Source organism: Sceloporus occidentalis, unplaced genomic scaffold (genome assembly GCF_023333645.1).
Source record: "Sceloporus occidentalis isolate IW3139 unplaced genomic scaffold, rSceOcc1.0.p SCAF_2, whole genome shotgun sequence".
NCBI lineage: Eukaryota > Metazoa > Chordata > Lepidosauria > Squamata > Phrynosomatidae > Sceloporus > Sceloporus occidentalis.
In genome coordinates this window covers 58442118-58584631 of record NW_028316982.1, presented here as the reverse complement: position 1 = coordinate 58584631, position 142514 = coordinate 58442118, and the positions used below count along the sequence as shown (strand labels likewise).

At 43.7% G+C, this 142514-nt stretch overlaps 6 protein-coding genes across 10 annotated transcripts; 3 read left to right on the top strand and 3 right to left on the bottom strand.

Annotated features, from left to right (window-relative positions):
- Window positions 1-57754: 57754 nt before the first annotated feature.
- On the top strand, window positions 57755-62978 carry LOC149318400 (homeobox protein Nkx-2.3-like). Its single transcript, XM_089507793.1, has 2 exons — window positions 57755-58082; window positions 62287-62978. The coding sequence occupies exons 1-2, from the start codon at window positions 57755-57757 to the stop codon at window positions 62976-62978; spliced, it is 1020 nt and encodes a 339-aa protein (XP_089363919.1).
- Window positions 62979-79881: 16903 nt separating this feature from the next.
- On the bottom strand, window positions 79882-85465 carry SLC25A28 (solute carrier family 25 member 28). Its single transcript, XM_089509607.1, has 4 exons — window positions 85178-85465; window positions 82494-82722; window positions 81501-81557; window positions 79882-80850 (listed from the first exon to the last, which is right to left on the bottom strand). Exons 1-4 carry the CDS (start codon window positions 85463-85465, stop codon window positions 80333-80335), a joined length of 1092 nt encoding a protein of 363 aa, XP_089365733.1. The 3' UTR covers window positions 79882-80332.
- A 1259-nt stretch (window positions 85466-86724) lies between these two features.
- On the top strand, window positions 86725-113708 carry ENTPD7 (ectonucleoside triphosphate diphosphohydrolase 7). 3 transcript variants are annotated; one of them, XM_089509604.1, is made up of 14 exons: window positions 86725-86829; window positions 94939-95041; window positions 99406-99585; window positions 102662-102712; window positions 105175-105380; window positions 105582-105732; window positions 106397-106500; window positions 106843-106899; window positions 107582-107730; window positions 107813-107979; window positions 109651-109975; window positions 110092-110177; window positions 110746-110907; window positions 112661-113708. In XM_089509604.1, exons 2-14 carry the CDS (start codon window positions 95034-95036, stop codon window positions 112887-112889), a joined length of 1875 nt encoding a protein of 624 aa, XP_089365730.1. In that variant the 5' UTR covers window positions 86725-86829; window positions 94939-95033; the 3' UTR covers window positions 112890-113708. The 3 variants fall into 3 exon arrangements, with proteins under 3 accessions (XP_089365730.1, XP_089365731.1, XP_089365732.1); XM_089509605.1 differs by lacking the exon at window positions 102662-102712; XM_089509606.1 differs by lacking the exon at window positions 110746-110907.
- A 1584-nt stretch (window positions 113709-115292) lies between these two features.
- Window positions 115293-118653, bottom strand: LOC149318397 (V-type proton ATPase subunit e 2). The gene is made up of 4 exons (XM_089507792.1): window positions 118488-118653; window positions 117861-117908; window positions 116227-116344; window positions 115293-115855 (listed from the first exon to the last, which is right to left on the bottom strand). The coding sequence occupies exons 1-3, from the start codon at window positions 118589-118591 to the stop codon at window positions 116251-116253; spliced, it is 246 nt and encodes an 81-aa protein (XP_089363918.1). The 5' UTR covers window positions 118592-118653; the 3' UTR covers window positions 115293-115855; window positions 116227-116250.
- A 1753-nt stretch (window positions 118654-120406) lies between these two features.
- LOC149318396 (heme A synthase COX15-like) lies at window positions 120407-129478 on the bottom strand. Its single transcript, XM_089509600.1, has 9 exons — window positions 129339-129478; window positions 127731-127918; window positions 126052-126174; window positions 125650-125836; window positions 125075-125242; window positions 124419-124500; window positions 123275-123429; window positions 122421-122534; window positions 120407-121198 (listed from the first exon to the last, which is right to left on the bottom strand). The coding sequence occupies exons 1-9, from the start codon at window positions 129411-129413 to the stop codon at window positions 121067-121069; spliced, it is 1224 nt and encodes a 407-aa protein (XP_089365726.1). The 5' UTR covers window positions 129414-129478; the 3' UTR covers window positions 120407-121066.
- A 27-nt stretch (window positions 129479-129505) lies between these two features.
- On the top strand, window positions 129506-142013 carry LOC149318395 (copper homeostasis protein cutC homolog). Of its 3 annotated transcripts, none has more exons than XM_089509602.1 (9): window positions 129506-129602; window positions 132175-132246; window positions 133748-133807; window positions 134948-135157; window positions 138013-138048; window positions 138757-138890; window positions 139527-139554; window positions 140213-140318; window positions 140960-142012. In XM_089509602.1, exons 2-9 carry the CDS (start codon window positions 132177-132179, stop codon window positions 141069-141071), a joined length of 756 nt encoding a protein of 251 aa, XP_089365728.1. In that variant the 5' UTR covers window positions 129506-129602; window positions 132175-132176; the 3' UTR covers window positions 141072-142012. The 3 variants fall into 3 exon arrangements, with proteins under 3 accessions (XP_089365728.1, XP_089365727.1, XP_089365729.1); XM_089509601.1 differs by lacking the exon at window positions 129506-129602 and adding an exon at window positions 129665-129781; XM_089509603.1 differs by lacking the exons at window positions 129506-129602; window positions 132175-132246 and adding an exon at window positions 132716-132780 and having other exon boundaries at window positions 140960-142013.
- The last annotated feature ends 501 nt before the right edge of the window (window positions 142014-142514 follow it).

Genomic DNA, 142514 nt, shown 5'->3' with positions numbered 1-142514 from the left:
GCCAGCCAAGAAGGACAGGGATCGAGAGAGCACGTCATCTGCCTAACACTTCCAAGGAGCTTGTCCACTTCATCGGTATGTACAAACTCAAAATGATCCAGTTTAAGAGAGTCCACGGAAGTTCTGGACACCTCTCCTATTGTCTCTGATAAAGTGCCAGCGTCGAGATCAGCTCTTACCCGAGAGATATTATCTGCGAAGAAGTTGTTAAAGTCATCACAGCAGGCCTTAGTTGATTCTAAGATAGGGTTCAGGGCGGGAGTGAGCTGAGTTAGCTCCCTAACCACCCTGAACAGCTTTGCTGGACGCGACTCCGCAGACGCAAAACATGCAGCATAGAAAGAATTTTTTTGCTGCACCTATAGCCACTCCATAAGACTTCAAAATAGCCTGATGGAGTGTCTTATCGGACAAACGCTGGTGTCTCCGCCAGCTGCACTCTAGTCGTTGCGCAGCCCGCTTCATTTCCCTGAGATCTTCCGTGTAGCAGGGTTTCTTATTAGAAGCGGGCCGGAAAGGACGCTTAGGAGCGATGCTGTATATTGCCCTGGAAAGCTCATTATCCCAGATGTCAGGCAAGGCATCAACAGAGTCGCCGTCAGATCCAACCATAAGCCCCTCTAAGGCTTTTTGGAACCTTTTGGGTTCCATCAGCCTTCGAGGGTGGACCATTCTAATAGGTTCTCCATCCCCGGGGGGGGGGGGGGATTAAGGTAGATGCCTTAAGTCGAACCTCAACCAGGAAATGATCCGTTCATGATAGGGCAGAGGTACCACCAACCTCTGCCCACGGATTGTCCCCATCCGTGCTAAAGACGACATCGAGCGTATTACCCGCGCAATGCGTTGGACATGAAACTAATTGGGACAGGCCCATAGCCATCATGGAAGCCATGAACTCCCGAGCTGCACCTGTCAGATCTTGAGAGCCAGCCTCAAAAGGGATGTTGAGGTCACCCAGAACAAGAAGTCTGGGGTACTCCGACACCAGTTCCGAGACCAGCTGTGTCAGCTCGGCTAGGGAGTCTGTTAGCGCACGGGGTGGACGGTAGACCAACAGAATCCCCAGACTGTCCCTAGCCTTCAGGGTCAGGTAAATACACTCGATGAAGTCCATCTTCCGGACGGGGCTCCTGGTTAGGGTAAGAGTGTTTTTATGGACTAAGGCAACACCTCCCCCCCCCCTCCCAGATAACCTGGTGTGCTCCTTAACGACATACCCGGCTGGGAGAGCCTGTGCCCACACTGCAGTACCCTCGGCCCCCAGCCAGGTCTCAGTAATGCAAGCCAGGTCACAGTTCCTATCCTCCAGAAGGTCGTGAATAATGTAGATCTTATTCTTGATTGACCTGACATTGCACAGGAGCAGAGACAGCGTCTGTGGTACGATTGGACTGACCCTCCATTCTATTGGGTTAGCAGGGTGGATGGAGGGCAGGATAGGTATTAAGTATCGATCCTGTCTTCCCTTATATTGTGATTCCACCCTCCTACCGCTATATCTCCCCTTGCCCCACACTACTTCAATTTGAACTCCGTCAACACAATCAAAATTCACCATACACCCCACCTCCCCACCAATCCCATAACCAGTGTGTGACATAATTAATAGCTGGAGGAGAACCTGTATTAAGGACATTCCTCACGCTATCGCAAACTTATCCAATCACATACACCAACCCACTTATCCCAACTCTTTCAGAACTGAAAAGTAGTCTTGTTCTAGTTCTCTAGTGTAACTCAGCAATAGCTAAGCTTCCCCATACTATTTTTCTATTTCCCCACTCTAAACTCCTTATCATAATTGTTATCTCACATTAACTAAGTACATACTATAACCCAAATCCCATCTATAGCTTTTATATGTAACAGGAAGAAATGTAGGAACGCACCCTCATCACAGTTACCTGTGATTTATTTCACATGTAAAAACTGAGTGATAAGAGAACCATTTTGAAAAGCAAAATTTTAAAAAATAATTGCTAATTTCTGAAATCATGAACAAGATAAATTCATCTGGATGTCTGTGTTAAGAATGGGATAGGTGGTTTCTGTAGAGTCACACTACTCCAACTTAAAAAACATACCCTATACAACAAGTGTAGAGGAAACCTGAATTTGATGGGAGCCTGTGTTTAGCTAGTGTGATGTAGTGGTTTGGGTGTTGGCCTAGGGTCCTGGGAGACTAAGGTCCAAATCCCCACTTAGCCATGGAAATCCAATGAGTGACCTTAGGTAAGTCACACACTCTCAGTCTCAGAGGAAGGCAATGGCAAACCCCCTTTGAACAACTCTTGCCCAGAAACCCTCCTTCACATTACAGTCACCCTAAGAAATTATTTCAAGGCCCATAAATGTGTTTAGTCCTTTCCTCCCTCCACTCAGTCAAATGTGATATCAATCAGACCCATTTGCACACTCGTCCTTCCTCATTTGCGACTTTGACTTTTGGGTATTTGATTATTCATGGATTTTATTAATATGTTCTCTCTAGGAATATCTAGGTCCTCCAATGCAACACTGTGGCCAACATTAACCAAAAGTTGCACTGAAGGATCTACAGATTCCTAGAGAGAACACTCCACTAGGCATTTGTAGCTCCTCCAGCTTAATTCTGTGGTCAAGGTCTAGCAGATGTTGACCACAGAGTTGCACTGAAGGACCTAGAGATTCCTAGATAGGTGTTCTCTCTGGTAAAAACAAGTATTTTTGTTATTTGCAGTTTTTCTGCATTCACGGGGGTCCTGTGCCTCTAACCTCAGCAAATGTGGAGTGATGGGTGTATTTACATCCCGCCCCCCACTACTTATAATTTTTGGGTGAGGAGATCCCTGTCATGGATCTCCATTATCATATGTAATTTAGACCTCAATGGTGAAGAAAATTCTTTCTGTACAAATATTCTCTTCATTATTTGTCTGAAAATGAGTTCTGAGTTGGCTCAAGGATGCTGTTGGGAGACAACACTGAGACTGTATCATCATGGGTTCCTGGAGCGTTTAGAGCCAATCTGTGAGATCTTAGATGCTGGTCTGCTGTGAGTTTCCATGAAAGTCAAGTGTCAGGGGACAAATATAGGGCATTATTAAAGAATGACCAATGAACTGTTACCTAAGTACAGTATTATATCATTTCCACAGGGAATTTGTTTTTACTCATCAGATGCTGAAATAATTTAGGCTGCCCTGATGTTGAGGGGTCAAGCAGGGAAAGCAGTCAATTTAAGGCCAATATGCATTTGGAATGGTTGAAGGAAAGCATCAATTTAAAGTGACGTGTGAAGCATCTTAGCGTCATAGAAATTCAGGAATAATAGGAAAGGAAGCAGCATGTTGTAAGGTTTATCATATGGAATTTATACGTGTGAGACCTGGATTCAAATGCTAGCTCAAATTCAAAACCTGCTGGGTAAACTGGTTCAAACTATTCTCTCTCAGCCTGTCCCAACTCACAGGGGCAATAGAGAGAGAACAGGGAACATGGTTCCCTGGAAACTAAAGGGGAAAATGGGATAAAAATGTAATTAATGAAAGTAACAAGAGTAGAGACATGGGGAACCTAAATGTCTAGAGTGCAGCCAAAGGAAGTAACAAGAGGTGGGTGTGGGAAGCAAAATAAAGTCCAAGGACAAGACCTGGAGGACAAGACCAAAAATAGAAATAGTGTACAGTATTGTAAGTGAATCAGAGCAAAAGTGAACCTAAGACAAGTGACTGAGAAAATTTCGTAAGGTGAATGACCATTAGACCAGGATATTCTTCAAAATGTGTAAACAATCAAATATCTTAGCTTAAAAGGGGCAGGAGGGTAGACTGTCTGTATTTCTTTCTGAGTCATTTTGCCTTATAGCATCAGTGTCCTTAAGGTACAAGCACCCAGAAAACCTGGAGTTAAGATTATGATTTCTTATTTATAAACCTCAATGTGATTTGTGGCTGGAAAAAATAGTCAATTTCTAAATCAAATATGCTGCAAGTTCACAACGTTACATCTCATAATTTTATTCATAAATTACAGTATCTACGCAGCACAGGACGTTCAGATTTACCTCCTTCATTGAGGGATGAGTTGATCAATCTGGCAACTGGTGCTATTCATAAAATCAATACACCGCTGTAAAATGGCAAAGGAAAGATTAAAGAAAATAAGTAATGTAAGCAAGGGGGTGATTTATCTTCATCCATCAAAGGTGCAAAACACACTGCAGAAATAATCCAACTTGAGACCGCTTTAACTGCCTTGTCTCAGTGATAGAGAATCCTGGGAGTTGTAATTTATTGTGGCATCAGAACTGTCTGACAGAGAAGGCTAAATGTTTCACAAAACTACAGTTCCCAGAATTCCCTAACATTGAGCCAGGGAAGTTAAAGCGGTCTCAAAACTGGATTATTTCTGCACTGTGTTTTGAACCAAAGTCTCTGAAGTCCTTTTGAAAAAAAATACACTGTCATAATACAGTTTTCAAAAAGATCCTAAACTAAAGGCATAAGTATCATGTGACATGACTATATGAAAAACGTTGTAACTCATAATTTGTATTTGTCATACTGCTCTCAAGTTTTCAATTGTTTGTTGTTACTTTTTTAAAATACAATGAAAATATATTTACCAAAAAATAAATAAATGACAATACAGTATTGTTGATTTCACCAGCTTCCAATTTAAAACAAAGAAGTTATACAACTGTGAGCTTTGATTCAAAGGGGTTATCTTTTGAACACTTTATATCTGAATGTTTGATGGGTCCAGAATGTTCAAATACTGATTTGGGATCATGTTAAGTTAAACATTTTAAACATTTTCACTTTATAATTATCACGTCTGTCTGTAAATACATTCAAGAAGCCTGAAACTACTGAGAGTATGAGGGTCACAAACACAAGAGTCAAGCTGAGCACCAGATATGGCGGGAGTATGACAAACCAATGAAATATGGGTGTATGACAAGCCAATGAAAGCAATGGTCTGATAAGGAAGAAATGGTGGTGGCCAGGCTGCAGCCAGTCCCAGGATCTGTCTGTCATCACTTCAGGATGATAATAGCTCCAACACTTCAGAGCTCACGGAAGGTGCAGTGGAGGCAAGAACTGGCACTGAAACAAGAAGCAGCTGCTGATATCTCCTTTCCCTCACCTCACTGCAAGAACTCAACCAATGGGTGCCCTGGTTTTTCTCATAATGATGCTAGAACACATTTGTAATGGGTTTTTTAATCTGTTTGTTTTAATTGCATTTCGGTTTTTATCTGGAATTTAATAGAGAAAGCCTGAGAGCCAGTATGGTGTAGTGGCTTGAGTGTGGGAAGACTGAAATCCCCACTCAGCCACACGGGTGACCTTAGGCAAGTCACACTCTCTCTGCCATAGAGGAGGGCAATGGCAAACCTCCCCTGAATAAATCCTGCACAGAAAACTAAGGGTTGCCATAAATTGGAGTCAACTTGAAAGCACATCACAACCAAAAACTTGATAGCCACCCTGAGTGCCATTTTTTTTTTTAGCAGAAATTTATTTCTTTATTAAAGATCACCCTTTGCCCCCACTATAGGACCCAAGGCCAGTCACATAGATTAAAACAAAATATAGCTATTCCCCGCCACCAATCATTATAATTAAATCAGCTAAAGTAATTAAATTAGCTCTTCGTTTCAAAACAGCACTAATTTCAAACAGCTTGACAATGACGCTTGATGAATTAACCTAATAGTGAAGATAAGGAACCTCCCTACTTCCCTGTCAGAAGACCCTTTACAGTAACCAGTTAATTCCCAGTAGCCTGCTTGAGTAAATAACTCTTTGCCTGTGAGTGGAAAGAGATAGTGGTCAGAGCAGCTTCCTGTCCAAGGGAATTCCACAGCTTTGGAGCAGCAGCAGAGAAACTCCTCTGACATGCTTTCAGCAATCATGTCTAGGCCTGAGATGAGTATGAAGAAACGCACACTTCCAGCAAGAATCTTAAACTTCCAGAAGACATTTCTTTAGGGAGATATAGTCTTTCAGACAGTTTGGAGCAAAAGTTGGGCTATAAATAAATAAACAGGACCACTCAACATTAATTCAAACTTTTTGTCTAGCATTATCAGGTAAGAAATGATCTGATCCAATAGATAAAGGTGACAAATAAGATGGTCAACCAGAAGTATTCAACAGCTTTTGGCCACATTATCTGTTTGGGCCTCCCCACATGCATATGTGCACAAACACATATGTCTGCATTCATGCCTGTGTAAGTGCACACATGTTCACACATTTGCACAAATGTAAGCATGCCTACCTAACTGGGCTCCTGCCAAAATATCTTAGATTTTGCATAAGAAATACAATCAAAAGGGCTTTTTGGTTGGGGGCAGCTTGTAGTATCACATGTGAAAGGATCTTAATAAATGAATTAAATTAATTTGTTACTATCCTTCCTTAGATTTATATCAACTTTTTATTTTATCTTTGTAATAGTTAGCTGCTACATAGCTTTTGAAGGCACACTTTGACTGCAATCAAACATCCCCTCAGCTGCCTTGAATCTCATTTTGGGATTCCCATTCAATCAGTCAGTCAACAAATAAATAAATAAAGCAAATATAAATATCCACATGTGTAGATACATTATATGAATACTACAAAAGCCCCATTCAAGACAGTAACATTGCACAATTCAAGTCAATAGCCAAAAGAAAGGATCAATGCTGCAAATAGCAGCCCTCCTCCCAGACTCTGATGGGTGCTCTTTGCCATTTTAAGGCTATCTTGTGGGTGCCTTGACTTGTTTCATTCCCTATATCCCCCTTTTTTTAAATCACAAGTCACCAGCAACTGAGTGATGGAAAATATAAGATATGAAGAACCGAGGCCAGAGAAAGCTGGAAAAGGTAATTTATGTCCTTCCAGATGATGTTAGACTTCAATTCTCAATAGCCTTCACCAACATAGTTGGTGAGTGATCATGGGTATGGCAGTCCAGGGACATCCAGAAGGCCACCAGTGGTCCAGCCTGCTTTAGAGTCCAAAATATTTGCTGAGCTTCACCAAAGAGAGGGTTTGAAGTCTCTGTGGGGCCTAGAAGGAACAGTGATAGTTCTTTCTGAGATTCAGATGGGAATTGCAGAACCAGCATCAGTCCTGGTGTTGAAAAACAAAATATCTAGACCCTGCTGAAACTGAGCTGAGCATGTTTTTCATAGCATTTTTTTAAAAGCACAATTTCCCCTTGTTTGGGCAGAACTGACCCAAGCATTTAGTCATCCAGGAATTCAAACAAAAGGCAGCTTTTCCCAGTTAGAGGTCAGGCAGTGGGTGGCCATGTCCTTCCTAGACTCACAACGCACACAAGGGTTACTCACAAGGTTTGTGACATGGCATCACCAATTATTTACAAGAAATGCTGGAAGAAGACACACAGTGGATTAGAGTATGCAGAGACATCTGTTGCTCTGCCTTGGGGAAAGAATTAAGCTAACAGAAGGGAATCCAGATCAAGGTTTGGAAAAGAGACTTTTTGGGAAATTCAGCTCCCAGAATCCCCAGGCTAGCATGCTTGGTGGTTGTGTTCACTGCATTATTCAGAGAGATGTAGTCAAAATGTAGCTTTCCCAAGTTTTACTCCAGATAAGCAATAAAGCTGTCCATGGAGTACAAATATTCTAGTTTCATTGCGCCAGACTCAGGGTGGACACACAGGAATGAGAAAAAAGTCTCTTTTAACAGGCCTCTGGGTTTGTTCTGAATTCTCCTCTCATTCAATCTATAAATGGGACATAAAATTAGAGTTAGAGGACTCATAACCAATGGTTCCATTGGAGTAGTATCTTTGGGGCAAAGGTCCAGAGCTTCACTTAGCACAGAGATTCCCAGAAGCAACCAGGCATTTGATACAGAATTATATAAACTACCCTATAAGGACTGGGGGGGGGGGGGGCACTAACTCCAGAGTCTTACCTAGGGTTGCCATAAGTGAGGACCTCCAAACCGGGACAAATGTAGGACAAATGTAGGGCAACATTTTCAAATGTAGGACACATTTTTATAAAAATGGAGGACGCACAAAAATGAGTTTTTTTTTAAAAAAATGTTAATATAAATGCATGTTTTTAGGCATGATCAAAATGGAGGACATTTTGGCATTATTCTTAGGCAGAAATGTATTTGCCCTCGGGTTCAACTGTACTTCTCAGAAGTGTGTACTTGGGCAAGGGACTGTGGTTTTTCTTCACTGCGCATGAGTTTGTAAAAATCACAGCAAGTTACATTGGCCGTGCCTCAGAGGCTTGTTGATATCATCATCATAATCATCCTCATCATCATCATCATCATCATCATCATCATCATCACCACTATAATTGGCCAAGAAAGGCAGACTTGTTAGCATTCAAAGCACCATAAATACACAAAAAATGCACTTGCATACATTTAATAATAAAAAATAATGAAAATATAAATAAAAAACAAGGCAGGGGTGTATATATTTGATAATAAAAATTAATGTAATAAAATAAAAAAACAAGCAATAATAAAAATTAATGAAATAAAATAAAACAAGCAATAATAAAAATTAATAAAATAAAATAAAAACAAGCAATAATAAAAATTAATAAAATAAAATAAAAACAAGCAATAATAAAAATTAATGAAATAAAATAAAAACAAGCAATAATAAAAATTAATGAAATAAAATAAAAAAGCAATAATAAAAATTAATAAAATAAAAAGCAATAATAAAAATTAATAAAATAAAAACAAGCAATAATAAAAATTAATAAAATAAAAACAAGCAATAATAAAAATTAATAAAATAAAAAAGCAATAATAAAAATTAATAAAATAAAAAAGCAATAATAAAAATTAATAAAATAAAAACAAGCAATAATAAAAATTAATAAAATAAAACAAGCAATAATAAAAATTAATAAAATAAAAACAAGCAATAATAAAAATTAATAAAATAAAAACAAGCAATAATAAAAATTAATAAAATAAAATAAAAACAAGCAATAATAAAAATTAATAAAATAAAATAAAACAAGCAATAATAAAAATTAATAAAATAAAAAAGCAATAATAAAAATTAAAAAAATTAAATAAAATAAGTATTTTATATTTTAAAAAATAATTTAAAACCCCCAAAATACCAAGGCAGACCTAATGGCCACTGAGTCAGCTCTCCTCCTCCTCCTCCTCCTCCTCCTTCTTCTCTGGCCCAATTCTGCCCTGGCCTTCAGGCACCCTTCCTCCGGCTCCTTCCTCCTCCTCCTCCTCCTCCTCCTCTCTCCCTCCTCCTCCTTAGGATGCCTGGCGCGGGAGGAAGGGAAGCGGGGCAAGCACGCGCGCACATGCGCGTGCACGGAGGGAATGGGGAAGGCGCGCGCGCGCGCGGAGGGAATGGGGAAGGCGCGCGCGCGCGGAGGGAATGGGGAAGGCGCGCACGCGCGGAGGGAATGGGGAAGGCGCGCGCGCTGCCAATGGCCCCTACTGAGGCCTGGGCAGCGCGCAAGCTCTCCCAGTGGGGGCGCGGTGGCAGCGGCGCTTGCCGGCCCGCCGAGGAAGAGGAGGAAGGTGGAGCCGGAGGAGGAGGAGGAGATGGGTCGGCGCCGCAGCAGCGGCAATGGCCGAAGCGGACCCCCCAAGCCGGGAACAAGGCACGGGTGGGGGCCCAAACCGGACCGTGACCGGGAGGGGCCCCCCGAAACCGTGAATGTCACGGGGGCCGCCGGGATATGGCAACCCTAGTCTTACCCAACTACACCAATATCCATAGTTTTGGATTAGAGGATGTGAATAATATACTGTTGCTTTGGGTTTATGGATTCTTAATCACACATTTTATCACTCTGTCTATTTATATTAAATATGCCACTTAGTCTAGTAATAACGCTAAGCATTTGACATAAAAGATACAACTAAAACACACATGTAGTAGAATTTCTTGAGACAGTAAAAGAGAACAGGATCAAAAGCCATTTTATAAGCCAGGGAAAGCTGTAAACAGGTTGGTTTTCAGATGTCATTTAAAAGTGTCCACATTTCCTGACTTTCAAATCACAATTGGGAGAACGCTCCAGGGAATGGGTGCCATTACTGAGAAGGCCTGGTTTTCCTTTTACTGTGTGGTGGCACCGTTTTGTTGCCTGTGGAAAAGCCAAGAGAAATTCCTTTGAAAAGGATTTCAGAAGTCAACTGGCTGTTCAATGGGGGAACCAATCTGCTAGACAGGCCACTCTTGAGTTGTTTAGGGCTTTGTACATTAGCCATAGAGTCCTGAACATGGCTTGATATCTATTTGGCAACCACTACAGTTTCTTTAACATAGATTTAATATGTGTGCAGCTAGATGACCTCCTAAACATCTGAGCTGCTGCATTCTCCTGCTGCTGCAGTTTCCAGGCCACTTATCAGTGCAGCCCACATAGACCATATTACAATAGTCTGTCAGTTTTCCACTGCATGAACCTCACAGTCACTAGGTGATATCTGCCCAGGAACAAACATAGTTGTGAAGTTGCTAATGGATACCGAGGAGCTAGTACTGGATTCATTGACACAGATGTAGCAAGCCCCAAACCATTAAGAAAGACTTGGGTATATGTGTATTCAGAGACACAATGGATGCAGCAAAGTAAAGCCTTGTCACCTTCGCAAGCTTCCAGCGGGTGCTACACATTTCTCTTGAATATTCCTGATCACTGTCATGATCCGCCTTGCACTGGTGAGCCACTTGCACCATAGCCATCCCTCTCTCTCTTTGACTCAATTTAAGGTAAAGGTCATCAAAGCCCATGCCAGGACAAAGAGGTTTCAACTTTTAGGATTATCAAGACTCTCCCCTCCATGAAATTCAGCCTTTCATCCTTGACTGGTACCTGGGAAAGGAAAGCTGCATACATCCCAGTACACCCATCCAGGAGTTAGTAATGCATGAAAGTCAACTCCTTCATCCATGATCCTATTGTTGTTGAGTGAAGTCTTATGTCATTTGTTTATTATTTGAGTTATATCCCATCCTCCCTCTTAAGAGCTCAGTTAGATGTTTTGGAGTTGTTGTACCCCATATTTATTCCATCACTCTAATAATTTAAGAAGCAGAGTACCTGGTTTCAAATGTAGATCTCCTATCCCCATAATTCTGTTAGGCAAAGCAGGAGGGAGTACCCCAACACAGAGAAAATATTTCTTGCCATAAAGTGAAGGAACCTAGTAAGCAAGACTCTGCACACGTGGAACTAGGAACACACAGAGGAAGCAGCCTAAATCTATGATAATGACATTGCTTTACATGAATGCCAACACCACCCGCCACCCCCATTCATTCCCTGGTAGTGAGAGGGAAATGACCCTGTTGTGCTGCTGTATGGAGGTTGAGAGGTTTGCATGCAGGTTGTCTCTGGAGAGGGCTGTTCCTGTGTTTGGAGATAACAAAGAGGTGCAGCATGACCCAGGAAACCTGGTGAGATCCTTCAAGATAAACTCCTGCTGGAGTACAAAGGCACTGATATTGCCTTCCCTCTGGGGCTACCACATTCCCACAGACACAGCAGAAGTTTGCTGGCATGAACAAAAGTGCTGTCAATAGCAAGCCTAAGAAGATAAGAATAATTCTATAGCCACCTGCCATTCTTATTATTCAGAAGCTGGGCTTATCCCTGACATCCATCGCTGAGCAAAAAGGGTTGCATTTAATGCTGATTTTTTTTAATTAAATTTTTTTTTGAATGTGTGTTAAGTATGTCTGAACATGTTCAGAGTACCTTTAAGAGAAATGTTATATGTGTATGTGTGTGGCCTGGCTGTCTGACAGTTTTTGTAGATTATTTTAGATTACCTGAACTGGCATGAGAAGGGGCAAGGGTGGAGCTGGACATAGGGTTAGTAAGCACAGGAGGTATGACTGCAGAGTAGGTAGTAACAGTGTTCTTTTTCTAGATAGAATATATATGGCACAGAACAGGAAACAGTTTAGAGACATGGATCAACAATTAGCAAGTCAATTGAAATGTACCCAGATGATTATATAAACAAAATGATATCAAGAGGGATGGTTTTTTTGTTGTTGTTGTTGTTTTAAAAATACAGACTATGGCCTGACTACAAGTCTTTCAACCACATTAATAATATATTTTAAGTGTGGTAGGAGGCACTTTTAGTAAGTGGTTTTGGTAAGTGGATCAAGTGCATGCTAAAATCTCATTTAAATACATGGGATTAAAAAGTGTTTATCTTTGACTTGATTCTGCTCAAAAATATAGAGCTAAATTGTTAACAAAGCTATAATTATGGTAGTCAAATTGGAAAAGGAAGGAACACCTGCAAATCAAGGATTTTGTTGCATAACATTTAAAACAATTGCGTGCAAATCAAAGTGACATAGGTATTGATGCCAGGGGCCATTGTCTAACATGCCTGGCGATTCAATAACATGGAAATAATGGTTGCGGCAGCCTGGGGCCAAAATTGGGTTCGGGAGAATGGAGCAACCACACGTTCCCAAGCCCTAGTGCACGCTGGCAGCACCATCAGGGCTCGGCCTCGTCTATATGGGGGCCACCATGATGACACGCGCGCCACACAGCATGTAGACGTTGCTGGCAGGAAGTGGCATCATGGTGGTGCCCTTTCCCATTTATGGTGCTGCAAAAAAGAAGCCGCTCTAGGCAGCTTCTTTCTGGCAGTGTATTGTTGCTGCACTGTTTGGGGGATATGGCAACAATGCGGGGCAAAGACAGGTGGCTAGGAGCCACCCGTCTGTCAAGCCCCATAGATACCTTTATTGGATCAACCAAAATGCACAATTACATGTTGCAAGCTTTCAAAGTCACACTGACTTCATCAGGCAAACAGGAGAAAGAAATTGAAGATGTTAATCCTAGGCCTGCATTTTCTGTTTCTGGTTTTAGTTCAGATGGTAGGGACCGGGCTATCTGCAGGCTGGCACCTCCCCCTTTGGCCATGGTATCACTGGTAGATTTTCAAAGTCAAGGAAATTTAGTGTCCATTTGCAATTCAAAGAAGATGTTTCCTTGGGATCCAGTATGTCTCCTTCCTTTGTGAAGCCACAAGTTCCTATGTAGGTAGATACCTGGAGATTACCAGGTTGGGGGAGACTACCTCTTAAATTCATTAATCTCATTCTTTAGTGAGCCAAGCAATCCAGTCTCAAGCACAGGCTATATGTAATTTCTCACACACCAGAGTTTGCAAAGAGACTAGAGAATTTGCTGGTTAACAGTGCAAGTTCCTTAAGGGACACATAGCAATTAATACTAAGCACAGAAATCTTGCATTCAGTTTTGTACTAATTCTGAGGTGAATCTAGGAGCTTCCTGAACAACCTGACTTATATCTTTTGAAACTATCTAAACTGAACTAGTATTCTTCTAAAAACAGACTCTGAGAACCCAGCATGAGGCATTTATGCTCAGTGCTTTAGTCCACCTAAGGCTGCTATTCTAAATATACCCATTTCTGGAAATGTCAGTTCTGGCCAAAGTGATCTATGCTCTGGGACTCTTTCACACTATACAATTTTAGCACTATAGTCCACCTTCTCTGCCATGTCAACATCGTATGGAAGCCTTGGGTTCACAGTTCAAGAAGGGGTGTTTACAGCAAGAGAGCTCTAGTGCCTCTGACTAAAAAATAAACCCTGGGATCCAATAGGATGGAGTAATAACAGTTAAAGACAAATCATAGTGCTATACTATGTAGCGTGTTAGTTACATATCATATAACATCTGGACTACAGTGGCCCCTCCACATTTGCTGGAGTTATGGGCACAGGACCCCTGTGAAAGTGGGAATACTGCAAATTATTTTTGAAAACCTTTTTTTTTTACTTGAGAGAACACCTATCTAGGAATCTCTAGGTCCTCCAGCACAGCTCTGTAGTCAACATCTGCTGGAAGCTGACCATAAAATTGCACTGGGGGAGCTACAGATGCCTAGAGAAGTGTTGTCTCTAAGAATCTCTAGGTCCTCCAACACAACTTCTAGAGTTGCACTGGAGGACCTACACATTCCAAGAGAAAACATATTAATCAAATCCATAAATCATCAAATCTGCAAATCTGCAAAAGTCAAAGCTGTAAATATGGATGGTTAACTGTGCTGCAATACACTTTGAGGAGTGTTTAGAAAGTTCAGCTGGTTCAGAATGCTGCATTCAGAATATTGACTAGGGCAAGTTGTAGGAAATGTGTAACTGCCATATTACAAAAGCTTCACTGACTACTAGTCAGTTTCTGGACATTGTGTGGTTTATGTATGACAAACAAAACCCTATATGACCTGAGATCAGATGATATGAAATAGTACCATATGAGGTTACATGGATTTTAAGATCATTGGAAGATCATTTTCTTTCTGTCTTGCTAGCATCTGAAATAGGGTTGACAAGAATTTCAGAAGAAATAGCATTTTCTCAGCTGCTCCCAGATTCTGAAACTCCAAGCCAAGACAGATTTCATTAGCTTTGTTGGCAGTCAGGGATGTTTTTATTTAAAGAGGTATATGGCTGATAAGACTACTTATAAATATGTTGTAATTAACTGATTTTAATGCCTTGTTTCTATTCTATTTGTGTTATATGTTATGGCTATTCAATTTATTCTGTTCATATGGTTGTTATTAGATGCTGGACGTCCATTCTGTGTAAAGTTGGGTTATATGTTTAACAACAACAACAAAATAAATATTTATTCCCTTGATTTCAGTACTTAATTTTCTCTAGTGAAATAAAGATTAACTTTAATTTAATCATGTATTTTATTTTCAGCAGTCTAACAGGGGTGGTTTGGGAAGAGAATCCTGTAAATGACCATTGCCTTCTCCTGAGAGTGTGACTTGCCCAAGGTCACCCCATGAGTTTCCATGGCAAAGTGGGGATCCAAACCCTGGTCTCCAAAGTCATCATCCAACACTCAAACCACTACAGTATGCTGGTTCCCATAATACAATTGCTATTCTCAACTAAAATCAGTCGATTGAATCAACTGGTGAATGTTAACATTGTGTAAATCCCATTGATTCAATAGCTCTACTCCAGTTGGGACTAAAATTGAATTTAAGCCAAAGGGATGCTTTTAAAAACCTTGTAGCCAGCTGGTCAAGTAAATCATGCAGGTTTTAATTAAACACAATAAGTTAAAAGAACAGCAAAACAAAATGTAAAAAAATATAACAGCAAAGTGAGGTTCCATAATTAAGGAGATTTAAATAGTTATTGCTTTTCATGAGTCTCTACAGTTGGAGAAGTGGGAATGGATGACACAATGTTTGTTTCATTTATGTTGGCAATTAAAAGCTGTCACCTCTTAACACAAGAAAGGCACAACTGTGTAAAATCTAACAGGGATGTGCCAATTAAATCAGCACTGGATAAATGTTTAAACAAATCTAGGGCCTGAAGGAGAGGTAATAGAATATAGTATCTTGATAGCTGGGAATTTTTCTTGTGTTTTTGAATGAGATAACTGTAAGAGGATGGAAAAAGTGATGAACCATCATTTTCTGGGAAGGAGTGGTATGGGTGGAAGCAAGGGAAACAGAGACAGAGCACAGAGATAGGGTTTATTTATTTGTTTGTTTGTTTGTTTATTGGAGAGGGAAATCGCATAATCACTAGAAAAGTCTGGAAACTGTAGTCCAAAATCATAACTTGGGGGGCAGAATGAGAAACTCACCAAATGAAAGGTGGTAATTCTGAAGATGTGAGATGGCTGAATGTGAAGTACTGTAGCTTGATGGTCTTTCTCAAGATTCTAGGTTGTATCATAGTTCTACTCTTAAACTCTGGTTCAATATCTGTAATTAAGCATTACAAAGATGCCATAAGACTCCAATCCAAAAGACATTAAATCTGGTAGTCCAGCCTTTGGAACTTCTCACCCCATGGGGAAGCTCAGAGCCCATGTTGACCCAAGACATTGATAACCAGGGACCCGATCAGGCCCAAGTATCTTCCATGAGCCTCCTCTGAGGTCCTAATGAGAGGTGATGAGCCAGATGGTGACTGTCTGAAATCTTCCCATGTCCCCTAGTAAAATAACGTCACAAATATTCAGGACGGATCTCTGTAAACACAAGAGAAAAATGAAACCATGAACCATAAGCAGGATGGGGACTGTAAATAAGTGGCCTGGCCAAAGAAAACAAGCAGAGACTGTTTGGAAGATAATGTCAAGATTAGTGAGGGAATGGGATCCACCAGATGTCTGGGAGGAGGCCCAGTGCACACATTCACCCCAGTTCCAAGTCTTGTCAGCTGTACATCATGAGTAGACTCCAAAGAGTGCAAGCAGGAAGAGGTTTCACTGCTCAGTTGCCAAAATAATAGTCAATATGATAGAACCAGGGCTTATTTTAATCTTGTAAACCGCCCCGATTGCATTTTGTAGAGAGGCAGAATATAAATAAATTTTACCATTATTATTATTATTATTATTATTATTATTATTATACTGGAAGTGTTACTTCCATGGACTACAACTCCCAGAATCCCCATACCAGAAACCATGCTGATTGGGGAATTCTAGAAGTTATAGTTCAAAAAAGTAACATTCCCAAGATGTCTATTTCCTAGTAGCAGATATCCTTCACAAAACCTCTAAATTACTAAGCAAACTTTCCTCTCACTCTTTTACTCTATGAAAGCAGTTTAGACCAGAAAAAGTGGGAATATGATTATTCTGTCATGGAATTTTAAAATATCTAGATACAAATTACTTGTAATTAAAGTTGCATTACAGTTACAATGCATCATAATGAGGGATAACATCACTCTTTTTCCTGTGACTTAAGCTACTTTCATAGTTTTATAAATGTGTGACCTTGCTACTTAGGCATGTTTTATGCTAGTTATTGGTACTGCCACAAGCCAGCAACTTGTTGCTAAAAGGCAACTATTTTAGTTACATTTGAATAATAAGAAAGTAAAGTGTATTTTTAATATTAAAAATATAACAGTAACTAACTATCTTTATAATCCTGGTGGTATAACTGTAGATAACTGATTAATTAAAATTTTAACTTCCATACCCTGCTTATAAATGTGTGACTTACGGTTTTGTTTTGTTTTTTTTTAATTTCCCAACCTACTTCAATGCTGAAGTGTCATACTTACTCGCATATACTGCCAGATGGCCCATGTGTCGATATAGATGTCAAGACAAAAATTACTTTCATGACATGGCTAAGTATTGGGCATACATTAGTCTCTAAGGATGTGTGTGTAATGCTCACCCTGATCCCCAGATAGCAAAGTTTAGCAACGTTGCCACTTGTTCATGTACAGCACCTTCCTCACATTCCTCCATTCCCGTTAATAGGTGATCATAATAATCATACAAGCTATTCTTGTAGATCTTTGGTTGAATTTTGAGGCCATAGCTAATGTTTTGCACTTAGGCTGACCAGGTGGTTGGCCTCAGCTGCCCATGAAGCCTCTTTCAACTTTTATGATCCTATGTTCTCCCATACAATGACTTGAGAGCTGCATTTAATGCACAAAGTTTATATTGAAGAATTTGGGATCACAGTGACCATAAGTGTGTGGAGAAAATCCAAAATCCAGAGTCATGATAGACAAGGATTTACTGCAGTCTGTAAAGCTTTACTTGTCCAGCCTGATGCCCTCTGTATAGATTAAAACAAGCATTATTGTCAGTGAGCATGGCTATGAAAGTTGTGGCAGCCCAATACCCTTGACAGCAGCAGGATGGGGAAAGAAGAACTACACTGTTTTTATCCACTGTAACCAGTTAAAGGTAAAGGTAACAGGAATGTCTAGTTGTAACCAACTGTAGGGGGCATTTTGTTACTAAGTCAAAGAGCCAGCATTGTCCAAAGATGATTCTGATGGTCATGTGGCTGGGGTTCATGTAACGCTGTTACCGTCCCACCGAAGTGGTCTGTATTTATCTACTTGCATTTGCATGCTTTAGAACTGCTAGGTTGGCAGAAACTGGGACTAGTGATAGGAGATCACTCCATCATGTGGTGCTTGGGCCTCAAACTGCCAACCTTCTGATCTTATGATCAGCAGAATTGATGTCTTAACAACTAAGCCACCATGTTCCTGTTAACCATGTTTATCTGCAAATCTTTGAAGGAATGGAGAAACCATCATCTCCACTGATAACAACACAGAGACAGGAGATGAAAGTGAAATTACCAGTTGGATGCACAAGCTCACAGCTCTAGAGAAGAAAATAAGAAAACATTTCAGTTTCATGGTAGCTATGCAGAAGGCCTTCAACTCATTAGTGTGATTTGCAATAACAATATAAAATTAGGTCAAAAGGTCAGTGGTGACTGGCATTTCCCAAACATTGGCACAATGGGTTTTAACCCAGGTTTTGATGGTGCTCTCCAATGTGCTGAATCCTATTCCTAAATAGTTATAGAATCATAGAGTTGCCCTTTAAAGTTAGCCAAGCCCTGGCATTGATTCACCACTCCGCTGACATGGATGGGAGCCACAGCCACCAGTGAATAAAGTACCCAGTGGTGTCATGAGGGTTGGTGTCTTCCAGTGTGGTAACTCATGGTGTCACTCCTCCACTGACCTCCTCCCTTACCACATCATACATCTTTAGCAATGTTTTTTGCACTAATGTTTCTCATAAACCATAATTCCCATATATGACTGAATATAATGGCAATAGTTGTAGCATAAACAACTAGCAAAATTAAAGTTATAACTTTAAAATACAATATCATATGCACATCCCAAATGTATTTACATGTATGTTTCATGTGGCTAAAGTGAAAATCTGGTAAAATGTGATACAGTGGACCCTTGTTATACGCTGGGTTTGGTTCCAAGATCCCCCGTGGATAACAAAATCCGTGTATGAACAAGTCCCATTAAATATAATGACATAGCAAAATGGTGTCCCTTATAAAAAATGGAAAATCAAGGTTTGATATTTGAAATTTATACTGTTTTTGAACATTTTCAATCCGTGTATGCTTGAATCCATGTATAAAAAATCAGTGTATAAGAAGGGCCAACTGTACTTTAAAAAAAATTTAAGAATTAAAAACATTTTTAAAATAAATTTATATTTAGCTTTTAAAAAAACTGAGGCCTCCTCCTACTGAGCCTTGTCTCTTTCACACCATCTCTTCAGCACTTTACAGGGACACAAGTGAATGCCACAGCCCATTTCTGCCAAAAGGCAAATGTTTGGGGAGCAGTGGTGTTACCCTCCCTTAAGTGTCACCTGATGTGGTCCTTACTCCCTGCATGCCCTAGTGATGCTCTTGAAAGTACCAAAGCAGTTCCTGTAGCACTTCTTTAACACACAAAATGTTTTGTCATTACATTGGCCAGAGCAACAGAAAGATACCAGGGCACTTTAGGTAGAAAAAAATGCAACTGAATGAGAATTTGCACTGAGTCACAATTAATCTGTATCTTTGCCATTCTTTGTCCTCCTACCTCATAGTACTAGACCTGGTGAAAAATTCAGTAGCAAAACCACTCCAGTTTTTCTAATGCAAATTCGTGGTATAAAAATTCATTGTTATTGATGACAATAATATTAATAGCAACACAGCAGAATGTGCTTAGAACCAAATAAGTGATGCTGCAAGTGAGATCTGACTTCACAGACTGTTAAGTCTCTCACTACTTATGACAGTATGAATGTGTGTTCACAAACTATATATCCCCACACTGACCTGACATTTCCTAAGCAGCAGTTCTCCTTATACCCACTGAGGTAGAGCGTGCACTAAAGCATACTCTGCTCCAAAAGAAGTACTGGGGAAAATACAGAGAGTTTGCAGAGCTTGTAGAAATTGCTTTTTTGGATGAAAATTCCCAGAATCAATTGGCCATGATGGCTAGGGAATTCTGGGATTTATAATCCAAAGAAGCAACTTCTTCAAGGTTTGGTTTTGAGGACTACCAAATAAATTCTGTCAGTGTGATGCAGCAGCTAAAAAAGCTAATGTAATTCTAGGCTGCATCAATAGAAATATAGTGTCTAGATCAAGGGAAGTAATAGTGCCACTATATTCTGCTTTGGTCAGGCCTCACCTGGAATACTGTGTCCAGAACCATTCAAGAAGAATGTTGACAAGCTGCAGCGTGTCCTGAGGAGGGCCACCAAAATGGTGAGTTAGGGAGCTGGGTATGTTTAGCCTGATGAAGGGAAGGTTAAGAGGTGCTATGATAGCCCTGTTTAAATATTTGAAGGGATGTCATATTTAGGATGGAGTAAGCTTGTTTTCTGCTGCTCCAGAGAATAGGACGAGGAACAATGGATGCAAGCCCCAGGAAAAGAGATTCCACTTAAATATTAGGAGGAACTTCCTGACTGTAAGAGCTGTTCAACATCTTCTTCTTGGAGGTCTTTAAACAGAGGCTGGATGGCCATCTATCAGGGATGCTTTGATTGCGAGTTCCTGCGTGGCAGGGAGGGTTGGATTGGGTGGCCCTTGTGGTCTCTTCCAACTCTGTGATTGTATGGTTTTATGATAAGATTGGCATGTTGTTGTTGTTATTGGTGTAGTGTTCCATTAAATTATTTCCCACTTATGATGACCCTAAGGCACACCTGTTACAGGATTTTCTTGTCAAGATTTATTCAGAGCCTTCCTCTGAAGATGAGAGAATGTGTCTTGCCCAAGGTCTCTGGGGATTCATGTCAGGGATGATGGGAGTTGTAGCTCTTCACCTCTGGCTCGAACTCACCACCTTGTTACACACCGGCGCTGACCAGTTTTGGCCAGTGATTAAAGCTTTGCTCTAAAGCAGCAGAGTTACAGAGAATAGGCTGAAGACCCTGACAAACTCTCCAAGCCTTCTCACTCTTGCTTCCACAGAAGTCTTCCCACTTCTTCAGGATCCAGCTGGCTCTTGTATCTTCACCCAAGACACCAGACAACTCAGTAGTCTTATATAAGAGATCTACTTTATTCTACTATGTACAGCTCCAAAACTATCCAACACAACTCCTCACTACTATCAACTACTACCCACAAAATACATTGGGATTCATAGCCATTATTATAGTCATTGCAAAATACCACCCACTGTTGTCTGTTTCCACCCAGTGGGCGTGTACATCCACTCTCATTGGTTCTCTTGGTTCATCCCACAATTAATGATTTCATCACTTCACCTTGTCCACTTAACAATTCTCAGGTGTGTTCAATTATCCACTTTGCATTTCTGTCCTTGGCATTTAGGACTTGTTAATTCCATTACCTTTTACACCTGTGTGGCTTCTAATTGCTTCTGCTGAGTCACCCTGACTCTCACATACATGTTTTATTTCATTCACTGTATGTCCCATGTTGCTTTTTCCTTAACAATTCAATCCTTGGTCTAACTGCCATGGCTCAATGCTATGGCATTCTGGGGTTTGTAATTTTGTGAGATAGTAGTTTTCTCTGTCAGAGAGCTCTGGCACCACAACAAACTAAAAATCCCAGAATTCTATAGTACCGAGCCATGTCTGTTAAAATGTCGTCAAACTGCATTGTTTCTGCAGTGCAGATGCAGCCAGAGTCTCAGACCACGGACTCAGGATTGGCATACCTTATGACTGTGTTTGTTCAAATCGCAGGAAATGACTGGGAACAGCACCACCAGGAGGCAGTGCTGCAGCAGTTAGCTTTATATTTAGAGACCTTACTCCCATTGGATCCAAGTCAACTCTCCTTAAAGTGTGTGCTGACTTTGGATGGAACAAGCCCAGGCTCTTCTTAATACAGGGTCTGCATCTCTACAGGCCGAGTGGTGACTCAGTCTCATTCTGAGAGCTTCACTCAGCACACCTGAGCTTGCTTAAAGAGGAAACACCCATGGCTTCCTTTTGTCTCATGAGACAAGATGCTGTGTTTGGCCAATCCTTGGCAGAGATTGACAGGAGAATGTGAGCAAGGCCAACATCTCATTCAGCAACAGGAGAGAGAGAGAGGGAGACCTCCAGGCGATCATCCCAAGCAAGTGGAGTCATGCCCTGCTCCTACCACAAAGGGGGAACTCTCTCTCATTGACATCTGTCATATTGCAGGGAATATCCATGCTGCTGCGTGACAACATTTACCCCTCAGAAAAACAAAACACCCTTTTCATTGGCAATTGGGACAGTTCAGAGGGGGGAATGAGTATGATGCTGTGTTGCTGAAGTACCAGCTCTTTCTGTCAGAAGTCAGTGTTTGACCTCTCTTGTGTTAACTGGAAGAAGGTTAGAGTTGAGATGGACCAAGACATTTTGCTGCCTGAGATGGAGCTGCAAATGGTGTAGCATCAGTCAAGGTTCTTAGGATCTTAGACAGGCCACGTTATTTTGACATTTGAGGCAGAAAATCCCCACAAGCATTTCTCCCCTTCCCAGGCAGTAAATAAATAAATAAATGCAGTAATAGTAAGTTAATAACTAGCAGTTAGTGCCACCAGACAGCTACCTCCCTCCATGTAATTGTAGGTCTGGTCCAGGAAGAGGCTTAGAAGTGAAGAGTTAAAAAACAGCAAAGTCTCTGAACTCTGAAATCAAATTTGAATGGAGAATGGAAACTGAGCCTCCTCTCTCTGCCCAAGTGAAAAGGATCCTGGTTAGCAAGTACAAGGGTAAATGGCTGCAAACTCTGAACATTTAACACCTGAATTAACATTTAACATTCTTGCTCATTTACCAGAATGGGACGAACCATATTTGAAGGGATTATATCTCAGCTCAAAAGTGCTGAGGATACTGTGGACAGCCAAAAAGACAAATGGATCCTAGGACAGATCAAGCCTGAATTTCCCTAGAAGCCAAGATGACAAAAATGAGGTTGGTGTACTTTGGCCCCATCATGAAACAACATGGCTCACTAGAAAATAAAGTAATGCTAGGGAAGGTAGAAGGCAGCAAAAAGAGATGAACACTGCATGGCAGATAGATAAATTCAATTAAGGAGGTCATGGATCTGAACCTATAAGACCTGAGCAGAGCAGTTGAGAACAGGGGAGGGTTGGAGATGTCTCATCCACAGGGTCACCATGAGTTGTAGTCAACTTGAAGGCAGTTAACAACAAAAATAATTATACATAGGCCTAGTTAGTGAAGGATTGCTGCTAGGAGTACTCACCAACAGCACTCCTGCTTATGCTGGAGGAGGAGGAGGAGATGATGATGAAGAAGAAGGAAGAGTGGAAGAAAACAAGAGCTCTGGCTGTTCTTTATTTTCTTTTAGTGTCAGAGTTCCAGTCACTTTCAGTGCTTTGCAACTGTGAAATGTGACTTTTCTCCTCCCTCCATTTGCAGCATGTAGATTGATTTCAAGTCTTAAAAATTAAACAGCATTGGAAGCTCTGCAAAGTCCATTTTACTAGATAAGCCAAGAAAATGTGTGACAGTTTCAGGCAGGAAAAGCAAGACTGTAACATGCTTTGTACACTGTGTATAGAAGTGGTTTGCAGACAAAATAGTAGTAATAGCAACAGAATCCTAGTTGAAGTCAGCAGCAGTATGTTTTTAAAAGATTACATGCACTTGCCACACCCTTTTAAAAAGGCTTATAGGATACAGAATCAGAATTTGCTATTAAGCTGCTCAAAAATTGTGAACAAAATATTTGCCTGCATGTGGAAGCACTGGTATTGAACACAGTATTTCAAGTAGCCAGAAACATCTAATTTGGACAGATCTACTAGATGCTGGGAGTGACAAATGTGAAGCATATTTATTTAAGTAAAAAAAACCTTATAAATCCCTGGAAGGCACTAAAACAAACAGGAGGAATTAAGTCCTAAGGAACTATTTTTCCCACCAAAAAAAGTGAAAAGGAGGACATTCTTGTTCTTGCTTAGCTGTCTAGTTCAAACTAAAATCCATATTAGGGAAATGGCCTAATCCAATGGCCAAAAACAACACACCAATGAAAGAGAAACCTTGAACAAGGCAGATACAGTACAAACATGAATCTATATTAGGTTATCATCTTTATTAGGCTATGCAAAAAGGAGCACAAATATGCATGTTAAAGCCCAATATGGATGCTTCAGCTTTTTGTATGACTTGGAGAGTTATGCGAAGTTTGCTTTTAAAAAAAAAAAATCATTTGTAGAGACTAAGAATCTGGTTGGTAGCCAAAGACTGAGTCAGATGAATATAATAACATATTCACTAAGACAGGTCTGCTAAGTAAGGGCATGGTGACATGGGGTTGCACTTAAATGTTCAGATGTCTTGATGATGGGTCCTACACTGGTGGCATGCATCAGACTGAGGGATACATGGAAGTATCAGAAATGCAGTAACTGACTAGTTAATTAGTACTGCTGAAAGAGCTTGACTGGATTTCTTATTTATATGCCTGTGCAATGGGAAGAAAGATTTCTTCATTGCTTACATTAACTAAGGGATGGACAATGGATGGCTCTACAGATGTTTGACTGCAGCTTCCAACATCCCTCACAATGGGGTGTACTGGCTAATGGAAATTGCTGTTCAACAGTCCACTAACCCATGCCTCATGCACTCTGAGAAAATCATTTCTCATCCCACAGAACTATACTGACAGGTGCAGAATATCTCAAGGTGAGCCACAAGACAGGTAAAGGGTTAGGGTTAGGGTGACTTCTCTTGTAAAGAAGAACAAGGACTACCATTCTATACTCACTTTCTTGGGTGTAAATCAATTCTGTGGGATTTGCAAGTGAACATGCTTTGTAGAGGAAAGTCCAGTAAATTCATTTAAGTAAACCACAGGAGGTTAATCTCAAAAGAAAATGTGTATTTCAGTTTACAAGACTTTTTGGGTTTTCTTGTGACAGTTAATTGCACTTTGTATGTTAAGCTTTATGGCATTTATGTTTTATTGCATCAAGTTGCTTTGAATTTCTCTTGGGGAGGACACATGCTGTAGAATTTTCTAAAAATAAATCAAACTCTGGATCTGTGGCATAACAATTCTGCTGGTCTCTGTGGAGACGTATATCGAAGTGAAACAAAGACAATTCCCATGAAATATTCCTTGTTAAATTTCCAGGCCGATTGGAGGGAGAACATTCTGCTTCTTCCCATACATAGTCCTAGAATCTTCTTGAACAGTTGCAATGGCTGCCAACTGTTTCAGTCAGCAAGTAAAATTGCATTTCATTGGTCCTATTGAATGGACAAATGGAAGAGAAATGGACATCCAGCTCCCATTAGCCCACCAGCCAGAACCACCAACAGCCAGTTTTCTCACTCTTGTCCTAAGAGTACTACCATTTTGGTGATACTCTTGTCCTAAGAGTAACACCAACTTGAAGAAAGAGACACACACACACAAAGCAAATATTCTCAGAGTGGTTTGCAATCATAAAACCCCAAAACAATCAATAAAACAACAACCAAATCAACCATATAGCTTCTGGTAATCCAAAAAGCAACCTTTCCAATCATTTCAAGAGTGGCCCACTTTCTGACTCTTGGGAGAATTTAATCTCTGTCAGTATTTCAGAAATTATCTCAGACATTTTCCTGGTTGAGATAAAGGACAAGATGGTGCTCACTCTCCATTACATGTATAGAAACTGACTGGACTGGCAGATGACTCATACTTCAACCCTAGTGATGGAAGGAAGGGTCTTCTTGATACACAGAAGGTAGTATCAGCTAGTGGAGGACAAAAGTTGTAGAACAGAGAGAAATGACAGTGGAGTCCAGGAGCAGCAGTTGTGAGGCTTCAGCCACTACACCCAGCATCTGCTGTCTAAGCTGGTCACCTCCTTCTGCTGAATGGTAGAGACAACTCTGCTAGCTTTATACATTCCAGCACTAATGTGAGATGCCACCCTGCCCCCCCACAAAAAAATCAGAACAGAAAACAAAATTATCCAATGTTGTTAGCATGCCCTGCACTCAGTCACCCTTGTTAGATACAATTAGCTCATATTAGGAATTTAGCCTGTTGGGTGTTAAAAAAAAATCTCCACTGCCACATCTTATTTTATTTATTATTTATTTATTATATTTATACCCCACCCTTCAGCCCTAATGGCTATCAGAGCGGTTTACAATTATTATTTTTAATTGGACAGTTCCCTGCCCTCAGGCTGACAATCTAAAAGACACAACACAAAAGGAGAAGGGAATGGTGGTGGGAAAGGAGATGAGGTCCAGTAGTTCTTCTCTCCGTCTGAGGCCTGGACCAAGGCAGATGGACTAGAGGGAGAGCTCTTTTTCTTCAGGCTAGCCCTGGTGGAGCTGGGTCTGCCTGGTCACTCCCTCGCAGGCCAAAGGATGGCAGTTATGGAGGGAGGAGCCTCTTCCTTCAGGCTAGCCCTGATGGAGCTGGCCCTGCCTGGTCACTCCCTCGTAGGCTGGAGGATGGCAGTTATGGAGGGAGGACCCTCTTCCTTCAGGCTAGCCCTGGTGGAGCTGGGCCTGCCTGGTCACTCCCTCGCAGGCCGGAGGATGGCAAGTATGGAGGGAGGAGCCTCTTCCTCCAGGCTAGCCCTGGTGGAGCTGGGTCTGCCTGGTCACTCCCTCGCAGGCCGAAGGATGGATATATCACTTGGGAATGTGTTACAAGGAGGACAAAAAAAAAGACACTACATTACCCCCACCCCATGAAATTTTCCTTCAGTTTCCACATTTCTAGCATTGCAGTAACTTGAAGTTTCAGTTGAGCATTTAGAAACAGCTTAGCCATACAAAGAAAAGGGGCAGGCAATGTTACCAAGGGAATGTGAACATAGCATATATAAGAATATGAGATGTGAACAATTTTCAGTGTCTTACTCTCTGCAATGCTAGAAATTTGGAGAGTGAAGGAAGATGTAATTGAGGGAGCAGAATTCTTTGGGGGGCCAATGCCCTCATTCCTCCCTCCCATAGCTACACTCCTGTGTATCATTCTGTAAGAAGAGGTGAATTATAACTGAAGTCTGTACGTTCTGGAATGGTAGGATTATATTCAGCTGCCATAGCTGTGGTGCAAGGATTGTTGTCAAAGATTCTGCCAATGCCAGATGATGGACTGTTTGCATAGGAGAACAGCTTGGATTTAGGAAGGAAATGATGAATTATTGTATATACTCATATATAAGTCTAGAAATTTTAGTCAAAAAGAAGGTTAAGAGGTGATATGATAGCCCTGTTTAAATATTTGAAGGGATGTCATGTTGAGGAGGGAGCAAGCTTATTTTCTGCTGCTCCAGAGAACAGAACGCGGAACAATGGATGCAAGCTACAGGAAAAGAGATTCCACCTCAACATTAGGAGGAACTTCCTGACAGTAAGGGCTGTTCGACAGTGGAACACACTCCCTCGGAGTGTAGTGGAGTCTCCTTCCTTGGAGGTCTTTAAACAGAGGCTGGATGGCCATCTGTCGGGGATGCTTTGATTTGGATTTCCTGCATGGCAGGGGCTTGGACTGGAGGGCCCTAGTGGTCTCTTCCAACTCTATGGTGCGTTACAGACCGCCGAAAAGCGGCGGCCTGTACCCGCCCCTTTCCCCGGGGTAGCGGGGCCTCAGCAGCCAGAACGGCAGCCGCTGAGGCCCCGATCCACCGCTTTCCAGGCTGCGGGGACGCAGCAAAAGGCCGCTTCCCCGCAGCCTGGAAAGGGGTGTCCTTGGGGCTTCAAGCCCCAAGGACACCCCACGGCGGCGGGGAGGAGGAGAAAGGGGCCACTTGGCCCCTTTCTCCTTTGCGTTGCTGGGCACAGCCGTGTGATGGCTGCGCCCAGCGGCGCAAACCAGGAAGGAGCTCCAAAACGGAGCTCCTTCCTGCTCTGCGCAAAGGGTGCACTAAGCGCTCTGGCACAGAGCGACGACGTCACATCCACACCGCCCTGTATAGAGGCGGCGCGGTCGTGACATCGTCATGGCGGCCCCCATGTAGATAGGGCGCCGCCATTTTGTACAGACTCAGTCGGTACTAGGGTTAGGGGTGTGTGGGCCTATGTTTGTAATGGGCCTATGATTCTATGATTCTATGATCAGAAAAAAATAGGGTCAACTTATTCATGGGTCAATGTAAATACTATACCTTAACTCTTACCAAAAAGGAACCATCGCCTTCTCTGAGTAGAGTGGCAAAAGGCAAGAACTTAGTCCATCCCAGGAGAACTTAAAAGAAGCACTCTATTCTCTCCACTGCAGCATTTAATCTGACCTTTCTGAATACCTGGGCAGCTCTTTGATGCTTCTCCTCAAAGGAGTGCTGAGAAGAATCAGCCTTTGAAGGACCTGAATAAGATATTTGTGTGTTTGTGTTTGTCAGCTTTTCCAGGTTAAAATCTCGCAAAGTTATCACCTTACATTTAAAGGCTATAATCACTGCTAGTGTAGTTGCCATTTTCTTTGCTTTGCCTTTACATCCTTTTTCACATGTGTGAATGTTATTAGCCTCACCTACACCTGGTTGCCTCCCACACCCGGCATCTCACACCCACCATTTACTGTAGTTCCCTCCTCATCCATCCAGCCATTGGGGTGAGCACAAACAGTTATTCCTGCCAGAAGTCTTTGGCATTGTTTTCCTTTGCTTCATCCTTTACCACCTTTGTTATGTGCCCCTAAGTCTTACCTTTGACTTATCCACAGGCCATATTAAAATCCATAATTTTGGCCCCCAAACCTGCCTTTGACTTATACATGAACTTATATAGGTGATCTTATAGTGAAGTATATATAGTAAATGGCTGCTATGTTGTCTCATTTATGCCCATAGATATGGTGCATGGCCCTCTTATAATCAGAGCACAAAGAAAGGTGTTGAATATAGCACGGCTCAGTAAGGTGCACAGTGTAGTAAAGGAAGTGGGGTCTCTGTTTCCTCTGACTGGGCTGATGGATTGGACTCGCTGACTCAGACAAAGTGAAGGCAAGAGAATAAAGGAATGGCAAGGCAGTGTTCCATCTGGAGCAAAATTCATCTCACAATTTCCTTGACAGATGAACTCTGTCCATGATGCTAAGTCTCAGGTTCTCCATTTTGCAGCAGGAGAAGACAAAAAATCAATGCTCAAGGGAGGGATTGTCCCTGACAGCCATTAAAACAATAGACAGTATTGGTTATTTATTTTCTAAATAAATCAGCAGGCCCTGGAAAGAGGCAATTTAGAATAAGTCTTCCCCCCCAATCTTGGCCAAGCCTTTGGCTGCTATCATGGTACAGAGGAACAGCAGCAAACTCTCACGCAAACAGCCTATTAAGAAACCCTGTCAGAGGCACCTTGACCTGAAGGTTCGCTCTGCTCCTTAGCTCTGCAGCAGCCCTCCCCTTACATGATGTATTTCCCTTGCCATTTTTAGAGCTGCATTATGTTCACTCCAGGAAACAGCCTCTTCCTTCTTATAAACACAGGCCTGGGTAACTGACCAGCAGCCCTGCCACTCTGCAGCCACTCTCTGTCCATCTATCACATCTTGCTGTCACCCTGGCAACATTTCTCTCCGATCGGTCCAGCTCCAGAGATGGCGGGGGAGGAGGGAAGCAGCCCAATTCCAGCCTGCTGACTAATTCCTTGGAAACTCCTAGACAACACAATGAGAAATTCTTTCCAATGGCTTCTAAAATGTCCCTGGAAGGTCACCCAAAGGTTGGTGCAAGGACATGATTTCTTCTTTCCATACTGTCAGCAGAATTTGGGGAAAGTGCATATGTAGGTGAGAGCTGTGTTTGGTTCTTGCCACGCACAGAGGTGCCATGCTCTATGTCACCGATAGGCAAAAAAAATTAAAAACCAAAACTCCACTCCAAACATCTGTTTATACCATGGTATTGCTATCTCGAGAGGGCCAGCATGGTGTAGTGGTTTGAATGTTGGACAATGACTCTAGAGATTAGGATTCAAATCCTGGCTTGGCTATATAAACCCAGTGGCTGAGCAAGTCACACGCTCTCAGTCTCAGAAGATGGTAATGGCAAAATTGCTTCTGAAGAAACATGCCAAGAAACCCCCATTATAGGTTCACCTTAAAGTCACCATAAGTCAGAAGCGACTTAAAGGCACATTGCAACAACAACATTACTATCTAGATCAGCCTCCCTAAACTGGTGTTTTCCAGATGTGTTGGACTCTTCTCCCACCCTCCCCAGCCAACAGGCCTATGCTTCATTGGGTTTAGGAAAGTCCAACACTTCTGAAGACTGGGGAAAGACTACCTTAGGTTGTGAACTAGTGTTTAGGCTTTATAATGTAGAGTGGAATCCCTCTTGCCATGTGATAGAATACCAGTCAGCCTTTGTCCCAGTTCCTGAATTTCTTGATTTTAATGTAACGTACAGTTACTCAGCCTTCTGTTCAAAAGGACTTCTTCTTCTAAATGACTGTACAATGTTTAACCCTTGAAACCTATGGGGCAACTGTCTGGGTTCACAGCTCCAGCCAAGCAATACATGGTGGGTGTGTCAGTATGATGGCTTGAGGACCAAATGGGAATAGCTATTCTTCTCCCTTTTTTTCTGAGTGGGGCACCACACTACCTTTTCAGTCTTTCAGCTGCCACTGTAAATTCCACACATCTGTGACACGGTACATCTGAAGAGATTCCCAGGAACTCAGAAGTAATGTTGGTCTATTTATAGTATGAATTAAAGTTAGCCATCTTCTCATTCTGCCTGACAAACAATTCAATGTGCTTTGAAATTTTACAGACAGTGAGACAAACCATGGTCAGGATATCCCACTCTTTGAAAAATGGAGTATTAATAGCAGCTGCATGGGGCCCGATTGAGGCTGGGGTACCAGAGAGGAAGTTTAGCTCTTTTCTCCCTGCAGTATTTTCTCTGTCCAAATGCCTCTCATCCCTACAGAAACTGTTAGATGCCTTGTTGAGGAAAACCAATACACAGCTACCTGCATTAAGTATTCCCTCTGCCACATAGCAGCAGCAGCAGCAGATTACTTTCTGTCTCTGGAAGATGGCACAAGAACAAGCCTTCACTGTGCCTCTGTCCCAAAATCCCATCCTCTGATGAAGCTATATGCAACAGGGGAGGTCCACACTACAGACCTTCTGCACCAAGGGCTGATCATTTGCTAGAGCTATCTATAAGCAAGAAATGGTAACAGAATTCTGTGTCAATGGGGTGGATTTTTCCATTTCGGACCTTTAAGGGACACCACTTTTGAATGCTGCTTTCATATTGTGAGGGGACTACTCTTATAAATTAAAAAAATATACCTATCAAGAAAGAAAGAGGTTCACCATTCCTACTACCCAGATGTTTACATCCCCACCACCACCACTCCACACCCTTTTCACACAGTTTTTTTAATGCAAGGAAACTATTGAAACCTTCACCTCCCCCCCACAAAAAAAATTCTGGAATCCGCAGCTGCAATATGCTACAAATACAACCCAGGAAGCTGGTCCAACAAAAGATATCCTCCATTTCAATTTTAAACCCTGTTGTTCTCTGGCACCAAGTGAATAGTAACTGTAGGTACCAAAGTGCTGACAATCAACAAGGTCACCAAACCTTATTAGAAGCAGTGTTGTTAAACATTCAAGGGGGTCTGCGACTGTCTCACATGACAATATGGGTTTTTTCTAAAAAATTGTTTCATTATTAAAATACATTACAAATATATACAACAATAAAAATAAATTAGAAAACAACATAAACAAAATACACAATACTGAAACCAACAACATTTAACATTAAAAACAATAACTTTCCCTTCCTTTAAACTGAATATATATAGTGTACCTTATATATGACTTTCCCATACTTCCTTTTTTCCCCATGATATTAATTCTCCTTTATCTTTTAATTAAGTCCTCTATTTTGTACAATACTTCTGATATTTAACATCAATTGAAGTCATCTCTAGTTAAACTATTAATCTATTCTTTAACTTGCTTTCATAATATCCATAATAGTCTTTTATACTTACAATTACTAGTATTTCCATAACATCTTATTTCTTAGCACTATACATCAGTCTTATTTATCCTATGTATTCCTAATAATTAATAATTAATAATTAAGCTACATTTTCCTTTTCCCTCTGATAGTTCATAACTGCGTTCCATTGTTTATCTGCTTGATTAATACATTCATTCTTTAGTAAATAGGTCAGTTTATCTGATATCATCATATCATATATCTTATCATGCCATTCCTTCATTGTAGGGTTTTCTTTACATTTCCATTTCCTAGCAAAGACCATTCTCGCTGCTATTACCAAATAAAATAATACTTTACCATATTGACTTTCCTCATTTCCGTCTGTTATTATTCCCAGAAAAAATAATAATATGTCTTTCTTTATTTTAATACTTAATATTTTCTCTATTTCTGTATGTATTTGTTTCCAGAACCTCTTTGCTTTTTCGCAGTCCCACCACATATGTCTGAAGGTTCCTACTTTTTCCTTGCAATTCCAACATTCCAATTTCCGGTCCTTATTCATTTTACATAGCTTCTCCGGCGTCAGATACCACTTATACTGCATTTTGTAGTAATTTTCTTTTATATCAGCACAGAGTGTATATTTAATTCTTTTATTCCAGTTTTTCTCCCATTCATCTAACATTATTGGCCTGCCTATATCTTGTGCCCAGGTTATCATAAAATGCTTTATTGTTTCATTTTCCATTTCTAGATTTAGTAGTAATTTTATAATTTGGATATTTTGTGGTCCTCATCGTACATTATTATTTTTGCTAGTTGCGTCTCCTCCCTTTCAATTTGTGATATTTTGGAGTCTAATTTATATCTTGCAACCATTTGCATGTATAAAAACCAATTACAATTTAGACCTTCTTCTAATAATTCTTCCATTGTTTTCAATTTATATTGTCCTGATTCTAATTTTAATAAGTCTTCATATGATACCCAATCAGTTTTTTTCATCTTTTCTCTCCTAAAGAAGGCTTCGTTAATTGATGTCCATCTTGGGATTTTTTGTATAATATGAGGTTTATATTTTGTCCAAATTCTAAATAGGGATTTCCTTATAAGATGATTGTTGAAATTTTGATTTACTTTACTCTTATCGTATATTAGATACCCGTGCCACCCATAAACATTGTCGAACCCCTCCAGTTCTAATAATTTGTGATTTTTTATTTGAATCCATTCTTTTATCCAATTAAAGCAACATGCATTGTAATATATTTTGAAATTTGGTAGGCCTAATCCTTTTTCCTTTCTATCTTGTAGTATCTTCAATTTAACCCTTGGTTTTTTGCTGTTCCAGATGAAGTTGGCTATATCTTTCTCCCATATTTTAAAATGTTTATCATTAATTATTATTGGTATATTTTGAAACAGGAAAAGTATTTTGGGGGTTATATTCATCTGTACCGTTGATATCCTTCCTAACCATGAAATATTTAAGTTACTCCAATTTTGCAGGTCCTTCTTTATTTCTTTCCACAATTTCTCATAATTATTTTTAAACAGTTCTGAATTTTTTATTTTTTTTATTTTTTTGTAATTTAGATTCCTAAATATTTAATTTTTTCTCTTATTTCGCATCCCAATATTTTTTGAATTTCTTCCTTTTCCTTTTTGCTTAAATTTAGTGCTAGAATATTTGTTTTGTCTTTGTTAATTTTTAATCCGGCCAAATCTCCAAATTGTTTGATAATTTCCAATGTTAAGGGTGTAGTTTCTAGGGGGTTGGATAAAGTCAATACTAGGTCGTCTGTGTATGCTTTTAACTTAAATTCCGAATTTTTAACTTTTATACCTGTGATCTCTCTATTTTTTCTAATCTTGTTATTTAATATTTCTATCGCTGTGATAAATAATAATGGCGAGAGTGGGCAGCCCTGTCTGGTTCCTTTTTCGATTTTAATTGTCTTAGTTTTTTGTCCATTAATCAATATTTTGGTGTTTTGGTTTTGATATATCGCTTGTATCCATCTTACAAAATTTTTCCCTAATTTCATCTCTTCTAAAACACTAATCATATAGTCCCAATTTAAATTATTGAAAGCTTTTTCAGCATCTAGAAATATCAATGCTGCTTGTCTATCTTTCCTTTTTTCAAAGTATTCAATTATATCTATTATGTTTCTAATATTATCCTTAATTTGTCTCTTAGGTAAGAAGCCCAACTGATCCTGATTAATCCAATTACATAATATTTTTAAAACTTTTCCGCTAATATTCCTGTGAAAATTTTGTAGTCCGAATTTAAAAGGGAAATTGGCCTATAATTTTTGACATCTTCTAAATCTTATTCTTGTTTGGGGATAAGCGTTATATATGACATTTTCCAAGAGTCTGGGATTTCCTTTTGTAAAATTTCATTCATGACTATTTGAAGTGGTCCTACTAATTTTTCTCCTAATTTTTGATAGTAAATTGCCGATAGTCCATCCGGTCCTGGTGATTTTCCTTTTTTCATCCTACTAATCGCATCCACAATTTCCTTAACTGTTATCTTTTTATTTAGACCTTCCGCCTCTTCCTCCCTAATCTGGTTTATTTTTTCCTCCTTTAAAAATCGATCTATATCCTCTTTTTTTATTGTCTTTTTTGTAAATAATTTTTCATAATAGTGTTGAAACGTTTTTTTAATCTGATTTTGTTCTACATGTAGTTTCCCACCCTCCTTAATTTTCCAAATTGTATTTTGTTCTTTTTTCTTTCTCAACTTCCAGGATAGCCACTTTCCGGGTTTGTTTCCAAGTTCAAAATATTTCTGTTTTGTAAATCTTATTCTAGTTTCCATTTCCTCTACCATAATTAGTGAAATTTGTTTTTGGAGCTTAGCTATTTCTTCTATTATCTCTTTATTACTTGGATCATTTTTGAGTTCTTTCTCTTTTTTCTTTATTTCCTGTATAACATTTTCCATTTTGGCCCCCTTTTTCTTCCTCTTTTCACTATTTTTCTGGATGAAAAAACCCTCATAAATGCTTTTGATGCATCCCACACTGTTCTTGTTTCAACCTCATTATTTAAATTTATTTTGAAAAACCATTCCAAATTGTCTTTAGCCTGTTTAAATATATTTTTGTCTTTTAGTAGATTTTCATTCAGTCTCCAATTAAAGTCCTTATGTTCCCCTTTCAGTTCCATGCTTATAGTTCAGTGATCTGAGATTAATTTTGGGAGAATATCTACTTTACTAATTCTAGGGGTTAGTGCTGGTGTAATAAAAAACATATCGATCCTTGACCATGAGTTGTGACATTCCGAATAGAAAGTGAAATCTTTTTGTGATCCTGATTTTTCTCTCCATATATCCATCAAAGTTAGGGTATTTTTCAAATCGAAGAAAGTTTTGGGTAGTTTGCCTTGATTTTTTTGCTGTTGGTTTATTTGTTTTTCTGTCTACCTGGGAGTCTATTACCCTGTTCCAATCCCCTAACATAATCACATTTTCATAATCGAATTCGTCTACTCTTTTTTAAAAAAATTGAAAGAATTTTTCTTTGTTTTCCGTTGGTGTGTACACCCCTATCAATAAAATTTTTCCCTGTTGGCAATTTAGTTCTAGCCCTATGTATTGCCTTTTTTGATCCTTGAACAGTTCTTTAACTTTTATTTTTTCATTAACATATACGACCACCCCTTTTTTCCTTTTATCCCCACTTGCTATATAAGTGGACCCTCGTTATACGCTGGGGTTTGGTTCCAAGATCCCCCGTGTATAACAAAATCCATGTATGCTCAAGTCCCATTACATATAATGACATAGCAAAATGGTGTCCCTAATAAAAAATGGAAAATCAAAGTAAATGTATACTTTTTTGGAACATTTTCAAACCGTGTATGCTTAAATCCGTGTATAAAAAATCCGTGTATAAGAAGGGCCGACTGTATTCTTTTCCTAATTTATTACAAATTAGATATTTCTCATCTCCCTTTTTAATTTTGGTTTCCTGTAAACAAGTTATATCACTTTTTAATTTAGACAGATAATGATTTACTTTTTTTCTTTTCTGCAGACTATTCAGTCCTTTCACATTCCATGAGATTATCTTAGTCTTACTATCCATCATCTACTCCATTTTCTCCTGAGCTTAAAACGTCTGATTCTGGGTCTTTCTCCTCCTCTTCCATTGGCAAGTTTGTCATTAGAACAGTTCTTTCTTTCTTCTTCTCTTCCTCTTCCTCTTGTTCTTTGTCCTTTAACAGATCCTCTAAAAACTCTTTTGCCTCCATTTGTGTTGTGATCTTTCCTCTTCTTTGTTTGTATCTAAACGAGATCCCTTCTGGGACTTCCCACCTGTATCTGATTTCGTTTTCTCTTAGAGCCTTTCTCAATCAGGCATAATCTTTCTGTTTTCTCAATATTGTACCAGGGGCGTCCTTCAATATTTGAATTTCCACCTCGTCTTCCACCAGTTTCACTTCGAAATGTCTTTGTAATATTGTCTCTTTCATCTGGGTCCTTACAAAATAGATGACGATGTCCCTGGGCAGTTTCTTCTGTTTTGCTACCCATGAGTTCACGCGGAACACTTTATCCAGTTCCATCTCCATCGTTTCTTTATCCTTTCCAATGAATTCTGCCAATCTTTCTGTCATGTTTTCGAAGATTTTTTCGTCTTCTATCTCGGGTAGTCCACAAATTTTCAGACATTTCTCCCGCATTTTCTGTTCCCAAATATTCCTTTCCTCCTGTAGTTCTTTCCTTTTCTTGATTTCTTCTTTTAATTTGTCTTCCAATTCTTGGCTTTTTTCTCCATAACTTTCACCTTTGTTTTGACCTGCCTCATGTCTGATACAATTGATTTAATTGCTTGATTAATCTCACCGATTTCTGTTCTTATTCCTTGTTTTATTTCTGCCTTCATCCTTTCCATATCTTGTTTTAAGTCTTCCTTGTCTCTCTTCATATCCATTCTCAAATCTTCTTTATCTCTTTTCATATCTTGTCTCATTTGTCTTATTTCCTCCAGCAGTAGTGTACTCGTATCCTGTGTTTTCATGAGCTCTAAAGACGGTCTTCTTTGTATTTGGAGCTGTTGTTGTTGTTGTTGTTGTTGTTGTTGTTGTTGCTTTGTTACCATGGACATCTTTTCTTTTTAAAGGTCTGTTTCGGACAACAGACGTTTTAAGCCAGTGAGAAATTTTATACTAATATTTTTTCTCTTGTTTTCTAGACCTCAATGTTTAACTCTAACCTATTTATTTCCTTTATTAACACCTAATCTTCACCAGGGGTCGTTGTTCAATTTAAACACTCCTTTCTCTTGCTTCACGGGTTGTTTCTTTAATCTACACTTTGCCCTCTCCTTGTGATCTCTTCCTTATATGTTTTAAAGGGCTAGGTCTTTGCAGTAAATGAAATGGAAAAAGTAAGGGAGGAGATACAAATTCAGATTACTCAACAGCACCAGTCTTCCACCCTCTCCCTCCCGCACTATCCACAGATGCTTTTGAATCCCCCTTTTCCCTTTCTCTGTACAGGATTTAACAACTAAATCCTTTTCCCTTTTCCCTTTTTCTGATTCTTCCCCAATCGTCACAACCTAATTGATTTCAATCTCCTTTTCTTCAGTTTCCACACATACACACACGCCCTTCTTTTATTACTAAACTCTTTACTTTTAACACACCTTAATTTCCTTCCCTGTCTCCACTCAACGCCCACAGTCACTTTCCATCTCGTTCTTCACTTGGCTTCCCTCTGCGCCTCCAGCAACCTTCTGCGGTTTCGGATTTATTCTTGTTATCTTCTTCTGGCCTCTCCGTTTCTTGTTTTCTCCGCCCGCTCCCTGCTCAACCTTTCTCCACGTCTCCGACTCCCTCTGCAATCTCCAACCTGGCCTCCCCGTTTCCTTTGGGTCGACAATATGGGTTTTGGAGGCAAGCAGTCATTATGTAGTCAGGATGCTGTGCTCATGGCATGTTGATAAATAGTCTGTGTGCATGCATTGTTGGTACATATTTCCAGATATTCTTTCTGAAAGATTTGATGGGCTAATGTGTGGAGAGAAGTATTTTTCACAGTGTGTGTTTCGCCTGGTTTTCCCCTCCCAAATCCCCTCCTCCCCCCCCCCCCCTTTTCCTCTTCATATGTCTATATGAGAACTGTTCTGGCCATGATAATATATGCCTTGGTAACAACCAGGTTAGATTTGAGCTCTAGTTCTGGGTCACTTTGAAAAGCACTCAGAAGCTGCTTTTGTACAATATGGAACAGCAAGCCTGCTGCCAGGAACACGCAACACTGATTTAGTGAAATTCTATGCACATCTACTCAGACATAAGTTCTACTGAGTTTGGACTAGAAACTTATTCTAATTTGTATGGAATATAGGATTGCAGTCATAAAAGTGTTAATTGCACTGGCTTCTTATTTGCCTCTGGGTGGCAAATAAGTGCTACTATTAACCTTTAAATGGCCCAGGGGCAGTCCCAGCGATTTCTCCAAACTTTGGTCTTCTCCTGGTTCTGCTACTGTTGGTGCTGCAAGTCTTCTCATTCACAGTTCTTTCACCTTATCACCCTCAGAAAGCACGATCAGAATGCTCCAGTTGTGTATGGAAATGAAAGAGGAAAAGACAGTGGAAGAAATTGCTGCTCATTCTCTAATAAAAACAATAAAAGCTGAGGATGATGTCCTGTTCACTTACTTTCTTTCTTTCTTTCTTTCTTTCTTTCTTTCTTTCTTTAAAAAAGGTCTCTCCAGGGACTAAAATAGTTGAGGAGGGTCAAAACATGTCCCCAAGCTCACTACATGGCATTGGGGCCCTAATAATCTTTGACCATATGTTTCCCTAGGGGCCACAAAAAGGCTCTGGTGGCCACCTGAGTCCCAAGGGTTGCATTCTGCCTGCTCCTGCTTTAAGACATGGAAAATACTGTTTCAGCAGTGGGTTCAACAGGCCAATTGGTCATTTGTACAGATTGGTCTAATTTGGTTCAGCCAGTCAATGCACCTTGCAAGGTAGTCTTGCTCAGCCTTGGGTTGTGATTGTGTACCACCCGATGCTTTCTTTTTTTCTGTATCAAGTACCACTTCAGCAGAACTTGCAAAGACTATTGCAAAAGCTAACTTGGTATTAGCATTACTGAGTAATCGTTCCTCATTACTTATGAGTAATAACATTAATCACTAGTGACATGTCATTGATTAGTTGCTTTTATTTACCAAAAAAATGCAAAACACAACAAACCCAAAATTCCCAGAGCTCCCCAAATTATGCTCCACAATAGTTTGAAGAAACATGTAAAACCCGGAGCCTCAGTCCTATTGTTAGTCTCTGTTGGAGAGCTGTTTAGTCAATTGGATTTGCTCATGTATTGACTAGTTATTCAACCATTGATTCAAGCTACACTGCAATTCTACACTGCAGAATTAATGCTTTTTGACACAACCTTAAAATCATGGCTCAATGCTATGGAATTCTGGGATTTCTAGTTTTGTGAAATATTTAGCCTTCTCTGTCAGAGAGGTCTGGTGTTGCAATGTACTACAAACCCCAGGATTCCATAGGATGGAACCATGACAATTAAAAGTGGTGTCAAACTGCATCAGTTCTGCAGTGTGGCAATAGCCTGTGTACTGTAGTTGGGACTAACCAATAGGATTCCAGCCTACTTGGTTGCAGAAATAAAATCTAACAACATTATGGGTCAATGCATTATCTTTCAATGTAGTGGTGTTGCTCCCTCCTCCCCCCCCCCAAAAAAAATGACCCATTAGGTGTCATTTTGAAGCTCTGCAGTCATTTGGAGTATCAAAGCACTTAGGCAAGGAGAAGGTGTGAAAGGGTGCTTGGAATGTGTATATCATAGATTTCATCCATTTCTCTATGCTTGCATTATTCAACCCCATGGCTGCAGCAAAGAGGTAGTTGGGTAATTCAGTGTGAACAGCAGCTGGGTTTCTGTGTTTAGTGGGAGCTGGGCCTCTGGCACTGCAGAGCTGTGATCTAACAAGCTGTTAAAATGTGATTTATGAGCAATACTGTTTCAGAAGAGAAATAGTTTTACTGTCTTTTAACAGCCTGTAACTCAGAGGCTCTGTGCAGCTTAGATATACAACTGGCACAAAATATTCCATATAAAATGAGACAGCAGTGGCTCCTTGATGGAGGCATTTCCTACCCTGCTTTGACTCAGTGGCAACATGACCTTTTCACACTCCTACAGTGTATTTTTCAGCACAGCTTTTACACATCAGTTATTCCTGGCATACCACTAGCATTAAAATGACTGCAGCCACCATTAAAAGCTCCTTGTTGTAAAAACCTTCTTGAAATTTCCTGAAAATAAACCATCAATTTAAAAAAAACTTCTAACCATCACAAATATACTGGATTCAATCTCGGATGCATTCTCTCCTTTACATTTCCTATTGCATTTCCCATCTGCAGTCTCTGGGGAGGTATTGCATGGCCAAGTTGCAATGAAATGAAATCCGTATCTGTTTGGCCTTTCAAGGGAAGAAAGAGCTGAAAGATTCTCTTCCTTGAATAAGTTCTCCACATTATTATTTCTTTTGTTTGGTTTATTTTAAAGTCTTTCTTTCGCTTTCCTCTTTTTTCTTCCTCCTCCTTTTTCTCTGGGTCAGAATTAGGGAAGGTACAATTATCATGTTGGATCTTTTAGTATCCCAAACTATATTTGGTCCACAGGAAAGGGGGGGGGGGGCTTTTGGAAAGAACAAATGGTAAGTGGTGTTAGGTGGTAAGTGGATATAATTTGGTGTCTTGTTTACAATAAGAAATTCTAAAACCTCAAATTTATAGTTCAGTCTGGAGTATATAAAATGGCAGACCTATCAATGTATTTTTGTTAACTGCATGGTAAGTAGTACATTTGTGTAACACAGCAGGTACATATGTGCTTTGTTACAGATGTGAGAGCAGGCATATACATGACAATTCACATTTGGCAATATGTTTCTGGGGGGGAAATGACAATGAAGTGATTCTTGGCTTCAGCTTGACATTAAAGCATAAATGCCTTCTTGAAGTTAAAAGGAAAGACACCAGATTGTTATCAAGGTTTATCTGAACACAAAATTAAATAAAAACTAATCAGAGAGAAGGTTCTATACTTACACTTGGTATTCACTCAAGACTTGCATTCTAGTCTTGGGGGAAAAACACCTTCCTCCCTGTCAGTCTAGGTCTTGCCATCTAGCCTTTTCTGAATCTGGGCTTATATTTTCACAAAATAACTCAGGCCAAGGGCCTGAGTCTGCATAACTTAGCATGGCAGATGTACACCAGCATCCTCAGGAAAGAGGATTCAACAGAAAATGCAATTATATCATGAAGACTGAAAAAGGTCAGGTAAACAATGCCAGTGAATACTGGTGTTGTATTTCATGGTAGTGCTTCACTGGGGGCTCAGCAGTCTAAGTGATATTTCACTATCCACCAATGATTTATTCAGAGGAGGTTTGCCATTGCCTTTCTTGGAAGACGAAAGAATGTAACTTGCTCATGTTCACCCATTAGGTTTTTATAGCTGAGCAGGGAAGTGAACCCATGTCTCTCAGAATCCGAGTCCAGCACCCAAACCACTACACCATGCTGGCCATGAACAAATACACACAAACACATACACACACAGACATTATTCCATAAACTTGGCTTATTTTTTTAAAATTTCCTAAGAGCCAGCCTAAGAACACAGAAGGCTAATGGTGGGCAATTTCTGCTTTTGACAGTTTGTGATGACTGAGCTATTATGCAAATAATCCTATGCCCCACAATAAACATACAATTTTCTATACAAATAAACATATTTGTTAATTCATTTTTTATAAAAAATTCTTGGACATCTTCTCCCAGGACAGTTGAGTTTGACAGGACATAGGAACTTCTTGATGAGCAACTCCAGAGAGAGCTACTTCCTCCAACATGCAAGCAAATATCATCTCCAGGGTCTAGACAGGCTTGGGCACGTGGCAACCGGTGCTTATCCCAAAGCCTTTAAAAGCCTGGGCCTTACAAAGGAGATAATCTTGCTTGCCTTGCAGTATATTGCCAACATTTTCTAGAAGCTATCCAACAGCCAGAAAAATGGGTAGGTTCTCAGGGCAGGGTGAGGAACAGCAGATCCAGTATAGCCAACAGTGGCATTGTCTGAAAAATGCCGTCTCCTCCAACCTGCCTAAGAAGTGATCTCCATCCATTTCCAAGAAGGCCAAGAGCCACTTCCTGACATCTTTCATGAAGGTGTTTTTCTATCTGATGTTACTCATAAGGGATCATAGGGCCAGCTTTGCCAACCCTTTGCTATGCAAAAATACACTACTAGAGTACTCCTGAGAGATGGCCATCCAACCACTTTTTAAAGATCTCCACCATCCTCTGAGGCAGTCTATTTGACTCTCTTCCTCAGTGGTGTGGGGCATTAGGCAATGTCCAAAAGCTGAGTGCAGTCAGTAAATCTTGGAGTAGCAAAGGGTAATTTGCTAGAAGTGGTGTCCCTGCAATTCATATGAAGAACTGACTAATCATTTAGGGCAATATGACAAGTGATTGCATGACCCTTTGCATGTAATCTGGAGGACTGCTATTATGAGATTGGGAGGGTCTTATTTTTGTGTACAAGCAAATGCACAAATGCACTGGATTATTGAAAGAGGCAACAAGAAAGCAAAAGCTGCTGTAGCACTTTATATCTTTTACCCATCCCCATCTTGTTTAATCTTGTTTAAGCTTAATGGTCACAGAAATGAATACAAATTGTAAAATGGGTTTAAGGATATATTTTTTTCACAGGTAACTGTTTGCTTTAAATGGCTGGGAGTCTTGTTTTAAAATCTGCATGTCCAGAATTTACATTCTCATGGGCACAGATTTTGGAGTCCTTTTATATGACACAGTTACTCTGTATCAGACACTCTGGTATTTGTTTATTTGTTTGTTTGTTTAGCATATAGCCTGTCTTTTGCCTAGCATGGGATCCAAGGCAGCGGACAATATTTTAAATATATATATTTTACAAGTAAAAATACTTAATGCTAAGGTTAAAACGCAATTAAACTACATTTCTAAATTTCTGATATCATTTTAATTCCCTATGGCATGTTGGGAACTGTAGTTTGAATAGGTATTTTGAATTCTCTGCTGGAGAGTTCTAGTGCCTCACCAAAATACAGTTCCCAGGATTCCATAGGATGCAGCCATGGAAAGCAAAGGAGGATCAAAGTGCCTCTAACTGAGTAGTGCAAAAGAGACTTTAAAGTTTACAGTGTTTAAAACATTTTTAAAGTGTGAAAAGACATCAAGCTTAGAAACAGTGGGCTGGATCCAGACTTAATTGTACTTGAAGTAGACTCACTGAAAACAGAAGGATTATGAGTAACCTAAATGGCATTGCAATATATGCTTAGATGAGGATCAAGCCCAGTATGATCACATAATGCTGGGAAGACTTCCGTTTGCTTCACCTATGAAGTATGAATTATAGCAGTTTGATCCCACTGTAACTGACAAGAGTCCAGCCTATTTGCTTCCTGGGCCCTGAAGTTTAGGGAGAGTCATTTAAAATTCTCAGCCAGAGAGCTCTAGCATCCCATCAAACTACAAATTCCAGGATCCCAAAAGATTCAGCCAGGGTAGTTAAAGTGGTATCATAGTTCTACAACTGATTCTTGTGTATATCTAGTTCTCACCCTTGTTGTTGTTGTGTGCCTTCAAATCATGTCTGATTTATGGAAACCCTAAGGCGAATGTGGGAGCCAGCATGGTGTAGTGGTTTGAACACTGGACTAGGAGTCCAGGGTTCAAATCTCACCTTGGCCATGAAACCCACTGAGTGCCCTTGGGCAAGTCCCACTCTCTCAGCCTCTGATGAAACTTGCAAAGAAAACCCTATGACAGAGTTGCCAAAATGACTTGAAGGCACACAACAACAAGGCAAAACTATCACAGGATTTTCTTGGCAAATTTCTTCAGGGGGGGGGGATTGCCATTGCCATCCTCTGAGGCTGAGAGAGTGTGCCTTGCCCAGGGTCACCTAGTGGGCTTCCATGGCCGAGTAGGGATTAGAACCCTGTTCCTTAGAGTCCAATGCTCAAACCACTACTCCACACTGCCTACCTCAAATGATTTTACGAAGCACCCTTTTTTGTCTTCCCTTGTGCAGAGCTTTGACAGCAGGGTGGGCAGAGCTCTTTCTTTTTTCCCCAGACACGTCCTCCATTTCTACCTTCTGTCCAGAAGAAACCCCAAAAGGCCTTCCATTTTGGCATGAATCTACATTCCTAGGAGTGTTTTTAGCTTTGATTGGGTCATGTCCTCCCTTTCAAAGGAGAATCCCAAAAGTTCCTCCATCCTTTCTGAGCCTCCCTGGGAGCGTTGTGAGCTTTTCTTTGGTCCTGTCCCCTTCCCACCCGACCGAGCCAGGCATGTCCCCCGTGGGCGCCTGCAGCCAGCCTGGCCAGGGCCTCTGGAGCTCGGCCGGCCTTCCCTTCGCGGCGGTTCCCACATAAATCAGGGCCGGGAAGGGCACTTTCTCATCGGGCGCCGCTGACAGCCCCCGACAAACAGAGCAGCCTGAGAATAACCACGGCCCGGACCCAGTTTACACAAGGGCCGCAGCGCTGTGTAAATAGTACCCAGCAGCAGGGAGAGGGAAGCCAAGGGTCCCCAGCCCCCTCTGCCCCCAAACTGGCCCCGAGAGAGAGGGATCAGGAGGCCCAGACCCAGCAAGAGGACCCAAAGGAGGACCAGGGCCCCCAGAGTGGAGGACATCCCGGGGAAATGGAGGACAGGGCCACAAGGAAGGTGCTTCTGAGTCCTGCTCCGACCAAAGGGAGGACCTTTGAGAATGCCTCCTGAAATGGAGGACACAACCAAAGAAAAGACCAAAGAAAAGCTCAAAACACTCCTAGGGAGGTAAATGCATGCTCCTTAATCCTGCTCAAAGGGAGGGCCTTTGGGAATGCCTCCTGGGTTTTGAGTCTCGCTCAGTTCAATGCTCAAACCAAAACACTTCGCTGGCTCTTCTTTAGTCGTTCCCAGTTTCCACTTGCTTCAAAGGCAGCAGGCGTCCTCCTTTTCCAGGGCGCATCCACCATTCCATTCCAGCCTTTGGTCCAGAAGGAATTCCAAAACGTCCCCAGGACTAAGAAGCATGGATTTACATTTCTATGAGTGTTTTGAGCTTTTATTTGGTCACGGCCTCCACTTTTATTTGAATATCCTACACTTGGTGGGATAGAGTATCTGGTCACTCTGTGTGTCAAGGGACAAGGAAGCAAGCCTCAAAACAGGCCTGCCTCGATTCCAGCCGCTTAACTGCCTTAGGGATGCCCTCGGGCAACAAACAGGGTTTTTCGGGCTACGTAGCCATGTTCTAAAGGAGTTTATTCTGAAGTTTCGCCAGCATCTGTGGCTGGCATCTTCAGAGAATGCTTGCCTGGAAAGGAGTTGGGTATGTATATAGTGTGTGACCCTGGGTAGGGAGGAGTGGTTTCCATGTTAATCATTCCTCTCTACCCAGGGTCACACACTCTATCTATCTATCTATCTATCTATCTATCTATCTATCCATCCATCCATCCATCCATCCATCCAACTCTCTTCCATGCCAGCATTCTCTGAAGATGCCAGCCACAGATGCTGGTGAAACATCAGGAATAAACGCTTCTAGAACACAGCCTCGTAGCCCGAAAAACCCACAAAAAACTATGGCTGCTGGCCATGAAAGCCTTTGATTCCACAAACAGGGTTTCATTTTGGATCAAGTTTTCTGAGGCCAGGGGAAGCAACAACAAATCAGACACAATAGGAATGCTGGAGGCATGCAATGCCTTTTCTTTGTTGTTGTTGTTAGGTGCCTCCATCCTTTGTTTGTTTGTTTGCATGTTTTACTCAGAGGAGATTTGCCATTGCTTCCTTTGAGGCTGAGAAAGTGTGACTTGCCCAAGGCCATCCTATGGGTTTCATGGCTGAGTGAGAAAGGTTCGAACACTCAAACCATTGCACCACACTGCCTCCCAGTAATGCCCTTATTAAAGCCAGTTTAAATTTCACCGGACCCTGCCATTTTCCCCAAGTTCTCCTGAGCTCTAGTGAGCAAGATGAGTCAGACGAAATTGACCACCTGCTATTTGCTAAAAGCCCAGAAACTAAAGGCTGTATCTGCACTGCAGAAATAATCCAGCTTGGCACCGCTTTAAATATAATGGCTCAATGGATGCAGGGAATTCTGGGAATTATAGTTTTGTGAGACACTTTGCCTTCTCTGTCAGAGAGCTCTGGTGCCACAACAGACTACAATTCCCAGAATTCCATAGCATGGAGCCATCACAGATGAAGTGGTGTCAAAGTGGATTATTGACACCATTTAAACTGCTTTCCTTCAACAATGCTATGAAATGCTGGGAATGGTAGTCTGTTGGGGCACCAGAGCTCTCTGCCAGAGAAGGCGAAATGTCTCACAAAACTACAATTTCCAGTACTTCATAGCACTGAACCATGGCAGTTAAAGTGGTGTCAGCCTGGAATATTTCTTCAATGCGGATGCAATCCAACTAACTAACCATTTAGCATACAGTCCGTATGGGTACTCCTTGTTGTGTGTCTTTCTTCCAGATTAATTTTTCCCAGGTTAATGTTTCCTGTTTCCAATCCGAGTTTCAGCATTCGCCTTGAAATCAATGGGACATAAGCGTGTCTGTGGGTCTGGACTGCGCCGTGGCAATATCCGCGTGGCAGACTTTATGCTTTTATTTTTATGTCTGCCTTTCCTGCAAAATGTGGGAACAAGGAGAACTCACGAAAAAGGGAGTCATGGCCATTTACATTACAATCAAGATAAGAAGACTGGCCACGAATCAAGAAAAACAGCCGCAATAAACACAATGCATTATTATAAGATGGGGGGACTGGGAAGAAGAACAGATAAACGAAGGTGTTACAAGGCTGCAAACCCTGGTTTCCAGAGCCATAGTCCAACATTCAAACCACTACACTGTACTACACTGTACTGTACATATTAGATAAAATTTAAATAATATTTATTATTATTGTTATTACAGCATGTATCCATATAAGTATGTATAAAAACTGAAGGTGGCTTTTTCCAATAGGCAACATTACTCAGCTTTAATCGATCAATTACAAAATTATTCAAAGTACGATTGAGATTGATCGATTAAGCTTTCTTTCCCCACTTCCTAAACCTAACAGGAATTTCAAAGTCCAATAACATCCAAAATCCACAAAGCAGTGATACCTTTATTGGGCCAACCAAAGTGCATAAAATGTATGTTGCAAGGTTTTGAAGCTCCACTGACTTCTTCATCCCGCAAAGGTGTTAAAAAATCATACAGGAGATCCCTGTACTGTTTTTAATACCGAAAACCCCTGTATGATTTTTAACACCTTTGCCTGATGAAGAAGCCAGTGGAACTTCGCCAGCGGGATTCGTGGAGCCATTCGAAGAAGATGATCCTATTTGCGGAGAGGGGGCTTCCTCCTCCTCATCCTCTTCCTCCGGCCCCCAATCCCCCCTTGGTTTGGAAGGGCTCCTTGGCTCCATCCATTACCTTAATCCCTTGTCTAAACAGAGCGCAGCGCTAAAGCCGGAGGAGGGAGGGGGGCACCTCTGGAAAAGCTAATGGGCCTCCAGACAAGGACCATTAACTGGAGGAGGAAGAGGGCCCTCTGGCCCCACGCGCGCCACGATCCACGCAAGCTGTGGCCTGGGAAGAACGTGGCCTTTCAGACACGCTCTGCAGCCTCAGGCATAACATGCTTCTCAGGAAGGAGGCTCAAGTCTGCCGAAAGCTCCTGCTACCAACTTCTTTTTTTCAGCGAGTCTCAAAGAGGCTGCAAGATCCCTTAGCAGACTCGGTTTCCAGACTAGCACTGCTCAAAGCTCAGGCTATCCATTTCTTTCTCTCGTGGGTTGCTTTTTTTTTTTCGGGGGAGGGGTGTTCTAGGGCTCTGTGGCCATGTTCTAGAAGTGTTTATTCTTGACGTTTCGCCAGCATCTGTGGCTGGCATCTTCAGAGAACTGCATATTGATCTTCCAGACTAGCACTGCTCAAAGCTCCTGCTAACAACTTCTTTCTTTCAGTTAGTCTCGAAGGGGCTCCAACATCTCTTTGCAGACTGAAGTCTGACGTGTTCCACTCCATGTTCACAAAATCCTTTACAAAATGCACAGCTGGGATCTCCCAGAATCCCCCAGTCAGGTCAGCCACTGGTCCTGTGGACTATGGGATTCGGGGGTTGTACTCTCAAAGCGCAACTTTCCCAAAGCCGGAGATTTCCACAGCAAACAAGACTTTTTGTGGCTCATTTGTTTGAGCCGTGATCCGGAAGAGGGACATTAAATTGGATGAAAACAAGGGATGGAGGTCAACATTCTCCTACAGTGGGAGTTTCCTCACCGGATGGAAGAATATATATGTATTTATTGCTCACATATATTTATTGCTACGGCTAGCAAAACGCTTGTCATTGTCATCCGGATTATCCGACTTTGGGGTTCTAAAACACACTGCAGAAATAATCCAGTTTGAGACCGCTTTAACTGCCCTGGCTCAGTGGTAGGGGATTCTGGGAAGTGAGGTTTTGTGAGACATTTCGCCTTCTCTGTCAGAGAGAGCTCTGGTGCCACAATAAACTACAACCCTCAAAATTCCCTAGCACTGAGCCAGGGCAGTTAAAGCGGCCTCAGACTGGATTATATCTGCAGTGTGTTTGTCACCTTACTCCCTCGCAGGAGTGGGAGGGCTTGCAAACCACATTCACAGAGCCTGGTGTGTGCGGTGTGTGCCTTCAAATCCTTTCCGATTTATGGCGATCCTAAAGTAAACCTATCATGGAGTTTTCTTGGCAGGATTTGTTCAGAGGAGGTTTGCCCTGAGGCTGAGAGAGTGTGACTTGCCCAAGTGGGTTTCATAACCGAGCGGGGACTCGAACCATAGTCTCCAAAAGTCGTAGTCCAACATTCAAAGCAGATTTGTGTGTTGTCTGCCTTCCTTTCCTTTCCGATTTACGACGATTTGCTTGGCAAGATTTGATTTACATCTAGTTCTTTTCTTGTAAACCTTTAACGGTGAGAGAAGTCGAAGGCTTTCATGGTCGGCATCCATAGTTTTTTGTGGGTTTTTCGGGCTATGTGGCCATCTTCAGAACATGGCCACATAGGCCGAAAAACCCACAAAAAACGTTTAAGGGTGAGTCAAGATTTTTCTCCCCATTTGCAAGGGTCGGAAACTGAGGCTGAGAAAGAGCGCTTACCAAAAATCATCCAACAAGTGAAATGAGCACAACGGGTCCCCAAGAAAATAACTCTGTAACCTTCCGTTAAATTTTCCTTCAGTTCCTGAATGTCTACTGCTTCAGGCTGCGTCCACACTGCAGACATAACCCGGGCTGACACCACTTTAACTGCCACGGCTCAAGGCTATAGTATACTGGGTAGCCATCAAAATGACAATTGCAACCCCAGATAGAGCTCCTTCTACAACAGTCAGACATCATGTTAGAGTCAGCTTTGCAGAGTTAATCACGGAGGGGAGTAAAAGGCAAACAAAGGTCCAAACACACTGCAGAAATAACCCAGTTTGAGACCGCTTTAATTGCCTTGGCTCAGTGCTAGGGAATTCTGTGAATTTTGTGAGACATTTAGCCTTCTCTGCCAGAGAGTTCTTGTGTCACAATAAACTACAATTCCCAGAATTCCCTAACACTCAACCAGGGCAGTTAAAGCGGTCTCAAACTGGATTATTTCTGCAGTGTGTCTTGGATCATAGTGATCGTTCTGGAATTTTTGAAGTCCAAAAATCCAGTGTGCAAGGTTGTGCAAATCATCCTTGAAGAATTTTAGCTAGGAAGATAATATTTCCCCCCAGGAGATGAATTCCACAGCGCTGAGCCGCGGCAGTTAAAGTGGGGGTCAAACTGGATTATTTCCGCAGTGTGGATGCAGCTGACAAGGAACGGACACCAACCAGACGCTCGCTTCCCGGCTCCCTTTTAAAAGTCGCCAGATTTTTGCCCACCGCAGGGTTTCAGGTTGAGAGAGGAAAGCCTGAGCTCCATTTGATGGGTATCTGATGGCCCGGTACGGAAAGAGAGGCATTGTCTCTTGTTCAGGTGTTTGTTTATTTACGCGACTTATCTCTTCCACGCCTAAAGAGATTAAATCTCTCGCTCCCTTGACTGGATCCTGCATCCATTTATCCTCTTGGTCTGGTCCTCCGATCCGTCTCCTGCTGTCTCGGATGGCCAGATCTTTTGTTTTAAAACAAACAAGGGGAAAAAACACACGTTTATTTGCAGTCTTGTTTTGGTGTCCAGGTTGTGTGACGCCCGCGGCACACACGCAAAACACAACACACACAGAGAGTTGTCTATAGAACATGCATATAGATTTACATCCACACCAAAGGTGTATCTATGGGAGCAAAATGAAGGCATTGCCCTCCAACTAAATATTCTGCCTCCCTCAAATGAAAATTTCCTTCTCAACCAGGGGTGTACATACGTGTGTGTGTGTGTGTGTGTGTGAAAGTTCAGCTAGTTTGTTTGTTTGTTTGTTTGTTTGTTTGTTTGTTTCAGGGATTTATATCCCGCCTTTCTCCCACAATGGGATTCAAGGCAGGGTTGCAATAATTTAAAACTTAAAAAAATAAAGGACGAGCGTTTAGAAATACGGTCGGTCCTCTGTGTCCACTGACTTTTTTATCCATGGATTTAACCATCCACGGCTTGAAAATATTAACAAATAATATAGGATCCTCAAGTTGGAAGAGACCCACCCCCTCTCCCAGGGTCATTCAATCCAACCCCCGATAGATAGCTATCCAGCCTCGGTTTAAAAATAAATTCCAAAAGCAAACACTGTCCAGTTTAGAAAAGGGACTGGCAATGCTACCAAGAAACGAGAAGACAGCAAAGATAGGGAATCCAATAAAAAATCCACCAAACAGTGAGATGCCTTTTTGAGCCAACCAAAATGCACTGTATACATGTTGCAAGCTTTCCAAGCTTCACTGGCTTCTTCATCAGGCAAGATGTTACAAACCAACCAGGAGGGGGAAACATGGAAGATGTGATTGGATTGGATTTGCTAAATGGCCCACACAGCTACCCCTGGATGTTGTCAAGCAAAGACAAGAGTCCCCGAAATGAATGCCTTTCGGTGTCTCACTCTCTGCCAGGGCACATATTGGGGGACCGAAGGAAAATTTCATTGAGGAGGCAAAACTCTTCGGGGGAGGGACAGTATCCTAATTCCCCCCCCCTCCAGTTATACATCTACACCTCCTTACCTTATAAGATCGCTTCATGCATGTGGGAAAGTCCAAGAAAACTGTTCAGGCCTCGGCCACCTTTCTTCTTTCTTTCTTTCTTTCTTTCTTTCTTTCTTTCCTTCCTTCCTTCCTTCCTTCCTTCCTTCCTTCCTTCCTTGCAACAGAGCAACTATGTTTATATCTCTGGGATCTGTCAAACGAAACAGGCTCCCGTGTCTCTTCCTGGCTGCTAACGAGTTTATTATTATTATTATTATTATTATTATTATTATTATTTAACCGTAAGGGAGGGGAGTGTCCTGACGATGCCGATACGCGGTTGTTGTTGTTGCTGTTGTTGTTGTTGTCCCGCCTTTCTCCCAAAGTGGGACCCAAGGAGACTAACAACATATATAAAACACATTAAAACAATTTATTTAAAGCTTGGATTTAGGCTGCGGTGCTTTTAAAACCGACTGTGATTTGGCTGCCTTTATTTTAAAAAAATTGCAAATAAGGAACTGAGAATAAGGAACCAATTTCAGTCTCGTCTGCTGCTAAATTTCAGCCGGATCCTAGACTCCTTCGCTGGAAAAAAGAAAAAAGAAAATCGCACATACTTGGTAGGATTTAAAGTCTACCTCGGATTGTTGGTTAAATTGTTGTGTATCTAACCAAGTTTTCCGCCTTATGGCATCTCTAAGGCGAACCTATCGCAGGGTTTTCTTTGGGTTTCGCACCCAGTCTCCAGAATCGTAATTCAACATTCAAACCACTCCACTCCTCTGACTCACCCGAGTTAAGTTACTAGGAAATAATTTCCTTGAGAGCTCTTAGCCCACAATGGATGCTCTTCCCCAGACAGACTTCCTGAGCTTGTTGCACTTTGCGATCCCCGTCTGAAACTTTCTCCTGCCTTAAGTCCATTACACGGAAAGTAGACCCGTTAATACAGGGGGGTTTTCTCGCGGGGAAGTGAGTACACAGGACTCCAACCTTAGGCTTGGCCAAAAATAAAATAGCGCTGTCCATTTTTGCTGCAGCGAGTGTATCGCTTTTAGAAATGTAATGTAAGGTCGCAGGCAAAACCCGCATCTCCTGAACGGAGTGGTTTCAGGGCTTGTTGTTTGAAAAGGTAAAGAATATTAATTTTCATCAGATACATTCGGGGGATTATTTCCGAAATACATACGATTAGTTTCACAAATCCAGCCCAGAGCGGGGTTTTCTCATTAAATTCTGCTCTGCGCCTTCACTTCCCATTTATTTGTATTTATTTCCATTTATTTGCTCTCTTCCATTTATTTGCAATACCAAAAAACAGGGGTGTAGCTACGGGGCGGGAGAAGTAAAGGTATAAGACTTCAATATAAGAATATAAGAATCCTGTCCCCTTTCAATTACATTTCTCTCCACTCCCCTAATTTCTAACATGGCAAAAATCTGCTGCGTTTCTCTTTCTTTGGTCATTCTGCTTGCCCCCATGTTTTCTTTTTCTTTTGGTGCCTAACCTGTATTTCTAAATGCGCAACTGAAATTTGAAGGTACAGCAAATTTGAGGACTGTAGGAAACTTTCTTTGCATGGGAGCAGAATTTTTTATTATTATTATTTGGGGGAACAAATCCCTTATTTCCTCTCCTTCATCCCCAGATCTCATTGGAGAGGCAGGGTATAAATAAATTATTATTATTATTATTATTATTATTATTATTATTATGCCCTCTCCAAAACCCCAGAAGGGTTTGTCGGCCCTTCCTTCCCGTTAAAGCAGTTTCTTCCTATTAAAGCAAATCAATGATTCCAGTGGTGATCACTCCAAAGGAATCGAGGAATGACAAAATGGAAGCCTCTCTGAACTTCGTAGGAAGAATCCCAAACTGCACAGGGACCTCATATACAAACGTTATACATCGGTGGGACTGAGACACTGTGATTTATATTTGAAAAGGGTGCTAAGCCTCGTTTTTCTCCCAGGGGGCCCTGAAGCGAATCCATCCCGACACAAAGAAGTCACGATCCTGTGCTGCGAACCTTACACAGGTCCCTTGGAAAGGAAAACCTTCCAGGTGAAGATCGACTCCCAGTAACCTTTTGTATCTATTCATTTGATAATTGCCCTAACTTGCCTTTGCCCTGTTGTTAATATTTGTTTTAATAACTGTCCAATAATTTAATTGCATTTTATTGTGGATGGCAGGGTTTGGGATATAATGAAACATTATTGTATTATTGTATTGTATGGATATTTTTAGCATAAGCAGCTTCGACCGTTGGAGAAGCGGGATATAAATAATAATAATAATAATAATAATAATAATAATTATTATTATTATTATTATTATTATTATTAAAACCTAACCGACGGTCTGCCCGAGGGCCCCGATCCCGCATTGGGCGTCCTCCTGCCTCCTTTGGGGAGCACCCCACCGAAGGAAATGTACACTTGTCTATGGGCACTTTCTTTCAATGATTTTCCAACGAAACCCGGTGTTAGGACTGCCCAGTTTAACCGTCCCTACAGAAATCTGGGTCTTGGGGGCTTTAAGAGCCCCTTTTTGCTTTACCTCCCCTCCTGCCCTCTGGAAAGCAAGCAAGGAAGGAAAGAAGGACAGAAAGAAAGAAAGAAAGAAAGAAAGAAAGAAAGAAAGAAAGAAAGAAAGAAAGAAAGATCCCGAAAGAAGTCAGAGCGGAGTAATAGGATAAAGCCCGCCGGGGAAGGGCTGCTCTGTTTTCGGTTTTTAAATGCCCAACTCGCTCCAGGCGCCTTCGCAGAGCGAGCCTGGCTCCTTCCCTTCCCTTCCCTTCTTCTCTTCCTGCAGCTGGAACTCTTTTCCCCCGGGGAAAAAAAACAGCAAGAAGGGACACCCATCAGCTTCGCACTCCTTTCGGAAAGCTTCATTAAAAATCATCAGCAGTGATGAAAGATACATAGATATAGATATATATCCATGCATGCATGTGTGTGTGTGTGTGTGTGTGCGCGCACACACACACACCTACCTACATACAACCAGCAAGAAGGGACCACATCAGCCTCACACTCATTTCATAAGCTTTCATTAAGAAACACTCAGCAGTGATTAAAGTGCAATATATGTGTTTGTGTGTGTATGAAGGAATAAGGAGGTAGAGGTCCCAAAAACCACTTTATATATGCAGGCTGCTGAGTATGTCTGTCTGTCTGTCTGTCTGTCTATCTATCTATCTATCTATCTATCTATCTATCTATCTATCTATCTATCTATCTCAGGCTGCATGTGTAAAGTGATTTTTGAGTCCTCTCCCTCATTCCCTCGCCTTCAGATGTCCGATTATTTATTTCATTTCATTTATATCCCTCCTTTCTCCCTGGAGGGGCCCAAGGCAGCTCACTAAAAGTATTATAAAATTCAAACAATTAAATCATCTATATATAAAATCAGGTAAAACACACAATATAAAATATATAATATAAAATCACATAAAATCTACTCATGTTAAAAACAGAATAAATGTGAATCCACCTGATGGTGGCAGGGAAGGCCCTCCATCACAAAGCATAAGGTTGCGAGTTCAAAACCAGCCCAGCCAGGGGCTCAGGCTCAACTCAGGCTTGAATCCGTCTGAAGTCTCTAAAATGAGTATCCAGCTTATTGGGGGCAATTAGCTTACAGTTAGAAACCACTTAGAGACTGTATGAAGTGGTATATAAATGAAGCTGCTATCGCTATTAATCCAATATTCTGATCCCAGGGTGACTAAAAGTCCCTGGCTTCAACCAGGAACCAAACAAAGACTTTTTGCTGCCTAAAGTGAAGAATAAGATAGGTGTCCTTTCCACATTCCAGTTTCAAATCTGAGTCTTGAGATCGAGTTTACCTGACTTACACTTGGACTGTTCCTTCTCTGTTTTAAGGCCATTGCAGGATGGTTTATTTTCTGTCCATCCAAGAACTGGAGGAAAGCAGGCCTTGTCAGTAGCAACTCTGGAACTCTTGCCAAGTGCAGTTTGACTAGTTCTGTCTCTGTGATGTCTATTAGAGAGTACAGAATTTAAGAGAAAGGTTAGTAAATACAGGGATCTTGCACCATTGTTGTATCATAAGCTTTCCTAGACTTGGCCTACTTTCTCAGATGCTTACTTACAAACAGGAAGGTTGCTTGGAGGGTGAGAGAGAGTGACTTGCTGAAGTTTACTTGGTGGGTTTCTATAGCTGAGCAGGGATTTGAACCCTTGTTTCCCAGAGTTCCCTCCTAGAGCATAAAAACCCGCTTGATGAGCTTGAGCAAGTCGCACTCTCTCAGCCTCAGTGGATAGCAATGACAAACCCCCTCTGAAGAAACTTGCCAAGAAAACCTCACGAGAGGCCTTAAGTTAAAAAACGACTTAGTAGCACACAACGACAACAACTCCCAGAGTTCTAGTGCAGCACTCAAACCACTAAACCATGCTGTCCATGAACATATATCTTTATATATAATATTTGTTCATGGCCATGTATGTATGTATGTATGTATGTATATAATTATTCCATAAGAAAGCCAGCCTACTGTAGTGGTTTGAACGTAGGGCTAAGATTCTGGGAGGCAAGGGTTCAAATCTTGTGCAAGCCACACACTTTCAACTTTGATAGGTTTCCTTAGAGTCACCATAAATCGGAAACGATTGGACTTAGAGGCAAACAACAACAACAAATAGCACTCACTGCCATGGCTACATCCTATGCAGCCCTCGTCATTCCCACGCTACACCAACAACAGTAGCACCTTTCAACAGACAGGAAAGAAAAAGAGAATTGTGAGAGAGACGATACCGGCAATAACAGGTCTACTGGACACGTCTTCATTTGCGAAAGGTTTTCCGACAGTCTTCCGAAACAATCTATATTTCAGTGCATGGGGAAAGTTCACTTTTTGTGGACTGCAAGTCCAACCCCCGCCTTTTTTGTGGCTACAGGCAAAAGGATTCTGGGAGTTGTAGTGCAAAACAAAAAGCAAAACCGTTTCCCTGCCATGTAAAGTCCCGGTATCCGAAGAACACAAACTGACCCCCAAAAGTTGGAGCAGAGGGCGAGATTTCATAGGATGCAGCCATGGCACTGCCTCCCCACCTTTACCACCCAGGCTGCATCCACACTGCAGAAACAACCCGGTCTGACACCACTTTAAGTGCCATGGCTCAAGGCTATGACATTCAGGGAGCTGTCGTTTGTTGTGGCACCAGAGCGGAGCCAAGGGCTTAAATCCCTTGTTTTAATTGTTGTATGGCAATTTTTTTTTTTTATTTATTTATTTATTAGATTTGTTACTTTGAGTCGCCTTGGGTCCCTTCGGAAATATCAATTAAATACTGTAAACATAAATAATAAATACCCGCTCAGCTATGGAAACCCGCCCCGAGTGGCTACTGACAGGGCTTCCTCCTCTGGAGTTTATGCTAAGCCTATTTCAAACGACAGCGGGAGCTCCGGCGCAGCGACAAAGGACAGTTCCCAGAATTCCATATTCTAGAAGAGTTTATTCCTGACGTTTCGCCAGCAACAGACACTAACCCTCCTTGCCTATTCTCCCACTCGGAGGCCTTGCCATTCAGCAACAGATTAACATGGAAATCACTTTTCCCAACCCAGGCTCACGCAGTATATCTATATCTAGATAGATAGATAGATAGATAGATAGAGATATACAGACAGACAGATAGACAGACAGTGTACACACACACACGCGCACATACTCATATATATATATATATATATATATATATACATACACACACACACACACACACATACATACATATACCCCACTCTCCTCCATGTCACCATTCTCTGAAGAGAATGGTGGCATGGAAGAAAATGGGGTATATGTATATATGTACATACACACACACACACACCTCACTCTCTTCCATGCCAGCATTCTCTGAAGATGCCAGCCACAGATGCTGGCGAAAGGTCAGGAATAACTCTTCCAGAACACGGCCTCATAGTCCGACCCCCTCCCCCATGTATGCTAGCCATGAAAGCCTGTTTCTTTTCTCCAGCCCCTTCCTTCCCCCCTCCCTCCATGCTCTCCCCTCCATGGAGGCGGAGGGGGTGTCTCCATGTTTTTCTGGAGTTTTCAATTATTATTATTAATTGTTAAAATTTATTTGATTTATTTGATGTGAAAGGAAGCCCGATCCTTCGGGGCGGCCCAGAGACGGCGTCCCGAGAGATCCAGGCGAAGGGAGTGGCTGTGGACCAGGAAAAGGCGGCGCCGGTGGGACACTAGAAGGGGGGGGCTTCTGGGTGGGCTCCTTTCTCTACCACTCCACACATACACACACACACACACACACACACACACACAACCCTCACGTCGATCTTCCCACACAAACACAGAGAAAGCGAGAGCAAGAAGAGCCACCGACCTTCCTTCCCCCTCCTGGCTTTTCTTTTTCCGACGTCGCGTCCCGGGCTTCCTTCCTTCCCTCGGGCTCCGCGTTGGCTCTCCCTTCCCGTCGGGGCTCTCCGTGGGCCGCAAGGGGCCGTCTCCTCCTGCCTTCCTTCCAATGGGGAGACAGCCCGGCCCCTCTCCGCCGTGACGAGGCCCGACGCCCCTCCGGAGCCCGGCGCCAGAGAGAGCAGAGGCTGCGGCCGGCGAGGCGGAGGGGGATCCCGCCCATGGAGGCCCCTTAGTCCGGCTGGGCTGGCGTCTCTTCTCCAGGATGCTCCCCAGCCCCGCCACCTCCTCCACCCCGTTCTCCGTCAAGGACATCCTCAAACTGGAGCAGCAGCAGAGAGCCCTCCAGCCGCCCTTCCCAGCCTCCGGCCTCCTGGGCGCCCGCTTCTCCGACGGAGAGGAGGAGGAGGACGAGGAGGAGGAGGAGGAGAAGCTGCCCTTCCTCTTCTCCATGGCCGACGGGGCCAAGGGCCGCGGGGACGGGGGGCTCTCCCCCGGGAGCTACGTCCAGGCCGTGCTCAGGGGCACCAAGGGCATCGTGGCCCACCAGGGAGATCCGACGCCGGCAGCCAGGGACTCTGGGATCGGGATCGGTGCGTACCTAAAAGGGCTTTTGTTCGGGGGCAGAGTAGAGATCCAGCGTGGTTTGAGGGTCGGACTGAGACTCTGGAGACCAGGGTTCGAGTCCCTGCTGTCTTCTGAAACCCACCTGGGCCAGTCACATTCTCTCAGCCTCGGGGAAGGCAAGGGCAAACTTTCTCTGAACAATGTGAAGTCGAAGGCTTTCATGGTCGGCATCCATAGTTTTTTGTGGGTCTTTCTCCTGACGTTTCGCCAGCATCTGTGGCTGGCATCTTCAGAGAAAGATGAGTTTTGGTAGACTTTGCAGCATGAGTCTTGGTAGACCTAAATGCATCTGAGGAAAGCTAGGAAAGCTCATGCTGCTAACTTCTTTCAGTCAGTCAGTCAGTCTCAAAGGTGCTACAAGATCTCTCTACCGACTGATCCTACAGACTAATACTGCTCTATCTTTGAATACCCAGCTCCCTAAGGCTCTCCTCATACATAGGGCATGGTTTCGCCTCAGGTTTTCCATAAGTCAGAAACGACTTGAAGGCACACAGCAATAACAACAGCAGCAAGCGGAGCCTTCCTTACCTCCAAACCCGGCCAGGCCAGCATCTTAGTCCAGAATTTCCCTCAAACCAACCCTTTCCAGGCCTCCTGGCCGTGGGAGACAAGCCACAAAGCATCCCCCCTTTCCTGGGACAACCCCCCCCGAACTTCCCACATGCGAGATCCGATCCCATTCCTCCCACATCTTCCGTGATATGCCTTCCAGAAGATCCGCATTTCTCCAGATCCACGGTTGAGGTTCCAATCTCCAAGACAATTACTAGCAGAGAGGAGAAACTTGGTAGAAAAGGATTCACTATTCAAAATCCAGAGTTTTGCTTGCTAGGCCCGAAGATGTTCTTATTGAGAGAGACGGTGGGCTTTTTCCTTCTCATGTATCCTCCTCCTCCGTTAGGTCCTCTTGAACCTGGCAAAACTTAGGCCTGAATAAACAGGACCCTTCAGGATCGCAGGGCAAGTTTTACTCCGACATAAGTTTCGCCAGGTCCAAGGGGACCTAATGTCAGAGGAGGAAACCCCAGTGAGATGATAGCCCTGTTTTAAGTATTTGAAGGGTTGGCATAGTGAGGAGGGAGCAAGCTTGTTTTCTGATGCTCCAGAGAACCAGGACACAGAACAATGGATCCAAACTAGAGAAAAAGAGATTCCCCCTCAACATTAAGAGGCACTTTCGGACAGTAGTAAGCTGTTTGACAATGGAATATGCTGCCTTGGATTGTGGTGGAGTTGCCTTCTGTGGAGGTTTTCAAACAGAGGCTGGATGGCCATCTGGTGTGTGTGTGTGCTTTGACTGTGTGTCCCTGCATGGCAAGGGGTTGGATTTGATGGCCTTTGAGGTCTCTTCCAACTCTGTGATTCTATGATTCTGAACTTGCCATGCGATCCTAAAGACTAAGAGTCATATTTACTTAGAGGTAAGTATTGCCAGGTTCAAGGGGACCTAATTTCGGAAGAGGAATTAGTAGGAGGGGAAAGGCTCAACTGTGTAATGGTGCCATAACAAATCCACCATCTCTCTCAATCAGAATATCTTCAGGGATATCAAGCAACATTTTGGCAGCACTCCTACCCACATCAATAGGGCTTCTTCTGCTTCATGCCCTGTATGCATTTACTGGGATGTTAGACCCAAGCGCATCCCTAATGCGCTTCACATTTTTCCTGGAAAAGCAGGAAAATCCCAGACTGAAGGGTTTGAAAAATGTCCCTGCCAGTTGGGCAGTTGAGACTACACTACAGATCCCAGAATTGAAACAAACTACAAATCCCAGAATGTAAATAGATGGCAATATATCAACAAACAGTGGGACCTTGGGTGCATCCGCTTGGGTTTGGTTCCACAAAATCCGCGAATGCTCCACTCCCATTATATAGACTTGCATGGTCAAATGGCCTCCCTTATATATAAATAGCAAAATCAAGGTTTGGTTTTTGGGGGGATTTGTAGATTTTTTGAATATTTGGAAGTCCTGGCTGATTGAATCCATGGATATGGGGGGGCTGATGGTATGCAATGTTAAATATCAAAATGTGGTGGTGGTGGGCTTTTTATAGGTTTTTTAAAAATATATAATTAGATTCATATAAATTTCTATTTCTATTTATATTTCTATGAGTGTTTGACCTCAATTTCAGCCTTTTGTCCAGGAAAGACTCCCAAATCCCCTCCGTTTGGAGCAGGACTAAGAAGCATGCATTTAATTTCCGTGAGTGTTTTTTAGCTTTCATTTGGTCCCACCCTCCATTCAAGCCTTCTGTCCGGGAGGAATTCCAACATGTCCTCCATTTTGAGCCTGACTAAAAAGCCTGAATTTACAGTATATTTCTATGAGTGTTTTCCGGTTTTCTTTCCCACATTTGGTGGTGCCTTGTCCTCTTTTGCGGTGAGGACAACCGGTGTCCCTGTGCTCAGCGATCTCCTTGGTTGCAGAAAGAGTCCCCTCTTCCTTTCCAGTTCAGTTACTCTTCCTTTCCTGGGACCTGTCGGCCGCTGCAACCAGTGGCGCTGAGCCTTAGCTCCAAAACACACTGCAGGAAAAAGAAAATCCAGTTTGAGACCTCTTGAACTGCCCTGGCTCACTGCTAGGGAATTTTGGGAACTGTAGTTTTGTGCGACATTTAGCCTCCTCTGTTAGAGAGCTCTGGTGCCACAACAAACTACAAATCCCAGGATTCCCTAACACTGAGCCAGGGCAGTTAAAGCGATCTCAAAGTGGATTACTTCTTCAGTGCGTTTTGGACCTAGTTTAGAAGTGATGGGACTTCATTCTGTGAGAAAGCAGGCATAGGTCGCAGGGCTGTGGAAGATCAGGGGCTTTGTTGTGGCCTAACTCTTCCCAGTCTAGGGTCCTGGTTTGAGTGTTGGACTAGGGAAGACTCCCAGAGACCAAGGTTTGAATCCCTACCCAGCCATGGAAACCCATTGGGAGAAAAGCAAGAGCAAACCCCCTTTCAACAAATCTTGCCAAGAAAACCCTAGGAATGGGTCGCCATAAAATGGAGCCCACTTGGAAAACACCAGAAAACATTTCCTTGGTTTTATCTGGACCAAAACCCCACCGCTAGCAGTCAGGGCAGGACTTGAGGGTAGAAATTCGAGGCTTCCAGCATCACCAAGAGCCCCATTAGAATATAATATCTGGAATTAAAACAAACAAACAAACAAACAAACAAAACCAAAAAATCCTGCTGCAACTCAAGAAGTTGTCAGCCAGAAAAAGTGATGCCCTGCCTCCTCCCGCCTTAAATATTAGTACGATCTTCGGATGTTCTTTGGAAGGTGGTTTGTGTGTTGCGCTACATCTCTGGAGAGCAGGGCTCGAATGCCTGCTTGGCCATGAAACCCACTGACTGAACTTGGGCAAGTCACACTCTCTCAGCCTCAGACGATGGCAATGGCAAACTCTCTCTGAAGAAACTTGCCAAGAAAACCCCATAGTAGCTTCGCCTTAGGGTCTCCATAAGTCCGAAACGACTTGAAGGCATACAACAAAGGTGCACCCTAAGGCCCTTTGCGCTCACGCAGCTAGTCCCCATCTCCTGGAACCAGCCCCTTCCTTTGCCAGTCCCTCTTCCTCTTTTCTCTCTCTCCAGGGTACCAGAGGTCCTCCTTTTACATTTACATTTCTATGAGTATTTTTAGCTTTGATTTGACCCTGCCTTCTTCCATTTCAGCCTTCTGTACCGGAGGAATGCCCAAACCTCTTCCCTTTGGAACAGGACTAAAACGCAGGGATTTGCGTATCTTTCTCTAGGAGTGTTTTAAAGCTTTTTATTTGGTCACGTTTTACATTTTTTCTGGCATGTCCTCCATTTAAACCTTCTGTCCCAAATGTCTTCCCTTTGGAGCATGACTAAAAAGCAGGGATTTAGGGCTGCATCCATACTGGAGAAAAAACCCGGTTTGGCACCTCTTTGACTTTTTTCTGGCTCAAGGCTATGGAATTCTGGGAGTTGTGGTTTGTTGTGGGGTCCAGAGCGGAGCGGAGCTCCCAGAATTCCATAGCAAAGAGTCAGACAACAAGTGAAAGCGGTTCCAAACCACACAGTGCGGGAGTGTTTCTAGCTTTTCCCTTGGTCACGTCCAACATTTTCCTCCTTCGTCGTGCCTAGTCCTCCTTGGCGACGAGTGTCACCCTCTCTCTGTGTGTCTCTTTGCAGGGAAGGACCCCTCGGAGGAGTCCCCGCCGTCCTCCTCCTCCTCCTGCTCGGAGCGTCCCAAAGCGGCTCGCGGGCGTCGGAAGCCGCGGGTGCTCTTCTCTCAAGCGCAGGTCTTCGAGTTGGAGCGTCGCTTCCAGCAGCAGCGCTACCTCTCGGCCCCGGAACGGGAGCTCCTGGCCGGCAGCCTGAAGCTGACCTCCACGCAGGTGAAGATCTGGTTCCAGAACCGGCGCTACAAGTGCAAGCGGCAGAGGCAGGACAAAGCCCTCGAGATCGGGAACCCGACGGCGGCACCGGGAGTCGCAGGACCGCCGTCGTCTCAGCACCAGCAGCCCTCGCCTATGCCTCCGCCCCGGCGGGTGGCTGTCCCGGTCCTGGTGCGGGACGGCAAGCCCTGCCTGGGGGGCTCCCAGCCCTACACCTCGCCCTACAACCCCACCGCAGCCCCTTACCCTTACAACGGCTTCCCCAACTATCCCTACACCGGATCCCCCGCGGCTTCGTATGCCACCGCAGGGAGCTACGGCTGCAACTACTCGACGGGAGGCGGAGGCGGAGGCGGCGGGGCTCCGTCGTCATTGCAAGCGCCTGTCGGGCCTTTTGTGAACATGGGGGGCTTCTCCAGTGGGGCCCAGCCCTTGCACCAGGGGCCCCCGGGGCCTCCCTGCGGCCAAAGCATCCGAGCCTGGTAGCAAAGCCGCCGAGGGAGTGTTTGCCCCGTCGAGGAAGGCTTCTTCCAGCCCCGGTTCAGGAAGATGCCAAGAGGACAGTTGGGGGGCACAGAGAAAGAGAGAGCGAGCCACCCGGAGAAGCAGCCCTCCCGCAAAGAAAATAACCCCGGAGTAGAGAGCAAAGGATGACCCGCAAGATTTTCCGACGGTGCCTCTGTTAGTGTCTGCCAATGCCGAACCACACTTCGGTTTAGGCTGCAGAAATAACCCACTTCGACACCGCTTTGACTGCCATGGGTCCGTGCTGTGGAATTCTGGGAATGGTAGTTGGATTTGAAGTTTCCTCAGTGGCTTTGCAAAGTACAAAAGGTTCAAGGTGGAGACTGCGGCCACCATTCTGGACAACGCTTATTTAATGTCAGCGGATCCGAACGAAGGTTATCTACATATTCCAACAAGATGCCCAAATGCATCTGAGGAAAGTTCCTGCTGCCAACGTCTCTCTTTAGTTGCTCTCAAGGGTGCTACAAGATCTTTCTACATACTCTTCCGACAACACGAACAAAAATCCATCGGTGATACCTTTATCGGCCAACTGAAATGCACAATAGACTTGTTGCAAGCTTTCGAAGCTCTATGGGCTTCTTCATCAGGCAAGATGTTACAAATCAAAGAGGAGGAGGAAAAACAAAACACAACAAATGGAGATGTTAGATGCCTGCATGTTGCTTCAATCCTCAGTAAAGATGGTATGCTGTGGAAAGTATCTTTTCCAACAAAAGTCCAGGAAGGTTGGTAAATCGCAGTATTGTCTTGAAAGGGATGCCGGTGGGGGGAAGATTTTTCTATTTTGGTCAACTTTAGGGAACCAAATAACAACAGACAATTGGGTATTATTAGAAGTAGTTAGGTCAGGTTACAGGATTCGCTTTCCAAGAATGGAGGATTCTTCTGTCGAAAAATCCAGGAAAGAAAAAACTAGTATGGAAAAGAAAATACTAATATGGAGCATTCCATCGCCTTGAGCCATGGCAGTTAAAGCGGTGTCAAAGCGGATCATTTCTGCAGTGCGGATGCAGCCTTAGACTTCTTTGCTCCACCAGCCTTCTTGGGGACCAACCACCAAGCTTTCCTTGGAAGGCTTGGGCTTCAGCTTGAACCCTCTGGATCCCTGGAACTGGCCGGGCAGAGGGAGGATGCTGCCTCGGAGGGAAGAGGCTGGGACCCACTTTCAAAGACCCCCAAAGCCCTGGGCGAAAGGGAAGAAGAGAGGGAGGGCTGTCCCCTCCATCCGCCGCCTCCTTCCCCTCTTTTTGCTGTATCTTATTCCGTGTATCGATATAGCCACTGCTGCAAGGAGATCCAATAAACTAGGTGCAATATATCCTCCATAACCACTAGGCTTGAATAGGAAGAAGAGGGAGGGGTGGGGTCTCTGCTTCGGTTCCACTCCGCATTGGCATCAGCCCTTGTGGTTTCGAAGGCAGCATCCACATTGGATAAATAACCCGGTTTGGCACCGCCTTAACTGCCCTGGCTCAAGGCTATGGAATTCTGGAAGTTGGAGTTTGCGCTGAGCCCCACAACAAACTCCAACTCCCAAAATGACATAGCCTTGAGCTAGAAAAGAAGTAAAGCGGTGCCAAACTGAGTTCTTTCTCCAGTGTGGAAAGGCTGAGTCAAGCCGAGTGGGTTTTTATAGAAGGGCATCTCTTTCCCCTTTGCTCCAGCTGCCACTGGGCTTTAGCAGACCAAGGCTGGGGTGCAAAAATTGATCCCACCTGGCCCTGGAATAGCAGGGCCGGCCCTACCATTGGGAAGAAAGTGAGATTGCCCACTTGGGGCAAGAGTTTCTAGCCTAAGCGCCTTGTAAAGGCAGCAAACATGCAATGACTTGATTTATTATGACGATCCTTGTTTTGCTGCCTGAGGTGCCAAAATAAATGGGCTTGCCAGGGTACCAGGCTCCCAAACAGGGCACCTTTTCCAGTTCAGCCTCAGGAGGAAAAATACCTTTGGCATTTGGGGCATGCCTTGGGTCTCTCTCTCTCTCTTGCCTTCCTCGCTGGTGGAGGTCAGACTGAACGGTGGAGTTCCTTCAAGGACAGGGAATTTAAACAAACCATATAAACAAACACATAAATACTGCTAGAATTCCAAGATATAGCCGTGTTAGTCTGTAGAATCAGTTTGCAGAGAGATCCTCTAGTACCTAGTGCTAAATGCATCTGAGGAAGTAGACTGAGGTCTAGGAAAGCTCATGCTGCCAACTTCTTTCTTTCAGTGAGTCTCAAAGGTGCTACAAGATCTCTCTACATACTAATAAATACTGTATTCCCTTTAATCTGAGATAATAACAGTCTATTCCTCTTAACTGACTGACATTCTTGCTTTATTCAAAAGCTTGAAGTGGAAGGATGTGGGAAACCACCTTCTTCTTCAACCCTCCTGACTATAGATCCTTGTTGAACAATACTGAGAGGTAATTAATCCACATTAAATGTTGTTGGTGTGGCTAACAAGAAGTGTGTAGCAAGAGGATGGGGAAATTATTCTCCAAGTAAGAATTTGCTCCCAAGCCCCTGGCCTTGCAGTAGTTTACACTTGAGTTGAACACATGAACATGCAATTTAGTCAATTAAGAAAATACAATTTTTATAAGGGGCAGGGAAAGTTAGTAAGGGAACACAGCAAATAGAAGAGCTCTAAGTGTGTGCACTTTTCAGTGTCTCTGGTCTAATCTTCTCTGCAGAAATAATGCACCTGGACACTGCGTTAACTACCAAGGCTCAATGCTACAGGATTTTAGGATTTGTAGTTTGTTGTGGCAGCAGAGCTCTCTGACAGCGAAGGCTAAGCATCTGACCAAACTATGCATCCCAGAATTCCATAGCACTGAGGCATGGCAATGAAAGCAGTGTCAAACTCCATTATTTCTGCAGCACAGATTAGACCCTCAGTCATGCTAGAAATGTGGGATTGAAGGGAAATTTCATGGGGGAAAGAATGATAATTTTTTGGAGGAGCAACACCCTTCACCCTTGACTAAAACCTTGGCTACCATTAACAGATGGCCTATTGGAGAAGTGGTTTGAGGGTTGGACTATGACTCTCAAGAACATGGTGACCCTGGGCAATTCACACTCTCTCAGCCTTAAGAGGAAGGCAATGGAAAACCTGCTTAGAAGAAACTTGCCAACCTCCCCCCCCCATTAGTGTTGCCTTAGGGTCGCCATAAAGCCTGAACAGACAGACCAAAATAAAGCTGCTTCGGGTCTCTTTGGAGGTATGCTATTTAAATGACACATGCATCTTAAATTGCCCGAAGCTGCGCCAAAGCTGTGCTCTAGTCCTTAGGACTGGAGCATGGCTTTGGTGTGGCTTTTGGCCTCTTAGGACACATACATAATTTAAATAGCATACCTCCAAAGTGACTCAAAGCAACTGAAGATACACAACAACAACAACAATTCCTTCCCTTCTGCCCAATGCCTTGTGTGTTATGGAAGATCGTGATTATGATCTCCCTCTCTGAGTCCCAAGGCCAGCAGCTACTCTGGATTAACGGGTCAGTAAGTGAGGTTTGTGTGATCTTCTGAAAGCAAGTTATTACTGTTGTTCTTGTTCTTGTATCCTGCTTTTCCCCAAAATTGGGACACAAAACATCTTACAAATTAAAACAGTACAATCAAAAGCCTACAAAAGTGCACATTACAATAGGCTAGCAAAATGCAATCCGAGGATAAAAGGACTTAAAAACAGTACATATTAAAACAATGAAAAATGCTAAATGCTCTTGAGAATGGAAGACAGCCTGTTGTAGATACAATACTCTCACCTCTTAATCAAGGTGGGATTTAGGCTTCATCCGCACTGCAGAAATAATCCAGTTTGACATCACTTTAACTGCCCGGCTCAGTGCCACGGAATTCTGGGGATGGTAGCTTTGAGAGACATTTAGCCTTCTCTGTCAGAGAGCTCTAGTGTCACAGCAAACTACAATTCCAAGAATGCCATAGCATTGGGCCATGGCAGTTAAAGTGGTGCCAAACTGGATTAGTTCTGCAGTGCGGATGAAGCCTAAGGCTCTCCATGATTAAGAGATGGTAGTATTGTATCTACAACAGGCTACCTTCTCTTCTCCAAGAATAAAGTATTTAGTATTTTAACTGTCTTGACATGTACTTTTCTTTTGGGGGGGGTGCTTTTATCTTCTGATTGCATTTGGTCAGTTTAATTCCATTTTAATGTACACTTTTGTATGTTTTTAATTGTACTGTTTAAATCTGTATGCTGCTTTGTGTCCCAATTTTGGGGGGGGAAGCAGAATAACAACAATAACAACTTAACAACACAGCTAAACACAATAGAAAGCAGGAGCAGCCCTACCGGGGACACAAAAGCACAGATAGTGTAGAAAAGCCATGGGTGCTGATTTAAGATTTACAGACTCCTTTTTATGACAAGAATATTTAGAATTTGATAGTATTTAGAATGATGACCCCCAACATTTAGACTGCGAAGTGACTGCATATGCCAGGATTTTACTTCTTGGTCCTTTTTCGGTGCCGAAGGACTCATGTAGTTTCATCTCAACAATACTTTGAAAGGAAGGAGATGATAGAACAAACTGTGCTATTTCAGATCATGAGCTGGGTTCACGTTTGTAAAAGTCCCCAATATCCTATAGAAGACAGACTTCCACTTGGAAGCGCCATTTGGAGGGAGTGTTTTATTTTTAATTTAGACTGTTCAAAAATGGCACAATCGGTTCTTGTGTTTTCTCTCTCACCTCCTTCTACTGCTTCTGGACCTGGCATGAGCAAAAAGATAAAACCCCGAGTTTGGAAAAATTAGATATTATTATTATTATTATTATTATTATTATTAAGCTTTATTTATAGAGCGTTGTAAATTTACACAGCGCTGTACATACAATCAGTCAAAAATAAAATAAGCCTGCCTATGGTGCACATTCTATAAAAATAATTTAACATAATACATATTAACATTAAACAATAAAGTACAATATAGCAGGTCACAAATAAAAAATAAACCTACAACAACAATCAAGTGATGTCTAGCAGGGGTTCCTGGGAATTGTATCCCCCCCCAAAGTAACTTTTCCAAGTGGCAAGCTCTAGGTCAGGGGTAGGCAACCTGTGGCCCATGGGCTGGCAAGGCCTTGGGACCGGCCCCAGCCCGGTCCTGCCACCGATTGCCGCCGAGGCCTTTGGCCTATCAGGGGTAAGGGGGGAAGCGGCAGGCAAAGGGGGGGCAAGCGGTGGGCAAGCAGGGGCAATTGTCTATAGAAGCCTCAGAAACATGCATTTATATTAACATTTTTTTAAAAATCAGCAAATTTATTCGTGTGTACTCCATTAAAAAAAAAGTGTACTCCATTTGGAAATTTTGTCCTACATTTGGCCCAGTTTATTTATTGATATATTTTTAAATTATTTAATTATTTATTTTTTGGCTTCGGCCCCCCCAGTTGTCTGAGGGACAGCAACCCGGCCCCCGGCTCAAAAATGTTGCCTACCCCTGTTCTAGGTAAAGCATCCTTTCCAATCAGATTTGTCTTTTATAAGGAGAGTGTAAGTGAGCCAGCATGGTTTGAAAGTTGGACCCAGGACTCTGGAGATCAGGGTTCAGTTTCCAGCCTGGCCCTGGAAACCCACTGGAAACCTTGGGCAAGTTACACTCTCTCAGCCTCAGGGAAAAAGCCAGGGCAAACCTCTTCTGAACAAATCTTGCCAAGAAAATGCCACGATAGGGTCGCCTTAGGGTCACCATAAGTCAGAAATAACTTGAAGGTACACAACACACACAAAGGGAAGTGTAAACAGGATAATAAAACAAAGTACTGTAGTAGTGCTTATTCCAGGTTTCTAAGTCCTTAAAGTGTGTATGTGTACACAGTCGACACATCTTCTCTGAAAGTGTAAAATGGAGCGAAGCCTCCTGAGATATTATGGCTTGACCCCAAAAGAACTGGAAGTTGTCCTCCGGGAACTGTGCAAAGTCTTTTTTTTTTAGCTTTTGCTTCTCCAGGGAAGGAAAGGTCCCAGAATTTCTCTAGTGTGAATGTTGGTGGTTAAAATGGTCTTGGAAAGAGTATATAAGGTAGAAGGAAGGCAGGGCCGGCTCATCCATATAGGCGAACTAGGCAGCCACTTAGGGTGGCAAAATTTAGGGGCAGCACGGCGGCTTCTTTTGTATATTTTTTTGCATAATTAAACATATTACAATGAAAACTCATTACAGGAAATGACGTAAAAGCAATCTACCGTATGACGGTTTCTTTGTACAATGGCCAAAACATGTGTACCCCCCTATGTCCATGGTATGATCATACGGTACATCATCTGCCTTCCACATGTGCCTTGAATGTAACCTCAAGGTCACCAACCCCCTCTCCTCTTGCTGCCCCTTGGTGCCACAACATGGAACGCCAGTCGCCAGTTGTCTTTAGTTTACTGTTTATAACAAACAAACTAGTGTTTCACAAAACGAAACAGTGTAAATCAAGGGGTGAAAATAATTATGAGGGGCGATGGGGGTGCCTAAATATTTCTCACCGAAGGTGGCCAAATACCAAGAGCCGGCCCTGAAGGAAGGTGCACACTGGCCAGGAGAACTGAACTGAGAAGTAGTGTAAGTAGTTGAGAGGCAATGTAAGTAGTTGAAAAGTAGTGTAAGAAGTAGAGAAATAGTTACTTTCCTGTGAGGGGAGGATTCAACAAAACTTTCGAGTAATGGTTTGCAGAACTGAATTGCTAATTTAATTAAGTGACGTGCTAAGGAGGTGTATTTTCACTGCAGAAAGCATGCAGTCTGACACCATTTTGAAAAATGAAGCTCTAGCCTATGGAATCCTGGGATTTGTAGCTTTACAAGGCATTTAGGTTTCTCTGCCAAAAAATGCTGGTGCCTTACATAAGTACAAATCCCAGGATCTTGTAGGATGGAGCCGTGGCAGTCAAACTGGTGTCAAACTGCAGCAAATGCAGTAGCTACGGGGAGGGGTCAAAATGAAGGCATTGCCCTCCAAACAAGAATTGGTCTCCCGGAATAAAACCTCCCTTCAGTCCCCAAATTTCTAGCCCTGCAGTAACTTTAAACTTCAGCTGAGCACTTAGAAATACAGTTTAGACATCCAAAGGAAAGGGGCAGATAAGTTACCAAGGGAATGTGAACACAGAAAATAGGTGTGAAGATTTTTTAAGCTTCCCACCTCTCTGAGATGCTAGAAATTCAGAAACTGAAGGATACTTTGGTCTAGGTGTGAATGATTTTCAATGCCTCACTCTCTCCAGTACTAGAAATTTGGGGATTGAAGAGAAATTTTGGGGTGGGGGAAGAGGAATTCTTACTTGGGGTGGAAATGCCCTCATTCCCCCTCACTCCTCCATACAACCTCAAGGAGGAGAGTTTGCTGCCACTTAAGGGAGAGGGGTCCTATGGGGTGGGTGTGCATGTTTAGGAGTCTCTTGACTTCTTGTCTCTCTGCCTTGACCATTCTGGGAAATTCAGGGAGAAGGAGAAAGACAGTCTCCTTCTGGCATAGAAGGATGGATCCTAACCTGACTGTGCTACCTGGAGAGTGACATGGAAGGTCAGAGGGACTGAGACAAAGAACAACATAGTGCCCCTGTGCATAAGCTGGTTGAACTGACAGCTGACATGTTTTCAGTACCAGAATCAGGATTTTTCAAGGACCCTGCAAGGAAAAGGCTATAGTTGTCTTTACATCACATTATCTCTTTCCTCCAACCCCTCACTGCTGCCTGAAGTGACCATCTTACTCGGTCTAGTGGCATGGTTGTTCCTGCAGGCGAAACTTGCACAACCCTTTGACTGGATTTTAAACAGCTGTCTGGAAGAACTTTCAGTCTTCTTTTTCCATAATCATAATTAACAATTACTACCAATGAGGAATTGAGCTGAAATTGAGCGATATTTCAATATCCTGATAGTAACTGCTGAAATGGGATTAAAGTATTTTGAGGAGACTCACTTATGCTAAAGCAGGGCTAAGCAAAGTGCAACCCAGGGCCACATTTGGATCCCAAGGCTCTTTTTTGGAGTCCTTGGCCTGTTACAGACTGCCAAAATAAAGCTGCTTCGGGTCTCTTTGGAGGTATGCTATTTAAATGACGCATGGGTCCTAAGGGTCCGGAGGTCGCGCCAAAGCCACACTCCATTCCTAAGCACTGGAGTGCAGCTTTGGTGCAGCTTCTGGACTCTTAGGACCCATGCATCATTTAAACAGCATACCTCCAAAGAGACCCGAAGCAGCTTTATTTTGGCAGTCTGTAACAGGCCCTTGATTCTTCCAGGCTTTACAGAGTGCCCTTTTCCAGCTAAAAGAAGGTGAATTGTCTCTGCTGGAAACTTTCAGGAGTAGCAATTCCCTATTTAAATAGGTTGCATGCCTCTCCCTGTGCTGTTTAACATTTACAGTACTACTTCTATCATGGTGTACATTACATAACTCTGTACTTAGTACAAGAGGCTACTGTTAGAACAGAACATGGAGAAGCAGAATGGTTCCCAATTGACAAAGTGGTCAGGGAAAGCTGCAATTTATCAGCATATTTGTTGAACTTGTAGACAGAAAAAATCATACAAAGAGCAGGTTTAGACTCAGAAGAAAGAGGAGTGAAGACAGGAGGAAGGAACATCAACAATCTAAGATATGCAGATGACATCATACTACTAGCAGAAAATATCAAAGACTTGGAACAATTATTAAGGAAAGTTAAAGGAGAAAGTGCAAAAGCAGGCTTACCAATGCAGAGCATTAAGAAAACAAAAATAATGACCACAAAGGATCTACATAAATTCAGCCTAGATAATGAGGAAATCAAAACAGTCAAAGATTTCCTGTACCTTGGATCAAATATTGATCAGAATGGAAACTTCAGCCAAGAAATAAGAAGGCTAGGAATGGGAAAGGCAGCTGTGAAAGAACTAGACAAGATCCTAAAATGTAAAAATATATGAGTGAGCACTAAAGTTAGAATTGTCTAAGCCACTGTATTCCAACTTGAGGGTAGTTAGCAACAATGCTTAGCTATCTAGAGGTCCTAAGAAACCAGCAAGAGGGTTTCAGTGTTAACCTATGTCCAGATGTACAATGGGACAGATGCACAACAATCACTTTGCTGGCGCCCATACATAATTATGTAACAACAGCTCTTTACTGGATATGGACATTATGAAACTGCCCGTTTCTAATTCCCACAGCCATAAGTCCATTTGTAAAAACTTAAACCTCAAACAGGATTCTGGCCACCACTTTTTAATTTTTTTGTCAGAACCACAAAGGAACTTCCAGTGACTTCTATAATTTTCTGGGTATTGTGACAGCCTGCTCAGCCTGTGGAGGATCCCAGAGGTGGACAACTGACCAGTAGACCCACAATAGGGGACCATTCCTATGCTAAGGGATCTAGCCACTTTGGGTCCTTTTTAAGGGGAAAGGCGGCATAAAAATGAAATATAAATAAATAGATAAATAACATATTCTAGTGTGAGCATGAGAAAGAGATTTGGGTAGTGTAAAAGAAGGTTCATAAGAGTTCCTGCCTTACTGCAAGAGGGACAAGGCATCCTAATCCAGGGCAACTGTGTAAAGGGTTCCATCTGCTGTACTTTAGGGCATGGGAGGAAGCTCATTGCAAGTTACTGGTGACAGAGAGGCCAACAATGAGTAACTCTCTTTCTTGCCACTTAACATTTTCTTTCTCACTGTTTTCCTCAAACATTGATCTCAAGAAGGCTAATCTGTAGCTTTCAAAGAAACTTCTTGAAGGAAAGAGTCACATGGGAAGGTCACTTTTCTTCTGGCTAAGAGAGACTTGCCCTTTTGTTAAAGGTGAAGGTGAAACAAGTTCTCCTTTTACACACAGCAACCTCCCCATTTCTGTTAACAGTTACAGTATGGCAAAAAGCAGACTCCTGTCCTTGTTTCTCTCCACCGTTCTTTTCATGCTATTTCCAGTGTTCAGAGGTGAGTGCAGCTCATTATGTGGGTGACTGTGGTGGGAAAAATTGGAAACAAAGGAAGACCAGGAAGCATTGGGTACAGAATTCTGAAGCAGAGCGCTCTACCCTGGAACATTCAATTGCAGGCCACACTTGTAAAATCCAAAATATAAATAGGTGATATCTATATTAGGCAAACCAGCATGCATCAAAACACATTATGATAGCTCTTGAAGTTCACTGGCTTTTTCATAAAGAAAAGATGGTTAAAAAAAATCAACATACAGAAAAAACAAAAATGATGCTACCAGAGTCACAAAAGTCTGGATATTTGTCTCTTTGGTTTTGGCAAGAGTGTTTTCATGCAGGCAGAATGCTGAGTTACTGAATAACAGGAAAAAGGCTGTAAAAGGGGACCACAAAACAATTTTCCATTGCAGCCTTAAAGTCTCTTTCCTTGAGTTCTGTTCTGATCCTGCCCAGTGAAGCCAAAAAGTTTCTACTTTGGCAGAGCTTAGAGATGCTCCCTGGAAGATCCCATGTTTCCAGAGCTGGAATGACAGGCAAGCATGCCAATAAATGCCAATTTAGATAACCTTACCTTACTGTTGAAAACTACGGGTGCATCTACAAGGTAGAAATAATGTAGTTTAACACTGGTTTAACTGCCATGGCTCCATCCTACAGAATCCTGGGATTTATAGTTCTGTGAGGCACCAGCACTCTTTGGCAGAGAAGGCTAAGGACTTTCTAAGACTACAAACCCCAAGATGACGTAGGATAGAGCTTCAGCACTTAAAGTGGTGTCAAACTGCATTATTTTGACACTGTAGATGGATCCCAAATCCCTGTATAGGATAAGAGGCAGCCACTTTGCTTTAGTCCTGCTAACAGTTGAGTTAGGCATTTTCAAATGCAAAAATTGCAGGAGCAGCTGTACTGTTAAACAAAATCCAAAGCACATTTACAGAATTCTAATCTACAGTTGGAACATGAGGCCAGGAGTTGGTAAACTACCTCTCCCATATGACTGTGCAAGGAATTAAATCAGGACTTCAGCTTATGGCTGGGGCAAGCACTCACAGAATCATAGAATCATAGAGTTGGAAGAGACCACAAGAGCCATCCAGTCCAACCCCTTGCCATGCAGGAATTCACAATTAAAGCACCCCTGACAGATGGCCGTCCAGCCTCTGCTTAAAGACCTCCAAGAAGGGAGACTCCACTACACTCCGAAGAAGGAGTGTGTTCCACTGTCGAACAGCCCTTACTGTCAGGACGTTCTTCCTAATGCTGAGGTGGTATCTCTTTTTCTGAATTTGAATCCATTGCTCTGTTGCATTACAGATCCTATGTTTTCCTTTCCTCTCCAGTAGATAGTCATGGCTCAGAATATTTTCCAGGAGTTTAGTACACTAATTGGAAAACTTCACCCTTTGCGCCCTTCAGGCTTTTGGGGAGGAGGAGCACACTAGTTGTTGAAAGTGCAGGAATTCTGTCAATCAATCAAAATTAATGACAATGTCTTTGGCTCTAGTGGGGGAAAATGGGATGGATGGATGGAAAGGAAGCTTTCCCAGCTTCCCCATCTGTAGGTTGATGGTAGTATTGCAGGTCCCATTTTTGTACTGTTAGACCTGTTCAGGTTTGAGGCCATAGAGTCATAGAACTTTAACAGACATCAAGTCCAACCCGCTGCCATGCAGGAATACACCATCAAAGCACCCTTCCCCAACAGATGGCCATCCAGCCTCTGTTTAAAAACCTTCAAAGGGGGAGACTCCACCACACATGAAAGTAGGGCCAGCCCAAGATGTTTTGTTGCCTAAGATAAAAAAAGTCCTACCATTACCAGCACCACCACTGCCACCTGCCATTTCATGTACAAATGTCAACTGGGCCATCAGCTGAATCTTTCTCCAGTGCTGGTAATATGAGAATATTCTGCATCACACTGGAGACAGCAGACTAACTTATGGACAGTAGGACAGACTGCATAACATAGAGAAATCTTTTCCTCACACCTTGTTGCCAACTCCCAGCAACTGCTGTCTGATGCAGTCACTTCACTTTACCTAATGGTAGGACTGGGCCTGATGAGAGCTCTTCTGTTTCTGAGGCTAGAGCAAAAAACATCTGAGAGCAGTAGAGATGGGGAAGGAAAGACAGAGAAAGTAGCCTGGCCTCACTTTAAACCTGCATGAGGAAATTAGCTGGAAATCACAGTTGCTGCTACTGGCTTTGAACTGATATCTCTGTCCCATAAATGAGCAGAAGCCAGAGAAGAGGCAATTAAAAAGGCAGGCAGCTGAGGAACTATTGCTTAAGAGAGTAAAACTGAAGGCCTTTTGCCCTCACAAAACAAAGTACAAATCTGCTTAGTTGTGAAACAGTGAGCTAATAAACTACTTACCTTTTATGGAATGTGGATGGATGCTGCATATTTGACACCAGCTTCTTAGCTTCTAAACCAGGCAAAAAACTGCCTGAGACAAAGAACAAGATGGTCCCCCTCCCTTCCTCCTAAGCCATGTACGAAGAAGGATCATTGGATTGGTAACCGACTCTTCCTTCTTCACTGTAGACTTTCCTCTACCACCCCTGAAAATGTATTCAAAGACATAGCTGGCTAAGCCAGGGTAAGTACAGCATGCCACATAGCAGACAGCTTTCTCATTCAACACTGCTGCCATTTTCCAGCATGTGCTGCATGAAGCAACTGCCCCACTCTGCCTAATGATGCAGTCAGTTCTGTTCTAAACATACCTACCTTTGAAGGGAGGGGGCAAGTAGGATCTTCAGATACTAGGAAACAATACCATACAAGAGGATGCCAAAAAGTTCTCAACTGAACCAAGAAGGGAATGGCCTAGTCATGAAACTTACATGCTGTTCTACATATTCACCCCAAAGTTCAGTTTATTTTGGGATAACAGGTAGGGCTTAATAGCAAGTACATTTCTATAGCAAGTACATTTTTATACTGCTTATCAGTGCACTTAAGCACTCCCTGTAAGCTAATTGCCCCCAACAATCTGGGTACTCATTTTAGAGACCTTGGAAGGATGCAAGCCTGAGTTGAGCTTGAGCCGTTTTGCTGGTATTGAACTAGCAACCTTATGAGAGAGTGGCTGCAGTAGAGGCATTTAACCACTGCACCACCAGGGCTCATAACACCCACCTTTATGCTGGGGAGAGCCCAGTTCCTCTTGCTAGGCCTGATAATTTGCAAAAGACATTTGAAATTAAGCCAGGACTGCATGAAGTTAAGATGCTTAAACCTACCCTAGGAATTTAGATTCTCTTGTTAACAGCAGTAGAGCAGTGTTGTAACTTAAAGGCCGCACAATAGGGTTTTTAGTAGGATATGTTTTTTGGGAAATTCTCTAGCCTGGAATAGCTTGGTGGTGTCAAGGAAAGGCTAAAGGAAACTGTGTTAGTGAAATTATAGATGTACCTATACAAAAGCTATACAAAATGCAAGGATAGGGATATGTGGCCCTCCGGATGCAAAGCACAGAAATGTAACTTTTTGAATTACAACTTCCAGAATCCCAAGAGAATTGTGAAGCTGTAGTCAAGAAGACAACATTTGTAATCTCTGTCCAGATGTTGATGAACATCAGTTCCCATAATCTCTAACTCCCATCTATAGGGCCTCTTTCCTGTAACGGTCCTGTAGTTTGTTGAAGCAGATAGGAAAAACTGAAGAGTGTTCTAGTGCTGTAATTTAGAAGAGTATACTGGAGAATTCTGCACACTTCCCCAAATTATAAACCCCAGAATTCTATGAATCAGAACCATGACAAGTTAAAGTTGTGACAAACTACTACAATGGCCAAAGATCATGGAGAATGGATAGTTCAATACATTACCAGGATGCTGGTTGCAGAAAGCTGCTCCAGTCACTGCTTGTTAATGGTCCTCAATATTAAGTCTTTATGCCTGGGGTGGGAAACCAATTTTCTCTGATAGCAGGATCCCCTTGGTACCCCATGCTATTAATGGACAAGGCCACCCCTTCTCTGCCCAGCAACTGCAAGGAACAGATTGATCTTACCAGCTGCCTGAACCTGCAGAAGGCCATATTAAATTAAGTAGAGGGCTACAGATTGTCCATTCCTTCGCTAGCCAAGCAAACTCTCTTTTGGGCAGGAGATTCTTCTTAAACAGCAGAATCTTTGAGCTATTCTTTCCTGGAGGGATGATCCCCAGTAATGAATTAGCTACACCTCACTTTTGGGCATTAGGTGCAATGAACCTGCTACTATCTAGTATTATTATACATCTCACACTCCCAGCATAAGGAGATTTTGAAGCACGTGTGTTTCAGAGAGGCTTGTCAACACATAAATGGCCCTGCTCCTTTGCATTTAGTAGCAGCTTAACAGAAATTAAGTACATCCCTTCCGCTGCCAATATGTTCATACACAGAAAAAGAGAAATATTGGCCTTAAAGTTCTGCACACAAAACATCTGTTACTAACATACCACTAATAGAAAGACAGATAGAATGATCCACAACATCCTACCCATACCCATAGCCCTCCCACTAAAAGGACTGGCAACAACCACATGCCCAGGACTCCAGTCTAAGATATTGGAGGATTACCAGATCTCTAACAGCAGTTGTCAGCAGTTAGGTTATTCTAATTGCAATTAATGGAAACTACAACATGATAAAGCTGCCGCATTCCCCAAATGGAGGTGTCTGTTATGTATTTGGAGCCAGACAGGGGTTGAAGATGCATCTGATTTTACTAGGAACTGTCGAGGCCTGAGAAATTCCAGAACATCAGGGCAAACAGAGGGCTAGCTAGTATCCTCCTGGTTTCCTCATCACCCCTGACTCACCCCATTTGTGAAGGAAAATGACTAGCGGGGGAGGAATCAACAGAACTCACACCCCTACACTGATACATTTTGTCTGGCACGTTTATGATCAAGATACAACAGGAGCAAAAATGTCTGCTTAAAACTGAAAACTTAAAAAAAATATCAGTAGTTACTATTACAACCAGATAATATGAACAATTAACTATTCTCTCCACTTGCAACTACTTCCTGGGGCACAAGTATGATCTTAATGGCTACTTCCAAGATTTGGGCATGGGGAAGGTCAGTGGGAGAGCCAGTGTGGCATAGTGGTTTGGGTTTTGGGACTTTCACTCTGGAGATCAGGATTCAATCCTCAATTCAGCCATGAAACCCACTGGGTGACCTTAGGCTAGTCACATGCTCACAGCCTCAGGGAAAGGCCATAGCAAACCTCCCCTGAACAAATCTTGCCAAGAAAACTCATGGTAGGGTTGGCATAAATTGGAAATGACTTAAAAGGCATACATACAACAAAGTCAATGGGCAGAATGCATTGCCTGCCCTCCCTTATAATGCAAGTTCCCATTCCAAATATGCATGTAGCCCAGGGTGTGAATCATGGGGCCCTCTGGGTATTGTTGGACTACATTTCTCAACATTACTTACTATTGGCCATGCTGGCCAAAATTTGGAAGGCTTCACGATATCTGGATATAAAAATAAAATTCCTAGCATTCTTCAACCAACATGGGCACTGGGAGTTGCAGCCCCAAAAATAAATGTTTCAGAACTGCTTCTTTAACCTTTATTATCCAGGATGACATGCATTTACGACTACAGGAAGATGGGCCATGCTAGCAACTAGCACAGCAACAAGATCGAGACAGTCAGTCATCCAGTTCTAGATGTTGGAATTTGTATTCTCTACATATTTAATTCAGAAGGGGCAGAAAAAGATGCATCAGGAAAACTAGGACTTGGTCACATCCTTCAGCAGACAGCTATACTTTTTAAAGACCTACCTTTTCTTCTGCAACTTGGAAGGGCTGTATGCACCAAGTGGACAGGCTGGTCAGTAATATAAAGGTTATTTTTTGTAGGGGGGGAGGGGAACAAAGTATCAGCTTAACTACAGCTCTGCACTTGTTTCCTCTGTATATTCATTCCCCTCTTCTCCCAAACGGCAACCTCCACAGAAGATGTTCTCACACTTCTTCCATAAGTAGCACAGGTCCAGAGTAAAAGGTTGTATGTCTATATAGTCAAGAATGCTCTTCCTATGCCAATGCCACAATGTTAGAAATGCCATCTCCTTTTGAGTTCCTACACTGACTTTTCTTTGGCTTAGATTCAAGGAAGGGATCTATGTTGTGGGCCAAAGCTAACATGAAGCTGAATGTCTTACAAGTAGTAATGGAAAAATATGTGCCCTGAGGGCACCTGTCCCTGCTCTTCAGCTACAGCTTGGCACACAAAGCTGAACTCTTCCATGTCAGACTTGCAATCCTGTGTGAAGGGAGTAAGAACTGACTGTTAAGTATGTGCACACATATTTCTATATATATTTCCATCAGTCTACATTAGCATAAGGCACTACAAAAAAGTTAGGACATCCCATGTTGACCCTGACTCTTTTCTATTGCTACCATTACACATATTCTGGCTACACAAGAAAGAACCAAAACCTGACCTGTCATTTGGTGCTGGGATACTTTGGAAACGTAAACGTTCTTCCATTGCTGCATAGGAGTGATAGCAAGCAAGTCCTTCATTGATCAATCTTCTCCAAACAACATGTACTGCCTTATATAAAATTAAGCTCACTCCTCCTTTACCCCTCCAAATCACAATAAAAAATAATCTATAACATTCTACTCCAGGTGGGTCCAATTTACCTGCAAAAAGGCTGTGAAGCAAACATGGAGAACCTATGGCTCTCCAGATGCTACTGGACTACAGCTCTCAGCATCTCTTGTCATGGGCCACACTGGTTAGGGCATAAAGGAGTCAGAGTCCAACACCATCTGCAGGGTCACAGGTTCCTCTGGCTGTAAACCGTCATTGACAATGAGAAACAGCAGGAGAGATAATAAATAATAAGAGAAAACATGGGCCATGACAATAAAGCAGACTTTATTGGAGGTGCCAAGGGCCACAACAAAGCCTTCCCAGAGAGCACAAAGTATGTGCATGAGTGTGCTACTACACAACAGCTCAGCTAACACTTCTCCTGCTTCTACCACCACTCACTCATAATTGCAACCATTTCTGGGGATGTAGGCCATTGCCCCAAGCTCCAACATGTTCACAGTAACTTCTGGTAGTCACCCTCTGCTTTAAGGGAATACAACCATGGTGGGGCAAGAGAGATGCTTCTTAGGTGACAAGCTAGAAAGGGGAGAACAAACTGCTGCTCATTGTATACTATCCATTTAAGATAATGATGATGGGCTGTGCAAAATGCAACAGCAGGCAAGAGGTGGCATCATTATTCCAAAGGCTTGCATATCATCTGAGTCTGGCACTGGCACTGAGTCAGTCAATTCAAGGGAAGAAGTCAAATTTCACTTCCCAGCCAACCGTTCCTCCTTTCGTTTGGTGAGAAAGTATTTGAAGAATTCATACACAGACCAGGCAATGGCTGTGGAGGGCATCTGGTAAATGACACGTGCCTGCACTCCACGGAAATAGGCAGTCAGCCCACCCACGCGGTAAACCGTCCTGAATGCGTGAGCCATGCCTGTGATGTGCCCACTGATGTTGGTATTCAGTGCCAGGGCCTCCTGTGTATTCAGCAGTGTTTTGCAAACGTCCAAGGGAGTTGTGGCAGCAGCAGCAATTGCACCTGCACAAGCGCCTGCCACCATATGGGAGCTAGGGTTGTACTGTCTGTGAGGGTTGAGGTGTTCCTGTAGAGATTCATATGCCATGAAGTGAATAGCCTGGAAGGGGATGTTCATGGTCAGCTGAGTAGTGTAGCTTCGGTAGAATGCGCCAGCCCCTTCATTGCACCACACAGCACGCACACAGTCTGTCACTCGCTGGTATGGAGAGTTGTACATCTGCATTCTCTGCTTTACCACTGGGATCAGACGAAAGCAGGAGCCCAGTCATGGAAGGAGCAGGGGAGGGAGAAAAGAAAGCCAATGAGTGCAGTTCCTTGAATACTGTGTATTGTATAGATCAGAGTTTGGAAGTTACCATTTTGGCCTACAACTCCCAGATGACTTCATCTAGCATGGTCACAGGTAATTCAGGGAGCTATAGTCCAAATATAACTTTCCTAAGTTCTGCTACATTCCCTTGCTGCTGCATTCACTGAAGTTCTCAAATATGACCCACAGTTATGTACTAAACCATCAAATCCCACAATGTTCCACAGATCAGAATTGGATTGTGAGAAATGGAATAAAAACTGGTGTCCACTGATATGTTTAGAATTTGCCTACAGAGTGCAGGTAACATTCATATCAGAAAAACCAAAGTTGCAGCACTGTTTTCATGAAGTTTATTAGCACTTAAAGCAGAAACAAGGTCACTAGGCATTTCTCACGCTGGCTGAAGCCTCTTCTACTACCACTACCCTATAATCTGCCATTTTTACCCTTGCAGTAAATACTGCTCCTGCTGCACTTTTTAAAAATACTAACAACACGAGAGCACCCCCTCGTGACAAGAATGGAGCAGCACAAGCTGCATGAAAGCTGCAGCAGTGCTGGGGTACAGTATTACCTTCTGCAGGGTTCATGGCTGCATCATGAAGCAATGTTGCCACACAGCCTGCTGCGCCTGCAAGACAAGGACTGTTACATGTGAAAAAAAGTGGAGAAGAGACCCATCAGATCCCACTGAGCTTCCTAAATGTGCCACTGGGAGAGTTTATGCAAGGAAGTAAGGACATTACTGTACCCAAGAGACAAACAGACAGATAATTCAGAAGCCAAAATAAATTTTCAAAGGCAATAGGAAAAATCATGAAGGTACTAGTGCAGACATGTTCCCCCAACTTAATCAAAACACAAAGTGGAAGGAGGGAAGCAAAATACTTCAGAGAATTTAGTTAGGACATAGAAAAACCAAGACTGCCCTGCAAGATTCTGTCATCCTCTTCCTAACAGTAAACTTCAGGGACTGAACAGCTAGAGGATTTAAGCAGTATGGTTTTATTTATTATCAGTCCAAACTACCAGAGGAAGAAGCAGATGAACGCTAGAGCACATGTTGCAACAAGTCTTAGGCTCTCCCCACTCAAAAATTAAGCTGCTAAAGAATGGGATTGTTTGAGGACAAATACGGACACAGGCATCTCTGGGATATCCATTTTGAAACATCAGTACTATAAAAAGACAAAAAAGGCAAACAGCATCACACCCATCCCTCTATCACATCTCAATCTCTCACCACAATAAGGAACAGATCTTCTGGTTGCCCTGATAGAAGCTTCAGCTGCCACTGCATGCTACTGTCTTAATCCCATCCCAGTCATACATTGCTTTACAAAGACAATGAGAAACTTCATATTCCCACAGATCATTCTTAGAAACTGCTTGAGGTTGAGCAGAACACAACATTACAGAAGGGTGGCAACAGTGAGCAGGGCTGAGCAGGCAGCAGTGCCTGAACAATAGGAAGGAACCTGGCATCCAGATCCCCACCTCACTCTTAGCCCCCAGCTGGCACCATTGGGACTCTGGGATGGAGTAAAGGGGCAGGAAGGGACAATACCGTTGGCCACGTGACTATTGCCCCCAGCATGGATAAGGTCGGTAAGTGTCTTTTTCAACTTTTCGTAGCAGGCGAAATACAAGGCATGGGCAGGGCCAGCCCCTGTGGCTGTGACGTTCAATCCACGCATGGGTCTCCAGATCCCTTCAGTCCGCACGATCCTCCACAGAGCCTCCAGCACATTCCGGTATCGAGCAGCAGGTTCTGGTTGCAGGCTCTGCATCCTTGTCTGCTAGCGCAGGGAGGGGAGCAGGTTAGATATGCCTAGGGATTTCCCTGAGAAAGCAGTCCCCACCCACTGATCTACTTTTTTACACAGATTTTCAGCATTTTAGCCCTTACAACCACAAGTATGGCATAGTGCAAGTGGCAGGAACACTAGAGTCCTTTAGAAGCTGTTGGACTATGACTTCCATTATCCCTCACTATAAGTTATGCTGGCTAAGCAGATGGAAGTTGCAGTCCCACAAAATCTGGAAGGCTATCAATTCTTACCTCTTTATATTGGGCCAGGAAGAGAATCATGTAGCCCTCCAGATGTTGTTGGACTGCAAGTTTCAGCTGCCCCACAGTGAGAAATGTTGAAAGCTGCAGTCCCACATCTGGAGGAACACAAACTGCTCACCTCTGTATAGGGAACCAGGATGAGAATCATGTGGCCCTCCTGATGCTGTGGGACTGCAAACCTCAGCTGCTCCACAGTGAGACATTTTGCAAGTTACAGTTCAACATCATCTGGAGGAGGCATGATTTCCAGCTCTACAGAGCAGCACAAGCCAGTGACTATGCAGTCCATGATGCTCACTCACAGGTGATCTTTACCAACCAGAGGGGTCTATTTTTGGACTGCTTTACAGACCTCACCTCTCGTCTCCAACCGAATCTCTGAACCCAAATCCAGTGTGAAAATTGCTCGGCTGGCAATGCTAAGGAGGGCTTAAGTGGACGCTGGTCCAAAACACACTGGAGAAATAATCCAGTTTGAGAGCCCTTTAACTGGCACCAGAGCTCGCTGGAAGAGAAGGCTAAATGTCTCATGAAACTATAGTTCCCAGAATTCCCTGGCACTGAGCCAGGGTAATTAAAGCAGTCTCAAACTGGATTATTTCTGAAGTGTTTTGGACCACTGAGACTAGATCTTGGTCACATCTGTTATCAGAGAGCTTTACTATTTAAAGACCTATCTCCCCCCCCCCCCCCCGCAACTAGGAAAGGCTGTATGTACCAAGTGAACAGGCTGCTCAGTAGCATAAAGTGTTTTTTGAGGGCAGAATAAAGTACAGTGGGCCCTTGGTATCCACTGGGGTTTGGTTCCAAGACCCCCTGTGCATCCCAAAATCCATGGGTACTCAAGTCCCATTAAATGCAACGGCAGGGAAAGATGGTGTCTTTTGTATAAAATGGCAAAATCAAAGTTTGCTTTTTGGAATGTATATATTTTTAAAAAATATTTCAAACCATGGATGCTTCAATCTGTGGAAATGGAGGGCTGAGTATATTTGCTTAATTACAGCTCTACACTTGCTTCCTCTGTGTATTTCCCCTCTTCCCCCAAATAGCAAACTCCAAAGTAAAATGTTCCCACACTTCTTCCATAAGCAGCACAAGCGAAAGGTTGTATGTCTCTACAGCCAAGACCGCCCTTCTTAGGCTAATGCCACAATGTCAGAAATGCCATCTCCTTTTGAGTTCCTACGCTGTCTTTCCTTTGGTCCAATCCGCACTGCAGAAATAATCCAGTTTGAGACCTCTTTTAAGTGCCTTGGCTGAATATTAGGGAATTCTGAGAACTGTAGCTTTGTGAGAGACATGTAGCCTTCTCTGTCACAGAGGGCTCTGGTGCCACAATTAACTACAATTCCCAGGATTCCCTGGAGAGTTAAAGCAGTCTCAAACTGGATTAATTCTGCAGTGTGGATGGGACCTTTGGTTTTGATCCAAGGAAGGGATGTCTGAGGAGATGCAGGTGGCATGGCTGGCACTGCCACCACAACTTTCTGCACCACTGGGGTCACTTCCGCTACCAACTTTCCTGTATCTGCCAATCTTGTTCTCTTGTCAGACAGGTTTCTCTCTCCTGTTGCCAACTGGGAGGAACTGTCCTCCACAGAAGAGGGTGATCCCACTCCAGGGGAGAGTGCTGATCGCCAGCTCCTTTCCCTGGAGGACCACAGATCCTCCTTTTCCAGGACAGGCCCTACATTTGGAATTACACAATGTCCTCCATTTGGAGCAGGACGAACGAGAAGGATGGATTTATATCTATACGACTGGCTTTAGCTTTTATTCGGTCACCTCCTCCATTTTGAGCAGGGCTGAGAAGCATGGCTTTATATGAGCATTTTTAGCTTTTCTTTGGGCATGTCCTCTACCTTTCTGGGATGTCCTCCATTTTAAAGCACGGATCCTTTGGGCTGTCCTCCATCTCTCTGGAATGTCCTCCATTCTGAGTAGGACTAAGAAGCATAGCTTTCTATGAGTGCCTCTAGGCTCAAGGCTATGGAATTCTGGGAGTTGGAGTTTGCTGTGGGCCCCACAACAGACTCCAACTCCCAGAATTCCATAGCAGAGACTCAGGCAAAGAGTTAAAGCGCTGCCAAACCGGTTTATCTCTCCAGTGTGGATGCATACTATGACTGCCCCGCATTTAACGTTGCCCCTGCTCCCCTGCTCCTCCTCCTCACCTTGACGCAGTCCACCGGGTACATGAGGCTGTGCTCCAGCACTCCAGCCACGGCCCCGGCCAGCATGTGCGTGGAGGCGGCGGAGCCCCGAGGGAGGGCCTCATACTCGGGCTCCGTCTCCACGCCAGAACCCCCCTCCCCGCCTCCGCCACTGCCGCCCCCCGAGGACCACGCCCAGCCCGGATCCCCTCCGCCGCCCACCAGCAGGAGGAGCTGCCGGCCAGCATCCGCCCCGCTCCGCTGACCGGGCCCCGACGCCGCCGCAGCGCCGCCCGCCCCCAACTCCATCCCGCCGCCCAGGAGTCCGTTAAGGGCGGCCCTCTCCGTCCTCCGGCTCCCGCTCCCTCCGCCCCGCCCCCGGGCGCAGCCATTGGACGCCGAACGTTCTCCTTCCTTCTCCTCATTGGTGGAGAGAGACCCCGGCCTCTTCCTATTGGAGGATTCTTGGCACCGCGTCCTGCCCACCCGTTTCGGCTATTGGGCGACGCCGCCTTGACCTTTCACTCTGTCCGAACGTCATTGGCCGAACGCCAGCGGGAGAGGAGCTGATTGGCTGCGGCGCGCCGCGTCGGTCGGAGTGACAGCCCGGCAAAATAAGCTCTGCGCACTTTTTCTCCGGTGGCGTGTGTTTGTTAGGTCCAAAATAGTCCGGTCCAGTTTGAGACCGCTTTAACTGCCCTGGCCCAGTACTCGGGAACCTTGGGAATTGTAGTTCATTGTGGCACCAGAGCGCTCTCTCTTTCTCTGACAGAGGATAAATGTCTCACAAAACTACAGTTCCCAGAATTCACTATTAAATTATTAATTAATTAAAGCGGTCTCGAACTGGATGATTTCTGCAATGTGTTTTCGACCTTAGTCTTCTTCGTTGTCAGAGCGCTCTGGGGCACAATGAACTACAGTTCCCAGAATTCCCCAACTCCCATCATCCTCAGCAGCCAGCATGGGCTATATTTGTTGCTGTTGTGTGCCTTCGCGTCATTTCCGGTTTATGGAGACCCTGTAATGGGGTTTTCATGGCAAGAGGAGGGTTGCCATTGCTACCCTCTGAGGCTAAGAGGGTCACCCAGTGGGCTTCCATGGCCGATCCGTGAAGGGTCATAGTCCAACGGCACGATTTGTTCAGAGGTTCGCCATTGCCTTCCCTTAAATGTCACTCTGGTTTGCTCCAAGTGGGTTTTCTACGACCGAGCCGGGAATCGAACCCCTGGCCGTCACGCCACGTGGCTCAGGCAGCAGTACTGGCGGCGCAACGCAACGCAACGCAACGGATATAACCTAAGGGCGGGGAGGACACGCCCCTCAATCAACATATCCCCCTTGATTGGCTCAGACCTTGTGACGTATATCTTTAGAATTCCTGAATGAGGCTTCGTGGAGGGAAGTCTCGGATTTCCTCATCGGAGAGAAGTAGAGCGTCTCTCGGATTGGCTGTCCGGAGAAGTGGGCGGGGCCGAGGCGGCGGAATTGCCTTAATTGGCGCGATGGGTTCCGCTACGTCAGCCTTACCAGGGGTCCCCCCATTGGCTGCTGCGCAAGCGGACTCCGGTCTCCTGGGGGACGTGGATTCGGAAGAGTCCGCCAAGCAGCAGCTGCTGGTCAGCGCAGGAGAGCCGTCATCCGCAGCCTGACCCACTTTAAGCAACTCCAAGGTAAGACTAAGGTTGCGTATCCACACTAGAGAAATAACCCGGTTTGGCACCACTTTAAGTTGTTTGTCTCAAGGCTATGGAATTCTGGGAGTTGGAGTTTGTCGTGGGGCCCAGAGCGGAGCACCATGTATCAGCCCACCGCTCTGTCCTCGCTGTATTTTTATTGCGATTTTAATAGACGTCTTAATTGTAACTTGTTTAACCTTTTTTTAAGGGGGGAATTGGGGACACACATTTGTAAATGGGGATTTTAACGTGCTGAAAGCCGCTTTGCTTGCCTTGTCACAGAAAAGAGGGATATAAATAAGAGTTGTATTATTGTTATTATTAACAGTCTGGGATTCTGGGAGATGAAGTCCAAGATCCCTTAAAAAGAGTACGGTTGCATCTCTTGTTTATGAGATTTTATATTGTTTGTACACGACTTTTTAATACAATAACAATAATAATAACAATAGATGATTTAACAGTAAAAATACATTAAAAATACAATAAAATTCAGAATTAATCCCTTCCCACCCTCGCCCCCCCAAATCCCAGTTATAAAACTACCATTTAAAAACACTAAAATGCAATAGGATAAAAACTGGGGGAAACTGGGCAGATAGAGAGACATTGGTCACGATTGAGCCTTATTCATATCTGTATTCAGGGAGAGAGGAAAGTGGGAAGGCCTGCCAGAAGAGATCCCTATTAAGTGCCTTCTTAAAGGCTGTAAGAGTGGGAATGGGCTGGATCTCCTCGTTCCGGACCTTCGGAGCAGCTTTGGGGAACTGAAGCTAGTCTAGGTCTTTTGGACTGAAGTAAAGAGAGTGCAGGACGGAAAGTATGGAAGAAGGCGTTCCCTTAAGTACTCGGAACACAAGCCAGGTAGGGCTTTAATAATAATAATAATAATAATGATACAATAATATTTATTTGTATTCCGCTTTTTTACAAAGGAATCAAAGCAGATTCCGACACCATAAATAAAACATCAGACAATTAAAAATTACAATTTAAAAACAGTGACCAACCCATAAAAAGAGAATAAACATCAAAAAATTTAAAACTATCCAATAGGAATACATTAAAATTTTGGGCAGATAAGCGGAAGAAATGAATCTTCCTCTAGCGGAGGGGAGGAGACGGGGGGGGGGGTGATGGTATTAAACAATATTGGTGTCGGTGGCAATAGGGGTGTCATGGGGGGGGCAATTCTAATGGATCTGATGGATCCAACCTAGTCTGGGAAGGCCTGCCGGAAGAGATCCGTCTTAATAGCCTTTTTAAAGGCTTCCAAGGTGGTAATATGGTGGATCTCATCTGGCAGGTAGTTCCTGGTAATCACCAACACCTTGTACTTTGCCCAGAAACTAATTGGCAGCCAGTGGAGGGACTTCAGAACCATTGTTATGTGATCGTTCCGAGAAGTACCTGCGATTAATCTGGGTGCCATGTTTTGTACCATGTTTTGAACTGTATTGAGATTTTTTAAAAAATCTGTGAGCTGCTTTGGGTCCCTTCTGGGGAAAAGGCAGCATCCATAAGAAGGACAGGTTACTCACCTGTAACGGTATTTCTTCGAGTGGTCATCTGCGAATTCATACAAATGGGTTTTACTGCGCCTGCGCAGTGCTGTTCGGATACTTCTAGAATCACTGGGCAAAGTACACTTTGCAACATATAGAAACTTTTTGGCGGTAACCCCGCCCCCCTCCTATAAAGCCCCGGTTCCCGCTCTTTTCCCCAGTTCCAAATTTTTTCCGGCAAGTCGGCGATGCAAGACAGAGCCAAAGTGAGCAGGACACCGAGGAGAGGATGGGCGGGATTTGTATGAATTCGCAGATGACCACTCGAAGAAATACCGTTACAGGTGAGTAACCTGTCCTTCTTCTTTGTGGTCTCTGCGAATCATACAAATGGGTTTAGACTAACAAGCTTAGGTAAACGGCGGAGGGAGTGTCCTGAAACCAAGCTTATGGTAAACCAAGGTGCATTTATTGCAACAATAAAAACCTTGAACCCAAAATAAGAGTCAGTCTTTGTTTGTGCACAAACCTCAACACAGCAATGGTATTGCAGAACCTGAGAAGGGAATGTAAGGTCATGCAAGACCAATCCCATTGGAATTGTGCAAATGAAAGTGAAAGTCAATCACATAACAACCTTGTAGACCTGAGGAGGGAATGTAAAGGCCATGCAGGAACAATCCCACTGGAATGAGCCATCATAGATCAATGTAAACACAGTACCCTCTGTATAACACATGGCACAACTCATATTAGCCAAACATTCAATGCAAACCAGAGACCAAAACAGCCCTCCCAAAAGCTGCGTCCTGAATGGCCCTGGTGTCCAGTCTATAATGCTTTATAAAAGTCAATGGCTGGGACCAGACAGCAGCCTTACAAATATCAGATAAGGAGATTCCAGCTAGAAAGGCAGAGGATGCTGCAACCGCCCTGGTCGCATGCGAACGCACCCTGGCCGATGTAGGTTTGCCAGACAGTTCATAACAGAGATGGATAGTGTTAGCAATCCATTTCGAGAGTCTTTGGGGCGACACCGGTAGACCCTTTCTAGGTTCCGAATAGCATTGAAAAAGTCTTTCGGAACGACTTGAACCCATTGTCCTATCTAAGTAGAAAGCCAAGGCTCTCCGAACGTCCAGCATGTGCAAGCTACGTTCCTCAGCAGTGGATGGGTTCAAAGCCAAGGTCGGCAACACAATGTCCTGACACATGTGAAAGAAGGAAACCACCTTAGGAAGGAAGGTGATATCAGTTCCGAGTACAACCTTGTCCTTGTGGAATCGAAGGAAGGGTTCATCCCTCCGTAAGGCACAAAGTTCTCCCGCCCAGCGGGCGGAAGTAATGGCCACAAGGAATGCAGTCTTCCAAGTTAATAGTCTCAAGTCCGTTGTGGCCAAGGGTTCAAAGGGCTTGGATTGGAGGGCGGACAATACAACGTCCAAGCTCCAAGCCGGGGCAGGAACGGAGACCTGGGGGTGAAGGTTATTGCAGCCCCTTAAAAAGTTCTTAACAAGAGGGTCCCTGAAAAAGGAAGGCAAACCATCATATTGAAAGTGGGAACAAATGGCAGACAGATAACATTTGATGGACGTAAGGCACAGCCCCGCGTCCAACAACGACATCAAGAACTCAAGTACCACCGGTACCGTGACGCGGTGCGGTGGCAGGTCCTTCTCTTCGAGGAAATGCAGAAATCTCTTCCACTTAGAGGTGTAGGACCTCTGGGTCGCTGGCTTTTGAGCGGCACGGATCACCCTCTGTACCGACGGTGGAAGTAGCCTCAGCGGCGAAGCCTCCACGCCACCATCGGTAGCATGCCGATGTCCAGATGCCGGACTCTCCCGCCTTGGAGAGTGAGAAGGTCTGGTCTCGACTCCAACCGGAGAAACTCGCTGTTGGAAAGGTGGAGCAACGACGGGAACCACGGTTGTCTCGGCCACCACGGCGTGATGAGAATCGTGTCGGCGTGGTCCCTCGACATCCTCGAGACCACTCTGGTAAGCAGAGGAAAGGGGGGAAAAGCGTAGAGCGTCTCCCCGGACCAATCGAAGGCAAATGCGTCTCCGAGGGATCTCTCGTGCCGCCTTCGGAAGCAGAACTGGGGACAATGGCTGTTGGAGGCAGTTGCAAACAGGTCGATCTGAGGAGCTCCCCACCGGCAAAATAGGTCGTGGACCATCTCTGGATGGAGCCTCCACTCGTGGCAGGTCGATGTGGTCCTGCTCAGCTGGTCCGCCAGGGTGTTCTCGTCCCCTGGCAGGTGGATCGCCTGAAGAAGGATGCCCCTTGGGATGCACCAGTCCCAGATCCTCAGGGTGATGTCCAGGAGCGTTTTCGACTTGGTGCCTCCTTGTTTGTTGACATAATACATCACGGTTGTGTTGTCTGTCCTGAGGAGGACCACCTTGTCCGTGATGCTGGATTCGAAGGCCTTCAATGCTTTCTCGACCGCCAACATCTCCAATGCGTTGATGTGGAGTGAAGTCTCTTGCCAAGACCACCTCTCTCTCACACACAAGTCCAGGAGATGGGCGCCCCAGCCTTCCATCGACGCATCCGTCGTTAGGGTCACTTGAGGATGAGGCTGGACAAAGGGCATGCCGACGCAGACGTTGCGGGAATCTAGCCACCACAATAGGGAAGTGGCGACGGGTCTCGGTATGGTTAGCCATTTGTCTGGAGGGTCCATCATAGGATTGAAGACCGACAGGAACCACGACTGGAGAGGCCTCAGCCGTAGTCTCACCCACGGAGTCACGAATGTGGTGGACGCCATGTGTCCCAGGGCCACCTGGACGTCTCTGGCCCTTACTCTCCTGTAGGACCGGACGGCCCTTACCGCTACCGACAGCGCCAGGAAACGGTCCCGAGGCAGGTAAGCGACACATTGTTCGGAATCGAGGATGGAGCCGATGAACCGGACCTGCTTGGCCGGGACCAGATGAGACTTTTCTAGGTTGACCAACAGTCCCAAGTCCGACAGAAGATGGAGCGCGAAGTTGATGGCGTCCTGAAGCTCCTCTTGTGAGGGGGCTGCAAATAGCCAGTCGTCCAGGTACAGGAAGACCCTGAAGCCTTTCCAATGGAGGTAGGCCACCACCGGGGCCATACACTTCGTGAAGACCCTCGGAGCCGTGGCCAAGCCGAACGGGAGGACGTTGCAGTGATAGGCGACGGAGCCTATGGCGAAGGCGAGGAACCTCCAGTGGGACTCTCGAATCCCTACATGGAAGTAAGCGTCCTTTAGGTCTATGGTCGCAAACCAGAGGTCCTGGTGAAGTAAAGGCAAAATAGAAGCCAGGGTTACCATGCGAAAACGTTGGTAACGTAAAAAGGAGTTAAGTCCCCTTAAGTCTAATATGGGTCTGATTCCACCATCTGACTTTGGTACAGTAAAGTACCTGGAAAAAAAGGCTCTGGACAACAGTTCGGGTGGTAGGGGCGATATAGCCCCTTTCTGGAGAAGAGAGCGCACTTCGTCGAGAAGGGTGCCCGAGGGGGCGGTGGAAATAAAAGCTCCGGTGGGGGGGAGCTCTTCGAACTCGAGGGTGTAGCCCCTCTGGACGATGGTTAGGACCCAAGAGTCGGAAGTGATGGAGGCCCATACGGTGGCAAAGGGCCGAAGAATGTCCAAAAAATAAGGGCTAGGCGAAACGAAGTGCGCAGGGGGGCTTCATGCTCTCTTTTTAGCCTGGTCGGCATCCTGCCTCCGTGCCTTGCGGTATTTGGGGGGGTAAGGCCGGCCGCCAGAAGAGGAAGAGGATTGAGATGGGTACCTCTGCCGCTGGGAGCCCTGTTGGCCGAACTGACGGTCATAATAGAATGGTCTCTAGGACTGACCTTGTTGTTGCTGCCAGGGACGGAATCGTTTTCGGAACTGGGAGGTGCCAGGGGCGGACATGCCATGTTTCCTGGCGGCTGCTTTCATTCTAAACTTTCTATTAAGTTTGTCGTCAGTGTCGGTATGGAAGAGCCCGGAGTCATCGATGGGCATCTCCTCGATTGTGGTACGGACGCCCTGATTGAGGTCTGATCCGCGAAGCCAGGCGTGTCGCCGCAGCGCGATGGAAGCAGCCATGGCTCTACCGGTGCACTCCGCCACATTTCTGGACGCGGTAATTAGCCAGCTCCCGATCGAGCGGGTTTCGTCCCTGATCTCGGCCAAGGTGCACTGGGTGTCATCCGGAACATCAGGGATGATGGGAGATATCCCTTCCATGAGGGTCTGGACATAGGCCCCCATGCAGGCCACGTAATTTATGGCCTTGACTGCCAGCGCTGATGCCGCATATGCCTTCCTTGAGAGGGTGTCAATCTTCTTGGCCTCCTTATCCAAGGGGAAGGAAGATTGACGTTGCGTCGAGGTATGTTGGGCTCCCTCAACAATTGCGGAATTTTGGTGGGGGTGAGAAGCCAACCAGGGAGCGTTTGGGGAAGAGACCCTATACAGCGACTCTATCTTGCGCGGCGGTCCCAGCAAAGAAGCGGGAGTGTCCCATGAGCGTTTGACCAGGGACTCCAGCGAAGGCAAGAATGGTATCGACGGCGGTGTCTGCATCCGACCCTGGACTCGCCTCTCTATTGGGTCTTTAGCCGCTTCTTCCGGGTAGGCCAGCTCAATGTCCAAGGCGCGGGACATCTTAATGACGTGTTCGGCGAACGAATGCACGTCGTCAGTCGGCTCCGGTTGATGGAGGCCCAGTGAGAGGTCGTCTGCCCGATTCTCATCATCCGAAGGGGCGTCGGATTCGGCAGGAGGATCCGGCTCCGAGTCCGAGAGAATGGTCTCTACCACGGTCCTCTTCTTAGGTTGCACCGTCCCGCGGTGAGTTGGAGAGCGAGAGCGGTCTGCGCCACATGATGTCACATCGTCGCGGTACTGGTCATGCCCAGGAGGAAACTTCAACATGGCCACATCCCTAGGTACTGCCATGTAGAATCTGTCGGACTTGGAATCGTAAAAGAAGTCCTCCGCATGGGGCTCCCGCACTGGCGAGGGGGTAGGCGACCTCACCCGAGCCTGGGAGGGAACTGGTGATCTCCTCCTGTGAGGGCGGGCTTCGTCCTCTTCCAGGTCAACATAGGAAACGGCCGTGGAAGCCGAAGGCTCGGTGGCGGAGGGTTGACCAACTCTGGCAGTCGCACCAACGGGAGCGGCGAGGTCCTCCTGTCTAGGCTCTTCCTGCGAAAGATGACGTTTTGAAGCCTGTCTGCGATCGGGGGATGCAGGCTGGTGATCTCTGGGCAGTGGAGAACGGGATCGGGAACGTCGTCGACCCTGACTATCATCCTTTCTGGTCCCAGCTCCGGAGCGGACCTTGGTGTGATCCTTGGTCTTAGCCCTTTTGGAAGTTGAAACGTCTGGGGTGGAGCCGACAGTGGAACCGGCGGTGGACAAGGCCCTTTTCTTAGACGAAGCTGAGTCCCGTGGCATGTCAGGCGGGAAGAATGGAATTGGCATCTCAGTGATCTTCAGGTCCAAGCCACCCTTGCTGTCAGCAGCCGCCTTCGAGCTGGACGACCCGAAACCATCCGCCTTGGAGATAGTGGCATGGTCTCTAGGCGTCTTGCCCTCCTTAGGGGGCTTCTCACTGCCCTTGAGCTTCTTAGGGTTCGAGTCTGATGAAATAGAAGCCTCGCGGGACTTATGTGGCTGCCCGCTTAGAAGTCGTCGCCTCTTCTCTAGTGGAAGGGGTACCCGCATCCCACTTCTTAGGCTTGTGGGCAGGCTTGGCGGCGGCACTAGGCTTCAACGAGCCGTAACCCACAGCAGGGACCAGAATGTTCTGGCCTAGATCACAGGCCACTGAGGCCAAAGCCGGAGGAGCGCTGGCCGGACTAGCATGGGCAGAAGTCGGAGGGGCCGCGGTGGGCGCAGAAGGAGCTGAGGCCGGACGGGGGTCCCCCTCCCGGATCTTCCCCTGAGCAATTGCGGAGGTGAGACGGGACTCCCGATTCTTTCTGGCCTGGGAGGACAAAGACTTACATAGCAGGCAAGCCTTTGCGTCATGGTCCCTTCCCAGGCAAAGAAGACAGGAGGAGTGTGGGTCTTGGACGGGAACCTTTCCCCCGCAGACATCACATTTCTTGAAAGGTGGAGACATCTTCACTGGTCGACAGCAACGGCGAAATCCAAACTCGAGGTCAACAGTCCGAGAGGTCAAGGTACACGGGGGAAAGTAGAAGAAGCGAAGTCCAAAACAGTCCGAGTCAAAAACCAGAAAAGCAGTGATTCAATGGAAACTAGCAAGAGCGAAGTTCCAAACAGCAGCCAAGCGCGGCGGAAAAATGGAACTGGGGAAAAGAGCGGGAACCGGGGCTTTATAGGAGGGGGGCGGGGTTACCGCCAAAAAGTTTCTATATGTTGCAAAGTGTACTTTGCCCAGTGATTCTAGAAGTATCCGAACAGCACTGCGCAGGCGCAGTAAAACCCATTTGTATGATTCGCAGAGACCACGAAGAAGAAATAAATAAACTGGAAACAACTTTAAGGTACACAACAACCAGAACAGTTTGGTCCAGTTTCAGGGAAGGGGGAGACTCAGTAGTGCTTCAGTAGTAACATCTTATTTTCTTCCCCCACATTTTGTTACAGGGTCAAGTGTCCTCCTCGGGTCAACCAGTGGCGAGTGAGAGATGCAACTGCTTCCCAAAGACCACAGGGGAAGCTGAGCAGAGCGCAGAGAGCACATGGCCAGGTGAGAGAGGGAACCGCCTCTGCCTTCGTCCTCCTCCAAACATGTCCTACATTTCAGCCTTCTCAGGGTCTATATAATAGCCCTGTATTTGAAGGGGTGTCTTACTGAGGAAGGTTGTTTTCTGATGCTCCAGAGAACAGGACACAGAGCAATGGATGCAAACTACAGGAAAAGAGATTCCACCTCAACATTAGGAAGAACTTCCTGACAGTAGTAAGCTATTTGACAATCTAATATGCTGCCTTGGATTGTGGTGGAGTATCGTTCTGTGGAGGTTTTCAAACAGAGGCAAGGTTTGGCGGTAAGGAAGGCTCTGCTTGCTGTTGTTGTGTGCCATCAAGTCGCTTCAGACCTATGGAGAACCTAAGGTGAAATCATGCCCTATGAGGAGAGCTGGATATTCAAATATAGCAATAGCAAGTGCATTTTTATACTGCTTATCAGTGCACTTAAGCACTCCCTAAGCAGTTTACAATGTGTAAGCTAATTGCCCTCAACAAACTAGGTAAGAATTCAAAGATAGAACCGTGTTAGTCTGTATAATCAGTCTGTAGAGAGATCTTGTAGCACCTTTGAGACTAACTGAAAGAAAGAAAGTTGGCAGCATGAGCTTTAGTCGACTTCAGTCTACTGCCTTTGGTGCATTTAAGTCTACCAAAACTCGCGCTGCAAACTTCTTTCTTTAGTCTCAAAAGTGCTACAAGATCGCTCTACAGACTGATTCTACAGACTAACAGGGCTATATCTTTGAATTCTTTCTTTGTTAGTCTCAAAGGTGCTACAAGATCTCTCTACATACTGGAGCTGGGTATGTTTGGCCTGGAGAAGAGATGGTTAAGAAGTGATATGATAGCCCTGTTTAAGTATTTGAAGGGGTGTCGTATTGGGGAAGGGGCAAGCTTGTTTTCTGCTGCTACAGAGAGTAGAACAGGAACAATGGATGCAAGCTATAGGAAAAGAGATTCCACCTTAACATTTGGAGCAACCTCCTGACACTAAGAGCTGTTTGACAGTGGAACACACTTGCTTGGAGAGTGGTGGAGTCTCCTTCTTTGGAGGTCTTTAAACAGAGGCTATCTGTTGGGTATAGTTTGATTGTGAGTTCCTGCATGGGAGAATGGGGTTGAACTGGATGGCCCTTAGGATATCTTCCAACTCCAAGGTGGACGAGGCACCACAGAACGGAGGGAGATTCCAGAAAAATGCAGGATATTACAACATAAAAACTAAAGACATAAATTCATTTCATACAGTTTATATATAGCTACCAAAATCCATGGATGCTCAGGTCCATTAATACAATGGCAGAGTAAAATGGTGTCCCTTACATAAAGTAACAAAATTAAGGCTGACTTACTGGAATTTAGATATATTTTTAATATTATCAAGCTGTAGATGCTTGAATCAATGGATAAAAAAATCCATAAAATATAAAGTATGGAGGGCTGACTGTATTATGTACTCCTCTGTATTTTTCTGATGAACATCTTGGTTAGTATGTGAAGGGATCTTGTAGGACCTTTGAGACTACCGTATATAAGTCATCCATAAGTCGACCTCATGTATAAGTCAAGGATAATTACAAAATTACGGATTTTGATATGACCCTTGGATAAGTCGAGAGTAAAACTTAGGAGCATGTAACAAAGTATGTAAAGGATAAAGCAAAGGAAAACAGTGCCAAAATTCCAGCAGCATAACTGTTTGTGCTCACTTAAAGGCTGGATGGATGAGAGAATAGAGCGGGGTCAGTGTAGTGGCATCACTAGGTTTGCCGTCATCTGGTGCGGTAACTCATGGTGTCAGCCTCCCCTTGACCATCTCCTCCCATACCACACCATACAGAATCCTTGGTAAAAAAAAAATTGTACTCAAGTTACTCAAAAATCGTTATTCCCGTATATCACTGAATGTAATAGTAATAGTTGTGACATAAAAAGCTAGCAAAATTAAAATTATACTTTTAAATTACAATATCATACACATAGTCTAGATGTATTTACAGATATATAACTTCATGTGGTTGAAGTAAAAATTTGTTAAAATGTGGTATTTTTAAATAAATCTTTTTAAAAAAATTATTTAAAAACAAAAAAACCTGGGGCCTCTCCTTTCTCCTCCCACTAAGCCTCATGCCACTCACACTATCTCTTCATCATTTGAAAGGGACATGGGCAAATGCCACAGCCCCTCTCTGCAAAAAGGCAGGTGTTTGGGGAGCAGTGGTGTCACCCCCCCTTAGGGTGTCACCTGGTGTAGTCCGCACCCCCTGCATCCTCCTAGTGAAGCCACTGGGTCAGTGCTTCCAGGAGAGATTACACTCTTGCCTTTCACCAGGGGATGGTTCTTTTTTAAATAAGAGTTAAAGTATAGCATTCTTACATCAACTCTTGGATCAATTGACCCAGGGTTTTTTGGGGTCAATTGTTTAACTTACATAAATTTCTAGACTTATACAATATATATAGTTATACAGTAACTGAAAAGAAGAAGCTGGTAGCATGAGCTTTCCTAGACTTAGCATCATACAATCATAAGAGTTGGAAGAGACCGCTAACAAACTTCTTTTGCACAGTCAGGCCTGTTACAGACTGCCAAAATAAAGCTGCTTTGGATCTCTTTGGAGGTATGCTATTTAAATGATGCATGGGTTCTAAGAGTCCGGAGGTCGCACCAAAGCCACACTCCATTCCTAAGCACGGGAGTGCAGCTTTTGGTGCAGCTTCCGGATTCTTAGGATGCATGCATCATTTAAACAGCATACCTCCAAAGAGACCCAAAGCAGCTTTATTTTGGCAGTCTGTAACAGGCCTTAGTCTCAAAGGTGCAACAAGATCTCTTTGCATACTGATTTTTCAGACTAACATGGCTATTTATTTTAATCTTATCTTTGTTAGAATGTCTTGGTGGCTTGCATAATACTTACAGAACTGAGAGCTAGATAAAGGCTTAAAATTGCACTTTAATAGCAACAAACCCTGGGCTGAATCTACATTTAAATTCCTTCATTTGCCCATTGTGCTGAAATTAAGGAAAAGATCCTTTCAGCATTTACATTGTGTCCTCAAGGAACCCATTGCCTTACATGTTTAGTGTCCTCTTTCCCCTTTGAGAGTCAAATGCACCCTGAGCTCTGGGTGCAAGTCTTGTCTGCTGTTGCTCCAAGAAAAAAGAACTTTAGAAGGACCCATCCTATTCCCTCATTTGCAACAAAGATAGGGTGCCAAGTAGTCAAATTTCTCAGTGGGGAAGAGCAAACATGATGCTACTCAGTGGTTGTCTTAGTAATGCTAAAAATGGAGGACATTTTAGAATTCCTCCTGGACAGAGGTTTGAAATGTAGGCCATGCCCAGGAAAAGGAGGATGTCTAGTCACCTTGCCTCCAAAGAATTCGCAGAATCGTCCGCCTCTTTTTTCCTTTTTTCCCTTTTTGTCCAGTGCCCAGAGCTTCAAAAAGTTATCTGTGCCCATTCTAGCTGGGGGATTCTGGGAGTTGTAGCCCAAAAAAGTAACCTTCCTAAGTTTTGGTGCTGCCACATGATGGGAGGGAAATATATCATGACAACTGAGAGGCTGGAAGACACAGTCTCTCTACATCTGCCATTAACATTTCATCATTACCCTCTGCACCCTTACCCTCTGCAGCTATTAATTCTTAGAAACCGCCTTGGCACAGCACAAGTTCAAAGATCAAGAGCAATGCTACTCAAACACAGGATAATGGGAGCCTAGAATATTTCCCTGTGAGTTTGCAACGTGGCTATTAGGCTGCAGAAGCTTTCTGATAATTCCTTCTTCTCTTTGTTAGTTACACATGAAATGCATGGGGGAAAAATTCATTCCCCTTCACAACAGAATGCTCACCCACAGGACAAGGAAATGTGGGGAGAGGGGAATGTCCCCAACACTCTTCTTGTGCTGTCATGAAATTACATATTGGGTTATTCTTATAATCCTATGCCTTACTGATTTGTAAAAATGCCCCAGAGAACATAGTAGGATGTGCTTCTGAATAAACGCTTGCATAACTGCAAGCCTTTTACATTATGAGCTGGTCTAGCCTGTTTAGAAGTAAGGTGGTTAATGAGACAAGACCATTTCCTTAAGTTATTGGTATTCTTTTTTTAAAGAGCTAAGAAGCCAGCTGCTCTTTATTATATCCTGAATGTATGTAATGATTTCCAGCTTCCTTAGAACAGTCCTCCTGTCTTAAAAGTTTTGGCTGTGTTCATTTCTTTGTAGAGGTTGAGACTTTAAGTACTCAACATTCCTATGGCCACTGTATTGGACACTAACTGTAGCACACTGATGAAGTTCTTGTCAGACTTGGAATGTTCATCTGTTCTTCCTTTCTTTTTTCCAGGATCAGTTTTTCCTGTCTGTGTCCAGCATCTTGGCACTTCACAGTACCTTCAGTGAGCCTTTGTCTTCGCCAACGACTGGCCCTGCTAGCTCTGTTAATTGGAACCTGCCTTCTGCTACTTGTAGCAATTTCAAATCTGTGGCACTGGAAAACTGACTCTCGGGACAGACAGTTTGAAAGGTGGGTGAGGAGGGCAAGGTGGGTGAGGAGGGCACGGTGCTGCCATGAGATGTCCTAGAACAAGTATGCCTTGTGATCTGGTTGTGCAGACTGTGAACAGTTCAGAGTGGACATCTATATTTGTAGGAACATATTGTGCAGCACACACCTTTATATCAGGGCTAGGAAATTTGTAGCCCTTTAGAACAGTGATTCCCAAACTTTGGTCCTCCAGGTGTTTTGGACTTCAGCTCCCAAAAGTCCCAGCCAGCTTGACCAACAGTCAGGAATTCTGGGAGATGAAGTCCAACACATCTGGAGGACCAAAGTTTGGAAACTGCTGCTCTAGAGGTTGAACTGCAATATCCATCAGGTTGAGTCAGCATAGCCAGTTGTAAGGGATAATGGAAATTCCAGTCCACCACCATCTGACCACAGTTTCCCAACTTTACACATTTACTTAGAATTTCCACTGAGTTGAGTGGAGTTTACTTCCTTTTAAGTGTGTTTAGGCCTGTATCCTAAGTTAGATGTGAGAGCAGACAGAAACCCAAGGGAACAAGGTCTGCTTGATTCAGAAGCACTGGGAACCAACTGGCTTCCATTATGTACATGTACACATTAGCTGAGTTTTAACAAAGCATTCAAAATGGCTAGCATCTGAAGCAACTAATGCACATATTATAGGGAAAATGGCTCTATGTAACCTGCAGAATATGCAGTCTTTAAGTACTTAGCTAAGAATCTACCCCAACATTGCTCTGAGGGGCAATTCAACCATTATTCCTTTCAGGAGGGGCTGTAAATAGTATTACCTAAAAATAGATGTCTCACCATAGAAATATCTCTGTACATAGCTTTGATAGATAATACATGGTATAACTTATTTCTGTCTCTGACAACTCTAAAATGGAGAAAAGCAATAAGAAGAAAAATAAATTTTAAAAGGCAAGAAACATAAATTCAGACTAGAGAGAAACCTACCCTTAAAGGGAAGTGCTGCACTCTATCCTTAGTGTTAGGAAGTACTGCATAGCCTTTAACCAGAACCAAATGTATTCTGAGCATACAGTCCCCATCGTTTATGCTGTAGATTCTGCTTTAGCCCTAGGCACCTGTAGGATACATGTAGATAACCTGCATGTTGCTGGAGCAGCATTTCTTGGCCATGCCTCTTGGTGTCGTTATCCTGTTTTAACTTTGCCCTGAATAGGACACCTGCATAGAGGTCTGAATTAAACTTTATGTGGTATGGGCACCAGCCACGTGAAGTGTCTAGATCATGTGGAATATAGATGTGCAAGCACCAACTCAGGAGTAGAATTTCCTATTCAGAACTCCATACTCAACATGGTGAGAGAGGTTGGAGGCAGGGTTAAAACAAGAGCATGAATGGAGTGGGACAGAATGTGGTCCTGCTCCTCCAGCTATGTAAAATTAATATGTGCATGTATGGTTAAAGTAGAATCTGGTTTCCTATTTTATGGGGAAGGAGGATGGCACAGGCAGGGCAAATCCTTTGATCTCCAGCCATTCTTCCCAGGCTTTATTAAAAAATCAGGCAGAGAGTTCTGAATTGTGTAATGTAAAAATACTAGTAAAAATGAATATGATTAATGAAGCATTTCAGAAAAAGTGGCAGATCACTATTAGTTGGAGGAGAGGGAGCCGTGATAACTGTGGTGGGAAGCAGCCACATGGGCTGACTTCACATGGCATTCTTCTACCAACAAAGTCTGCATTCTTTTTAGTAAGGAGGAGGGAGGTGGTGTCAAACTCTTAACCCAATGTTTGGTGCTTTTAGGTAGCATGGTTAAAGTTCTGCTCTGTTGGAAGCAATGTGCTGGCTCACTTTTCAGTTGGTGGATTATTGAGATGAAATGAGCACTAGCATCTAAATATCCAAGATCTAAGTGTGGGAGATTCTGCCCGTTTAGAGGAATTTCCCCCTTTATTTAGCTGATTTCAGTACAAGGCAAGAGTGCTCTTCAGATTCTCTTCTATACAAGGCCAGCTCTTAAGAAGGTGCACTGATGTCACACACACACACACACACACACTTTCCTGAGGTTTAGTTTGCCCACCATCTTTGCTCAAGATCTTAGCTGTTCTTAAAAAAAAACCCTCTTACTTCTTGGGCCTAGGCCTCAGGCATTCAGTAGCTCCTACCAAGAATTGTATGCCATGAAGTGATAGCTGGTGGCTTCCATGTCAGTGGGGTAGTCAATTTGTACCCAGTTTAATTCTGAACTTAAAGGAGCTGTCCAGGGTCCTGAACAACAGCTCCAAAATGTAGGGCAATTCAAGTTTACTAATGCTTCAGCCTTTGGTTATCAAACAAAATATTTAAATATCAAAAACACCAAAGCTAAACTTGCTAGATATTAGATTTCATCTGCAGAGTAATTAAAAAACCATACCTCAGTCTAATGATGCTCTCCTGAGAACTGAATCTGGCTCAAAAACAAACTAAACATGTGGCTTGCAACTAATGAAAATATTATTGATGGCTTGAATCTACATATACACAGGGAGCCTAAATCCTAACTAGCTAATGAGTAGATCAGGAAAAGGAAGATATCTTTCTGAAGGAAGATGTGTGGGGAGAATCTCTGTGTGAGTAACTGCATAAAAGGAAATGACCTGAATTACATGGTTTGTTCACTGTGCTACATAAGGTATTTATGTCCAAGTAATTCAATGATAGTAGTGAGCAAATGGGAGATTTTAAATGAGAGAAGATGGCAGTATGTGTCAGGCTATGATATCTGAAATCCCACTTGCTCGAAATAGAAGAGTGAGGGAAGAGAGAATGCTGTAATTTTCTGTGCGATACCAGCCACTACTGACAGCATACTGTCTGCTCCCATGTAGATTCCATCTGTGGGTGCAGGTTGGGTGGAGGTTGGGCTGGGTGGCTCTTGAAATATGCGTGTTGTTACACCTCTGGACTGGGATCCTTCCCCAACTCTGGTTTCCTAATACTCCCTCCCTGCAAGTGTAATGCATTGTAGACATGCAGGTGGTTTTAATTTGCACTGTAACATCTGTCTAGAGTACTTGAATAAAGGAAGTTTATCTTTATTCACAACACCAGAGAGATAGGAAGGCATCAGAGACAGCAAGGGACTCGTAAAGGAAACAAAAGGTAAACAAAAAAAAAAAACTTTTTAACATTTCTAGATCTTCATTGGTGTTACCATGGTAAACAAATTACTATGATTACTAAGTTACTAATATTTCTTATATTTTGGTTGGTAACATGACAGACAGTAATTTGAAACCTAAAGGGATAAAAACTGATAATTTTCAATAGGTTATATTATCTTCTCCCCTCCCACAAAAGGATTGCCTCTGAAAATCAGACTTTTATTTAATATGCTAAAGACGCTCCCCAGTTGCAGTTTCTTATAAGAGTAAAGAATACAGTTGTTACAAGCTGAAAATGGACCATTAAGAGTCATTTGCATTTGCTAACCAACTCAGACAAATTATTTCCATTTTAAAAGACAGGTTGATAATTATTTTTCAATTCACTTTTCCTGCAAGTATATAAAAACTGGCAAACCCACCTTCGAGTATTCCTTGCCTAAAAAAACCCTATACCCTATGAAATTCACAGGCTTGTCATAAGTCAACAGGTGACTTGAAGGCACACACATGCACACAGATTCTCTCAACTTGCCTTTATGGACATCAGCTTTAATTAATAACAGACTAATATGTGTAAAAAAATAAATAAGGTAACTGGTACTATTTTCATATTATAATTTAGCACACTGAATCCATGGCTTCTTTTAATTTAATGGCGTGTGGACAAGAAGCAAGTTTCTTCTAGAGACAGACTATCAGTCAGAGAAAATTACTACACTCAGAATGTTGTGCAGATTAGAATCTGATGTTCATTGCTGCCTCATGAATTTACAGTCTGGTTAGTCCTGCCTGGGACATTTATTTCCTGCCTTTCTTTTGATGAGTCCAAAGTGGCAAATATGAATGCCTGTCCCTACTTCAGTATCAAACCATCCCTGTGAGGGAGATCAAGCTGGAAAAGAGAAAGAGACTAGCTGTGATCAGTCATGGCTCACTGGGGTTTTGAATCTATTTCCCTGGTTCTAGACCCAATACTCTATGGAACACAGTGGCTGTCATGCAGAGGTGGGTGTTCTGAGAACTCTAGAGGAGCTGCCCCCTAAATACTTTTTCTTCTCTGAAAAACCTGACTTGTATTGGGCTTTGATTATCACAGATTCCCTTCCTTTTTTTTCTCGTTTCACCAATTTTGGTTAATTGAAGCAAAAGAAAGGATGGCAAAGGCTTTGTGTCATGAGCTTCTGTCCAGCATAGGCTTGGCTCTCCAAACCCTTCTCTGGCAAAGTGCAACTGCATTATTGCAGTTGGGATGAGTTGCAGTCCAAAAAATCTGGAGGGCAACAGGATTGGGGTAATGGTAGGAGAGGATGTAGTTTCCTGGGCTGCTTCTCTGATTGTGCTGACTCAGTGGCAAACGTGAGAGATTTAGATTTCACCATTTGAGTTTTGTGGTTTCCAGAAATCTGAGGGCAATGTCTTTTGAGTGCAAGAGCTCTCATCCTGCTTCGAAAAGGAGGAACAAAAGCCTGCAGAGGAACTAATCGCATATGCTGCTGTGTCAGTATTGTCTGGAATATTCACGGATGAGCAATACGTGTGCTTTATCCCCATAGATACTGCTATCGTCCAACAAGAAATAGTTGGAGATTATTGTATGGAACTGGTGCTTATTATGTAAAACTAGTGTTCTGCTTTTATTAATGACTTGGTTTATTCTCTCAGATCCTTTTTGCTTGGGACTTTGAGATTTGTAGTCCGGAAAAGAAACATTTCCAAGTTCTAAACCTTGGACATGAATGTATTAGTGAACAAATAACATAAAGAAATATTTCTTGTAAAGCAGAGCTGGAGAGTTTTTGGCCCTTTAGATGTCTTGGTCTTTAGCTCTCATCAACATGACCAGGGATTACGGGAATTATTGTCTAAAACATATACAGGACCCAGCATTCCATACTTCTATGTGAGCACTCCTGTGTTTACTTTATCACTGTTGCCTTTGGGCTGCCAGCCATGAGGGGAACTGGGTCTGAAAGTCTCAACTGGGTCTATTCCCCTCTGCGAAGTAATGCAGGCATCTATCTCCCAAATATTCTGGATGCCCCCTGTCATCAGATTCCATGTAGCAGATCCTTTATATGCACCAGTCACTTTCTTGAGATTGCCATATAAAATAATCCTCCTGTGGTGTGCAGAGATGATGTTTTGCCAGCCCTCTGGTCAGATTTAATAGGCACTTGGGGTTCAGTCGCCATGTTTGCTGGGGGATCATGGAAGTATATTGTTTTCAAACTCAGCTAGGTTTTGCCAACTTCATTCATTCAGACTGATGCTCACAACCTATTTCTGTGAGCAGAAAAATCCTTCTGAGTCTCCTAATTTTTTTTTCAAGCCAGAACCATAGAAAAGTTTTCTGTCATGGAGGGCTGGTTCTGCCTCTTCTGTAGTTCTGTCATTGAGTTTGGTTTTGGTCTCCACCACTTTCCTTGGCAGACACAATCTTCTCCTTTCTGTCTGCAGGTATCTAGCACGGTATCGAGCCTTGGAGGCAACAGACACTGAAAACCCATCTCTGAGTTATGGAGTTGTTGTTGACTGTGGCAGCAGTGGGTCCCGAGTGTTTGTGTATTTCTGGCCACCACACAACGGAAATCCCCATGACTTGCTGGATATTCGGCAAATGCGAGACCACAGCAGTGAACCAGTTGTAAAGAAGATCAAGCCAGGTTTGGATATTCCTGTTTACTTTTTGTGTCCAGGAGCTCCCATTGTTGCTCATCTTTCCTTAGCCAGAGATTGGGAAGGTATGGCCCTCCCAATGTTGTTGGATTCCAGCTCCCATCAGTCCTAGCCAAGCACAGTGAAGGATGATAGGCGTTGAAGTCCAACAACTGGGCCCAACAACTGTTGCCTCTGTCATTGTGCAGGGATCTCTACATTGGCCAAAACTCCAGAAAAAGCTAGTGACTACATGAAGCCTCTGCTCAGCTTTGCTGCTGCCTACGTGCCCAAGGCCAAGCACAAAGAGACCCCTCTATACATCTTGTGTACTGCAGGGATGAGGTTGCTGCTTGATTGGTGAGTGATTTACATTTTGCTTAGACCTGACTAGAGTAGGCTTGCAGCCAGGAAACAGGAAGTGCTGGGCCCCTAGAAGGCTGGAGGTGAGCTTGCACCTTGGGATGGACAAGAGAAAGTTCATAGTTTGAAAAACCTAAAGCTTTTTACTACAACTCCCAGAATACCCATGCTGGATAGAGGATTCTGTGAGTTGTAGTCAAAAAGCCTAACAAAAACCTTTCCTAAATTCTAGGAAAGCCAGGGTCCCTCAGGGAGTGGGAGTGCTGGGATGACTCTCTACATCACAGAAACTGTAGGACTGTAAGGCTTGGCTGGTCATTTTAAATCAGTTGCTGTGCTCCTGGGATCAGATCTGTTTCTTCCCTCTCCCATCCATTCTGTTCCTGAGTAACAGCAGCTCTCTTCCCACCCAACCCCTTTGCCCATGGAACTAAATATCAGACTCTGCTTGGGAATCTTGACCGTTTCCAAATTTCTGGTTGATAAGAGGCCAAAGGAGAAGTATAACTGGGCCCCTGCAGCGGCAGCTCTTTCAAACAAGGTAGAATCTGCTGTACAGTTGACAAGAAGCTTCTGCATTTGACAGAAGCTGCGGGATGAGAGGCATATTATTTCAATAAACAAAAGGTGGAAACACTTATTTGCTTATGGATCCCTTCAGGCAACAGTCAGCCATTCTTGAAGACCTGGTGAGGGATGTGCCCTTGGAATTTGATTTCCTCTTTTCGGAATCACATGCGGAAGTGATCTCAGGAAAGCAAGAAGGTGAGATTCAGAACACTGAGCTTGGCTGCTTCCTTGTGGGGGTTTGGCTAAATATAGTGGACAGAATTAGGGCATATGGTGAGATACAGTTGCATCATCAAGGCCACAATCAGGGGGATTAGAAGTTTGTTCCTGGAAACCTGGTTGAAACCTGCTGTGACATGACAGCTGAGCAGTCAGGATGAGGAGAGCTATAGATGGTGTGCAGGTTCTACCCGCAGCTGATTACATTGTTACTGGCAGTGTTTGTTTCCTCTGATCTTCTCAAGATGTTGATCTTGCATCAAATTTAACTTGTGCATTCTGGTGACTCATGCTGCTTTTGTCTGTCTTTTCCTCCAGGTGTCTATGCTTGGATAGGTATCAACTTTGTTTTGGGGAGATTTGACCACGAAGAAGGTGAGACTGGCAAAAAACCTGGCAGGGAAAGGATCTAATGCAGGAAAGGGGAATCTCTAACTCATGGTCTGAATTCAGCCAGCAGAGATTCCCCAACCAACTCATGAGAGCTCTGTTCTGAGCCAGGTAGCTGGGAAAAGAGTCACTACTATGTCAGATCACCAAAATAAAGGAAGTGATTCCATCCTGTGCTTTCAGCCAGTGCTTATGGTGGAGAGCACTTCACTCCTCATTCCTCTCTTCCACATGAAGCTGAAGAGCATAGCCACATCCATGGATGGAATCATAAAAGCTCCATCAGGGGTTTGGCTGCACCCCTTGATGTTACCTGGCCTACAGAAGGCTGCAGTGGGAATCCTTTCTTACAAATTTGGATCCCTATTCCTGGCCTAATAGGAGAACAGTTTTTCTCTCTGGCCAATTTTCCTTGTTGGTGGAAGAAATGTTTCGTGCAGTTAGGATTCAGTTCCCAGTAGAATTGGGGACCTGGTTGCTATATTTACCTATGGTGTGGGTCATTTCCCACTCCCAATTATCACAGAAGACATGGATGGGAAAGCCTTCAGTCAATTTCCATAATACCACTTTACAGTCCCAAGGTCCATCTTCCTCTTACTAAACCTTAAAAGCATTCTTTCTTTCTTTTATTATTATTTTTGTTGTGTGGTGGTGGGCCCTGCAGAGGAAGACGCATTGGTTTCAGTGACCCTGGCTGGTCAGGAAGAGCCTCTGGTGCGAAAAAGGACTGTGGGGATCCTTGACATGGGAGGTGCCTCCCTACAGATAGCCTACGAAGTTTCCAGTTCCACACTCTTCTCTTCCCCACAGCAGGTGTGTACATCAAATAGGGCTGAGGGGGATTGTAGTCCTGGTTGGATATTGTTCCTTAACTGTCTTTCTTCCCCTCTTTCAGGAGGAAGCTGCCAAGAGCCTGCTGGCTGACTTCAACCTAGGTTGTGATACACAGCACACGAAGCATGGATACAGGGTTTATGTCAACACCTTCCTGGGCTTTGGGGGCAACTTTGCCCGGCAACGCTATGAAGAGTTGGTGCGGAATCGGACCATTGCCTATAACAGGTCTCCTGCTCTGTGCTTCCAGATTGCAAAAAGTCATATCCAGAAGCAGCTCTTGATCGTGATAGAAACAGTCTCTCTGGCTGCTTCTCAGCGCTCCTGGGGCTGACATGACTTGTACTCATTTCCCTTCCTGTATAAAGACCAAGGTGGGAGCAGAGAAAGTGAGGCAGGGTAGTAATTCTGCATATAAACAGCTGTTGGTGGTGAAATGCTCACAGCAGTTACTTAACCTAAACTGAACAGAGCATGGAATACATTGGTTTTGCAAACAGCCTTGGTGGTACAGTGGTTAAATGCCTGTACTGCAGCCACTCACTCAAAACCATAAGATTGCGAGTTCAATACCAGCGAAAGGGCTCAAGCTTGACTCCGGCTTGCATTCTTCCAGTGTCACTAAAATGAGTACCCAGATCTTTGGGGGCAATTAGCTTACAGTTGTAAACCACTTAGACACTGTTAGTTCAGTATGAAGTGGTATATAAATGAAGCTGTTTGGTCTTAGTATTGCTAGTGAACTTGGGAATTTAATTCTTTTGTCTACAACTCCCGGAGTCTCCAAAGCACAATGGTTGTGGCCATGCTGGCTGGATGATTTGGGGTGGTTTTAGTCTAAAAGGTAATTTTACCAAGTTCTTCTGACCATCCTTCTGTAACTGGACTTCTCCATTTATCATATCCCACATGTAAGAAACCGTATTGTGTTTTCCTGGAGAATTATGCAGGGTTCTTAATTGCCCAGCATGGCAGGGGAGATTACAAACTATTTTGTGTGTGTGTGTGTGTCTTTTTTTTTTTGGGGGGGGAGGCTTTATTGCCTGGTAACATGGTTAATTAAAAGGGGTGGGGATCACATGGCTCTTCAGATGTTGAACTGCAGCTCCCATCATTTCCCACCATTACTTATGTCTCTTGGAGTCACAGTAAAACAATACCTGGTTGGCTATATGATTCCTACTTTGCATTTTTGAAAAAAGTTCTTGTATTATTAATGGGAATCTATCTAGCCTTCCCTGAAAGCATGTTAAGCCCCTGAAGAATCCCATCTAATCATTTCTTCTAAGAGAACAAAATATAAGGCAGGTTCTGAATCCTACATGGCTGTTGGTCTACATCTCCCTTGACTGGGACTGATGGAAGCTGGAATCTAGCAAAGTTTGGTAGGCCACAAGTTTCCTTGCATTCGGGCTCTGTCCTACCAACGTGGCATTTATTACTAGGTACACCACAGATGGATGTCGCTGCCTCCTCCAGGGTACAGCAGGTTCTCAGTTTATATTTCCCCACAGGATGTTTGATGTTTCATTCCCTGCTAGACCCTCAGGTGCTCTACTTTCAGCTTCATACCCTCCTTTGTGCTCAAGGACAAAGCAGGCCTTGACATAATGATCCTATTGCAAGCATAGAGTGATGCCGGTAAATGGGACACCTGCATGTACATGCACTTGGAAGTGGAATGTGCATTTCCTATTAAGTGTGTTGTGTGCACTTGCTTCTGGCTGCTTGTTCTTTGCCAGAAATAAGGAACAGCTATTCCATTTTGTGACTACAGATTCCAGAATTCCCCAGCCAATGGCTACTGATTGGGGGTTTCTGGATGTTTTAGTCCCAAAATAATCTAAGCATTGGAGCTCTTGTCTTTTCCAGATTTTATATTCTGGACTCTTATTGCAGGTTGCAAGGTGATCAGATAGGAGTAAACCCCAATGTGCCTGTCTTAGACCCTTGCTTGCCTGTGGGACTGGAGGATGTTATGGACCAGAATGGCCAGAGCTTGCATGTTAGGGGGCAAGGAGACTGGGAAGCATGTTCAGAGCAACTACGCCCCCTGCTGACCAGAGACAACAGCAGCCAAGCCTCTTTGAGCAACACCTATCAGGCACCAATTGATTTTACAAACAGCGAGTTCTACGGGTTCTCTGAATTTTACTACTGCACCGATGATGTGTTACGCCTGGGAGGGCCATATCAAAGCCGCACATTCAGACGTGCTGCTCGGGTAAGTGGGCCCTGTGTCGTCATCTTTGCATGAATATGTTTCTTGGGACATCTGATTCTGTGCTGATTTTCCTTCCTCCCTCTCACCCTGTCCCCATCTCATTCATTTTATTCCAGGATTATTGTGGTCTCAGTTGGTCTGTACTGACACAGAGGTTCCGAGACAAACTGTATTCACCCCATGCAGACCTGCATCGTGTCAAGTAAGAAGCCATTCTTTCCCTTTCTGGTACAACATGGGGTCTGGAAACTGCAGTCCACTAAACTAGGAATGGGCAATTTCAGGGGTTGGGGACACCGTGCCCTCTAGAGTTTGGAGGCGCACCCATACTCTTTGGCTAGCTTGCACCTTCAAAAGCTTCTAAGATGTGTAATTGCCAATTGGTGGTGGTGGGCTCCTTGGGCCTATTTTGGGTTCAGAAAAACCATTTTTAAAACCCAGGTAAAGCTTCTGTGGATGTGACTGGCCAATTTTCCAGGCCATACAAACTTGAGGTAGGAACTGCAGAAGCCACAAAATGGCCTTGGGTATTTTCATCTTGCTCACCCCTGCTTTAGACATTGCTGGACTACAGCTCTCAGCATTCCTGACCATGCTGGTTGAGGCTGAAGGGAATTTGAAGTACAACAGCATTTGGGGAAGGGCCATGGGTTCCTTGCAGTACAGATATCTGGAATGGTGAAGAGACTTTGTCCACACTGTGGAATTAAAGGGAATCTAATGAGCCAGATGAGTTCCAGGCTAGCATCTTTGTGATGGAACCCTTGCAGGTACCAATGCTTCAAATCTGCATGGATGCACCAAGTCCTGCATGAAGGATTCCATTTCCCCAAGGATTACTCTGGCCTACGTACTGCTCAGTTGGTATATGACCGTGAAGTGCAGTGGACGTTGGGAGCAATTCTTTATAAAACCCGTTTCCTGCCACTCAGGTAATGCAAGTTGCTATCTATTGTAACTTTCTTTGGTATAGGCTAGTGGTTGAGGAATGTTGGATACTGTTCCAGAACCAGGCTTTCTCAGTGATGACTTCTGTAAAGAATTAGACTCACAGGACTCTGGCCTGGGACGATGAAGTAGTGTGAGTGTAAGTGTGAGAGTATCTATGAGGGAGGCAGACAGACATACCCTCTGCAGGGAAGTAATTGTCTTCCAATATGTTGATGAGCTGCTCCTCCCATTTTCTGTCATCACTAGCCAGGATGGCAGGGGCTGAGGAATTCTAATACCTGTAAGGCCTGAGGATCCTCACCCCTACTGTGTAACAGGAGTGGGCAAGTCACCTAATCCTTAACCATTAGAAGAATATGGAGAACCCCAGTCAATTTCTGCTGAAAGTTCAGATCACAATATCTGAAGCGGCTTTTAGACCAGAAAGATGAAGCAAAATTTAGAATGTTCTTTTAAGTATGAAAAAAAGTAGTGCCAGATGCATCTCTGGTGTGCTTTAAGGCCCCATCAAAATGAGAGATCCAGAGGCTGTGCATACCAGCAAGAAAAGCCAGCCTGGGGGTGGGGGTTGGAGTCAGGGCATAGTGTCCATATGATGAACACCCCGGCTCTGCTCTGTCTGCCATGATGCTGCACCACACAACGCGTAGTATCACGGCACTCATCTGGTGCTGCATCCACAAGTTGCAGTGCCGAAAGAGCACCATAAAGCTGCAGCACCATGGCTATCACACCCTGCAAACGCCAGATTGGGGCCATGGTGTGCGGTTGCCGCAGCCCCAATCTGCATAGGTGAGATCTGCATAGCCCCCCCCCCCCCCCGAAAAACAAAATATCCTACATGAACAGGAAGTTGCTTTTTGATTGGAGATATCGTTTTAATAATTCTAAGATTAAAATCGCAGAGTATTGGGAGATGTACCTACATCTCTGCAGCTATGTTTCCTGATACTACCCTCACCCAAAATCTACCTTTTTAGCATGGACTTTTGTCTGTTGTTTGCTGCAGCTGAAGCATTTTGCTTTTGTGCAGGTTGCCATTTGACCTTCTGACTAAATCACAATAGAGAAACTGTGCTGGGGCTTCAAGTTGTACCTCTATTATTGGATATGTACCTGTACCTCCTTAAGAAGCCAGTCTTACTAAGAACTTTGTGTCAAGAACTAGTTAGTGGGAAGCAGGTGGTGTATGGCACAGAAGCATTTGAAATGGGGCATCAAGGAAGATTCACAATGTTGTGTGAATATATTTATATATATAACAAGTGGAAAAGTTGTACTAAAGCCTTAATGTCTTCACTATCCCACCCATAATTCTCTATGCCACTGAAACTCCTGTTTAGGCTTTAAGTAAAGCCCAAATGCACCAAACAGAGTTGTTCAGAAGTCATTGGACTATTAACTTCCATATTACCTGACCATTGGTCAAACTTCCTGGGGCTGCTGAGAGGTGTGATCTAGAAAGGACCACAGTTTTTCCTAGCCATGATATAATGGGTGGTAGTCAGGGTTCTTACTTTTCTTATATTGTTCAACATCTGGCTTAAGTAGCCAAAACTTAAGAAGCAGAGCTAGAAAAGCATGTGATGCTTTATCACTGCTTAATGGCCAAGTCATTAAAAGGGATTGCCAAATCAGTGTTTGTCTGTGAGCCTCTGCTAAGCACCTTTAAGCTTCATCAAGATAAAATAAATAACTGCTAGCTCTGGAGCCAATCTTTCCTTCTATTTTCAGGGATATCCGTCAAGAGAGCATCCGTCAGCCTCACAGCACTTGGCTTCGTCTCTCTTTTGTCTACAACCACTATCTCTTCTTTGGGTGCATCCTTGTGGTGATACTTGCTATTGGACTCTACCTCCTCCGTCTGCGCCGCATCCATCAACAGCAGCTGCACTCAGCTTCACTTGACCTGCTGTGGCTAGCAGAAGTGGTTCCGTCGCCAGCACAGGACCCAGGCTCCTGACAAAAAAGCTACCTCTTCAGTGACTCTCTAGTGCTGTACTATGTGGCACTGTTTTTTTTTAAGCAGGCCAAAAGCTGTGATTCTCTCATCTTTTGTTGTCCAGAATTCTGTAGCACTCCAGCCTAACCCCACACTCAGAATGATAACAGAACCTGCTCATTGTTGTCCCCCTGCCCCACTAAATGCAGCATCACAACTGCAATGAACTTTGGGTTTGAAACACAGGTTTTCTCTGTGCCTAAAGCCCCAGGCTGTGCGGATAATCACAGTACAGGTGCTGGAAGGGAGAGGATCAGAGCTACCTTTCCCCATCCCTGCCAAAGGGCAAAAGGCAGTGTAGTTACCAAGGAACACTTGATTTACTCAGGAAGGAAAAGAGAAGCACCTGGTATAGCATCTTCCAGAAAAGGAAGGGACACATGAATTTGGTGCTTCAAGTTGTGCTATAGGAATAGGCCTCTCTTTTCACTGATGTCTTTAGGGACCAAATGCATATATGCAGGATTCCTTGGAAGAAAAAAAAAATCCCTTGCTATTCTATGTCTCCCTTTTGTCCCACTTGTGGTGGGACCCGAAATGACATTTGCACAGAACATGGGCTGTTTTCAGATCCCATGTCACACACACCCTTCTGCTATAACCCCAGAACAGGGGCTTTCAGCAGTTCTTAGTCTATTGAAGACCACCTTGCAATGTAGAATGTTCTGATTGGTTCACTTTGTTTTAATGGTGACATCTAGCCCTGAATTTTGTAAGGGCTGTGTTCCATAATTTAATTAATACTTGAATTCAATTTACTGTAGCAATAAATTATGTTGATCCGGCTAGCCAGAGCTTCTTGATGACTTACACCTAAGGCTTGTTTCACATTGTACATTGTTCCTCGCCTATGGACTGGAGCAAGATTACTCATATATATTCGACTATAAGTTGACCTCATGTATAAGTCAAGGGCAGGTTTTGGGACCAAAATTATGGATTTTGCTATGACCTGCGGATAAGTCAAGGTCAAAACTTTGGGGCATGTAACGAAGAATGTAAAAGATAAAGCATAGGAAAATGATGCCAAAGAACTTACAATGTTCCAGTAAGTACAACTGCCAAGATAGTGGCACCTTTGCTTTCTGATAGTTCCCATGCACAATATTTTTAAAATATTGTCTAAAATATTGTACAAAGGCTGGATGTATGCGAGAGTAGAGATGGTTGGTGCTGCTTTTTAGGTGCTCCCAGGATGGACAAAGTGCTTGCATTTTGCCTCTCAGAAAAAGGAGGTGACCATCAAGTACAGGACTTACATTGACTCGTGGATAAGTCGACCCATGTTTTTTGGGTCAATTTTTGACCAAAATTTCTAGACTTATACATGAGTATATACATTATATGTATTTAGTATCATGGTTAAGGAAAAAAAGTATGCTTTATACTGTAGTGGGTTGGAAAAAAATAGGCTTGAGAGAGGCTTCTTTCCATTTTTTTGCTCTGAAAGTGTCTCACTTGCTTAGATAAGGTTGATGGCTTCACTGAAGTCTTCCATGAGAAACAGCACAGTCAGATTTTGATTTGTACTGTTGTTATATGCTTTCAGGCTGTGAGTTACAGCAACTCCATCATAGGATTGTCTTGGCAAGACTGATTCTGAGGAGGTTTACTATTGCCTTCCTCTTTTGGTCCAGAGAGTGTGACTTGCCCAGTGGATTTCTGTATCTGAGTAGGGATTCAAACCCTAATTTCCTGCAGTATTACAGCCTCAACAGACTAGTGATAAACGCTGTCCTCAGGGCAGAGTGGGGGCGTGGCATCCACACGACATATACCCCAACGCTGCCCTGATTCCGCTGTCACGCCATGCTTCTGGCCACACAGTGGGCGACATCACAGCGCTCCTCTGGTGCTGCGTCCAGATGACGCAGCACAGAAGGAGTGCTGAAAAGACGGCACCATTAGGTATGGCACCCTTTCCATGGCCCAAAAAGGAGCCACTTTTTGCAGCTCCTTTTTGCACCGTGGAAAGGCCAGATCCAGGCTGTGGCGTGTAGTTGCCGCGGCCCCAATCCAGCAAAGAGGCGGCTGCAGGCCACCTCTTAGTCCAGCACCCAAACAGTACAGTACTCTGGTTGCATGCTGCCATCTAAAAGAGCCTTCTCCAACCTCCCTCTACCTGTGCTGCACTCCAGTTCTTACAAGCTCTAACCAGCCTAGGACTAATGAAAATGATATTCCAAAGTATGCTGTGGGGAATACTTAGCTGTCCAGTTACTGTCAGATTATGACTTCTACCAATCCTAGGTGTGATAAAGGATGATGGGAATTGCAGTATTTAGTAGGCTACAAATTGCCTGTTCCTCCCTCACAATTTTCAAGGACTTCTTAGGTTTACAGACATCAGGCAAGAAAAGATTACATACTAAAATTTTATTTTCACAGTACAAGTTTACACCAGATAAATACATTAACCACTGGTAATCAACATAGAGGAAGAAGTGTATGTACCTTGCCACAGCAGCCTTGACATTTACAGACCAAAACACAGAGTGGGGCTACAAATGCCTTTGCAAAGTAAGGAAAGTGCTTTGTCTTAGCAAAGAGAACACAAGAGAGCTCCACAGCACAGATTTAATCTTAGGGTTCATTATATGCCTCAGGCAGGTCTATTTTTAACTTAATTATGTGCAGCGCTGTGTAAATTTACAGCGCTTTATAAATAAACTGTAGTAATAATAGGACTTCCATTTCCCCCATCTGCCAAGAGAGTCCAGTTATTGATTATTTAAAAGCATTAGTAAAACACCTCAAGCTACACAGTTAAAATGGGAAGTAGGTGGCCCTCCATATAAAATGGTCCCTTGATGTGCTTGGATCTTGGTCTTATTGCTATGGGGACATTTGGGGTTGTCAGTTAAGACGTATAGAATTTATACCAGAAGGACCAAGGGGGTGAGCTGCATCTAGCATCCGAAGAAAGTCTAAGAAAGAAGAGAGAGAGAAAATAGTCTTAGTACTGACCTTTCTTCCAAACTTGTCCTGAATTAATCTTATCTGCTGCCCTTCCCCTGGCACTGATACAGCTAACTCCACAGACAGAAAGAGAAGAAACCTGTCTTATAGAACTACTAAGTAGCAACCATGCAAGTTGTCTGAAGTGAGTTTCTAGTCTTGTTGGCTAAGCTACTGACAGGCTAGTTCAGTGTTTTCAACAGCAATAAGCCTGGGGATGTAAGGGACTAGGCAGTGGGAGCATTTCCTTTTCACCTTTCAAGGCACAGCTAACACATTACATGTGGGTAAGACAGGTTTAATCACATCTATAAATGTATATTTTTGCAGAGTTTAGTACCTGTTGCATCTGTAGCCATTCAGATCATTCCCACAAGAAGCGCACATACCAGATGGTCTCATTCTTCAGTTGAGGCCCAAACAATGGATTGGCTTGGGCCAGGATTGCTATCAGCCAGCTATAAGAAAGGGAAGGATGGAAAACTAATATGTGACTTGGTTTGCAACTCCTTTGGTACCACTATTTAGAAACAGGAAGGCATGTATAGGTAGTGTCACAGTTGCCCTTACACAGGGAACGATATCACTCTGGTAGGGTGTATGGCATAAGTGTACTACCAAGGAAATAGAGATGAGAGACTGACACAATAACAAAGCTTTGGAGTTTATCACATGGGAGGAATTTCTCTTAATTTTGAATGAAAAGAAAGTGCATTCAAACTGACTTCCCACTGCCTGAAAATAGCTTGCCGTTGCCCGAAATTGAGTGTGGTAGTCTATCACGCAATAACATGAAACCCCATGATTGCATTCGGACTGACTCCCCATTTCCCAAAATTGAGTGTGGTAGTCTATCACGCAATAACGTGAAACCCCATGATTGCGTTCAGATTGCCACTGGATTATACTTCCAATTTCCCTTGTCTGATAAACTCCTTTGAGACAAGCAGGATGCTCTCCCATCTTCAACGGGCTAGTGCAAAGGTATTATGGGATGTAAGATCCCAATTCCTTACACATACATTAATGTGTGTTACAATTACTCTGTATTTTGGGCCAGAGAAAATACTTCTTGGACACTAACCCATTAGCATAGGGGTGGATGTCTAAGGGACACACAGCTTTTGGTGGGAAAGAGATGTGTATACTTCTCAGTTTACTAGTGGCCCTGCATAAACCTCTCTTAAATAAAGAGCTGGGAATCAAGATGAAACTGCAGGATCATAGGAAGTACCTTTAACAAACTAGATTACCACACTACAATGCTATTCCACTTTAACTGTCCTGGCTGCCTCCTGTTGCATTCCTGGATTTGCAGTTTAAGGAGGGGCACTTAGCATTCTCAGCCAGAGAGCTCTTAGGCCTTACTGAACTGCACTCATCCTCCATGTTTGCAGTTTTGACGTTTGCAGCTTTGATTATTCACGGATTTTACTAATATGTTCTCTCTAGGAATATCTAGGTCCTCCAAAAGTCACACTGAAGGACCTAGAGATTCCTAGAGAGAACACTCCACTAGGCATTTGCAGCTCCTCCAGCACAATTCTATGGTCAATGTCTGGCAGATGTTGACCATAGAGTTGCACTGGAAGACCCAGAGATTCCTAGACATGTGTTCTCTCAGGTAAAAACATTGCATTTTTGTTATGTGTGGTTTTTCCACATTCACGGGGGTCCTGTGCCCCTAACCCCAGCGAATGTGCAGGGAGGAGCGTACAAACCTCAGAATGCAACAGGAAGCAGCCAGAGCAGTAAAAGTGGAATAGCAGCACTATAAGAGTGTAGTACGGAAATGTGGAAATCCTCTTCATATATGTATAGGTCCTGGATCGCTTTCCATGCTGCCATTCGCCAGGAAACAGCAAGCACTGGGTTACTTGGCAATGAGGAGGTGGGCAAGCTTCTGCTGGTAGCACATTAGCTCTGCATCTGGCCCTGTCCCACCCCACCCACCCACCACACCTTGGTACTCACAAGAGATAGCAGCAAACGGCAGTGGTCACCAACATGGTAATAATCACTCTGCAGCGAAAAACAAAAGATGCTCAATTAGTGAAGCTCACAAGATAGAAGGTGTTGGAAGGAAGTATCATCAAGAAAGGGTTTTGATGTGCAGGTGACACAAGGGACTGTGCCACTCTGGAAGGATGCCCCCCACAAAACTCCCTGGCAATGGAAACCTAGCATACAGATGGCCAGGTATGAGGGACTGGACCATGGCAGGCCTAGGAAAGAGGGAGGGAGGATGGTCTTCCTTGCCAAGAGGGCCCTGAGAAGGCCTTGAGCCCGGGATATTCCTCCGGCCTCCTCCCTCTCGCCCAGGGAGACCAGATGTCCTCACCGCCAAGGAGGACAAGGCGCCCCCCAAATGGAGGACATTCATTCAAACATTCCAAAAATGGAGGACATGCCCAAAACAAAAGCTAAAAACACTCCTAGAAATGTGAATCCATGCCTCTTAGTCATGCGCAGAATGGAGGACGCTTTGGAATTCCTCCTGGAGGAGAGACTGGAATGGAGGACGCCTGGCTATCCTGCCCACAACCCCCCCCCCCCCATGTAACGTGAGAACGGGGAGCCCGTGCTGAGGGAGCGCCTCACCCGCGGTTGGGCCCCTTCGGCACGAGCCATGGCCCGGCGAAGCCCACCAGCCCCCAGAAGATGGAGAAGAGGATGACCGGGAGGGCGAAGCTGTGCGCAGTCATCTTGCCAAGAGCCACTGAGAGGAGGAGACGCCGCCGCTGCCGCCTTTGACTGGCAAGAGCCAGGTCCCGCCCCCTCCCTTCACCCGCGCCTCTCATTGGTCGCCCGGCACGAGGCTGCACTGAGTGGCAGCCGAGGCAGCGCCTCAGGAGTCGCTCTGATTGGCTGGCGCCTGCTCTTTCGTCATCCCCTCAGAGAACGGCCTCTCTTTCTTTTTCCTCAGAAAATGTATCCCAGAGAAGCCCAGTGGGCCATGCTTATTTTTATTGTGTGCCTTCGACTCGTTTCTGACATACTATGGGTCCAAAACACACTGGAGAAATAATCCCGTCTCAGATTGCTTTAGTGCTTGGGAATCCTGGGAGTTGTAGTTTATTGTGGCACCAGAGCTCTCTCTGACAGAGGCTAAATGTCTCACAAAAACTACAGTTCCCAGAATTCCCTAGCTTTCAGCCTGGGCAGTTAAAGCAGTCTCAAACTGGATTATTTCTGCAGTCTGTTTTGGACTCTGGTGACCCTATTAGCTTAGTATTATATTCAGGGGTAGCCATGCTGGCCATATAGCAAAGTACAATAACACCCAAAACCCACAAAACAGTGATCCTTTTATTTGGCCAACCCAAATGCTCAAAACACATACTGAGGTTGAAACGTAATGGTAGGAGCAGTGTCATCGTTAATCAAGGCGATCAGATGTCCAATGGAGGACAAGGCACCTCAATATGTATGCCGCTCAAGCAAAACGGAGAACATAACCAAAGAAAAACTCAAACACTGATAGAAATGTAAACCCATGCTTCTTAGTCATGCTCCAAATGGAGGACATTGTGGAACTCCTCCTGAACAGAAAGTTGAAATGGAGGACATGTCCTGGAAAAGTAGGACCTAGGGTCACTCTGTCTGAGGATGAGTGTGTGACTCCCCCAAGGTCACTTGCTGGGTTTCCAAGGCCGAGCGGGGAATCAAACCCTGGTTTCCAGTCGTAGTGAAACCAATAAGCCATGCTGCAAAGTACAATAAAATCCAAGCAAGATCATACCTTTATTATATGACTAACATCATCATAGGTTTTTTCCCCTCCTGTATGAATTTAACACCTGTGCCTGAAGAAGAAGCCAGCAGAGCTTCAAAAGGCTGCAACATATATTTTGTACATTTTGGTTGGTCCAATCAATGCATCAGTTTTGTGGATTTTGGATGTTATTGTATTCCTTTTCTCCCTGAACTGACACAAAGGGCAGTGTTCATCTTTGTTACTAAACCGAGGGAACCAGTCTTGTCAAAGATGACTCCATGGTCATGTGGCCAGCATGGCTGCACAGAACACTGTTACCTTCCCGTTGAGATGGTACCTATTTATCTGATTGCACTTTTACATGCTTTCAAACTGCTAGATGAGCAGAAGCTATGACTAGTGATGGGAGGCCTCTGTGTCACGTGGCGCTTGGACCTTGAACTGCTGGCCTTGCGATCGTCAAGAGTCAGGGTCTTAGCTGCCGAGGCACAGCATCCCACTTCTGACACATCATTTTGGAGCACAACTCCCAGAATCCCTATGTTACATATTTTTTAATCTGTGTATTGCCACATACAAACAGCACTTGTGGGATCTTCTTCCTCATTTGCCAAAAGTACACCATAGATTTGGACACTGCAGCTTCATGGAGAGAGGCATTTTCTGCTTTGCCTCTGGCAGCATAATCTCTTAAACCAGCCCTGCCTCATATTATAAGATATTACAAAACAGCCAGTAAGTTTGTCATAAGGAAGGCTGCATGAGAACAATGTAAGATTAATAATGGACAAGAACAATAAATAGAGAAGCTTTTTATTAAATAAAGGTATGTTCAGCAACTGCATTACATTATTAATATATTAATAAAATTCTAGTTAAAGAAATCTGGGGTATATTCTTACAGAAAATCCATGATATACAGTAAGCCTGCCCTACCACCACTGTAATAGTTTATAAAATGTAGCCATTTGTTGTTCATCCACAATTCTGGGGATACAATCCCAATGTATACTAATTCTGTTGTATTTTATCCTTCACAAATGTAGGAATCAAGCAAAGCTGGAGAACATCTGTATATGTTGGTGAACTGCAGCTCTTATCACCCTGTTAGCATAGGGATAGAAAGGCATCTGGAGGGCTATAGGTTACCCACCCCTAAGGAAGAGACTCCACCAAAATTAGACTGCAGCTGCACAGAGATGGCCCAGTAGAATCTGAAATGCATCTGAAACATTAGTAGTTCTTACCAGAGACAGTCTTATCTGCTTCACACCCTAGTAAAGGATAACTCAACAGATGGTGGCCCCTCTTCCTCAAATTTTGCAACAAAACACTCCACATCAGGAAGTTAAGATGCTGCTCTTCAATATCTTCTTTATGTCCAGGCCTTAAGGCAGGCAAGCTGTGGCACATGTAGCAAGGCAGCAACTGACTCCTCAGCACCTGGCTAAAGAAAGCAGGACTACTTAGGGACTCGCCTAAGTTCATGCATCAGCCACAGGGCCACACTGAGTAATACCAAGGAACCTGACTGATGAGTGGCTGCTAAAGGTGTTGGAACATAAAGAAGTAGTGTGCTGATGCCCAAGGTGACCTGCAAAGGAGCAAGAAGTGAAGTATCAATGAAGTATCAAAAGAAAAAGCAGAATGCTTATCAATATGTCTGCAGTTTACAAAAAAAGTGAGTACCTCTTACCAAAGGGTGGGAATCATGTGGCCATTCAGATGTTGTTGGGTTGCAGATTCTACCAGCCCTAGCCAGTATAGCCAGTGGTGAGGGATGCTGGCAATTACAGCTCAACAAGATCTGGAGAACTGCATGATTCACACCCTTGAACCACAAAAGAACTACAACAGAATCACAAAACAAGGGTACTATTCTATGAGGGAAGAGCAACTGCAGCATTGCAGCAGGTCAATTGTTGCCTCTCTGCCAGGTCATAAAGTTCAGCCAAAATTCATAACTCAATCACTTCTAGTTGTAACTTCTGGGTCTGAAAGTTTTGTTTTGTTTTTTTTTAAAGTAAATCCACTTATCCTGGAAGCTTCCAAGAGCAGCACATGGCCATTTTGGGGGAAAGAAAGCAAGGGAAAAGTTAATGGTGGGTGCCAGGGCCTTGGAGGATCAAAGAAAGGTTGAGGGGCATATGATTGCCCCCTTGCTCTATATATAACAAAGCAATTTTGGAAACAAGACGGGATAGTGCCTCTGCTCCTGGCTGTTGCTACAAATTTCCTTTCACTTTCTTTCACATTCACATACTGTTAAAAACCTACTACTAGAAAGACTAGTTCAGTGATGGTGAACCTATGGCACGCGTGCCAGAGGTGGCACTCAGAGCCCTCTCTGTGGGCACACATGCTGTCACCCTAACACAGAATTTGCCAGAGTTTCCTATTAGAAAGCCAGAGGGATGTGGCACTTTGCAATAAATAAGAGGGGTCTGGGTTGCAGTTTGGACACTCGGTCTGTAAAAGGTTCACCATCACTGGACTAGTTGTAGCAATATTTTAACTGTGCTTCATGGAGACAAAGTAATCTCAATTTAAACCCAAGTTGCAGAAGTAGCATGGAAAGGTAGTAACCATAACCCTACTCTGGGTTTCCATAGCACAGCATTACTGCATCTCCATTTTTGTCTTTTGTCTTAAAGCAAAGACAATTGCTGCCACTAGTTCCAGTTGTACATGGCTGAGACAGGCATCCAATATAACACATCAGATATGAACAGGTAGGCAACTGGAAGGAGGGCAGATTATTACTCATGATCAGAAGTTATTATGTGCCTAAAAGTGTTAAAAGACAGAATCAATACCTGGAGGTATGCTACAGCCATTAAAGAAGCAACTGCCATTCTAGTCCTCCGTGGGAGAGGAACTTTCTTAGCAAACAGGTAGAGAGCGGTGATGGCTGTGACAGAAGAAACTCCCTAAAGGAAGAAGAGAAAAGTACTTTGTGAAGGAATGAGTAAATACCTTCCAAAAAAATCTTAGAAGAACTACTATTTTACAAGATAAGCAGACTTCGATGGGGAAATGGCACCAGAATTAGATAAACAGATCCATACTCTACACAAGTATCACATTTCTTCACATCTCTCTGGTTGATTCATATTCCTGATAGCTGTCCACAATATGGAGTTCAACACTGGTTTTAACAGCTAATCAGTTCCAATTAAAAATCTCCACTCAGCTCTGCTTTTAACTATCTCACAATAATAATACATGCATGTTTTCAGGCACAAAGAAATGTATAGAGTACAGTACAGCCACCATTCATTTAGCCTTAAATAAAGATGGTCTTCATTGCCTACTCTGTTACAACCTTTATTTCTGGGACAGGGAATATGTAACTCTCCAGATGCTATGCACAGTAATCTTGCAGTACCTTTCAGACTAACTGAAAGACAGAAGTTGGTAGCATGAACATGAGATGCTGCTAAACTGGAAATCCCTGCATCCCTTACCATTGGCTATGCTAGCTAGGGCTGGTGGGAGTTGTACATCCACATTCTTACCCCTGCTTTAATTGATTACAGCAGGGACTGAAAGCAATACCATAGAGATACTAATGTTATGCTTTATCCTGACATATGGACTCTCCTATATTCCCAGTTTCTTTGCCATACAGAACAAAATCAAGAGAAACAAACCAAAAAAGGTCACATACCAGAATTCTGTGATCAAACTGTACAGTTGTGGGATTCTCAAATGCATTCTTTAGCACTGGAGAAAAGGCAAGGAGGTCATCAGGAATCCAGCGTTCCCCCATCTTGGGAAAGGAATTGTATACAAGTCCAGCATCCAGTCCTGCCACAAATGCCCCTATAGTTCCAGAAAAAGAGGCTAAACTATGTGTGGAGTAACACTAGCCATTTGACAATTACCACCAACGATGGTAAGAATTTACATTTACGTCCTTTCCCCTCAAGACTATACTGCAGTTCCCAGTGTGATGTACTGGCCTGTAATATGCATTTTAAACAGACCTACCTTCTGTTAAGAAAAGGTGAGAACTTTGCTGGGATCTGAAGCCACTTCCCACAGATTATGGGGTTTGCTGACCACCCAAAACAAATGAAACAAAATCTCTATATGTTACAATGGGTATGATGTGTGTAATTTCTCACAGATATTCTCTTTTGTCAAAATCTATTTTAACTGTTTGAATGAAAGTTTTTATTTGGCCCTTTAGAGATGGGCCTTTTAGTACGTACTCTGTACGTACTAGGGTTATCCGAGGGCATCTCTTTCAGATGCCCCCAACCCTAGTATGTACAGGGTACGTACAAAATGGCGGCGCCCATTCTACATGGGCGCCGCCATTAGGACATCATGGCCGCGCCACCTCCAAATGGAGTGGCGCAGACGTGGTGTCCTGGCGCCACAGAAGAGCGCCTGTGGCTCCCTTTCCGCGGCGCTGGAACAAGCCCTGAAATGGAGCTCCTTCCTGGGTTTGCGTCGCTGGCGCAGTCTTTACACGGCTGCACCAGCAACACAAAGGAGAAAGGGGCCAAGCGGCCCCTTTCTCCTTTTCCCGCTGCTGTTGGGTGTCCTTGGGGCATGAAGCCCCAAGAACACCCCCTTTGCAGGCAGCTGGGAAGCAACATTTTGCCGCTTCCCGCTGCCCGGAAAAGTGGCGGATCGGGGCCTCAGGGCTGCCGCTGTGGCAGCTGAGGCCCCGATCCGTCAGGGAAAGGGGCGGGTACAGGCTGCCCCAAAGGGGCAGTCTGTAAACCGCCTTTGTCGATATATCTATAAATTAAAACAAAATTTACAAATAAAAAAGCATAATTAATAATGGAGACCTTTACCTGAAAGTGCAGTGAGAAAGATAAGACCTGCTGTTCCATAAGCAAACCTTCTTAAGTGTAGGAGATGGCGAGTTTCAGGTAACTGTGAAAAATATAAGGAGAAATATGATTAAAGGGATAGACAACAACCTCTATACATTCTATGAGGATGAGCAAGGCCACTAAGGCTGCAATCCAAGACACATATTTCCCTAGGGAGGAAGTCTCACTAAATTCAACAGGGCCTAGTTTTAAGAAGACATGAATCGGATTCCAATGTATGTGCTCCGCTGGCTCAGGACACAGAACTCTTCAATAGATCCTTATCCACAGACAAAGATCTATGTTTCACTGTTAATGGCTAAGTCAGCAACAAAAACTAGATGCCCTTTCTGCTCTCTTCATATAACCATTGTGTGGCATATCTACAGTTCAGCCACATTTTCCAGAAACTATTAGGAATTCTTAGTATGTGAGATAATACCTGCATTGTACGTATCTTGCTTTAAGCCAAAAACTATCAGGACCAGAGCAGCAGGATGCAGAATCACGTTCCTCCCACATGAGTACAGCAAGTGAACATGACAGAATTTCTTCTGTTGCTTTAACCCTTTGATTAAGAGATGGATAATCACTAACACTTACTTTTTTCACTCAGGTTCTCCGCTTTTACACACCTTGTGCTGTGGCAGTAGTAATGATAGTCCAGTCCACAAGCTATAGCAATAAAGAACAAGTGCAGATCCCAGGTGTGCAGCTAAACGGTACTGGCTAACGCGAGGGATATCATGAGAGTCTGGCTTTTCCTCCAGTCCACTTTTTACCATGTACCAGCCCAAGAGCCCCTACCAAAAACAACAGAAGAATTAGAGGTATGATACAAAGCCCACTATTACTTCTGTTAATATCATATACAGTAAACAATATCAAAGCAGATATCCAGTTCACTTTCATCATCTCATTTTTCATCACAGTTTTCAGAAAAGAACATCCTACATTTATTGGCAAAAAGAGAAAACAGCTGTTTGTAGCCTGTGCCAAAAGAGAAGAAAACTGCCAAGCTGTGAAGGGGTGCTCTTTCTGAACAACCCTTCCGAACATCACACTGAAGAATCTGCAGAATTACTGGGCATCACAATCCTAGCATTACATAAATCATCATCAGCTCTTGCAGCTTTCATTTTCTATCTCAGTTACCTTGGATACCTCCATAGTTGTTTAATGATTTCAAGATTTCAGAGTTTTTTCCTACCTGGAAACAAACAAACCCACAGAGGGCAAGGACTCGACCCTTCAGGGACCGGTTCAGATAGCCTTTTCTCCAAAAGTAAGCTGCTGGAAGGATGTAAGCCAATCCAACAAGCCTTCCCCACATACGGTGTGAATATTCCATGTACCAGATGAATTTGAACTCTGTCAGTGTCATGTCATGGTTTAGGCTGTTCAATTTGGGGAGAAAAGATGTAATAATAAGCAATATTAAAGAAGAATTTAAAAGCTCTAACAAGATGTCATCATCCTGTCTTTCCACCTTAATTTCCTTCCAGAAGCACTATCAAAAACTGCCCTCTCCTGGGATATCTCTTTACTTATGATAGCAGAGGAGATGTCTCTCTCCAAAGGAAATTTAATTTCTAGGAATCTTCACACTTACATTTTAAATTCTGGGAACTGCTGATACTTTTGGAATTCTGCTTCCCATTCTTGCTGTGTCTGAGGAGGCTTCATCTCCCGTACCAAGTGCCAGTCAACCATTGAAAGTCCAGATTCTGTCAGCCTGAGAAAGACAGCACAGCAAGTATTTACCACTTGGAGAAGCTGCTATAATATGAAATGTGGAATATGCATGTGTCTTTAGAAAGGCAGCTTGAAAACCTAAGAGGAAAATACAGAACCTGATGTGAGTGCATTATCTCAATTATGCATACACTTGTCCCATGCTTTTGCCACACACCTAGTATTAGATACTTGCTCCTGCTCTGTGACTTCAAGCCATTACCACCTTATGGCAAACCTAAGGCAGTCCTATCATGGAGTTTTCTTGGCAAGATTGTTCAGAGGGGGGCTGCCTTTGCCTCCCTCTGAGACTGAGACAGTTGATTTGCCAAAGGTCACCCAGTGGATTCCCATGACTGAGTGGGGATTCAAACACTGGTCTCCAGAGTTGTAGTCCAGCGCTCTAACTATTATACTATACTTGCTTCTAAAAGAGGTGTGGCAATTGTGTGGCCATCCAGATGTTGCTAGACTGCTACTCCCAGTAGGCAAAGACATGGACCGCACAGGAAATGGTGAGAAATGCAGTCCAACAACATTTGGAGCACCATGTGATTCCCATATAATTATTATTCTGCAAGTCTAGAAGTAAAATGCACCGAACAAGGTGATATTTTGAGTGAACAGCTCCTTTGGTGCAACAGCTCCATTGGCTCTGGTCTGTTTCTATCCATAATTCAAAGTGTTAGTTATGATCTACAAACCCCTACATGGATTGTGGCCAGGCTATCTGAAGGACTATATTGCCCTATATGACTCTATTTAAGCTCTAAGATCTTTGGAACAGGACGTTCCCCTTTTCCCACTTTTTCTCAAGCTTCTTTGGGTGGGTACTTCCAGACTTTGGAACTCCCTCACTATCTCCTTGCTCTCCTTTTGCTAGCAAGTAAAAACTTTCCTATCCTGTCAGGCTTTTAGGAATTGTCTATGACAGGCTTTTAATGGTGTGTTGTGATGCATTGTTCATTTTTAAATATTATCTTCTAATGAATTTTGAATGGTTTTAACTTTATAGATTGATAGTTTTTAAAAGATAGATGATGATTCTGTATGGTTTTAAATTTGAACGGGTTTTAAATTTTTTTTAAGGTGCCCTGAGTCCCATTATTGGAGAAAAAGGAGGGAGGTTAATTAATTAATTAATTAATTAATTAATTGTACTTCTATGACTTGGGCGAAGCTTTCTGATTTATATCTATAATGCTGTCACATATATCAAATCATGCATTATGTTATGGAACTCTTGTCCTTTCAAGGCACTTGTAAAATAAGGACAGAAAAGTTATGACACAAGCATCCAAAGGGAAGGAGGGTCACAAAGACTATCTCAGAGCCTAAAATAATCATTGTGAGCTTCCTGCTCTATGGAAATTTAATTCCACATGCTATAGGGGCCACCCGGAATTATCATTCCTGTTGCATAGCAGAAATATCCTAAAAAGAAGGAAACAAACTTGTTGGGGGCAGAAAGATCCTCCATCTAGGAGAACTGGGGATTTTACTGTCAAAAGCAAAAATAAAGTTAGTGAAAACCTAGGGAAGACAAAGTCTCCTTACCGAGTAATGCCACCAAGCACCACAGCCCCAGCTACAGTGCCACTGCAGATTAAGAGCCAGCGCCCTACAGACCGATTTGTCACAGCATTGGGGACAGGCGGTACCGTCACTCTGGCATGAGAAGCCACTTCTGATACAACACTGTGTTGTGTCCGTCTTTGGGGAAGTTGCCACCATCGGAGACATTGCTGAGGACACAGAAGTTGGTGACAATTGTTACTGATCGTACTGAGAACAAATCTCCAATCCATCATATAGCTACAACAAAATGAAAGAGTGCTGCTTACATAAAACTAGGAAACAGGGCCACAGAAAAAGCTCATTAGAGTCATGTGTATCTTTGCTACATCAAGAAGATTGTCTTTAGTACAGAAAACTGTTCTAAGAACCAAAAGGATTAAGGACCTCATCCTTAGGTGACCCAAAACAGAAGAATGGATAACAGAAATATTACTGTATATACTCATCTATAAGTCTAGAAATTTGGGTTAAAAAACTGACCCCCCAAAAAAAACTGAGTTGACTTATCCCCAAGTCAATGTAAGTACTGTATTTTAACCCATATTATATAGGTATGTATGTATGTATGTATGTTGAAAGCCAAGAGTTTAATCTGCCTTGAAGCACTGACCCCCCTCTACTCTCTCATCCATCCAGCCTTTAGTATGAGCACAAACGCCGGCTGGAATTTTGTAAGTTCTCTGCCACTGCTTTCCTTTGCTTCATCCTTTAGATTCGTTGGGCTGAGACAAATGGCCGAAAAGCGACGTTTTAGGGTTAGGGACCATGCACCAACCGCGCGGTCCCTAACCCTAGAACGTGCCAGTGGTGGCATCATGGTGGCGTCTTGTCCACACGGACGCCGCCATGATGACGTCACGCACGCGCCACATCCAAACGTGGGTGTGACAGGAACAAACACTTTATTTGGCTTTGCAAAATCAAAGCAAGCTTGGACAGAGAAAAGACAAGACTCAAATTTGTCTGCTCCAAACAAATAACTCTTCACTTCTTTTATACTTATGGCAACCCATTACATCATCCAGTTGTTTGAAAGACCACTCTACTAACACCTGTCATTAAAGGGCAATTCTATCCTTTACATGTAATTCAATATATAGTTGCAATTGACAGATACAGCACTCAAAGCAGATTACATTAATTTAAAAAACACGTATCTCTCAACTGCCTATAGATATGATTATCTAAAGACGCATACGCTTACCAGCTGTCTTTAAACGTAATTAGCTAAAAAGTATATATGGTTAGGTCACATATACCTTCCATCTGGCTCTGTATTTTAGACAAAGACATCTCCAAGCTATATTTAAGACCATTCTTGAATTATAACAGCTTTAATATTGAAGAATCACTCTTATGTTTAATTTCTCCAAATCTCGCGACTTCAATAGTCGAGTATCTGCAGTAATAGCTACTGGCTAAGAAGCTCAGCACAACTGACTTATGTCCTCAATGCTACATTTTTAAACACAAGGTATCCACAAGATACCTTAAATGCACCTAAAGCGGGGTCAAACTGGATTATATCTGCCGTGTGGACGCAGCCTCTGGCCTCGTTCCCATTCCAAACGAGGCACATGCCATTACCTGGCCCAGAGAGGAGGCTCTTCCTCGAGGCGGCGGCAGGAAGCGAGCCCCTCCGAGCGCCGTCCGTAAAAGCATCGCTTCCAAGGCAATCAAACAGAACAAATTAAATTACATAAAAAAAACACGACCCGGAAGTAGCTTTCCCCTCTGACCCGGAAGTGATCCCAAACACTTCCCGCTGCGCGTGGGTCGAGCGCTCCTCGACCGCGAGCCTCACGTGACTGTTAGGAACGCGCCTCTCTCTCGCGCGCGCGGCCAACACAGGTAAGAGGCGAGAGGGGCGTGGCGTGTTTGTGGGCGTGGTTTCCGTCACGTGGGCGTGGCTTTTCCCTCCCACCCTGAGGAGCCCCTCTGGCAAGGAAGCGTCAACAACAAGGCTCGCTCTCTCTGAGGCGGGATGAGGAGATGGGACCGGAAGCAGGGCCCGGAGGACGGGTGTGAGGGTGAGTGGGCGGTGACGGAAACAGGAAGGGGCGGCCGGAAGGGGTATCCGGTGGGCGGGCTCAGGGGCGGAAGTCCGGTCGGGGTTTGCCCTTTTAGGCCTCCTCCTCCTCAGTCCAGGGCTGGTTTTAAGAGGGAAGGAAGCACTCTAACTACGCTCTTAAAACGGGGCCAGATCGCTTTGACTGCTCTGGCTACCTTCTCCTGTTGCATTCTGGGAGTTGTAGTTTAAGGAAGGGGCGCTTGGAATATTCAGCTAGAGAGAAAGAGCTCTTAAACCTCGCTGGACTACAAGCCCCAGAATGCAACAGGAGACAGAGCAGTTAAAGCGACAGCTAGCAGCGGTTTTAAGAGTGTAGTGTGATAAGGAGGTAGCCATCCTTCCCACTCCACACCAGTGGGGGGGGGGGGGGGGAACGGGGTATAAATAAATATAATAATAATAATAAACAACTATGATCCAATCCACACTGCAGAAATAATGCATCCTGAGACCGCATTAAGTTCCCTGGCCCAGTGCTAGGGAATCCTGGGAATTGTAGTTTGTTGTGGCACCAGAGCCCTCTGTGACAAAGGAGGCTCAATGTCTCAAAAAACTACAGTTCCCAGAATTCCCTGACATTGAGCCAGGGAACTTAATGCGGTCTCAGGATGCATTATTTCTGCAGTGTGGATTGGATCATAGTTGTTTATTATTATTATTTTGATTTATACCCCGTTTCCCCCCCAAAGTTGGGACTCAAAGCGGCTTACGGTCTAAAAACACAGTACAATAAAATACTTACAAAAGTGACAGTTTTGGGGAGGACTTGCCTTTTTTCTTTTTAACCAAAATAGTCTAGTCTCTCTCTGTGTGTGTTTATGTGTGTTGTGTGCCTTCAAGTTGTTTCAACTTATGGCAACCCCAGGCATGCCTATCATGGGGTTTTCTTGGCAAGGTTTGTTCAGAGGAGGTTTGCCATTGCTATCCTCTGAGGCTGAGAGAGTGTGACTTGCCCAAGGTCGCCCAGTCGGTTTTCATGGCCGAATAGGAATTCAAACCCTGGTCTCCAGAGTTGTAGTCCAGCACTCAAACCACAGCGCCATGAGTTCCATGGAGTTCAAGGGAGCTTATTCCCAGGTGTGCATAAACCTGAAGCAACAAGGTTGCACCTGCACTGCAGAAATAATGCAGTTTGACACTACTATAACTTCCATGGCTCCATGCTGTGCAATTCTGGGATTTGTAGTTTTGTGAGATATTTAGCCCTACAAACTATAGATCCCAGGATTCCATAGGATGGATCCATGGTAAGGCTGGGTCAAACTGCTTTAATTCTGAAGTTGAAAGCTTTCATGGCCGGCATCCATAGGTTTTTTTTTTGTGGGGGTATTTTGGGCTATGTGTCCATGTTCTAGAAGAGTTTATTCCTGCTATTTCACTGGCATCCGGGGCTGGCATCTTCAGAGAAAGATCAAGATGTCAGCCACAGATATCAGCGAAACGTCAGGAATAAACTCTTATAGAACATGGCCACAGAGCCCGAAATACCCACAAAAAACTATGCTTTAATTCTGCCAGTGTGGCAGCAGTCCAAGCCTCACTGAGCAGGGTGACCAGATGTCCTAACTGCCAAGGAGGGCTCTGCAAAATGTAGACATTCGAGAAAAATGTAGGGCATGACCAAATAAAAACTAAAAATACTTATAGAAATATAAACTCAAGCTTTGGGGTCCTGCTCCAAAAGGAGGACATTTTAAAAATCCTCCTGGACTGGACAGAAGGTTGAAGTGGAGGACATGTCCTGAGAAAGGAGGACTAGTCTGGTCACTTTGTTACAGAGCCTATGTGACACTTCTGAAGAGAAGCGTGTGGGAGGGTACTCTCAGCAGTCCCCCATCCTGAACGACTGTGGAGAGGAAGGGAGAGCTAATCAAATAGGCCTTACTGCTGCTGTTTTGCTACGTAATTTGGAATTTTGATTTGATTGTGAATTAACTTTGCTGCTCAGCAAGACTTCAGGATGAAAGGTGGCTTATTAAACATTTTGCAATAAGCAATAAATAAACAAATTAATAAATAAATAGCTTGTTATTCATGGGAAAACTTGCAGGCTGCCAAAACAGTCAAAGTTTTGTTTTTCTTATACAAGCAGAAAGTGATGCTGCTTTTCTGTCCATACTATATTTACCCCTTATAATGACTGCATGCAGGATTTGGTTGTGTAGAGTGACCAGTGTTGAGAAGCCTATGAGTCTTCTGGAGGCTTGATGTGTCTGAGTGATGAATGTGAAAGAAACAGACTGAAAAACGGCAATAGGAACTAGAACACAAGATTAATAGAATCAGCTATTTTCCTTTCTTCTAAAGCAAAGCTCAGTTACCCCATACCTTCTGATCCTGTTTGTCTTCCAGGAATGGCCAATGGCTTTCTCATGGAAATATGCGTTGATTCAGTGGAGTCTGCTGTGAATGCAGAAAGAGGAGGTAATCCCCTTGAAAAAATGAATGATGAAGACACATATACCAGGATACTGAGGAATCTAACCTTGGGGCACATGGGTTATATGTAGTACCAAGGGAGGTATGGTTATTTCCCCTAAGCAGTATGAAATCACTCTGGGAACCCAGGTTGTTGGAAAAGTAGGCTAATAAATGCTATAAAATAAGAGCCTTCAAAACTCTCATCTGGATTAGTGATATAATTCAGATTCAGGACACTTCCTTTTAATGGCAAAACTGTTACTTGCATTGACCTCTTAGGCTGGACAGGTTGCCAGTATATGTAACTACAGCCCTGAACAGACAGGCCCAAATAAAGGTGCTTTGGGAAATATGCTGTTTAAATGACACACACATCTTAAGAGGCCAGAAGCTGCGCCAAAGCTGTGCTCCAGTCCTTAGCAGCTTCCGGCCTAGGACGCATGCATCATTTAAACAACACACATCCAAAGTGACCCGAAGCAGCTTTATTTTGGCCTGTCTGTTCAGGCCCTAAATTACAGCTCATCCTGTCTACAGGTACTTAAATTACTTTAGCAGTTCTATTCTGCTTTAGCACATTGAATCAGTCCAGTAGGCTTTCCACTCCACTAAATGCATGTGAGGAAGTAGACTTAAGGGGCAGTACAAACGGACAGCTCCGTGCTGCCCATCTTTGCCCCGTGTCTGTGCTGTCGCATCCGCATGCTGCAGCACAGATACGCTGACTAAAAGCCGCTCTAGGCAGCTCACTTTTTGCGCCGTCATAAGGGCTGTGATACAGCCCTATGATGGCTCTTCCTCCCAGAGCAGTTTGGGTGCTCAGGCTCCCGCAGGTCATGGTTGCATGGGCCGCGCAATCATGGCGGTGCCCACACATCATAGGGCTCAGGAGCGTGCGGTTGGTGCGCGCTCCCGAGCCTTACCATTGCCGCCAGGACGCTGCTTCCTGGCGGTGTGTACTGGCCCTTAAGTCTACAAAAGCTCATGGTCATGCTGCCAACTTCCTTCTTTCAATGTGAAGTCAAAGGCTTTCATGGCTGGCATCCGTAGTTTTTTGTGGGTTTTTCAGGCTATGTGGCCACGTTCTAGAAGAATTTTGTTCCTAATCTTTCTACTGCATCTGTGCCTGCCATCTTCAGAGAAGATTCTTCTTTCAATGAGTCTCAAAGGTGCTACAAGATTTCTCTACATACTGATTCTACGGACTAACACGGCTATATCTTTGGAGTCCAGCAGCAGAATTACATAGGGCATAGCCTGAAATCTCCAAATCACTTATTTTTTTGTTATTCTCATGGGTTCTCTTTGGAGTGGCATCTGTGTGAAGAAGTTAAATATAGAGAATGAAACTTATTATTCATGAATGATGGCTCAAAAGTGCCCAGTATTTTTGTTCATTCATTGGGAGAAGGACCACATTGCCTTTGTTCTTCATACCCTACATCCCTATTAAAATATTACTCTCCATTTATATTGAGAGGTTTTAATTGTGACCCTGTTGCAGGTGCTGGCCGCCTTGAATTGTGTGCCAATCTGATGGAAGGAGGAACGACACCCAGTATAGGTGAGTTGATGCATACAGGTTAAGATCCAATCCACTGGATTTCTACAGAATGTAACAATAAAAATCCTGTAAAAGTTTTGTATTGTATACTAGACCTCTACTTTTTAGACCTTTTCTTCCTAGTACAGAAAGGAAGAACCTGGTATTCTACTTATTGGGCTAGAATGAATATGCTATTAGCCCTTCTGAGCTAATTATCCCTTCTGAGCTTGTTATCAAGATAGTTGTTATTTTGTTGTCCTGTTGTTTTTGTTTTCACCTTCCTTTCTTCAGCAGCACCTTCTTCTCCAAAGTTCTGCAAACAAATGTTAGACCCCCGGCACTCTGGATTAGCTGAGAGGCAAATTCCCTTTTTTGACTACTCCCTGCAGGTAGGCCTAGCACAGTGATGGTGAACCTTTTATAGACCGAGTGCCCAAACTGCAACCCAGACTCCACTTATTTATTGCAAAGTGCCACGTCCCTCTGGCTTTCTAGTAAGAAACTCTGGCAAACTCTGTGCTAGGGAGACAGCATGTGTGCCCACAGAAAGGGCTCTGAGTGCCACCTCTGGCACACGTGCCATAGGTTCACCATCACTGGCCTAGCAGGTTGGTAGTTCACTGGAAGTAATATCATGTCATTTCCAGGTCTTTGTTAGGTTGGTCTGCAGCCTAAGCAGGATGTTTGGGAGGGGGTAGAGGAGGAAAAAATGCAAACAGTTTTATTTTCCAGTAATTTGGAAACATTTGTGATGTTTTTTTTTTTGGGGGGGAGGGGGATAGCTCACAATTATCATTTCTGGATTGTGATCAGTTCAGTTTTCAGCCTGAGAGGTTTTGATAGGTTCTGGTGGTTCTAGGGAGAGAGGATGCAAACTATCACAGTTTTCAGGCCTGAAAAATATATGAGGAGTGTCTGGAGCTTTTGGGGATGAACCAGGGGCCTTGGAGGCTACACAGATGGAGGCTAGAGGCTGTATCCTGATCCACATCTTAGAGTGTTCTTCTTTCTCTTCTCTATTGCTCTTGTATACCTCTGTGTTGAAGGTACAGCTCTGCCTGATTTTGGCATGCCCCTTTTGTCTGTACTAAGTTCTACATTTTTGTAGTTGTCCTGCTCATACACCCAACCATGTCTCAAACATTTTTTTACATTCAGGGCTTCTGCAAGTAGTGAAGCAGTGTATACGGGTGCCAGTATTTGTGATAATACGGCCCCGTGGAGGGGACTTCCTCTATTCTGACCGAGAAGTGGAGGTGATGAAAGCTGACATCCGACTTGCCAAGCAACATGGGGCAGATGGTCTGGTGTTTGGAGCGTTGACTGAAGATGGGCGTGTGGACACGGAGCTCTGCACAGCACTGCTGGGTGAGATGGCCTTTGCTTTCCATGAGGCTTATTTGATGCATCATTGTGACAATCATTGTAGGGCAGTGCCAGCTTTTAATTCCAAATATCAAATGTCTGTGAGCAATAAAGAAGGTAAATAATTTCTTCTCAGTAGGAGGTAAGATTTCATGTCCCCAAAGGACTAGTTATTTGGTAGAGTTTGCCATGGTATTCTCAGTTGTGATGTTTTTAGAGTACTGGTGTGCTTAGAGTGGGACTGTAAAATCTGTTGTCCTCCAGATGTTATTAGACCACAGTTCCCATCAGTGTCAGGTACTCAGGTCAGTGGTGAGGAATTATGCGGAAAATATTTCAACAACATCTGGAAAGCTATAATTTTCCATCCCCTAGCTTAACAGCCAAAAGACAAGAATGTGCTTAACATCCTTACTGTTAAACTTTGGGGATGTGCTTTTTTTTTTTACATTTAATGTTGGTCCCATTTTTCAGCTGCAAACCATTCTTCTTTACAGATCAAGGGAGACAATATTTGTCTTCCTTGCTGAATATCTCCTGCTTTATAATACCAGATCTCACGTCCACAGAGGCAAAGGCACGGTACAAACTGCCCCAAAGGGGTGGGTTTGTGGTGCTCCTTTTTGCTCTGGATTGGGGGCAGGGCAGCCTCACCGGCAGCCCTGTGACCCCAATCCAGAGTTTTTCCGGACCGGACCATGGAGAAGTGGCAAAATGCCGCTTCAGCGTGGTGCGGAAAAGGGGTGTCTTTGGGGCTTCGTGCCCCTGGACACCTTGGGAGCCAGAGCCATGGGTGAAAGGGGCCACCTGGCCCCTTTCACCCCAGCATCGTTCCCGCAGCTGTTTGGTTGCTGCTGGAACGATGTGCGCGCCTGTGTGGACAGGAGGCCACCATGATTACGCCACCGCCACGTACTGGGGTTGCAGGGCATGCGCTTGCTCTGCCCCCGCACAACCCTAGTACGTGGCAGTATCCACTTAATGTCTGATTTCTTACAAGCCTGCAAGACTTTGCAGCTGATAGCCCTCATACACCTTTAATTAGGAAAGAGGATCACAAATAATGTCAGTATTAGGGAATGGTAACCATCTTCTTATATTTTAATTTCAATTTCTAAATTGCCCTTCACAAGAATGGGTTCCAGGGTGATATGAGGGAGAGTCAACTTGATTTAGTGTTTGAGCACTGGACTGCAAATGGAGATCAGGGTTCAGTTCCCCACTTGACCATGGAAACCCACTGTGTGACCTTGGGCAAGTCACATACTCTCACCTCAGAAAACCCCATGATAAGGTTGCCTTAGGGTCATCATAAGTCGGAAATGTCTTGAACGTACACAGTAATGTAAAACAACAAAGTTCAAATCTATTACTACAATGCCATTAGATTAGACAATAAACATAATCATCACACAGGCAGAAATTGCCTTATGAAAGGGAAAAGGCAGTGAATAAATACCATGAACAGGAGGAATACAATATATTAACATTTCCTTGGTGTTTAAAAATGTTTCGACCTGACTTTGAAATGAATGTAATTTTATAGTTCCTTAAGAAATGTTTTCCAAAATCAGTGCCATAGCAAAGATATCTGATCGTTTGAATTATATTATTTACATTTCCTATTGTTTATACAGAGAGAAGGGCCTCATCTTAAGAAAATGTTGTGTGCAGACAAGTTGGCATGAGGAGATGCTTCTCTAGATATTTGAGTCCCACGCTATTTATTCCTTTAAAAGTAAATAGCATACCTTGAATTTGGCTTGGAAATAAATAGGCAACCAGTGTAGATCAGTCAGAAATTGAGCTGCACAACTAACAATTCTAGTGATATAGTTCTAAAGCTTCCAGATTACCTTCAAAGGCAGTTTCTGAAATAACAGAGTACAGTAATCCAACCTAAAGGTGCACAGCAGTAAAGAGGCTGCCAGAAAAGGAATTCTAGTTAGAAACAAAGGCCCATTACAAATGGGCATAAAAGTATGGACTGGGTCCTTACTAGGGTTAGGAAGGGGCGTCACTTCTTGACGCTCCTAACCCTAGTACGGACCGAGTCCGTACAAAATGGCAGCGCCCTATGTGCATGGGCACCGCCATGACTACATCACAACTGCGCCGCCTCTAAACGGGGTGGCGCGGTTGTGACGTAGTGGGGCTGTGCGAGCGCGCCTAGGGCACCCTTTCTGCGGCCCCAAAAGGAGCTCCGTTTCGGAGCTCCTTCCAGCTTTGTGTCGCTGGGCGCATCCTTTACATGGCTGCGCCAGCGACGCAAAAGAGAAAGGAGCCAAGCGGCCATCGGGTGTCCTCGGGGCTTCAAGCCCCTTTCCAGGCCACGGGGAAGCGGCCTTTTGCAGCTTCCCCGTGGCCTGGAAAGTGGCGGATCGGGGCCTTGGAGGCTGCTGTTGTGGCAGCTGAGGCCCCGATCCAGCGGGGAAAGGGTCGGTTACAGGCCGCCCCAAACAGGCGGTCTGTAACGCGCCATAGTTTATTTAACTTTGTGGCTGGTTAATCCACATAGCTAGCAGATGTTTCTTACTGCAAAATTATTTCTTCACTGAGTATATAAGTAATGTATGAGGGGCTTAATGTACAAAATGTGGGAAGAAATTCCCTATGGTGAGACAGTGCTTAATCCTGGTGGAGACTATTGGTTTAAACTGATGCAGTTGATGCAAACTGATGATGAATCCATATTATGGAAGTAATGTTTGATGATGACTGTACTGGCTAGTGCTGAAGTGTATGGAGAGGTTGTTTTTCTCTCCAGGACCAGTAGCAGAAGTACCTTTGCTGGAAAGGAAAATGCTGTCTTCTCAGCAAAAGTGTCCTAGCTATCTGGACTCTGTTTTTTTTTCCAGCCGCTTCACGCCCTCTGCCAGTCACTTTCCACAGAGGTGAGTATTTTGGACTTCTAGTGGGGAATGCAAGCTGGATGTTTCCTTGCAGGCACTTTAAACTAGCCTGTGGAGTACTGTGTTGATTAAAGTTGGTCATTTCACAACAGTAGTGCTGTCTACTAGGAATTTGTGGTCCTGTATGACTAGGCTTGGGAAGAGGGAACCACTGTCCCATGGGGAATTCTCATGTGGCCCACCAGCTTCTCTCCAAAGCCTTGACCCTCTCCCCCAAGCAGGGAACATTTAATCTCTGTAATCAAAAAGAAAAGATGTGGCTCCATGTGTGAGGAATCTTAAATAATTCATTAGAGATAATGGTTTTCCCTGCCTTCATTGGCATCAGTGTAAATTTTTAAAGGCTATTTGCATCCTCTCCAATGCAAAATGCTCCCCCCACCACCACACACTCAAAAATGCTTCTTTTCATGTTGCTATCTGGTTTCTGAAAAGTCTCTAGTGCCACCAATCAAGATTTTAAAGAAACCTAACTGCAATGTTTATGTTGGGGTGGAGGGACATTTTTAGAGGGTTGGGGAGCAACTTGGATTGTCTGACTGCTCTTCTGCAGTCCCCAGTGTGTTGTTCAAAGCCAATTCAGCTCTCTGTTCAAAGAAGCTGCCCCACCCCAGACTAGGCCCATGTCCCAACATGTGGTTTGCCTTCTAGGAGATTTGCCAGTACAGACATAGTCCATTTTCCCTGCAGCTTTTGACATGGTCTATGATCCGATGACAGCCTTGGAAACACTGATATCACTGGGGTTTGAACGGGTGTTGACTAGTGGTTGTGACAGCTCTGCCCTCGAGGGGCTGCCCTTGATAAAGCGGCTGACTGATCAGGTGAGATGTCATCTCTCCCCACTTTGTAATACTGCTGATACTTTTGCATCACTTTTTTGAAGACAAGGTAGCTCTCAGTCATCAGCTTCAGGTTGGTAATGGTATTACACTGATGAATGGTGCAGTCTGCCTCCATAGCTGAATATATGGAATGTGTGTATGATGTTATCTGATATTATAGCTCCTTTTGGTATCACATTAGTCCCTATAGGATGCTGCTGCAAAATATTCTGTTCTTCTCAGCAAGGTACAAAATATGTGTACACCTATGTACACACGTTTCTAGCAGAATATACTAGAGCCAAGAACAAACAAACATTAGGGAACATGCAGTTGCTTAAAATTCCTTCATCTCTCTTTGTCTGTCTGTCTGTCTCTCATGATTGTAAACGTGAAGCAGCTGCACTGTGAGAAACAGTGATGAACTTCTTCAAAGGCCATATACTTTATTGGATGAATAATAAATCCTCAGCATGGGAGTAATGTAGACAGGCCTTTAGAAAAGAGTATTTAATTGCAAATTAAATTCTACAGATAATAAATGCTGTATCTTACTAAATAAGATGATTGACCCATCCATGCATATGTTTTCTCTTAGAACGAAAATTACTAATTTGCTTTTCTTTCCCTTTTCAGGCTAAAGGCAGGATTGTTGTAGTGCCAGGTAGGATTCTGTTTTGAGTACCACTAGTTTGTGTAGGCCAGGCATCCTCAGTATTTTACTAGGCACTCCAGTTTTCCCAGGTGGTAAGAACTTCTGAGGTGCTCAAAACTTCCTTTTGAGGAGAGGGCATTGCAGGCTTAACAGTATCCTTATAGTATATGTTTGATCTATAAATCAGAACATAGCGGTATTAAATAGCTTTCTGTGATAGGCAGAAAACTCTGGAATTATTTCAGAATGTTAGAGCAATAGTGTGGATCCCCAGCCTACTTCTAATTCAATTATTCTGTTGTTCTAGTCAGTGGTCAGTACAAATTCAAACTGTAAAGAATTTCTAGCCACCTGTCCTTTCCTTACAGGAGTCACTGTTTTGGAGGCATTTGGGGTGGGAGAGGAGTGATACACAAGGAAATTACCACTCCAGGTGGAGTTTTCAGCTGTAGGTTTTTTGCCTTGGGTGGAATCAGGTGGTTTGGGGATCGGCAAAACAGAAGTTGGCCACATGTCCACAGGCTGTAGTTTTCTCACCCCAGATTCAGAGCAAAATATGTTCTCTTTTCCATTCACTGACTTTAGAGACCTGAATCTATTTGTTTCTTGAAGTAATCAGTACTTCACTCCACATTTATGATTGAACAATGGATATTCTCTCCACCAGGTGGAGGCATAACAGAGAGAAACCTGCAGAGGATCTTAGAAGGCTCTGGTGCTTCAGAATTTCATTGTTCAGCACGCTCTGCTAAAGACTCAGGCATGAAGTTCAGGTAACTATTCTCCTCTGACTGGCTGAGAAGTCCAGGCCTTGTCTATACCACTCAGTGCAGCTCTTAGCTGGCAAAGAGCATTAGGATCATTAGAACCTGAAACCGAAGCCTGGCACTGGTTTATAATGAATGAAAGTCTGCCCGTGATTCCTAATTTCAGATTCTTAGGATGAGATAGCATTGAAATGGCAGCATTTGGCTTCTTTGGTGCTTCAGTAATTGTAATAGCAAATTATGTACTGGTATATTATGTATACTGGCCAAAATAGAATGGCATAGAATTTGGGATGAGAGTGTCTATATTCCATGTCTGTATTCTACAACGGAGTGGGCATTGCAAATGTGGCCTTTTGGGTGGGGTACACTGCCTCTCACAGCAGAGCTTGTGGGGAGGGGAATCAGCCAAAAGTGCTATTTTCAGTAAGAAATTGTTCTATGGAGTACAGTTTTTGCCCTAAACAGAAAAAACATAACAGAAAAAGTGATCAGTGGTGAATCAAATATAAATTCTAGTTTCAGGAAATAACAGGGATATGGATCACATGGGACAAGAGGACCTCAAAATTATTTCCTAACCCTTTTTGTGTTCCCTCTCCTAGTTATTCTAGTCAGTAACTAATGACATGTTGGTTTACTTTTAGAAACCCCAGCATTACTATGGGGGCCTACCTCTCTACACCTGAATATTCCATCAAGGTGGCAGATGTGGCTAAAGTGAGGACCCTGAATGCAATTGCAAAGAATATCCTGTAGAAGAACATCCTGTGGGACAGGGAGAGCCTGAACACCGTGACCTGCTCGACTCTTAGGCATAGACATTTTGATAGCTCCCTTGACAGCATGTAATGGATATGGGGACATTCAAATGAAGAAGCTTGTGATTGTTTTACCTCCTATTCCCACTTCTTAGTGTTGCTCCAGAGAGTCTCTTCCTTGAATATTGTAATGCCATTTGTCTGTGGGGAGTAAACTCTGGGGAGGGAGGGGGTTTAGCTAAAAAAATATTTTGCCATTGGGCTACACTTCCTGTGACTATCACTTCAATAAATCCTGAAGCTGCTCCATGTCACTATGGCTTTTCTTCACACAGAGGCTATGGCAAGAGACGCTGACCTTCTTTGGAAGTAATTGTGCCAGAGTGGTGCCCAGCCTGGGGAGGGCCTCAGGTAAGTGCTTGTTCCAGGAAGACAGTAGGGATGAGTGTACTCAGAATTGCAAGTTTCCTTGTGGACATGAATTTGGAAAATTACTTGTTTGGACTGTAATTCCTAGAATCTTCCAGGCATGTTGACATATATAAGATAGGGGATTCTGGGAGTTGTAATTCCCAAAAGTAACTTCCTGCTTCTGGTAAATGGCTAGATGAACTGGAATTATTTGCCTCTTCAAAGCACTGAGATCAAACAGAGTATTGTTCAAAGAATTCTTCAGTACATAGAATATATTTCCTTATGGAGAATGGACACCCAAGGACACAGTCACAGTGTGGGAGAACAGTACAACTGTGTATATTTTATGTGATTGCAGGATTTGATCATTTGAGAGACTTGGAAATTGTCAAGTACTAAGTTGTATGGAACAGGACAGTATGGAGGGTGGAGCAGAGATTGCACTAAAAGCATTTTTTTAATTTTGTAGCATTTGCCTTCATTTTTGAAGAGAATCATATTTGTTTGTTTAGTCATTTATTTATATCTATTTTAAACCACTCAATAGTTATAGTTTTCTTGGTGATACACAAATAAAATAATGAAAAAATAAAAGTGATGGAATAATAGATAAAACAACATGGGATAGAACTAATAGCAGAAGATAAAACAGTCCAAAGATGTAAAAGCACTAAAATGATCTCCCCAAATGCCCCATGAAATAAAAAGATCTTCACCTGGAGCTTTAAAAAAAATATATCCTACAATACAAGTGCCAGGTGAGCATCTCTGAGCAGGATTCCCCCCTCTCCCCAAATGGAGAGCCATTCCTAAAAAAGACCTGTCTCTTGTAGTCAACCACCTTGCTTCATTTATCTGGCAGCCATGGACCCGGGCCTCAGATTTGGAGTGTTGTTTGGTAGACATGAAAGGAGACAATCTTATTAGATAATTTTAAGGTTAACAAACAAAAAAACAGCACATTGAAATGGGTCTGGAAATGGACTAGTGTTTGATGCAGATAGCAAAGTACTAGCATAATATATAC

Excerpts from the sequence above, each read along its gene's own strand:
- LOC149318397 (XM_089507792.1), bottom strand. The coding sequence starts at position 118,591 with ATGACTGCGCACAGCTTCGCCCTCCCGGTCATCCTCTTCTCCATCTTC. Across the intron at positions 117,909-118,487 it reads CCGAAGGGGCCCAACCGCGG|AGTGATTATTACCATGTTGG; the intron begins GTGAGGCGCTCC and ends TTTTCGCTGCAG. Across the intron at positions 116,345-117,860 it reads GCCGTTTGCTGCTATCTCTT|CTGGCTGATAGCAATCCTGG; the intron begins GTGAGTACCAAG and ends CCTTTCTTATAG.
- LOC149318400 (XM_089507793.1), top strand. The coding sequence starts at position 57,755 with ATGCTCCCCAGCCCCGCCACCTCCTCCACCCCGTTCTCCGTCAAGGAC. Across the intron at positions 58,083-62,286 it reads GGACTCTGGGATCGGGATCG|GGAAGGACCCCTCGGAGGAG; the intron begins GTGCGTACCTAA and ends GTCTCTTTGCAG.
- SLC25A28 (XM_089509607.1), bottom strand. The coding sequence starts at position 85,465 with ATGGAGTTGGGGGCGGGCGGCGCTGCGGCGGCGTCGGGGCCCGGTCAG. Across the intron at positions 81,558-82,493 it reads CAATAGTCACGTGGCCAACG|GCGCAGCAGGCTGTGTGGCA; the intron begins GTATTGTCCCTT and ends CTTGTCTTGCAG. Across the intron at positions 80,851-81,500 it reads AGCCATGAACCCTGCAGAAG|TGGTAAAGCAGAGAATGCAG; the intron begins GTAATACTGTAC and ends GTCTGATCCCAG.
- LOC149318396 (XM_089509600.1), bottom strand. The coding sequence starts at position 129,413 with ATGCTTTTACGGACGGCGCTCGGAGGGGCTCGCTTCCTGCCGCCGCCT. Across the intron at positions 127,919-129,338 it reads GAGCCTCCTCTCTGGGCCAG|CAATGTCTCCGATGGTGGCA; the intron begins GTAATGGCATGT and ends CTGTGTCCTCAG. Across the intron at positions 121,199-122,420 it reads TGGCTGTAGCATACCTCCAG|GTCACCTTGGGCATCAGCAC; the intron begins GTATTGATTCTG and ends GCTCCTTTGCAG.
- ENTPD7 (XM_089509604.1), top strand. Across the intron at positions 99,586-102,661 it reads CGGGACAGACAGTTTGAAAG|AGAGATAGGAAGGCATCAGA; the intron begins GTGGGTGAGGAG and ends TCACAACACCAG. Across the intron at positions 106,900-107,581 it reads GAGATTTGACCACGAAGAAG|AGGAAGACGCATTGGTTTCA; the intron begins GTGAGACTGGCA and ends TGGGCCCTGCAG.
- LOC149318395 (XM_089509601.1), top strand. The coding sequence starts at position 129,736 with ATGAGGAGATGGGACCGGAAGCAGGGCCCGGAGGACGGGTGTGAGG. Across the intron at positions 133,808-134,947 it reads AGGAACGACACCCAGTATAG|GGCTTCTGCAAGTAGTGAAG; the intron begins GTGAGTTGATGC and ends TTTTACATTCAG. Across the intron at positions 139,555-140,212 it reads CAGGATTGTTGTAGTGCCAG|GTGGAGGCATAACAGAGAGA; the intron begins GTAGGATTCTGT and ends TCTCTCCACCAG.